The sequence below is a fragment of the Melanotaenia boesemani genome, chromosome 8, assembly GCF_017639745.1.
Source record: "Melanotaenia boesemani isolate fMelBoe1 chromosome 8, fMelBoe1.pri, whole genome shotgun sequence".
Taxonomy (NCBI): Eukaryota; Metazoa; Chordata; class Actinopteri; order Atheriniformes; family Melanotaeniidae; genus Melanotaenia; species Melanotaenia boesemani.
The window spans coordinates 3,552,140-3,666,567 of record NC_055689.1 but is presented as its reverse complement, the minus strand read 5'-3'; the positions used below and the strand labels follow the sequence as shown (position 1 = coordinate 3,666,567).

At 41.1% G+C, this 114,428-nt stretch overlaps 2 protein-coding genes and 1 non-coding gene across 13 annotated transcripts; all 3 read left to right on the top strand.

The window, feature by feature from the left end:
* The first annotated feature begins 29,916 nt into the window (after positions 1–29,916).
* trnag-ucc lies at positions 29,917–29,988 on the top strand. The gene has a single exon. It is a non-coding gene; the product is annotated as a tRNA-Gly (tRNA).
* Positions 29,989–41,505: 11,517 nt separating this feature from the next.
* On the top strand, positions 41,506–50,445 carry rab36 (RAB36, member RAS oncogene family). Of its 3 annotated transcripts, XM_041991356.1 has the most exons (11): positions 41,507–41,612; positions 42,302–42,385; positions 42,859–42,950; positions 45,111–45,185; positions 46,893–46,994; positions 47,088–47,152; positions 47,257–47,308; positions 49,587–49,668; positions 49,755–49,845; positions 49,935–50,048; positions 50,122–50,445. In XM_041991356.1, exons 2-11 carry the CDS (start codon positions 42,308–42,310, stop codon positions 50,181–50,183), a joined length of 813 nt encoding a protein of 270 aa, XP_041847290.1. In that variant the 5' UTR covers positions 41,507–41,612; positions 42,302–42,307; the 3' UTR covers positions 50,184–50,445. The 3 variants fall into 3 exon arrangements, with proteins under 3 accessions (XP_041847292.1, XP_041847290.1, XP_041847291.1); XM_041991358.1 differs by lacking the exon at positions 46,893–46,994 and having other exon boundaries at positions 41,506–41,612; XM_041991357.1 differs by lacking the exon at positions 45,111–45,185.
* Positions 50,446–55,031: 4,586 nt separating this feature from the next.
* Positions 55,032–112,209, top strand: depdc5 (DEP domain containing 5, GATOR1 subcomplex subunit). Of its 9 annotated transcripts, none has more exons than XM_041991319.1 (43): positions 55,035–55,259; positions 55,510–55,577; positions 55,685–55,772; positions 55,870–55,916; positions 56,090–56,175; positions 56,249–56,332; positions 56,408–56,457; positions 61,914–61,983; positions 63,594–63,672; positions 63,755–63,816; positions 63,902–63,971; positions 64,054–64,126; positions 64,203–64,306; positions 64,401–64,475; positions 65,161–65,295; positions 65,376–65,437; positions 65,518–65,591; positions 66,692–66,761; positions 66,844–66,880; positions 66,956–67,076; positions 67,187–67,410; positions 67,492–67,692; positions 68,438–68,573; positions 68,672–68,763; positions 70,103–70,162; positions 71,062–71,218; positions 82,344–82,504; positions 86,082–86,202; positions 88,055–88,222; positions 88,303–88,525; positions 89,989–90,125; positions 90,201–90,297; positions 90,544–90,606; positions 95,077–95,177; positions 95,367–95,447; positions 96,287–96,419; positions 100,399–100,498; positions 100,588–100,827; positions 107,207–107,370; positions 108,493–108,664; positions 108,744–108,804; positions 111,652–111,734; positions 111,818–112,209. In XM_041991319.1, exons 2-43 carry the CDS (start codon positions 55,520–55,522, stop codon positions 112,114–112,116), a joined length of 4,719 nt encoding a protein of 1,572 aa, XP_041847253.1. In that variant the 5' UTR covers positions 55,035–55,259; positions 55,510–55,519; the 3' UTR covers positions 112,117–112,209. The 9 variants fall into 9 exon arrangements, with proteins under 9 accessions (XP_041847260.1, XP_041847259.1, XP_041847257.1 ...); XM_041991318.1 differs by having other exon boundaries at positions 71,035–71,218; positions 89,992–90,125; XM_041991320.1 differs by having other exon boundaries at positions 71,035–71,218; positions 100,588–100,767.
* The last annotated feature ends 2,219 nt before the right edge of the window (positions 112,210–114,428 follow it).

Sequence of the window (114,428 nt, the reverse complement as noted above, 5' to 3'; positions counted from 1 at the left end):
TGTGGAAAATAAGCCATTGGGCCTTGAGAGTGTGGCTGGAATACTGTCTGATCACATGAACTGAACCACATGGTCTAAACTCCTAGATTTGCATGACTTTCTGTTTTTTTTTTTTTTTTTTTTTTTTAAAGCCTTAATCTTTTAAGGGTGGTTGTTAATGGCGATGACAGTTCAGTGTCTGAAACAGTGAGATGCTGTTAGGATGGAAATAAAAGCAAAAAACAAGTCAATCCAAATAACTTTTGTGTTTGAGTTTCTTTATTTTCTGTGGATAATGCTAATAAATTTTTTTTGGGCAATAGTGGAATTAATTTATTTCAAGGTACCAATAGTTTATTTCAAGGTATCAATAATGATAATAATAAAAGCTGCTATAATGACCCATAATGCCCCTTTAACGGTTTGGGAGTGGGTGGAAAGACATAGTTGGCCTCTGTACAATATATCTATCTTGAATTAAATCAGGACATTTAACCTTAAAGTCAACATTTCTGTGACAAAATAAAAGGTATATCCTAACAGGTAAAACCACTAGTAAATGCCTTATTTAGCCCTTAAAAATAAGTGTAGTAGGATAGAAAGAGTTAGCTGACCTAAAGCTGAGTTATTTTAAAGAAAAATGAACACTTTAATGACAAGTTGTCAGTTTGTGGGACGATAATAAACTACTATAATTCCTCATAATGCTCCTTTAAGGGCTCCGTAGAGGGTAGTAAGAAACTGTTGGGCTATAAAATAATTCTTGATTCTTCTGCATCTTTGATACAGCAGCTTGCAAAAGTATTCATACCCCTTGAACATTAAGATAACAAACATAAATATATTTCATTGGAATTTTCTGTGAAAGACCAACACATAGTGGCACCAAAGTGGCACACAATTGTGACGTACAAAGAAAATAATACATGATTTTAATGTTTCTTTTTTTTATTTTTTATTTTTTTTATATAAATAAGGAACTGAAAAGTGGGGTGTATAAAAGTATTCAGCCCCCCAGAGTCAATACTTTGTACAACCGTCTCTTACTGCAGTTACAGCTGCAAGTCTTTTGGAGTATGTCTCTGCCAGCTTTGCACATCCGCAGACTGAATTTTTTGTTCATTTTTATTTGCAAAACAGCTCAAGCTCTGTCAGATTAGATGGAGAATGTTTGTGAACAGCAGGTTTTACATCTTGCCACAGATTGTTGATTGGCTTTAGGTTTGGACTTTGGGCCATTCTAACACATGAACATGTCTTGTTGTAAGCCTCCATTGTAGCCCTGGCTTATTTTTAGGGTCGTTGTCCTGCTGGACAGTGAATCTCCACCCCAGTCTTAACCCCTCAATAGTCACCCCAAAACGCCTAAAAAAGGCATCACGGCACCGGCCATGCTCAAGGTTTAGGCTGTCATGGTGTGGGGGGCGGGGTCAGACGTGGTTAAATGCCAGCCAGGTGTGAGACTGGCAGAAAGTGGAAAAGGCCAGGCGAGGAGTCCTCGGTCCACTCCCTAAACCTGGTGTGGATTATTCTCTCCGTTATTGTCTTCGTCTAATAAATGAACTGATTACGGAACGGGCCAGTAGACACCGTGAGTCCTGGCCAAATGCTAATAGAGGGGATCTGATGGACTGGGTTGGAGTCCCAAGGATGACCGTCAGAAGAGTTGGACCTACGGGGCAAGGACGGGGACACCGCAGGTAGGCACTCTCCTCTTAGGCCTGGTACACACAATGATTTTTTTTAATCTTATGAGATTTTTCATCTGGTTGAGACCTCACACGTGAAGATAAAAAAAATCAGTTTTGATCGTGTTGTGGTGGCTCAAAAAATGTAATTACAGAACAACACACACATAACAATGCTGTCCTGCAACTCATCTACAATCTAGTCGTCCGAACTGGACAAACGCCAAAATGTAGAAGAAGAACCATAGCAACAACAGGCAAACAACGAAGAAGAGGAACCATAGCAACAACCGGCAAACAATGAAGAAGAAGAACCATAGCAACAACCGGCAAACAACGAAGAAGAGGAACCATAGCAACAACCGGCAAACAACGAAGAAGAAGAACCATAGCAACAACCGGCAAACAACGAAGAAGAAGAACCATAGCAACAACCGGCAAACAACGAAGAAGAGGAACCATAGCAACAACCGGCAAACAAAAAATAAAAAATACCAGACTGGAGAGACAAGCTGTTTCAAAGCAGATTATTGGGACAAATCTGCTCGTAACCTCAGACCACATGATAATTGCTCAGGGAAATCTCACGATGATCGGGTGTTTGCCGTCCGAGGTCGGGATGAGACAAAATCGGGACAAAAACAGCCCAAAAAATTGTTGTGTGTACCAGGCTTAATCAGCAGAACTGATACCGAAAGACTCCTGATCCAGTCCGACAAGACTCCGGTCCGGCTGTAGACCTGTTATCGTCATCACTGCACAATATATATGTGTGTGTGTGTGTGTGTGTGTGTGTGTATTTATACCAGGGTCTGGGTGAATGATCGATTCTGATTGGCTGGAGGGACAGAAGTTCTGGTCAAATAAACTTATTGTTGTAAATTATTGCGCTGACTAAACGGTAGTTGGTAACCGTGGCAACAGAAGCCGGCTGCAGATGCGCCAGATCAGAGCAGCAGGCTTATTGAACATGTAGGAAACTATTTGTGGACTTTTGACTGTTTGAAACAAAATGTTGCATCATCCTCTGGACACACACAAGCTGTAAGAGCTGAACCCGCCCTCTGACATGTTTCTGTCACGTCTGCGGCCGACCGAGCTGCAGGTTCTGTGCTGGTTCTGAGCTGGTTACTTTGGCAATGCGTCACAAAGAAATAGTCCACTCAACCGCTTTTTGTGTGTGTGTGCGTGTGTGTGTGTGCGTGTGTGTGTTAGCTGCAATCTGCAATAAGGTAACATAAATGGGATGGGCATTATGAAGATCCAGTTCAAAGCGATCCCCTGTCAACAATTTCTGATGTTCCAGGGCTGAAGTTTGAAGCCAAATCTCCCTTACCTTCCGCGGTGCCACCTCCTGGTGTTATTCCACAGCCACAGGGGCCAGTTTCTTCATTTCAGCCGTTGCCGACACTACTGCCCCAGCACACTAACCCCCTAACTATGACTGGAGTATCTCGTGGAAGTGACCCTCGAATACCTGAATTCAAGGAAGGAGAGGACCCTGAGAGTTTTTTTGTACGATTTGAACGAATAGCCAGAACATGGGGATGGCGACCAATTGAATGGGCTGCTCGAGTGGTCACTTTACTGACAGGAAAAGCCCTTGAGGCCTATGTCGGAATGGATGAAGATCAGTCCCACTCATACAATGCCATTAAAGCTGCAGTGCTGAAGAAGTTTAATGTGACAGAAGAGACTTACAGACAACGGTTTTGGAATACTACGGTGCCAGCAGGAGAATCTGTGCGGGAAACCTACAACCGGATTAAGGGGCTTTACGGGCGTTGGATGCGACCAGAGAATCGCAGTAAGGAACAAATAGGGGAAACTGTTGTTTTAGAGCAATACCTGCGTATGCTCCATCCCGATGTACGTACCTGGGTGAAAGAACATGATCCACAGACGGGAGATGAAGCGGCAGATCTGGCAGAGCGCTACTTGGCTGCACACCGGGAACCCTCCAGGTTAAAGGTGACTGTTGGAAAGCCTCGGTTTGAGGAGAGCAAATCATGTGGCTCAAATTGGAGTGAAAGGGTGGACATGGGGGCTGGTAAGACACCTGCATCTTCCAGGAAACCTTTTGTGTGTTATTATTGTCAGCAGCCTGGTCATAAAGCTTCATTTTGTCCTTTAAGGAAATCTAAGTCTGTTGAATTGTGTGTGGTACCACGTGCAGATGATGTTTATGATGTGAATGACAACCGAACAATTATGCATACCCATGTTGTGGATGTTAAAGTTAATGGCCATATGGTAAAGGCCCTTGCTGACACTGGCAGTTCACAAACGTTAGTGAAGTATTCTGTACTTAACAATGTGTTACCCAATTTTGACAAAAGTATAAATATCACTTGTGTTCATGGAGCCAGAAAGATTACCCAACTACTGATGTGACTATTGAGATTGAAGGACAAGCCTTTATACTAACTGTTGGTGTGGCAAGTGAGCTCGCCTATGATGTAATTTTGGGTGAAGACTTGCCAATTTTAGACAACTTGGTACATCAGAAATCTGTAGCATATGCCTGTGCTGTGATTACGCGGTCTATGACCAAGGGATTAGAACCCCTTCCAAATGCAGATGATAGTTTGTATAAAGGTGGTGATAAGATAAGAAAAACCAGATGGCAACGTCGTCAGGAGAAAAACAAGAACAAGTGTAGAGTACAACTCCCTGATCCTGTCTGTCCTGTAACCCCAATTGTGGATTATCAATGGGAAATTCCCCAAAATTTTAGAGAAAACCAAGAAAATGATCCTTCTTTAAAATCTCTCTATGAGAAAGTGTGTAAAATAGATGGGGACGAGTCAGGAAGTAATGCCAAGCTGGGAAGTATAACTGGGGAACCTTTCATAATAAAAGACAAACTTCTGTATTTGGCAGACACTGAGACCCCTAGGCTGGTTATTTCAAAAGGGCATCACTTGGTGATTATGCATTTGGGCCATACTGTGCCATGGGCTGGCCATTTAGAACTAGCTAAAACCTATAACCGTATTGCGCAGCGTTTTTTTTGACCAGGGTTATATAAAGATATGATGGAATACTGTAAAACTTGTCATGAATGTCAAGTAGTAGCTCCCCCTAAAGTCTCAAATCAAGCCCAGTTACAATCCTTACCAATAATAGATGTACACTATGAGAGGACATCATTGGCCCTTTACCAAAAAGTAGCAGTGGACACAAATATGCTTTGGTCATTTGTGATTATGCCACAAGATATCCTGATGTGTATCCTTAGATGTGCGAGCAGCTGCGTGCTACGGCAGCTCTGCCTCCTCTATTCCTTTTTTTAGTGTTTTCTATGGTTTTTAGACGTGGTTTTCTTTTTTCCTTTACAGTAGTCAGTACCAGGTGCAATTCTGCACATGGGAAGCCTACTTTTATTGATTTTCTATTTGGATTTCTGCTTCTTTTGGCACTTTTCCAAACTTCGGCGGGGGACACCTTTGGTTTCAGCCACAGCTCCATTGTTTACACCAGGGACCAGCTGTTAGCTCTGAGCGGCACTGCTCTTCTCTACGCGGAGAAGCCGGAGATTCCCGCGGAGATACGGAGAAAAAGAAGAGGCTGCAGAGCAGGAAGAAAGCTCCAGGAGAGGAAACGGAGGTACAGGCCATATTTACCCTCTGTGATTATGGGAAACATTCGTTCCCTCTCTAACAAGACCGACGAGCTCACGGCGCTGACCCGGCTACAGTGGGAGTTTAGGGAATGTAGCCTCATGTGTTTAACGGAGACGTGGCTGAATGGACTTATTCCGGACTCTGTGGTTTCCCTGGATGGATTTAAATTTTCGCGAGCGGATAGGAGTGCGGCGGAGAGTGGTAAGAGGAAAGGCGGGGGACTCGCGGTGTATGTCAACGAGAGATGGTGCAACCCGAGCACGTCTGTGTAAAGGAACAGCTCTGCACCAGGGACATGGAGTTACTGGCTGTGGGTATGCGGCCGTATTACCTCCCGAGGGAGTTTTCACACGTTGTACTGTTTAATGTGTACATCCCTCCCTCGGCTGATGCAGCAGCTGCCTGTGAGCTGCTCCACAGCGCAGTGACTCGGATGCAGACTCGCCACCCGCAGTCCCTCCTGCTCATCAGCGGGGATTTCAATCACACCTCGCTCTCTGCCACTCTCCCTACTTTCGTCCAGTACGTGAAGTGCCACACCAGGGAGAACAAGACGCTGGACTTACTGTATGCTAATGTGAAGGACGCATACACCTCCGCCCCCCTCCCCCCGCTTGGACGCTCTGATCACAACCTCGTACATCTGCTCCCTGAATACACACCCAGGGTGAGAAGACAGCTGGCACAGAAGAAGTCTGTGAAAGTGTGGACCGATGAGGCCAATGAGAGACTGAGAGACTGTTTCCAAACCACAGACTGGGAGACACTCTGCAGCTCTCATGGAGAGGACATTGATGGCCTGACCCACTGCATCACAGACTACATCAACTTCTGTGTGGAGAACACTGTGCCAACCCGGAGGGTGCGGTGTTTCTCCAACAACAAACCCTGGGTGACCCCTGAGCTTAAAGTCCTGCTGAACCAGAAGAAGAGGGCTTTCATTTCAGGGGACAGAGAGGAGCAGAGGAGAGTTCAGCATGAACTACAGTACAAGATCAGGCTGGCCAAGGACAGCTACAGGAAGAAGCTGGGGGAGCGGCTGGAGCAGAATAACACACGGGACATGTGGAGAGGGCTGAAGGAGATATCTGGATTTGGACAGAGTGGTGCCAGAGGGACAGCTGATGGAGACCAGCGCTGGGCCAATGATTTAAATCTGTTTTTTTACAGATTTGATTCTAACCCCACTCTCTCTGCCCCCCCTCCCTCCTCTTCACACATCCCCAGTCCAGCGTCAACCATCCCCTTCCCCCGACCACCTTCATCTTCACCTCCACTTTCACCTACCCCCCATCTCCACTCCACACCAATGGACTCCACCACCAGCCCCCCACTGCCCTCCACCTCCCCCCTCTCCCTTACATCGGCCCAGGTGAGGAGAGAACTGAGGCGGCTGAAGAACAGGAAAGCTGCAGGACCAGACGGCATCAGCCCCAGGCTGCTCAGGACCTGTGCAGACCAGCTCTGTGAGGTGCTCAGGTACATCTTTAACCTGAGCCTCAGCATGGAGAAGGTCCCTGTCCTGTGGAAGACCTCCTGTGTGGTTCCGGTTCCTAAGATATCACACGCGAAGGAACCGAACCATTACAGACCCGTCGCCTTGACCTCCCACCTGATGAAGACCATGGAGAGGCTCATCCTCGGTCACCTCCGCTCCGTGGTGTGCACCGCGATGGACCCGCTGCAGTTTGCCTACAGGCCAAACATCGGGGTGGATGATGCTGTCATCTACCTACTGCACAGGGCGTTGGCTCACCTGGAGACCGCTGGGAGCGTCGTGAGAGTCATGTTTTTTGACTTCTCCAGTGCGTTCAACACCATCCAGCCGGCGCTGCTGCGGGGGAAGCTGGAAGGAGCTGGAGTGGATGGAAAGTTAGCTGCGTGGACCATCGACTACCTCACCAACCGGCCACAGTACAGTATATAGTAAATATATATATATATATATATACTATATATATATCTTTTATATTTATAAGGGTACATATTTTTGCTTTACTTAGACTTTGTCTTGTAAATAATTTATATTGCACCTTCTTGTTGTGATGCATGTTCACCTTATTCTGTCTTTCTGCACTTTATTCTATAACAAGAGCTGCTGTAACAAGTGAATTTCTCCACTGTGAGATAATAAAGTCTAATCTAATCTAATCTAATCTTTGCGCTCCCTTCAGGTCAAATGTATAGTTCAGTGTTTGGTGGAACTATTTTCAAGGGTTGGTGTTCCAAAAGAGGTCTTAACAGATCAAGGTGCAAGCTTTATGTCCCACATAATGAAAACACTCTATTCCCCACTAGGTGTGAAGGGTATACAAACCACTCCATATCATCCTGAAACTGATGGTCTGGTTGAACGGTTTAATGGTACTTTGAAACAAATGTTGAGAAAATTTGTTGATGATACTGGCAAAGACTGGGATGGTTACCATTTCTTTTGTTTGCATACAGAGAAGTACCACAGGCTTCTACTGGTTTTTCTCCTTTTGAATTGCTTTATGGCAGACCAGTCAGAGAGCCTTTGGACATGCTGAAGGAGAACTGGGTGGCTGGTGAGGTAACCTCAAAAACACCAACCAACATCCTTTCCTACATTCTACAGATGAGCGACAGACTTGAAACTTTCCGTGAAGCTGCCAAAACCCATCTGCAGAAAGCCCAGCAAAAGCAAAAGTTATGGTATGAAAAACACGCCCGTGAAAGAGACCTAAAGGTTGGCCCAAAAAGTGTTGGTGCTGCTTCCAACTGGACCTAGTAAGTTACTGTTGAAGTGGCAAGGCCCCTATACTGTAACTAGGAAAGTAGGTCCAGTAACCTATGAGATCATATGTCCAGAGAAAAATAAACGTGAACAACTTCTTCATGTTAATCTACTGAAGGAATATTATGAAAGAAAGGAACCAGAAACGGAGGGAAAGCATGTCCTGATGGTCCAAGAGCTCCTGTCAGAAGACCCTGATGTGTTGGAAGCTGAAGAAGCAGAAATGAGTCCGAGCCATGTCAACCTGAGACTCCTCCAGATCACCTGACACAGGAGAAATGGCATCAGTTGGGTGAGCTTAAAGAATCTTTTCCATCACTGTTCTCAGACAGACCTGGTCAAACTGATGTCATAACACATAAAATTGTTTCGAAAGACACCAAACCTGTTCGTCTGAAGCCCTACAGAATACCAGAGCAAATGATGGAACCATTGAGGAAGGAAGTCCAAGCGATGCTGGATATGGAAGTAATTGAACCATTAAGAAGTGAGTGGTCGAACCCCATCGTACTCGTTCCTAAGAAAAACTCAACTCAGCCTCGGTTTTGCTCTGATATGAGAAAATTGAACAGCATTTCCTGTTTTGACTCTTACCCCATGCCACGTATTGATGAGCTGCTGGAGAAGCTTGGAAAGGCCAAATACATTACAACCTTGGACTTATGTAAAGGGTATTGGCAAGTGCCCCTTGACCCCACTTGTAAGGAATACACTGCCTTCCAGATTCCAGGAATGGGCCTGTTTCATTACACTGTACTACCATTTGGTCTTCATGGAGCCCCTGCCACATTCCAAAGATTAATGGACATTGTTCCTGGTGGTTGCTCTGCGTTTGCAGCTGCGTATCTAGATGATGTGGTAATTTATAGTGAATCTTGGAATGAACATCTGGAGCATCTAAAAGTTGTCCTGGGAAAAATTCAGGAGGCTGGCCTCACCCTTAATGTGAAGAAATGTGCATGGGCCCAAGAAGAGGTGAAATATCTTGGATATTTGATCGGTCATGGCCTTATAAAGCCCCAAGTTGAGATGGTAAAGGCTATCCAAGCTATTCCCAGGCCCACAACCAAAAAGCAAGTGAGGTCCTTTTTAGGTTTGGTTGGGTGGTATAGGAGGTTTATTTCCCATTTTTCTACAGTGGCAGCTCCCCTTACTGAACTAACGAAAAAGTCACCTGCAAAAGTGAGTTGGAACGATGAGCGTGAACATGCTTTCCAAAGTTTGAAATTACAGATCTGTCAAGCTCCTGTGTTGCAGAGCCCCGACTTCACAAAAAAGTTTGTGGTGCAGGTAGATGCCTCCAGTGTTGGACTTGGTGCTGTGCTGGCTCAGGGAGAGCCTGGTGAGGGAAACCCTATTCTGTTCTTGAGCAAGAAACTGTTTGACCGGGAGAAGAAGTACTCCACGGTGGAAAAAGAGGGTCTCGCTATAAAATGGGCTATTGAGTCCTTGAAGTATTACCTTCTAGGGAGAGAGTTTGTACTTCAAACGGGTCACAAGCCACTGAAGTGGATGCAGTCCAAGCAGCATCAAACGTAAGAGTGTTACGTTGGTGTCTTACCCTCCAGCCATATCAGTTCACCGTACAGTACTGTCCGGGTAAGAATAATCTTATTGCTGATTATCTTTCATGTTTACCTGAATTGTGTGAACCAGAGGGGGGAGGATGTGAGAAATGTTAGGAAGCACTAGCTCCCTCCTGCATTTTGTTATTCTTGTGTGCAAAGGTGAATCATGAGCACCTAACATTCACTGTTTTTCTCTTGTTTGTATCAATCATTTCTTGTCAAATTGTTGTTCTTCTAAGTGAAGAATTTGTCATTGTTCAATGAGGAGGCATGTCTACTATGGAGTTTCCTCACAGATTGTATGTGTGTGGGTGCGTTCTCAGTCTTAATTGAATAATTGAATGGAAGTAATGAGAAATTGAAGGGAAAGGATTGTTCTAAATATGTTTGATTTTCTAAAATTCTGTTCTGAATTGTTAATGTGTATACTGCAGAATTAAGCTCATGAGCACATAAGAATATGTTTCAGGATCATGATGTTTTGTTAATCAGCTTGTTACCTTATTTTTCAGAAGTCTGCTGTGATAGGTCTGTTGGAATTGAGAGGGTGGGGCCTTGGGCAATAAATAGGAAGTGCTGCCAAGCAGACTGTTTGGACTGCCCAGAGGGATGAAGGTTGTTTGGTGTGCAGAATGGCCTAATAAATTTGTTTTTTTTTTTCCATACCAACTGAAAATGGATTTATTCTTCCCATGCTCACACATCGTCTTGCCACACCGAGCTTCCAGTGTACTCTTAGAGATGTTGACCAGGACCTCAGAGGCCAACTGTTCTGCAGAGCTAGAACTGAATCCAGAGAAAGGGCAGTACTCCAACTGAAAAGAAAATATCCAGGTAAAGTGGTGTGGATATGTTGCTCAGTTACATCAGTTTCATGAACGTAAAAGCTATTAAAGAAAGACATTGTGTAGCACTTGTTTCCATTCATGTTTACAACTTACAACTAGAATCACTCAGAGCACAGATCCCTGTCAAGCCATTGCATTTGTTTTGTTTTTTTGTTTTTCTTTACAGTGATTGTACCTATTATTTTTGAGTTAGAAGCTCTGCTGGCTCCTAGTAAAGAATCCTTTCAAAAAGTTCCTGGATCCAGGTGGTGATGTGGACCACCTCCAAAATCTAACAACTCCATTTCTGAGATTTCCTGAAGATTTAATGAAACTGTTCAAAACTTTTTGAATTATGCTGCTATCAGACATACAAACAAACCAACACTGCCGAATACATGTAATAGTAATAGGGTGGCAGTGGCTCAGGTGGTAAAGTAGGTTGTTTAGTGAGTGGAAGGATGGCAATTCGAGTCTCACTCCCTGTGGTAGAAAAATTACCAAGAGTCTGGAATGAGTAGAAGTATATAAGGTTTATTTACAGGAGAATTATTGAATACAGAATTACTTGCAAGTAATGAGAGTGGTCGTCCCGACTCGCGTGAAGTCGAGAGAGACTCTGGGGAGGCAAGAGGAGAAACAATAGTTCTACATTTCAGTAGAAAGAATCCTCCTTCCTGAAGACCTTGGGTGGACACACATCTCCAAGAACTGGCGTCAAAACAACCTCACATAGTTGTCTCCACCAGAACCAGTCTGACTAAGGGTCTGAGGAAGGACCAGATAAATGTCATCTTACCCTCATAGTAAACTTTTAACAGAGCATGTATATAAAGAGAATAAACCTTAAAAGTGAATAGAAGCATGTTGAGAAAATGTACAATGTAAAAAGTGTAATATAGTAACAGTCAGTGTAAATACAATTTATAAATAAATATAGTAAAGAAAGTAAATATAAGTGTGATTATAATATTATATATAGAGCATAATAAGTAAAATTTCTTCCGACCCCCAGTCATCAGTCTGTTGTGTCCTTTGTTACATTACACTACATTATTTTGGCAAGACACCTTACCCTCCTTGTCTCCAACATGCAACAGGATAGCTGTGGCTACACATGTAGCTTAGCATCACCAGGTATGAATGAGTGGTTGAATAATGGGTCCCTTATAAGTGCTTTAAGTGCCTTCAGCACTAAAGCTCATAAATCTAATACATTATTATAATAAATACAAAAAATAAAATAAAAACAACTGTCTTTGCATGTCTCTGATTTTGCTTTAGATGGACAAGGCATTGCCATCAGACTATCCAAACAGGTGGCCAACTCCAACAAAAGACTAAAAAGGGCAATAAAAGAATACAACAACATACAATGGCCACCGGAGAGGAGCATCTTCCCTGCAACAATCCATTTTGATGAAGCATGTGATCCCTCCTGGCCTGTCTACTTCTGTCTTGATGATGCTGAGACTATAGTTACTTAACCATAAACCACCTAGGAACTTAATACGTTGGTCCACCAGTAATTAGAAATGGAACGCAGCCCACTGACGGCGGACAGCTCCACCCAGGATTGGAACCTGCCATGCACCTTGCAGCGTCTATAGCAACCACACAGCAACGATCTTGTGAAACCTTACATGTTTGTAAATAAAAACACTCCATAAAAGGCTAAAAGTCACAATTTTAGCTTTTCCATTTATTAATCTTATTTGGGATGTGAAGTAGCTTCAGTAAATAAAGAATATAAACTTACATATATTATAACTCTTTGTCTGTACATAATTCCACAACTAATTCATAAAACTGTGCTGTTACTTTCAAATCACTGTGAACTGTTACTGCTATTGTTACAGTTAGCCTTAGGATCAGCTCATGCCTTAAATCTTTACACTTAATTTTTTATCACTGTGCAATGTTTTTGCATTTTTTTTTCTTTTTTTTTGGGATATTGCTGTGCCTGTGAAATGTTTTGTTTTTATGGTTACTTCAGTGTTCAGTGTTGAAATGTCTTGTCCTGTCTTTACTGTGGGACAGTGTGAAACGTAATATCGATACCTTTGTATGTCTACTACATGTGAAGAAATTGACAATAAAGCTGACTTTGACATATTCATACATGTATGCGTTTATATACACACACACTGATTAGTGGGGAGTGATGGCTCAAAAGTTTACAGGCAGGGAGAAAACAAATTCACAGCTCAGTGGGTTGCCGGTTCGATCCTTGGCCAAGTCGAGTTCATGTCGAGGTGTCCTTGGGCAAGACACCGAACTCCTAATCGCTCCTGATGGGTCGTGGTTGAACACCTTGCATGGCATCTTCTGCCATCAGTGTGTGAATGTGTGTGTGAATGTGCTGTATGATGTAAAGCACTTTGGGTCATCCCAGGTACAGACCATTTACCAGCCTATCCATCTAAATAGATATGTGTGAATAAAAAGCTATGTTATTGATGTGATCATTGAAAAGAATTTCTCAAAAAATAAAATAAAATAAAATAAAATAAAAGAAGAATTAAATACTGTATCAGTGTGCATCACATAAACTCAAATAACTCCCCAATTCAAGGTGAACCAGGCAGGCTTCTTAAAATTTGAAATTTTAATTCATGTTTATTTTTTACATGTGCAGTGTAATTATATAATATCATATATACATCATATTTACATGTCAAACATTTCAAAAACACTTCCAACTAAACAACCAAGCAAACACATTTGTTTCAGATGTTTCAACTCTGGCAGTGTAGGCATATGTTGTTTTTAAAACCACATGCAGCATGTGACCACAAATGACACACTGTACATTGCAACCACGAACGCCACTTTTTGGTTTATTTTTCCTCTTGTCGTCAAAATGGACGCGGCAGACACAGCACACATTGTCTTGATCTGCAAAGAAAAAAGTAAGGAAGGGAAAAAATAGGTTGTTTTATGTGGACGTATCAGTCAATTAATTATATTAAACATTTAAAACAAGCCCTTAAAGGCAGCTATTTCTGTTACAACTGGCCAGCTCCACTAAAAGCTTCCAGGCTCAGTGGATTTGAGTTGATCTGATATGGTGGGTGACTACTACACAAGTCATCTCTTGTAAGTGACAACATGGAAAAAAAACTGAGACACACAAGTCTCATATTACACACACTCAACTGAAATATTTTCATACAAAGACCCTGATCTGGACAAGTTTTTTGCATAAGCAATTATTAAGGCACAAGTAATCAAAAATGCTGAATGCACCACAGTTTTAACATGTTACAGGATTGTAGCTAATATCAATACCTGTCAACTTGTACCGACTGGAAAATTAATGACTGTAGATTATGGATTTATTATGTATTTATTACTAATTGTGAAGGCGTTTTTCACCATATGAAGTTATTTAATCAGGTAGGTTAGCCCAAGGAGTATACACACTTATGTAGTTACCTCGAGAACAATTCTTTCCATTTTCCATTAATCTTTGTTTGTATGGATGCTGTCTGCCCTGGCTTCTGATTTGAAAAAGTTATACCATGAATGTGTATGTATAGAATAGAATAGAATAGAATAGAATAGAATAGAATAGAATAGAATAGAAATACTTTATTAATCCCTTTGGAGAGTCCTCAGGGAAATTTGGGTACCAACAGCAATACAACACCAACAGTAAAGCAGGACAAGCACAAGACACAATATATACAGGTACAACGCAAAATAGAGGCAACAAGATGCAAGAAAAGCACAAATAGAATGCAATAAATAACAATAAGATAAGTTAAATAAAACAATATAAGCAATGTGTGTAAATATGTGTGTATGATTGATTATACAGAAATGTGAAACTGTTGGCTAAATGTGATTTACACTGAGTTTAAATGACCTAAGGGACATATATTGTGAGGAGATATTTACTATAAAATTTAAGAAATATTTACTCAAAGATAATGATGCATACCTTCTGGGTCTCTGTCTTCAAGATTATCCTCTGCCATCTCAGTTGGGCCACATTGTGCTGTATCTGCTTTACATGTTCAGGCAAAAAAGGCACACTTAACGTATGAAGTACAGGCAAAACAAGCTGGAGAAACAAATCATACAGTATCATATAGTGAATATGTCACAAGAATGAAGGGTATAGATTTATTCATTTCATAGTTTGTAGAAATGTAAAGCATTGTAAACAGCAGTCACAGTCCCCAGGGTACGTTTGAGGCTAAAGGTGAAATTTAAGAGGAAACTCAAGGTGCAATTAATAATAATTTTCTCACTTATCTGCTTACTTCTCTAACGTATCAGTTTATTAGTTAGCTATGGTAGATGCTAATATTTGTGTATAACAACAATGAATTAGCAATACTAACCGTTTTGCTATGATAAAAGCTAACGTTTTTACAGTAATATCAAGCTAGCACTGTGATGCTAGCTTGAGCCCTAAATACATCAATGCAAATGAAAAAAAAAAGAAAAAAATTAATCAATATTTTGTTTCAAATCTTTTATGTTACTTTATTGCCTCTAACACACACACACACACACACACACACACACACACACACACACACACACACACACACACACACACACACACACACACACACACACACACACACACACACACACAGGCAAACAGGGTGTGAAGGCAACCCACATCCACATACGTAAACAAAGTCGTAAACTTATTTTGTTTCTTTTCATGATTTTGTATTTGTGTATAATATATGTCTATGACCACTGGCCAATAAATAAATTAAAGCAGGAGGAGGAATAAAACTCTTTCTCCAGACTGATTTAGGACTGAAAACTGCTTATTCACTGCAAGTAAACAATGGAACAACAATAAATTTCTGCCGTCTGGTTTCTGTTTTTACTTTGGTATTAAATTCTGATACAGTTTTGACCAGAATCTGTCCAGCATGAGCAGCAGCATGAGCAGCAGCAGGAGGCAGGAATGGCACAGCGACAAGCTTTTTCCAACCTGTAAGAAAGCTTGCCACTGTGCCTCTGTCCACCGGTCCCTTTGCCGTGACACTCACACGGGCCGCACAAGACCCACATGATGCGGAGTATCATGCTAGTGAACCAAGAGCCCAGCATGATGAGTGAAAGCTGCAAATTTAACGCTCACCAAACACAGGAGAGGGCGCCATAAGCCCAGGTTCTCCACTTCTTTGACAGACCAAACAGCGCCACACAGTCAGAGAATACACAACAAAGACCACTGAACCCCCTCCTGCACAAACACACATAGTGAGAAAGCACTGCACCCCCCCCAGGTTAACAGCAACATTCATACTTATTTATATCTGCATAGCTTATACTTAATAAACAATAACTGCATATTTATGAGAGTAGAATAGAATCATTTTTATTGTCGTTGAAGAACTCCAACGAAATTGCAGTGTTTTACCAACAATAGTGCAGGCTTAAAAAAAACACAAAAAAAGGTAATTAAGAAGGAAGAGAATGTATAAAAATTCTAAAAAATAATAAATACAAAAACATAGAAATGTACACAATCAAGAATAAATAACTGTTTAAGGCATCTGAGTGGCCTAAGGGGCAGCAGTAAACAGATAAGGTGCTTGAGTAAGGTTACGTAGTATGAGGTAATGCAACCCGTTTTATAGCCTAAAGAGGGTAGAATATCTGCCTTGTGGTTATTATTTATTTACAGTCTGTATTGCCCAGGGAAAGAAACTGTGAGTCTGGAAGTGTGTGGTCTGAAGCTGATCTGTGAAGGATCTGACTCTGCTGAGGCAATGGGAACTGGATGTGGTATCCAGGGAGGGCAGGGGGCAGCTAATGATATTTCGGGCCGCGTCTATGATGCTCTGTACAGTCTCCACTTAACTGTGGAGCCTGGGTACCAGACCCCTATAGAGTATGTCATGACACTCTCCACTGAAGAATGTTAGAAAGCTAGCAACAGATTCTTGTCCAATTTAGTTTATCACTGGACGTGCAGAAAGTGCAGCAGCTGCTACTAAAAGCCCATGTATGCTCGACCCAGAAGACAGACAGTTTTGCCTGTTTCTGCACTGGTTATGCATGTAATTTGGTCCATTTTCAGGGAGCTTAGCTATCTGTCACTTGACTCAGAAGACGGAGCAATACCACTGGAAATCGCAGGGGCAGTGCTGAACAGAATAGCTGACATGCGACCAGCAAAAGAAGCAAACCAGAGAAGAAGAAGAAGAAGAGGCTCAGGAACATAGATATCTACAGTAATACTAGATGCTTTATGGTGGTGCTTCGAACGTCCTCACTGACGGCCATCTTGGCACAGGCATGCTCTCTCGCTGGATCTGTGGTATCTGAGGGAAGGTGAGGGATCTACACAAACATAAATACTCTTATTTTGCTGAAATCTTGACGGATTCACAAACGGTTTGTCATGAGGACTGGCCTGCATCGCCTGCAGCTCACGCAATCAGGCTCATCTACTCCACCTGGGTCTCATCAGCACTCACTCGCCTCACCTGTTCATCACCCTATATAATCCCTCCTCAATGTCTTCTTCCCTGCCAGATGGTCATTTGCCTTGCCTGTTATTCTGTAGTAAATCTTGTCTTGTTCTAGATCCCTGTCGCTGACCTCGCTGCCACTCACGGACTCCCGATTGCCTGATCCCTGCCGGACTATCCTGAACTCTGCCTACCTGGATTAGACTTTTTCTGGACCGACCTCCGCTATCTGCCTAGCCCCTCTTCCTGGACCTGGTTGCCACACCTGCCGTCCGTTAGCTGCTTTGCTGCATCTATTAAAACTGTTAAACTCATCACCGTGTGGGCTGAATTTCCAGGTCTTCCTGAAACGATCATTACACGGTTTGGTTTTGTTGAGTTTTTGTCGTCTCAACATGTCAAGCTGTGGTGAAGAATAGAGGAGACACACATTGTGCTGGCGTTAGCTTCATACAGGAAGGTTATTCTTCCACAGAAATCAGGTATTAACAATTTGACAAATGGCCATCATTTTCAGTCCAGTTTACAACCTGACCATAATATCCTTTAGGACAATCTGACTTTCTTAACATTCTATTGACTGAACATGTTTCCAGCAAGGTAACTTGAACACAATAACAATTACAAATGAATTTTTCCATCCTATATTGACTCGCTCTTAACTATTTCTTTAAACCGAACCATACTGTCACAACCTGTCCTGCCACTCTTCCACTTGCAGTTCCCTGATCCTCCACACCTGTGTCTGATCCACTCATTTCAATTAAGACAACCAGTCACACGATCTACTCCGGCTCGGTCTCCGACACCAGCACAACGGTCCAGTCCGGTGCTTCACTGTCCGATGCCAGCTCCCAGGTTCCCGCAGCCTCTGGTGGTTCCTGTCTCCAAGGAAGTCTCTTACCCGGACGCTCCTCTCCATCCTCTGGTTCCTTCATATCTGCCGGTTCCTGTCTCTGAGGAGATCTAAGGCTATGACGCTCATCTCCAGCCAGTGGCTCCAGTCTCCGAGGAGGTCTCCGAGCGGGACGCTCCTCTCCTGCCTCTGGTTCTTTCCTGTCTGTTGGTTCCTGTCTCCAAGGAGGTCAATGGTCACGACGCTCCTCTCCAGCCAGTGGCTCCAGTCTCCGAGGGGGTCTCCAAGTGGGATGCTCCTCTTCAGCCTCTGATTCCTCCTTGTTTATTGGATTCCAGCCCCAAGGGGGTTTCTGCGAGAGATGCTCCTCTACTGTGGTCCATGGTTCACCCTGCCGAGAAGATGGCTTCTTTTCGGCCTCTGGCACCTGGGCTCGCTATAAGGTGGTCGTTACTGAGCTTCCCAGAGCTCCAGTCCGTACAGCCGCCCAGTTGCCCATCAGAGACTATTCTCCTGTCTGTGCGACCTCCCGGTCGCCCACCAGAATTAATAAATTGTGCCTGTCTTCCAGTGCTCCAGCTCCAGTCAACCCGCCTCCTGGTGCTTCACCTCCAGTCAGCACGCTTCCCAGTGCTTCAGCTTCAGCCAGCGCGCCTCCCTGCGCACCAGCTCCAGTCAGCGCGCCTTCCAGTGCTTCAACTTCAGTCAGCGCACTTCCCTGGTCTCCAGTTCTCGTCAGTTCGCCTCTCTGAGATTCAGCAGCTACACGCAGTGCGCATCTCAGAGATCCAGCTGCTTCCCTCTATGCCCCTGCCAGAGACTTTGTACCTGTCTGTGCGACTTCCTACTCATCATCCAAAGTTCCAACCCCAGTCATCGTGCCTTCAGTGGATCCAGCTACTGTCAGCACATCCTATTGAGGTTCAGCTTCAGGCTGTGCTGTTCTCTGGCCGTTTGCCAGTGTCCCAGTCTGCTCGAACTCCTGGTCACCCTCCAGGAACTGTTCTGGTCTGTGCAGCCTCTCGGTCATCCTCCAGAACCTATTCTAACGTCTGCTTGTTTTCCAGAGCTCCAGTCAGTGCTCTCATCAGTGTGCATCCCTGAGTCCCAGCTCCACTCTGCGAGCCTGCCTGAGCTCCAGTTCCAACTCGTGCAGCCCTCTGACCGTCCGTCTGAGAATCAGTCTGATCATCCGCCGGAGATCCAGCCTGCTCGTCGTCCGGGTCTGCCTCCAGAACTACGGTTCAAGCCTGCCCATCCTCCTGAGAATCTGTCTGCTTATCCGCTGGAGATCCAGCCTGTTCGTCGTCCGGGTCTGCCTCCAGAACTACGGTTCAAGCCTGCCCATCCTCCTGAGAATCTGTCTGCTTATCCGCTGGAGATCCAGCCTGTTCGTCGTCCGGGTCTGCCTCCAGCGCTCCGGTCCAAGCCCGCCCATCCGTCTGAGTCACAACCTGTCCTACCACTCTTCCACTTGCAGTTTATGTTTATGTTTATGTTCATGTTTATTGAGATCCCCATTAGCGTCAGCAGCATGCTGCATCAGCTATTCTTCCTGGGGTCAGTTTACGGTAGAAAAAGTATAAAATTCACATTTTTCACAGATTACAAATTAAATTTTAAAGTTCCCTGATCCTCCACGCCTGTGTCTGATCCAGTCATTTCAATTAAGACAACCAGTCACACCTGCCACCCATTATCTCACCAGCCTTTTTCTATCCTAGCACCACAGTCATTCCCCGCCGGACCTTGAAGTTCATCCCTGTAGCAACCCTACTCATCTCCTGAATAATCTCGGTGAATAATAATCATGATTACAATATTGATCAAAAATAATGGTGATTATTATTTTGGTCATGATTGTCCAGCCCTACTTTAGTTAATTACTCTTATTCAAACAATGAGAAATAGATTTTAAACACAAGCACTGAAAACCATTTTACTGCCTCTATTGTGTACATAAAAGTTAAAGTAGATAACAAATTTTTACATATAATTAACGAAAAAACTGACAAGAAAATTCAGTTTCCTTTTAATGGTGCCTTTCTCTGTTTCCCATGCAACCATACTCACTCAATTACCTATAATATGGCATTTCTGGTTTGGTATCAACCAAGAAGACACTGTTAACTTTGACATCAGAAAATTTCATAGTGCATTAACAACTTTCATAAGGTGCTAAGTGTATTAAGTTTAAAAGTGAGTCCACTTGTTTCTCAGTTTTTTGGGCTAGCTAACCACACACACTACTCTACATTACTTAAATCCACTAGCATTAGCATTAGCTAGCAGACTATCTTAATTGCTGTTTTCTCATAAATCTCTTATCAAACCAATTAATTGGCAAACAGGTACAAACTACTCAATAACAATTTCAACTGTTAAAGTCTGTCTCATATACTCATTTTAATGAATATTTACAGACCTGTGGTGAAGAATAGAGGAGACACACACGTTGAGCTGGCGTTAGCTTCCAAGTGTAACCTTCGGCGGTAAAATGTGAAGCCTGTGTGGAAGTGCAAAAAAATGCAGTTCCCCTTTCATCCACTTCACAGCAGAAATAAACATGTTTAAAACCTGGTACAAAAATCCATTTTAGGATTAATAGTCAAGTTTACCTTCATGACAACTGTGAGGGGTGTGAATTTTTTTCTAACTCATCCGTTAGGATGTTATTTAATCTTGAAATTCGGCATAATTAGGGGCATGTCCTTTTGATGGACAGGTATCCAATATCCGTGGAAAGATGGAAGAGTGCAGCACAACCATGGTTTTTAGCCGGCTAACAGCGTGCCTTAGCTTTAGCCCATGTGATGGACCGAGCAGTGAAGGACAATCAGGCACAGATTTAAAGTAAAAAAAAACAGGGTTTTATTTTCACCCAAAAAAAGTAATCCAAACAATTATTAAATCAATGAATAATCTAGCCCATAAAAGAGGTCAACATAACATAACTCTACTTAAATAACTTGTGGCAAAAATAACTCAAACAAACCGACCAAACTGAGACACAAGGGTAAACTTAAAGTGGCTGATCAGCCCAAACAAAAGACACAAAGGAGTAACACACAAAAACTAAGCTAACAAATCCCCCCCTCCCCTCTTGATGCTGTGAGTGATCTGGTCCAATTAGTTGTCTCCACCCCGTGGCCACCTGCTGGTCCCATGCCAAAGGACTCACTGAAACAACTCAAAAGAATATAAATTGTAACACCACAATATAACCCAAAATGCGCCAGTTCTAGAATATATGTGATGTAACTTATTAAATTACACTAATGTCCAACAAAATCATATAATGCTATGTAAATTAGATCCAATATGAAATATATAAGTGTGTGTGTGTAGTACTGTCCACTGCAGGTTACCACTCATGTGTGGCTGTTAATGCAGCCATCACAGCCCGCCTACTTCCGTTAGCTGGTTAGCTACCGTTAGCTCCGGGTTAGCTTGGTTAGCTCTTAGCTACAGGCTGCTCAGAGTTTGATGGGTATCAATTATCCACCCCACCTTCACAGTCCCCCTCTCAGTTTGACCTCTTTTCCCATGTTTGGGTTTTCCAGGAATGACGACACACGTGACGCTGCCAAGAGGGCGATGGTGAGAACTTCCTAATGAGCTTCAATTCAGCTCTTCAGAAACCTATGGGTGACGTCACGGAGGCTCCGTGCATTTTATCCAGTCTATGTTAGCTTAATACAGGAAGGTAAGAAGAGGGCCAAGCACTGAGCCCCCCAGTTGTTGCCATGATACTCTGAAAGATCTTCCAGTGAGGTATGACATAAACCACGAGCGGACAGATCCTAAGATGCCAAGATCTGAGAGTGTGGAGAACAGTATATGATGGTTGAGCGTGTTAAAGGCAGCAGACAGGTCCAGCACTATAAGGATTGACCAGCAGATCTGGCAACCCGTAGGGAATCAGTAACTGACAGGAGAGCAGTTTTAGTAGAGCGATCTTGCCTATAGCCAGACTGATATGGATCTAACAGGTTGTTGTCTTGGAGGAACTGTAAGATCTGACTGAAGTCGACGTGCTCTAGTAGTTTATACATGAATGGAAGCAGTGAGACCGGCCGGTAGTTTCCAACCTGGGCTGGGTTGAGTGTGGGTTTCTTCAGCAGCGGGGTAACCCGAGCTTGCTTGAAGGCAGAGGGAAAGACACCGGATTTAAGAGAGGAGGTGATAATATGGGTTACTGCAGTTTTGACTGTAGGTAAAATGCTCTGCAGGATGTCAGAGGGAACAGGATCAAGAGGACAGGTTGTGGGTTTGAGTTGACTAGAAGTTTTGAGACTTCGTCCTCATTTAGAGAGCGGAAAGAGCAGAGTGAGAAACCAGTAGCTGGTTTGGTAAGGCTGAGTTGGTCAGGCTCAGTGAATTGGTTACTGATGGTAGCGACCTTGTCAGTGAAGTAGTCAGCACAGTGCGAGGCTGAGCAGGTGGTGGAGATAGAAGAGAGTTAATGAATAGCTGTCATGTGTTGGGAGCATTGTGGATCTTGTTCTGATAAAAGGCTATCTTGGGTGCCTTTAGGCTGCATGTGAAAAATGCAAGTTTTTGCCGGTACTCAGACAAGTCAGTGTGCTCTTTTGATTTGCACCACTTTCTGTCTGCAGCCCTGAGTCCTGCTCTGTGCTCCCTTAGAACAGGGGTATTCAACTAAAATTTAAAGAAGTCCAGTCAGAGACAAACTTTTGGAGCTAAGGTCTTGGAGATCATAATGACTATTTGGTGGGAGATATACATACATAAAGTTACAGTATTTATCTACAGTATAAAAATTGAACAACTTCAACTTCCATCCATCCATTTTCTGCTGCTTATCCGGAGTTGGGTCACGGGGGCAGCTGCCTAAGCAGGGACGCCCAGACTTCCCTCTCCCCGGCCACATTCACCAGCTCATTCGGGGGATCCCGAGGAGTTCTCAGGCCAGCCGAGAGATGTAGTCGGTCCAGCGTGTCCTGTGTCTTCCCCGGGACTTAACTTGAACTTTTAAACTTTAATTAAAATAAAACATACATGACTCATCTCAAAAAGACCTAAAATAAATAAAAATTGTCTCCTCATGTTGTTATAAGACTGTTACGGCCACCACCTGAGGCCTACTCTACATGCAAATGTCAGCTGGCAGTTGCCTGTTCAGAGTGGCTACCCAAGACACACTTTCGGCTCCTTCCCTCTGATTGGTCACCGCCTCGCCAGTCCCTGAACCGACCGCCACCCCGGAAATAAAGACTGCTGTGGGACACAGACGGTTCACGCTCGGCTTGTAGGACTTTGTGGTGGCTTTGTGACTTAGTGTTTTGCTGTGTCTCGGTGGTGGTAACTTTGGCCTTGGTAATCCTTAGGGATTTTTTGGTACTGTTAAAACTACTCGTTTTGTGTTTGGTTTTGGTTATTAGTTTATTTATTTATCAGTTTATTTTGGAGATACAATAGCTCTTTTGGCTGCTCTTTGTGTTCTGTTGCGTTCTTCATTTTGGATAAGCTTTAAGTAAATTTTTACTATTTTCAGATTAGAACGTGTTGGGCTAGTTTAGTTTGAGCACCTTTTGTTTTACATCGTTCTTATATTATTGGGACTGCTTCTCATTTGTTTTCTTTGTCTAGTACGGCAGTCTTTTGGTTTTTCCTTTTGAACGTTCTGGAGTTTGTTTTAACTGGCTGGACTTTAAGTTAAGCATTTGAGCTTATGCGGTTGAAATTCTGGATTTCCTTTAAGCAGTCCCACTAACCCCTGCACTGGATATTTACCACCCTTGTAGGTGCCCTAAGTTTCTGGTCTTAACAGTAAAAACCGCTTGTTCATATACTTCAGTCTGCTCTCCTCACATTTCTTTTGTTACACCCATCATACACCTATGCTGGGTTGTAACAGAGACAGTGAAACTGATGTCCATCAGCCTCATGGATAAGAAGGTTTTTATGAGGGGCTGCATGATGACCCCTCCAATAGATTCTCTTTCATACTGTTTATCATATATATTTTACATATTTTCAATTTATTCACATGCATTGTCACTGTTGCTCTGTCAAGTTAATTTGTGCATGCATGTGGATTGGGGCGTGCCGGTTCGGCCTGCTGTAGTAACTAAGTTAACAGGGCTGTTGATGCTACTTCATGAACAAATAAAGGACTGTTGAGTTCACTTTTACCATTCCGCATCCATGAATCCATGAATCGGGGGCTTCATAACCGAGCAGGGCTAACCCAAATAAGCAAATACATTCAAGAAAACAAGCCCAAAAACCTGCTTCATGCGATTGACAATATTTGCGAGTTGCTTCACATAAAAACAAGCCAAAATCAGGTGGACTTGGCAACACTGCTGCCTTTCTCTGGCACAGTCATCTGTATCTCTCCCTTTGTTTTATTTAGCCAGCTTTCTTTCTCCTTCTACTGTCTTGTTTACCTGCCTCTTAAACTCTTGTCTGTCTGTGCTGTAATGCCACCGAGTTTACAAAGAGACAGACCTAATTGGTTGAGTGTATCATGTGGGATGGCTTAACTCACATGCATCTGGTCTCCTTGTTTCCTGACCACGAACGTGAAGACTGCAAAAGTTGCACCAGTTAAAATAAAAGCATCCTGTCAGATATTATATTTTAGATCCAGGTCCATATGGGACAGATCATAAGTCTGGATCTTTAGTGACCTCTGCCATAGAACTCTGGTGAGCCATGGACTGGGAGGATTTTGTCTAGCTGGTTTAGACACCAGAGAATAGAGTTTGTCCAGAGAGGAGGCGAGAGAGGAGCAGAGTGTTTCTGTAGCCTCATTAACAGACAGTAAAGAGAAGTCTGAGTGGGAAGGGAGGGTAGAGTAAACCTCATCAGACAGCTGTGTAGGTCTGAGGGATCTCAAGTTTCCTCCAGAGGACTGGCAGTAACTGGTTACCTCAGGACACCTCTTCACTTGCTGTTTTTAAATAATTCCCTAAAACACATTTTTTTTCTTTGGCTTTTAACACCAGTTGAGATGTTAACTTTTTTGATTTTCTTTTTATACTTATTTGAACTATTTTAGCTATTTTATTGGTGGACCATATGTTTTTATGGTAAATGGTCTGTATTTATAAAGCACTTTTCTGTACCTGTAATGATACCTAAAGCGCTTTACATCACACATCACATTCACAAATTCACACACTGATGGCGGAAGCTGCCATGCAAGATGCTAACCACAGATGACAGCTTGTGGTGGGTCTTCCAGATTGGAAAATGGAACTCTTCTGTAAAGGTAGGTTGACAAGACAAGAGCATTAGGATTCAGACTGTACACACAAACTCAAAAGAATCTCTGAATGGCTGGTGTTGTAACACTAAGGTAAGGCAACAATCTGGCGACAAGTGGACTGCAGACTTATGTAGGCTGGCTGAGCCAAACAGCAGCAGGTGAGTAGAATCTCCCATTAGCACCACCACCACCATGCCCAGTAGGATCTCTGAATCACAAGTAGCAGAAAACAGAACATGACAAAATAGCAGTAATAAATACAATCCTGACACAATCTCCACAGATTGTAGCCAGCATTTCACCTTCATAAAATGCTGCGCAGTGTCCGGGGGCCGGTAAATATTTAGAAACATGACTCTGGGAGAGGCTTTCAGCTGAAGAGCCACATATTCAAAGAAGTAAAACATCCAAAAGATGACTGCTTCCACTGAAATGATTCATTAAATAAAACTGCAACCCTCCTCTCCTGTTCAGTCTGACCTCACTTATAAAACTAAAGTTGGGAGGGGTTGATTCAATAAGAGCAGCTGCACTGTTATTTATTTATTTATTTATTTCATATGATCATAGAGATTGTTAACAGTGTTATATGTAAGAACCAATACTTTATATTCCTGGTTCCCACCGGATGTCAAAGAAGGGAAGCCAGGACTGGGGAAATGTGATATCTCCTGTTTATCCTCATCAGAACTCTTCTTGCAGCATTTTGGACTAGTTGGAGGGTATTTACAGTGAAATTATTTGAAAGTGATTTTTTCAAATATATATTCATGTTTATCCTTTTAAAAAAGGTTCGTGTTTTAGTCCTAAAACTTTTATACTTGTACTTTGTTTCATCTTCATTTATTCATAGTCTGTAACAAATACTGTTAACTGCACATCTTAACAAATCTCTCTTTTCCAAATTTATTTAAATAAACCCTGGGGTTATTGAGAAACACTCGTTTCATTATAGGTACTCAGTATTTAGGCAGAAGGCATGGACTTAATGAATTAACTGAATTAACTGTACTACCAGCAAAATATTACAATCTTTTTAGTTACATCTTGTGTCTTAATTATCTTTAGTCATTTGAACCAGAGTCTCCTGCATTACTTGTAAAACAGGGTTAAAACTCATTTGGGCTCAGGACCTTGGACTGTTCTTCACATTGGACAGCAACAGGAATGCTGCCATTTTACTGGATGGCATTCTGTTACACCTGTTCACAACTTTACCCGTGTGACAGACGGGGATACTCACCACTACGCCACTATGAGGTAGCATGTTAGTGATAGTATGTGATGTTATTGATAGTACTTAACAAAATTCAGAATCTAATCTGTAAACTGTTGGCCAAAACTGACCAGTCAATCGCTCCGTCTACAGATAATAAGAGGAAACAAAAACAATCTATAACACATAAAATTTCATTTTCTAAATCCACACGACGAACTACAAAGTCGTTGAGCTGTCACCAGAATAATGGTAATAATAATGGTTTATTTAAAAACGTGAACGAGGAAACTGTGCATACAGTAGATCGTGGAAACGTCTAATTAACGTTAAAAAGTCCCAATTTTTATTTATATGGGTGACAGCTCCACGTCTCCTTAGAAACAAAAGAAGAAAAAACTTATTTTTGTACTTAGCTCATACCATCTGGTTTTCATAAGAAAACTTGCATCCCTGGTTGGGCTTGAACCACCAACCTTTCAGTTAACAGCCGAACACACTCACTCTGTTCTCCTCCTCCAATCTGAAGTCTCCCTGTCCAATATGATAATGGACATCATCCAATCAATGCGTAGCATGAATGCTGATAATGGACGGAACTGATTGCAGAGCTTCTGTCGTTTGAGCCACCTTTGGGATTTTCCATCATCGGCCATTGCTTGGTAAAAGATTGGCATCTGTTGGGAAAATAGTGGCAATCAGGGTGAGTACCTGTACTTTTTATATTTATTTTAATGACCTGGTTAATTTATCTCTGTGTCCTCTGTCAGAAACAGGTGTTCTGTCCTTTATTTTAGGTTGTCTAAATATGTGAACGTCCGTTAGCTTAGTGAGCCGAGAACACCATCATGCTCGATACTTTAGCCCTCTGTTTCCTTTCTGCAAGAAAATGATTTTGGTTAACAAATCGTGTTAATTTAATGAGAGCGCGGGAGCTTTGCAAGATACAGTATATGGACTGTCGTTATGTAAAAACCCTGCAGCTGATGAATCGAACAGGAGCAACTAGTACCTAAAAGATGTAAAGAACAGCAGCTCAGTGAGATAAACCTGCTCACAACTAAAGAACAGCCCTAAAAAAATTAAAACATACTTTAAGAATGAAGTTTATTTAGACTTGGACTTTTTGCGTTATTTTTAGTTATTTTGTGTTAAAGAATTGATTCCAAATTTACAGTAACTGTATCATCTAATTAGTTTCACTGTTGTACTTTGATGAACACACAGTGTTTAAAGTCAAGGCTAACTTTAGATGACAACCAAGAGAAAAAGGCACAAGGCCATGGGAGATGGGGAATGGATGTCCAGGCTGAGGGCCTTTGACAGCACTGGAGCTTGGCCCCCAGGAGCCAGCAACAGGCCAGCACCATGGCAACGCAAGTGGCATGACCTCTTCCAAAAGGTACAGTGAATGGCTTTTACTGTTTTTGTGCATTAGTATGTAGGTTAGTTGAAGAAAACGTGCACTGTGATGATACACATGATGTCCATTTCACAAAGAACTGCAGTCACTGCACAGCAGGCTTAATAACGTTGCTTTTGTTTTTAGATAGAGAAATGTCCCATTTTTAGATAGAGAAATGTCCCATGCAGGCCAGAGGGCAATCTGGCCTATTTGGTCAGGCCAGGACTTGCAGTTGTGGGTTCAATGCCAAGGTGATCAGTTTTAACAATATTATGTTCTTTAAAATCTTACGTCGCATGTCTGTTTTGATACCCCATGTCCCACTATTGCAGCCTGCCAACCAGTCATCTCCTCCCTCCACATCGTCTGCAGCTTCAGCCTCTGCTCCCGAGGCCCTGCCACAGATATTTTTGGGTCCCCCTCTAAGTTTGTCCATGGTGAATATTGCTGTAGCTCTTCATGTTTTAGATAAATCCCACACTGCTTGCTTTAACATCAGCTTTAATTAGTGTTGTCTTACAGTTCACAAAATCCTGCTTTGGAGGCACTTTGTCATCTGCAGTGCAGCCACCCCCAGCCCTTCGCCTTCTTTTTTTTTTTTTTTTTTTTAACTTGTCCTGTCCAGCATCATAGCAGCAAAATGATAATCTGGTTGTTGTATTGTGCTGAACAAATTTGCTCTGCCAAGGGGAGGCCTATGGGTAAGGCTCCTCTTGATAATGTGATTAATTAATTTATTTATTTACTTTGAATCACGGAATCTATGTAATCTTGCTGGACCTGACCGGAGGGGACAGAAAAAGATGGAAAATAGCAAAAAGAGCAAAAGGGAAAGAAGAAAGGAGACAAAAAGATCACAGACAGAAGGCAACGACCCTTCAATCCACACCATCACCAGACAAAAAACTGTTACACCTGTACATGAACACACCAGAAAATTTCCTACAACTTTTACAGAAGCAAAAACACACACACACCTTCTTCTGTGAGGACACCTAGTCCTTCACCTTGTGAGGCTTCCCAACCCTTCTATGCCACCATATTATTTAAGGACCCCCAGCCCAGTACTCAAGAGGACTTCATCTATGGCCTGTGTGAGGACCCCCAGCATGCACCATCCCAGAGGAAGTTCCCAGTTTGGGACCAAAACTGCACCAATGCAGACGCATCTGTAAGCTCAGGAATCACAGCTCAGTTGTCCAACTCTGTTTGTCTGACATCTATTACAGGGTATTTCTGCATATAATAAGACTTTTGTTGGTTGTCATCTTGCACTCAGGTGAACCAGGAGGACGTCAGTCAAGGTTATAAAAAGACTATAAATGAATGAGAGTATGACTGAAGGTCTGAATCTCTGACCACAACAGTTTTAAAATAAAATATTGGCTGTGGTCACATCTCCTTGTTTTTTTTTTTTTTTTTTTCATTTGGGCGGGGCGGGGGGTATTTTGTTTGTTTGTTTTGTTTTTTTGGTTGTTGTTATTTTTTAATAATGTCCACACATTTTTGGAAACAGTGTAATGATGTGAGAATTTTATTTAACAACAATAATAATAAATAGCAAAAATATACAAGTTTTTATCTATCTATCTATCTATCTATCTATCTATCTATCTATCTATCTATCTATCTATCTATCTAGATACAAAAGTGAACAACTATTATATTATTTTATTTATTATTGAATAGTATTTAATAATTATCAGTGTGGGTTACATTAATGATTGATCAAATGTACTGAAATATGTATGTCAGCAGCATCCAAGCTTCATTTTGTCAGAAAGATAAGTCTTCCATTAGGACATACAGTACTTTGCAGGAAATTTATATCAAGCTTGTAAGGTATTTAGTGGGTTTAGTTCAATTTAAATAATTAAATACATGCAATGATATGCAAAAAGATGACAGATGCAGTAAAATATGCATACAATCACACAGGTGTACATGAAGATTTAGAAAAGAATGGCAATGGAAACGTGAAATCTGTCCCATTTTCAATTATTTTGCTCCATTTTTCCTCTAAAAGTTCCTAACGTTTGCAACGATTGTCTAAAAACGAAAGGAAACGGAATTAAAAGCAATGGAACATTTTGGCCATTGGCATTGAACCGCGATCGCGAGACTGTCGCTTTTTTTTCTTTCTTTCTTTCTGTTGTTGTTCTACCGCTTTTATGTTCCCCCTCCTTTCCAACCCCGCCCCCTCCCGCACAGAGCCCGTGTACCGCAAACTCCCAACATCCAGCATCGAATGAGAAATATTATGCTGCTAGAATTACAAAATGTTCCATGGTATGATAGGCGTTGGTGGTATAGTGGTTAGCATAGCTGCCTTCCAAGCAGTTGACCCGGGTTCGATTCCCGGCCAACGCACATTTTTTCTTCATTTGTTCACTGAGTGAACAGCAATGACTTAACTCTCAAATCAGCTCAATATTTATGACTATTGATTATGGAGTCAAAGGGCAGGAATTAAATCATTAGTGAGTCATCTATGCAGCTGGTACACTTTAAGTTCATCTGCCTTTTTGGCTATATTTTGCCTATGTATAGTCTCCGAATCTCCGAAGGGATTAATAAAGTATTTCTATTCTATTCTATAATTGTATATTTTGGCTCTCTGACATCTATGTTTAAACAGCTTTATATTGGGATTGAAATATAATAAGACAACAGAAATACCTCCTTTAACATAATGTAAAATACAATGATTACATTTCTTCTTTCAATAAGCAATTCTATTGATATTTTGGCTGATGTCACCTATTTTCTCATGTCATTGTTTACTGTTTACATCCTGGGAGAAAAGGTGGAGGTGGTGGAGGAATACCAGTACCTGAGAATTCAGCTGGACAACAAACTGGATAACTCTGGTTCTGTGGTGAGGATAACTCTGGTTCTGTGCAGGGGATAACTCTGGTTCTGTGCAGGGGATAACTCTGGTTCTGTGGTGAGGATAACTCTGGTTCTGTGGTGAGGATAACTCTGGTTCTGTGGTGAGGATAACTCTGGTTCTGTGCAGGGGATAACTCTGGTTCTGTGGTGAGGATAACTCTGGTTCTGTGGTGAGGATAACGCTGGTTCTGTGCAGGGGATAACTCTGGTTCTGTGGTGAGGATAACTCTGGTTCTGTGGTGAGGATAACTCTGGTTTTGTGCAGGGGATAACTCTGGTTCTGTGGTGAGGATAACGCTGGTTCTGTGCAGGGGATAACTCTGGTTCTGTGGTGAGGATAACTCTGGTTCTGTGCAGGGGATAACTCTGGTTCTGTGGTGAGGATAACTCTGGTTCTGTGGTGAGGATAACGCTGGTTCTGTGCAGGGGATAACTCTGGTTCTGTGGTGAGGATAACTCTGGTTCTGTGGTGAGGATAACTCTGGTTCTGTGGTGAGGATAACGCTGGTTCTGTGCAGGGGATAACTCTGGTTCTGTGGTGAGGATAACGCTGGTTCTGTGCAGGGGATAACTCTGGTTCTGTGGTGAGGATAACTCTGGTTCTGTGGTGAGGATAACGCTGGTTCTGTGCAGGGGATAACTCTGGTTCTGTGGTGAGGATAACTCTGGTTCTGTGGTGAGGATAACTCTGGTTCTGTGGTGAGGATAACGCTGGTTCTGTGCAGGGGATAACTCTGGTTCTGTGGTGAGGATAACTCTGGTTCTGTGCAGGGGATAACTCTGGTTCTGTGGTGAGGATAACTCTGGTTCTGTGGTGAGGATAACGCTGGTTCTGTGCAGGGGATAACTCTGGTTCTGTGGTGAGGATAACTCTGGTTCTGTGGTGAGGATAACGCTGGTTCTGTGCAGGGGATAACTCTGGTTCTGTGGTGAGGATAACTCTGGTTCTGTGCAGGGGATAACTCTGGTTCTGTGGTGAGGATAACTCTGGTTCTGTGGTGAGGATAACTCTGGTTCTGTGGTGAGGATAACTCTGGTTCTGTGAAAATAATGGAGGGTTCTCATCATCCTCTACACAACACAGTAAAGAAAACAGCAGTGAGTACAGTGTGAGGCTTCTTCATGTCTGATTCCAGACAGAAAGGTACCAGAAATCATACCTACCAGCAGCCATCACCCTCTAAACCAGGCAATATCTTTGTCTAATTAGGCCAGAGCACTGTAGGCGGTTTGAAGGCCTGTTGTAATTCAAATGGGTTTTTTTCTGTATTATTATTCTTTTTCTCCTCAAAAGTAAATTGCCTTTTAGGGGACTCTCCAAATTTTGCCTAAGCCCCAAAGGAATGCTTAAATTTACGTAAAATTAAACGAGAGCACCACCTATTTACGATGCCCCTCCACTGCATGTCATCAATCTTTATGAAAATCGCTACACATATTCTAAATGCTCTGGTGAACAATAAATTTGCTTGGATCAATGGCCGAAAACCAACAGGAAGTCGGCCATTTTTTGGTCAAAGTTGCCATTTTGGCATTTTACTGATGTCGTTTAAACTCTATCTCCTCCTAGAAATTCCATCATACTGCCACCAAAATTGCTCAGGATGTTCAGAAGGCATGTGTCTTTAAAAGTTCAGTTCAGTTTATTTGCCATTTGCAGAAAAGAAGCCACATTGGAAAACAGTTGCAACTCAAAGTGCACTGTCAACATTTAACAGACAAAACATAAGAAACACATGCCTAAAAAAACACATGGACAAATCCTTAAACGCATAATACTAAGAAACTAACCCTTATCTAAATGTAAACTACACAAGATGTATAACAGCCATTCTTTTCCTCATGGGGAGGAGCTTTGCCTGCTTGGACTGGGGGTTGTTGCCGTGGTGATCACCCTTGTCCCAGTGGCTGGGGGTTCTGCACTGCAGTCCTACAGCTGTGATGTGGACTCTGGCCGGTCCTGGTCTGGGTGGTTGCTGTGCTGGCCTCTGTGGAAATGGGTGGGCTGGCTCTTGGTGTGATCGGATCTCCAAGATATTGTTTCCTCACAGCGGCTTCAAGCCAGATGTTTATTACTTTTATTATTTTTGTTCTAAGTAACAGAAACTGTGGAGTTCATGTTTGTGTATAATGTAGGGAGGGGGGACGGCTCTGTTTGTGCATGTATGTGGACGTCTGTGTGACTGTGAGAGAGACAATGATGGGTGTGTTTTTAAATTGCTGTCATATAATGTGTGAAGGCTTGTTTTACTTTAATATGCATACATTTATTTCATCATGTAAAGCACTTTGTGTTGCATTTGGCAAGAAAAACGCTTTATAAATGAAGTTTGATGTGAACTGATTAACAGCTGCACTTTAATTAACCACTGAACAGCCACTAACAGAACAAGACAAATCCATTTTCAATAAATAAATAATAATAATAATAATAATGGATTAGATTTATATAGCGCTTTTTTCAAGGCACCCAAAGCGCTTTACATTGTGTGAATCCATTATTCATCCACTCCTCACTCATACCTGGTGATGGTAAGCTACGTGTGTAGCCACAGCTGCCCTGGGGCAAGCTGACGGAAACGTGGCTGCCAGTCTGCGCCTACGGCCTCTCCGACCATCACCGAACATTCATCCACACATTCATACACCAGCGATGCCAACACTGGAGGCAAGGAGGGTTAAGTGTCTTGCCCAAGGACACAACGACAGATAACTGCGGGAGCGGGAATCGAACCGCCGACCTTCCGATCATTGGACGACCTGCTCTACCGCCTGAGCCACTGCTCTATATGAAAACATATAGAGGCAAGTATTTCACTCTTGGAATAGCTTGAATAATGAGACGACACTTAACACACATAAGTTGTTTATTTGATGGTGTACAAGGTGTCCTTATTAATGGACATTTAAGATGACTATGAATTGTCATTTTTACTTAACTATAATAATAATAACATGCAAATATAGCTTTAACTTTGTACATTTAAATAGTTTCTACCAGCTTTAAATGTCCAACATTTACCTAACTTTCCGTTTCTCCTTTCTAACCATAGATGCCTGTTTTTAAATTCCCCTACCTGACTCTCACTCCACAAGGCCAGCCTGGTCAAAGTCTCGTCTACGAACACACACACACACACACACACACACACACACACACACACACACACACACACACACACACACACACACACACACACACAGAGAGAGAGAGAGAGAGAGAGAGAGAGCAGAGCAGTATGAAACCACCACTTTAGTTAGCTAGTTTTATATAATTTAATGTGCCAATCACCTGCTGTTTAACACACAAATTCCACTCACCGAGGCCCCGTTTCATGAAGCAGCTTAAACAGAGTTTAAAGCTCTGGGTTGACCAACTCAGAGTTTTCACTAAACCCGCTTTCTGAAACGGGGCCCAGGTTGGACGACAGTGTCAGGCTCAGTCTCCTCCCCGCCCGTCAGAAGCTGCAGCAGCCTCTTTGCAGTCATCAGGCTCCTTTCTGAACTGTCAGCGGTAACTGTAGTGTCCCCCGAATCGACAGTGGAAACAGCACCAGTAGCAACACACTCACTGACACACTGAACAGTGTGATTTGACTTTGTTTTCTTTTAATGTTTTTTCTCTGCATTCTCCATTAACTACACATACCACCCAAAAAATCTTCTTCCTCTTCTTTTTCTGCTGCATCTTCTTCTTCCTCTCATCCGCTGCTCTTTAATTCGCAGTTGTCTAGCAACCAGCCACCAGCTGATAGGAACGCAGGTCAGGATCAGAACAGACGGCCAAGCTGCTTTCTATCTGCGGCGGCTCAACGTCACTTTTGACTGAATTCCTCATGGTCTAAATGGGCCGGCTTCGTGGCTAATTTATGACCGGGAAAGTAAAAGTTATGTCACAAAACATGTTGATACGCATCTTTGAGCATTTTTTAGTGGTTATACGGATATTTGTGACCTTTTCTAGTGGGTATACAGCGTATACCTGCGTATCACGTGGACTACACCAATGACATTTTCTACCTCTGCTCTGTAATGTGATTCATCCTTTGAACTGATCAGACCGATAACAGTGGTGTCGTCTGCATACTTGACAATCAGATTGTTAGGATGGTAGCATCACAGTCATGTGTGTACAGAGTGAGAAGCAAATGACTTAAAATACAACCTTGTGGGGAGCCAGTGCTTACACAGAGTTCATCAGATACACAGCCATTAATTTTGACCTTCTGTGGTCTGCAAGTTAAAAAGTTTAAAGTCAATTTGCAGATGGCATCACCAAGTCCAAAAGTTTTCAATTTGTGAATGAGCTTCACAGGAACCAGAGAGTTAAAAGCATGAGATTTTCCTCTATCCAAATGTTCATATACAGAGTTCAGAGCAAAAGAAATGGCGTCTTCAACGCTTCACAGGAACCTTTAATATAGTCCAACACCAGTTGCTCAAAAGTTTTCATTAACCCCTTACGATGCAGACGTACCGGTCCCGGTACATGACTACTAATCAACAACATTGCAGCCATGTGTGCAAGCCCCTCTGTCATGAATGCCCACAATATATACATTAAATGAAAGCTCAAAGTCTTGTCTTTCCGATGATATAAACCATTTTGACATGCAACAACCACAGCACTAACACTAAAGCCTTTTTTACAGAAAAGCAGAAAGTTTAAATGTTGACTTTCCTTACCTTTGAGGGCTCTCTATCGGTCAAACATCAATATTCCCATCAAGATTGGTCTCATTCTGTCTGTACAGGTTAGGCGAGGACAAAAAAAATATTTTTTTCTGTGTGTTCTAAAGTGTATAACTTTTTATCAGTAATACTTACAGTGATTCTGATTGCTGTGGGTGAAACTAGAGAGTGTTACCTTTACAAAGAGCCCAAGCCTGTACTTACAATCCAGAGGGTTCAATAACAGCAGTAATTATAATTTGGAGAGGTCATATTACAGGCGTTTTTGCCAAAATGACCCCGCTTGATAAGGGGTTAAAACAGAAGTTAAGGCCACTGGCTGATAGTCATTAAGGCACTTCACAGGTGTCTTCTTAAGCACTGGTATTATGACAGACTTTTTAAAACTAAGTGGAACAGTGCAGTTTCTAAGTGACATGTTATACAGGTGAGTTAAGCTGATCTGAACACAGTCTAAGAACAAGAGGAGGAATGCTGTCTGGACCGGGGGCTTTCCTCACCTTGGTCCTGGACAGGACTCTCATTACGTCCTGCTGATTGACAATGAAACCACTTTCCTCACAACAAAGAGAGGAGAGGACAGCAGACTCATTCCCAGTTTCAAATCTGCAATAAAACTGACTGAGGTCATTTGGCAGTGAGTGGTCGAAAGCAATGATGTTCTCTCCTCTCTGTTTCCAGGAAGTGATAGAGTTCAGTCCCGTCCACATGCGCTTTAAAATATCCTTCTATCTTGTCTCCGTAGGCATTGATAGATGCTCCAAAGAATATCTGACCTGCTTATAGGCAGCAGCATCACCAGATTTAAAAGAGGTAATCCAAGGTTTTTGACTGGGATGCTTTTTAATGATCTTCCGTGGGAACACAAACGTTTATGTATCCAGTCACCACATCACAGTATTCATCAAGGTCTTCTGACTGGAAGACAGATCAATCCGTGGCATCAAAACAACCTTGTAATTGAATTTTACTGTCTTTAGTCCAGCACTGGACAGTACGTATTATTGGCTTTATTTGTCTACTCCTCTGAATGTATGTAGGAAGAAGAAGAATGGAGGAGGGATCAGATTTGCCAAAAGCAGGTCTGGGAATGGAGCCATAAGCTGACTTTACATTACTGTAACAATGATCAAAGATCTGTGATCCGCTGGTAGGATGTTTCACATGCTGATAGTAGTTGGGGAGGACAGTTTTAAGATTACAGTTATTAAAATCCCCTGCTACTATCACCACAGCATTTAGATGAGAGCTCTCGTGTGTACAAAAGGTCACTTAGCTCCTTGAGAGCAGCTGAAGTGTCCGCCCGTGGGTGAATGTACACGGCACATAAGAACAACACAGAGAACTCCTGAGGGAGGTAAAAGGGGCGGTGTTCTGTCAGTTTAGCATACGCATCAGAGTAGCATACATTACGTTAATGCTCATGCGGGTTAAGGTTAGGGTTAGGGTTAAGGTTAGGGTTAGGGTTAAGGTTAGGGTTAGATGCAGTTATTTTGCACTATGCGTATGCTGATCTGACAATGTATGCTAAACTGACAGAACAGCGGCACTTTAGCATGAGACATTCGAGATTAGCAGTGGAGGTTTGGTTCATTATAACACTGTCCGTACACCAATGTTCATTAATAAAAAACACACCTCCTCCCTTTGTTTTCTCGGTGCGCTCTATCACTGTTGGAACGGTGGACAGAGAAGCTCGGTGGTTGAAAGGATGAGTCCCGCACAGCCACGTCTCCGTCAAACAGAACACGGAGCAGTCTCTGGCCTCGCGCTGGGTCTGAATACGGCTCAGCAGATCGTCCGTCTTGTTTGGCAAGCACTGGACATTCGCCAAGTAAAGGGACGGCAGCGGGATCTTAGATAGACAGCCACACAGCAGTCCTCCTCGTTTTCCTCTGTGCTGGCGTTTCCGACGCTGGTGACCTGCAGCGACCCCGCTTCAAGTATCAGGTCGGCGGCCTACGTGGCAGTGTCTCCGCCCAGTCCCCTCGCTGTACTCACGTCCTCCTCGGCTCGCCTCCTGGCCTCCACTGCCTCGAGTGGGGAAATCATTAAAATCATTACACCTTAGCTCAGGTGCTACGTTAGAGAGTCCACAAACTTTGTCCCGAATGTATGAAGTGACTCACGATCATAACTTACTATGGCAAGTGCTTCATACACAAAGACAAAGAATAAGAAGAAAAAAAAAAAAACACTGCACAAGACAGCTCTTACGGCGGCGCCTTGCCTTGGCGCCATCTTCATCCGTTGCCATTCAAAGTTATCAAAAGTTTTCTAATAGGAGAAAGGGCATAGAGGGGGCGGGGCCTCAAAGTTTGATGTCTCGCCATGAAAAGCAAAAGTGATATAACTTCCACATAAAAAAAACATATTTAAACCAAAATGATCCCATCCTGACCACATCTACATGTCAATATTTGGATCATGAAATGGCCACGCCCCCTGAAGACAAGAAGTCATGTTTTTTTCTCGAAGACCCATTTCTCTGACATTTTGGACACAATCTGGTCCACACTGAGTCAGACAGCAGAAAACCAGTTGGTGATGATATCCAGTGAAAACTGTTGCTCTACGCTGCAGGGCGAGACCGTGGCGCCATGGCAAGCTTCAATAAGACGCCATGACATCATGAATCAGTATAAATCCCTCAATTCTCATCCAATCTCCATCAGACTTACAGGGATTAATCACTGTCTGGCCCTGAACAGATCCATATAACCAATTCCGGTGTGGCCCTAAGCCCCGCCCACTTCCACCAGGAAGTGCTTTTTTTCAGACGCCGGGGTCCATCTCCTCAGGAATGAACCTCCCACACTTAAAAGTGCTTCAGATCACGTCAAACCCTTTCATGATACTACAGAAATAAAACCTCAAGTTTCTTCGCCAAATGTAGCCATGGCGAATAGTGGTCCGATGCCATGAAACAGGAAGTACTTGTAACTGACCCAATGTACTCCTGATCTCCACCAAACCCGGCAGGGAGGACAGTGGTCAGGCCTGGAACTGATTCCAATAGACATATGCTGGTTATATGGCTCTATAGCGCCCCTTATAAATATTTAATCTGTAAGCTCCAACCACTGCTTTGACTGTCATTGATGAAATGTGGCATATTTATATAACATGCCAGGACAAACAGAAAAGCCTCTTCATGTCCTGATGTTGTCAACGCCATAGCCCCGCCCCCCTGGAACAGGACGTCCCTCTATTTTAACCCTTTAATAGATGTAAAACAGATTCAAACTCATTAATATCATCCTTCATGAACCCATGGTTGAAACTATGACTGACTTCTTCCAGCATCATGATCAAAATGGCTTCCTGTGATGTTTAAATCCTTTGCCATGAAACAGGAAGTGGCTCTAACCTTGCCGTCAGTTGACCAATGGAAGTGATGTTTTTTTGTTCTCATTAGAGTTCCAACCTAAACATGGTTCTACATGAAAAACGACTATGTCGCCACCCAGTGGCCACATGGAATTTCTTGATAAAATCATGCTCCCGTTTGAAGAATATGACCCCACTTGTCAGAAACGAGGTCATGCATGGTTCAGACGTCATAACTGGTCAGACTGAGGTGCCAGTTGATCTTCACATGGGGAAAATCACCACTTAATGCAGAAAACCTCTGGAAGAATGGGCATACGGCGGTTTGCGAGAGCAGGAGTGTTAAGGGAGGGAGGTAGTCGGGTGAGGCAGCTGTGCAATAGGCCAGAGCGGCACCAGAGACGCGAGGGCCTTCATCGCTGCTTGCAGCTTTAGTTCATTGTTATTGTTTAAATAGAACTACTACAACATCGCAATTTCCCTCTTACTAACAAATTTTTCTTTTTTTTATATCATGTCCCTCGTAGCCTTCAATGTGTAAATGGAATATGACAAATAAAACTTGTTGGACCAGAGATCTTTGACGCAGAAAAGAAACACTAATGTGTTTCATTCTGGTTATCCTGACTACAGAACCAGAACCAGGACATAAAAGAAACACTAATGTTTTTCTTTCAGTTAGAAAGATTAACTGTGATAATTATCCATCGTAATGATAAACACTGCTAAGCAGAAGTTAAACCTTGAAGGATTAGTTTAAAAATCAATTTACATTTAGATTAACTCTAATTCTTACTTGGAACTGGTTTATTTTAAACCACAATAAGTAAAAAAAGAAAAAGTATCTGCAAGTGACTTTGATTTAAAACAGCTAAGACAGCTGCATGTTAGTCTGGGCCTGGATAAGTTTCAGGTTTTAATAAGTGGCTGAAAAATCACACTGAAATTAGGTGATGATAATTTCCCCCCCAGGCGCAGACCTTGTCAGATTAGAGGCGTTACAAAATGATCTATGCTGCTGTATGTGAATTTTGTGTGGTTGCCCAGTGTCCCACAGTTTTATACTATTGCAAGCCATTTTAACATTTATTCAAAGCGCACTCCTCTCATTGTTCCCTTTGGCAGATGTTTAATTTAGATTCTTCCTAGTCAAAATTACATTCTTACCAGTCAGAATTCTAATTAAAGATATCTTCAATCACATTTTTGCTTGCAGAAACTGAATTTTAAGATACCTACAATTACAAATGTACTGGTAAGAACCAGATTTCAGATATCCACAAATCTTTACAAATTTTAGTTGGCCATTTTTAACATCTATTAGCTTGACTGGATATGTATTTCAGATATCTTTAATTCAATTCTTCCTAGTCAAAATGAACATTTCAGATTTCTAAAATGACATTCTTACTAGGACAAATGACGTCACTTTTCCCATTCGTGTGTATGTGGTGTATCATTACAAATAGTCATAATTGAGTTGCCGATATCCACATCTGAATAGTGGATATCCCTGATTCCAGTTAAAGACATTTCATGATGGCAACTTCGATCTTCGATGTAACATTATGACGTGTGAATGGTTGAGACGTGAACACAGGACGGTTTTTCCCGCTTTACCAGCAGTTCCTGTGCTTTCTCCCTGGACTGGTGAAATGGACTCAGACAGGGACAGAACATCAGCTTTCCATCGACTGTTTGGTGCAGATTCTCGTGCAAGGCACAAACTAACACATCCAGAGGAGTTACTCTCTTTTCTTCCTTTTCTTGTGATCCTGTCAATGACCGCTAACACCATTAGAACTCACTGAGAGAAAACAGAGTTAACGAAGCTGAATGTGTTAAATACAGAATGTGAGCCGCTAAGCATTATGGGTCACGCGCGGGTGATTACATTAGTTTGTTTTAGTATAACTAGAACTATAACTGTATAACTAGAAACAATTGGATTCTGGATATCAGAAACTCTCATTTTTCCTAGTAAGAATTCTATTTCAGATATCCAGAATGTTTATTTTAGATAGGAGGAAAGTAATTTAGGATAGCTGGAAGTATAAACGCAATACATGTGAATGGGGAATGTGACGTCATTTGTCCTAGTAAGAATGTCATTTTAGATATCTGAAATATTTATTTTGACTATAGGAAGAATTTAAGTAAAGATATCTGAAATACAAATCAGTCAAGCTAATGTTAAAAATGGCCACTTGAAATTTGTGAGGATTTGTAGATGTGTAGAGAAACTTTGTTCTTCAATTCTTTTCATTAGGAACATTAATTCTGAACAGGAAACAAGCAGTTCAGACGAGCAAGAAAATTATTCTGACTGGGAAGAATGCTTTAATGCTACCTAAAATAGAAATGTGGAGAGTCAGTTAGTCAATTTTATGTCAAAAGGGTGCCCCACCATACTGTCTCAAGATAACCAAAATATGTTTGTAGGTATCTGTAACTGCATTATTCCTAGACATAACTAGAATTTTAGATATCTGAAATGTAATTTTAACAAGCCATATTAGTAGTAGTTGACATCTGTAATGACATTTTTACTGTTTAAAAATATTGTAGATGTTAGAAATGATTTTGTAGCAATCTGAAATTTGTTTGTCATTTCTGATATCTGAAATGAAAATTATAACTAGAAACAATTGGATTCTGGATATCAGAAACTCTATTTTTTTCCTAGTAAGAATTCTGTTTCAGATATCCAGAATATTTATTTTAGATAGGAGGAAAGACATTTAGGATAACTGGAAGTTAAAACACAATACGCGTGAATGGGGAATGTGACGTCATTTGCCCTAGTAAGAATGTCATTTTAGATATCTGAAATGTTGATTTTGACTAGGAAGAACTGAAATACAGATATCTGAAAGACATATCCCGTTAAGCTAATAAATGTCAAAACGGTTCTCCATATTAATCCACGTGTGTGAAGAGTCCATTCACCACGTGACAAAGGCACTCCAGCGCGGTTGCCATAGATACGAGCTCCTCATCCAGCAGCGTACGGGCGCATAGCCGAAACAAGCCGCCAAGCGCGAGAATATCGGAGAAATATTCAACGTTATTTTTTGGTGGTGAGTTAACATTACTCACGGCGTTCGCTATTAAACTACAGTGTAATATACTACGACTCTAAAGAGGAATGCGGTGTTTATGGAGTCTGTGCGCTTTATTTACATGTTAACGTCAATTACACACAATGTAACAAAAACTTCCGATTTGTACCTTCAAATTTAAACATCTTTCGTACCAGATAGGGTTCAAGCCTAGCATCAAGCAAGTATTACAATTTAAAAACAGTTAAGATTAACTATGAATGACAACAAACTAACTACTCTAACAATGCCATCATTTTATGTCACTGTTTTTATTAGTCGTTGTCATATTCCACTTTTATTTAAAAGACGAATTAGTGTATTTCCGTCTCTGTGTTCGGTGCATTCACAACGCCTGGGACAAGCTAACATTTTATAGAAAAGCTTATTAAATAGCAGTTTTTGTTTTTAACTACCCGGCTACTTTTCCAAAGTCATGCTGTAATGTGTCATATTATGGGATGTTGAGCGTTAGATATGCCAGGCTAGTTAGTTATCTTTGTTTGTCACAACAGACTGTATGGACCTGTTTTGGGTTAAACCAAAAGGCTCATACGCTAAATATTGGTCAAGAAAAATGTTATTGGTAGAAATGAATGCAGAGAAAGAGTGTCTGGTATTAGCTTGGTATCATATGAAGCTAACAATTATCCGACAATCCTCCACAGGTCATCATGAACGCTGACAGAAATATGATGATGAAGTCCCCACCAACAGTCAGCAAGGAGCGGATCATCTGGGATTTCCCAAAGGTACATCCTTCAGTTTTTACATTAAATCTTTTTTCTCCCACTTACATCCAAAATCTAGGAAAATGGTTGACTTTTACCATGGTCCAAACCATAGAAGTGCCAGTCTAGATGATGCTACATAGGAAACTTGTGGCTTTCTAGATAGTCTAGAAATAGGCTGCTGCAGCTTCTCATTCAAAGCCTCCGTCAACATACAGTCATGTGAATGAGTGTCTCACAGAGGACGGCTGTTGTGTTTATATCAACACCACGTGCCTCTGAATGACCGAGTGGAAAGCAGCAAATAGATCATAATACTGCTGTGTTTGCATGTCGATCGCCCACTGATGTTCTTAGTGGAAAAGAAGTCAACGGGGAATTTTGTGGACTTGTTACATGCCGCTTCTTAGAGCATCTTTTGATCATTGCTTGACTACAGTGCATGTGTTATGAGATAACTTGCCATGAGCTGAATTGTCATGTTCTGTTTTCAGTGCTACACACCCGAGGCCTCCCTGCAGCTGAAGAGAGACTGGGACGTTAAAACTAAAACCGCTTGTAAAGACAGAGCTGCCAGACATCAGCCGTGAGTCTCCTGGTTTTGGTTATTGCCCTCTTTGAAGTTAGGATAAGGACATAAGTTTAATCATTTTTATCTCCATGTTTAAAACTATAATAAATAGGTACAAATGAGAGCCCGACCGATTGATCGACCGGCTGATTAAATCAGCCGATTATAGCCATTTTCAAAATCAACTGGCCAGAGTTTTGCAAAATTTAATGCTGATATATTCTTAATTTCTCATAAAACCGTAAATGTTGTCCAGTGTCGGATTCGTGCAGAATGATGTTTGTCCACTAGGTGGAGCTCTAACTCCATTCAGTCCTCACCACTGTCAGTAACTACAGCAGCAGCTACAGCCGGGCAGCACGACAGGGGTGGGCAGAGGAGTGTGACGACAGCTACGTCTATAACATGAAATTGGGCATGACTCAGCATGTCTTCAGTTTCTTTTAAACTCCATTTGCCATGTGTCACGATAGCGACTCGCGCTTTGTTGCTAAAGAAGTGCTAACCAAGCTTAACTTAACTTAAGTGTCCAGACGCATTTCAGGAGGATGGATGTGAAGCAGAGAGGAGGAAACGTTAAAATGATGAACATTACTCTGTCTGCAGCTACGTCATGATGTCCCTCCTAGTTTTACTTGGTCAGAAAATGGTGACTCAGGCTGTGGCAGCAGCTCACTGCGGTGTTGTGGAGGAACTTGAGTTCCGGATTATCTGGGACCATTTTATGTTTAAAATGCAGCTCTGTTAAACATGGCATGTGTTAACATCTGAGTCTGGTTTTTATTTTGCTTCATATGAGTCATGACTTCATGGCCCAGAAAATAATGGAGAAAAGAAAATGTGATGTAACATTAAAGGTGTCAGAAGGCTGCATAAATTGTATTATAACCAGTAACTTCACACTCATTATATTGCTTATATACAGCATAGCATATGGTCTAATATGGTTTAAATTTAAAGATAAATTCCCCAGTACAACTGGTAGCTATATTAATGCAAAACAAATTAACAGAAGTTATTTTATTTTTACATATTTCTTTAAATAAATCGACCAGTTAATTGGTTATCAGAATTGTTTTCTGTATCGGAGTTGGCATCAACTTCAAAAAGTCCATTTCAGTTGGGCTCTTAGTGTAACACTGGTCCCAACATTAAGCTTTAGGAATTATGTCTAAAAGGTGTCAAGCACAGTAAAACTTAACCTACACAATTTTAAACAGCTTATTACACTTGTAATAATGGTAGCAAGTTGGTTTTTCTTTTTAATAAAACTGGGTTGGGGTTTGTGATTCTAACTGAACAAAAAATTTCTAAATGCAGAAAAATATTGAATAGTTAATACATGTTTTAACTCTATCCATTTTAAGCTATTTTCTTTGTACAGAGCAGTTTAATTTGTCCTAAGACTGTCTAAGTTCACAACAGCTCCCTCACCTGCTCTGCCAAGTACTCCCTTTGAACCATCCTCTCCAGATGTGTAAAAAAAAAAGTATGCTAAGATTACCTAACCTACACTAATGTAAACTTAGCTAAAGGCTAACTAAAAACAAACTATGCTAACCTGCTGAAGAACGCAACTAACTACGCTAAACGACTGACTGACTGTCATAAAAACTACTAAAACCAAATGTTAACCATCTAAAACACAGTAGAAACTACAGACTATGCGCCGGCTCTCCTGCGACTTCTTGGCGCCACGTGTGTTTATAACACAGCTGTGCATTGCGTAACGTGATGACATCATTGGCTCATAATGATGTCACGTTTTAAAAGACAAGAGGCTTAAAAAAACTGCTCAAACTGTTCTAGTTTTTATTTTAGGGCGGTTTAAATGGGATTATGCTAACAGGGAACTTCTGGCAGCCGTTCCGTTTTTAAAGGGTTAAATAACTGTCGCACAAGAACGACGACAGAGCGTGCGGATCAGTGAAACCGTAGATGCTACAGGTGTGAAACCAAGACCAGGTGCAGTTACATGAAAACGATTGCTAACTGCATCTTCTTAATTTACTATTTTGATTTAAAAATGATTAATCGTTCAGCCCTACAAGTAAATTTGACATGTTTGATAGTACTTTTACACATATGTCCTTATCCTGGCTCCATTCAGAACCGCCACACTAAAACACACCGTATAGTCACAGTGATGTCAAACCCTTGCTTTCTCCGTTGAAGGTGGGATCAGCAGAAGATGTCTAAAGTAGTCGTTGTTGGAGACCTTAATGTGGGGAAGACCTGCCTCATTAACAGGTAGAGCTGCTTCAGTTAACCTGTTATTTCTACTGGATTACTGCGATTGTTAGTTGAGTTATGAATCATTAGCGGGCCTATAGTACAGGCAGCTGCAGTAAAGTTAAAATGTAAAGATAATAAAAGCATTAATCACAATTATTTGAATGAATAAATAATCGTGTACTAAAACTTGATAATCTTGGCAGCCCTGTTGATCAGTAGGTTGTCAGCTAAGCCATCAAACGACTGATTTTAATCAGCTATATCAATATTTACTGCTTATAATCTTCTAAATGTACTCATCAGCACTGTGTATTTACGTTTCTATGGAGAGGAATTAGACTCAGTCATGTTAAAAAAGTGTACAGGTCCATCCTTCACAGTTCCACTAATACATGATGCGTTTAGGGTGCTGCTGGAAAGCTGGGTCATCTGGATTTTAATCAGATTCGAGTCTTATTTTGTTCTATAGAATGTCAAAGTGGGAAGAATGATTATTTATACCCCTTGATAATAACAGGTGAATTTTGACCTAACTGATATTCATATTTGTGAGTTTTGTTGGAAAATATTTAATTTATGATTTTATTCACCTGAGTTGACAGTGTGAGTGTTATCAAACCCGTGTATGCGTGGGTTCTCCGGCTGCTCCGGCTTGAGTGGTTCTTCATCAGGGAAGAGTTTCTCTGAGAAGCTGAAGGAATGACTTTTTCTTTGTCTGTTTTTGGTACAACTTTCAGATTTTGTAAAGATGTGTTTGAAATGATGTCAGCTTAACTGGACGCTCTTAATCCTCCCGAGGAGTGTGTGTGAGTGGTTGTTTGTCTCTGTGTTGGCCCTGCGATGGACTGGTGGCCTGCTAGTTGTTGGGATAGGCTCCAGCTTCCATGCAACCCGTAATGGACGAAGCGGTGCAGATGATGGATGGACTCCATCCTGTTGGATATGTTTGGGGATTTTCTGAAAGCAGAGTAAGTAAAACTCAGGGTGACAGCTACTTCCTGCCATCCCGCTCTCTGCTACGTCTTAGCTTGGTAGTTGGCAGTCTTCAGCTGGAGGCATCGATGGCTGCTGGAAAGAAAAAGCTGCATAGAATTCCTATGCTATGCCTTGATGTTTGTTTCATTAAACTGTCCACACATTACGCTTGTTTGTTATACGGAGTCCTGCTACAGTAATGTTCACGTACAAGAAATATCCATCAACATGCCTGATGCACATGTGTGGAGCTAGGATAGAGACATGCCTTTTACAACTTGTACCTCCATGTTTACTAGTGTCACAATAAGCATTTCTGGCCTTAGCAGAAGTAATTTGTCCGTGTAGATTTGATTTGTACCCGTACTTGTTATAGTTTGAGATACAGAGATACAAAACTTCTGTCCCAATCCCATCTCCATGCACATGTAAGCTGATCTGTACACCATCTGTGAGGTTAAGGTAAAAATATTTTGTGTTAAAATAGTTTGATACTTGTGTCTGAATTTGAACAAACATTCGCAAAATCCAGTTACTATAAAATGATTTACACTTTTTTAACCATTTTGAGTCAAATTTTTCTCCATATTCTGCAGTTTATTCATTGCAAGGCCTAAAATCTTATGTTTGTTTTTATTCTGATTATGGCATAATTTAAAATGATAAAGACGCTTCATCAGGGAAGAGTTTTCACTAAGAAGTTGTAGGAATGACTTTTTGTTTCTCTGTTTTTGGTACAACTTTCAGATTTTGTAAAGATGTGTTTGAAAGAGATTACAAAGCCACCATAGGAGTAGACTTTGAGATTGAAAGGTTTGAGATATGTGGAGTGCCTTTCTCTCTTCAGATGTGAGTAGGAAAATGTTGTAAGAAAGAAGTAATCCTGCTCACATGTTTTGTATTTTTCCATCCACTGTAATCTAAATGAACTTTTTCTTCTAGCTGGGATACAGCTGGACAGGAAAAATTCAAGTGCATAGCATCAGCCTACTACAGAGGAGCTCAGGGTAAGAAGCTGCTGTAATACTTAACTTTAACAGGATTTACTGGAAGGGAAAACATTTCTGATGGAGTAAATCAATGATTTTTACATACTTTGCTCACTTTTCAGTTATTGTCACAGTATTCGACATGGCAGACATTAAGTCCCTTGATCACACACGGTAGGTCTCGTTTTTTATTCTACTGGTGAATGTTGTGATTGAAGCAGATAGTTTAAAGAAAACATAGACAGGAAATCTGAGGAAAGAAAACAGCAGATTAACAGACAGTAAAAGCCAGAATTGTCCAGGAATTTAACCCTGAGACTTAAACGCTGATGGCATCTGAGCTCATGGTGTGTGCAATTTAAAAAAGTTGAGACTCTGCATAAAATGTAAATAACACCAGAATCCCACCAAGACACATTTGACTCCCAGTAGAAGATAAACAACATGTCAGATGATGAAACAGAGACATTTCACCATGTGATGAAAATATGAGCTGATAGTGAATCTGATGCAGCAATACGTCTGGAAAAAGTAGTTCCAGGGTGATGTTCGGCACGGTGTAAAAAGTAGTTTCAGGATGATGTTCAGCACGGTGTAAAAAGTAGTTTCAGGGTGATGTTCGGCACGGTGTAAAAAGTAGTTTCAGGGTGATGTTCGGCACGGTGTAAAAAGTAGTTTCAGGATGATGTTCGGCACGGTGTAAAAAGTAGTTTCAGGATGATGTTCAGCACGGTGTAAAAAGTAGTTTCAGGGTGATGTTCGGCACGGTGTAAAAAGTAGTTTCAGGGTGATGTTCGGCACGGTGTAAAAAGTAGTTTCAGGATGATGTTCGGCACGGTGTAAAAAGTAGTTTCAGGGTGATGTTCGGCACGGTGTAAAAAGTAGTTTCAGGATGATGTTCGGCACGGTGTAAAAAGTAGTTTCAGGATGATGTTCGGCACGGTGTAAAAAGTAGTTTCAGGGTGATGTTCGGCACGGTGTAAAAAGTAGTTCCAGGGTGATGTTCGGCACGGTGTAAAAAGTAGTTTCAGGATGATGTTCGGCACGGTGTAAAAAGTAGTTTCAGGATTATGTTCGGCACGGTGTAAAAAGCAGTTTCAGGGTGATGTTCGGCACGGTGTAAAAAGTAGTTCCAGGGTGATGTTCGGCACGGTGTAAAAAGTAGTTCCATGGTGATGTTCGGCACGGTGTAAAAAGTAGTTTCAGGGTGATGTTCGGCACGGTGTAAAAAGTAGTTTCAGGGTGATGTTCGGCACGGTGTAAAAAGTAGTTCCAGGGTGATGTTCGGCACGGTGTAAAAAGTAGTTCCATGGTGATGTTCGGCACGGTGTAAAAAGTAGTTTCAGGGTGATGTTCGGCACGGTGTAAAAAGTAGTTTCAGGGTGATTTTCGGCACGGTGTAAAGAGTAGTTCCAGGGTGATGTTCGGCACGGTGTAAAAAGTAGTTCCAGGGTGATGTTCGGCACGGTGTAAAAAGTAGTTCCAGGGTGATGTTCGGCACTGTGGGAAAAAGTAGTTCCAGGGTGGTGTTCGGCACGGTGTAAAAAGTAGTTCCAGGGTGATGTTCAGCATGGTGTAAAAAGTAGTTCCAGGGTGATGTTCAGCATGGTGTAAAAAGTAGTTCCAGGGTGATGTTCGGCACTGTGGGAAAAAGTAGTTCCAGGGTGATGTTCAGCATGGTGTAAAAAGTAGTTCCAGGGTGATGTTCAGCATGGTGTAAAAAGTAGTTCCAGGATGATGTTCAGCACGGTGTAAAAAGTAGTTCCAGGGTGATGTTCAGCATGGTGTAGCATCTCTTCTTCTAACATGTCTGGAAACGTCTGGGAAGTGAGGAGACCAGTTGCTGGCGTTTTAGGAGAGGAATGTTGTCCCATTCTGGTCTGATGCAGGATTCTAGCAACTCTACAGTCCTGGACCTTGGTTGCTGGATTCCTGTTTCCATGATGCTCCAGATGTTGTGTATTGGTGAAAGGTCTGGACTGCAGGCAGGCCAGTTCAGCAGCCGGACTCTTCTCCTGTGAAGCAATGCTGCTGTGATGGATGCAGGATGTGGTTCAGCATCGTCTTGCTGAAACCTGCAAGGTCAGGTGTGGTAGAGAGAGGATCCAAACAGGTCCATACACCTCCTGCAGCTGAAAGCAGTTAATCTGAACAGACTCAGTTCCAAAACAATTACCAGTCCAACCAACCACCCCATGTCAAATGCTCCTCCAGGTTTTTCTGGTTTGTACCAGGTACCTTTCCAGCCTTTTGTTGCTCCTGTTCCAACTTTTTCCAGACTTGTTGTTGCATTTACTGTTGCGTTTACTCAGAGTCTCAACTTTTTTAATTGGTTTGTAATTTTTTTCTTAATCTCTATGTTGTGACTAAACAGGTTAGATATGTAGGTGTTCATAGGTTTGGAATGAGTGAGAAGTTTCAATGTGCTTTAAAACTCAACTTTCTCTTGTAGCCAGTGGTTGGAGGAGGCCATGAAAGACAATGAACCTGATTCCTGTTTCATCTTCTTAGTTGGGACTAAAACTGATCTTCTGGTGAGTATCCTCTGTTTCTGATGCATATTTTACAAACCCCAGGTACACATTTCCCCTTTGTTTTCCAACTATCTGTTCATTAAAAGCCTTTAGAAGAAGTACAGAGGACTGAAAAAGACGCCATGAAGATTGCAGCAGAAATGAAAGCAGAGTTTTGGGCGGTTTCGTCTAAAACAGGTGAAACCTACAATGTTGACTTGCCAGTGTTGCACGACGTGTTAGGACAGCTGTAGCTGTGAAAAATGGCTCATTTTTGTTGTTTTCAGGGGAGAACGTGCAGGGCTTCTTCTTTAGGGTGGCGGCTTTGGCCTTTGAGATGTGCATACTGAAGGACACAGAGAAGGGAGTCCCTGCAAGCATCGGGCATGGTGTTGGTATTAGTAAGTAGATTTATCTACCTCTCACAAACACTGATAACAAGAGTGTCGAATATGAACTTGAGTTTGTGTTCAGAATCAGATCGTGGCGTTTTGGAGGAGGGAACATCCCAGGACATGAAGAGAAGCTGCTGTTGATGCAGATCGGTCCAGACAGATGTCTCCAGCTGCAGCAGCAGAGTCCGACCACGTTTCTGAACTGAAATGTGCCTAAAAGTCAAGGTCTCCAAGTTATTACAACTGTGTTTGGATGTTTGTAAATGCTGCCAGTTATGGATTATCTTAGTTCATCGGTCAGTTCAGATCAGGTCCTGGTCAAGCGGGACAAATAAAGGCCGGGTACATGTAGACTGGGACAGATTCAGTCTTGTTCTCAGGACACTTCTGGATTTTCTTCTCTAGTGTGATTGTTTTTTTTTTCTTCAAGCCGTATAAACAGCCTGGAATGTGCACAGATAAAATATGCATGTACATATAAACGGGGCTCCAGATTAACTGTTTTGATCACCAGCTAGTAGACACGTAAAATTAACCAGGATTTACACCAGCCGCATTTTTATCTGAAGCAAAAGATTCAGATTATCACTGCAGCTTAATGCATTTCATTATACGTCTTTCTTTAAACTGTTTTTATTCATTTATATTTTTATGAAAATGCTGAACAGCAACTTTTTCACAGCAAGGAACAAAATTACTTATTAACCAGTTACTAACCAGTTACTAACCAGTTACTAACCAGTTACTAACCACTTACAAACCAGTTGCTAACCAGTTACTAACCACTTACAAACCAGCTGCTAGCTAGTTACTAACCAGTGCCGTTGTTTCCACCGTCCCACCACCACATTCTTGTCTTTACGTTTATTTAAATTCAGCTGATCTTGTCGGTGGATGAGGCGTGTTTTCAGGAAAATGTGGCGAATCGCGTCGCTCATGGTAGCAGAGCTGATTCTTAGATTCAGCTCCATTAGAAGAGCCGGTCCCAGATGATTCTTTGTTTGCTCTGATTTAGACTCATTTAGAAATCTTGAATTGTTTATGAGATGGTCAGCATTTTTTATCCAGGATTTAAAAAAAAAGAAAGTTATTTTTATGCTTTCTTTTAAAAATGATCACTATTGGTTTATTACGGATATTCTCGATTGTTCTATTTTTAACTGTTACCGCCAGATAACAAGGAACATTTTCTCTTGATAACGAGACAACGGGATGGTTAAGATGGCGGTTACAAAGTTAGTTGTGTCTGTGTTACAGCTGATTTCAGGGATCAAAATAGACCATGTGACAGCTGGGGGGAGGGGCTACAGTCATGAAGTAGATGTGTGATTTTCTGAATGATGATGGTAAAACCTAACTATCAAACATGTTACAATTTCTGCTGTTGTCAGACTTGATAGAAATAAAATCAGATGTATTGATCAGGGATCTGACTTGACTGTGGTTCCTGGGGCATCCCAGAACAAAACAGCTCGTACTGGGACGCCCCTTGAACCCACATGTTAAGGTGGTGGGAGAGACGAGGATGAAGGCTAAGCTCTCATCCATGTTGAAGGACCTGCATTAGGCAGGTTGGGGGGTGTCCATTTAGAGCTCTTGACATAAATAAAAGACAAATGTTAAAAGTATGAATTGTTCTACATGTTTGTGATAAATATATTATTACCAAATAACTCCAAATATGTTGTAATAATTAATAAATGCAAAATGTTTTTCTGATGTAAGAAGTGCAGTGACATATGAGGGTTTGCTTTAAACAGAATGACTTTTCTATTGGTTTATTTGGAAATAAATCAAGTTTGTATTTGTTTTTTAACAGTAAAGTAGAAATCACCCATGAAACTTGAAGGTCCCATGTAAGCCAGCTAGTCAACAGGGTTAGGGTTAACTTCCCAGGCATCACCACCAAGATGAAAAAGGTTTTTTTTTTAAAAAAGAAAGTTTCTTCAGCTTTTGGCTTTATAGATACTGGATCTAAAATTCCTGAACATTTTCTTCCCCCAAGCTGTCGAAGCCATCAGCCCAAAACACCCCTTCTAGCAGGATCCATTATTCATTATTAAGCTGTGGAGAAAATGAAACCTCACTGGGAAAAGTTTTGTATTCCTCTCAGGTACAAAGCCCACCAAAGACAGTCAGGAAGGAGAGTCACTCACACTTTCTCCGTTTTGCTGTCTCGTAGTGCCGAACGACCAAGAGTATGTGACGTCATTACCAGGTACCCCCCCCCCCCCCCCTCCTGTTGCTGGTGTCATAGATTTGTGGATCTTTGAAGGGAGCCGGATCTTGAGGAGCCGTTCCTTTCAAAGAGCCACAATATCTTACAAAATTTCACAATATATAAGAATAACAAACAATCAAAATATGTAACTATATGAAATCTACTATACAAGATTAAAAAATTATAGGAAAAACATAGATAAAAAAGGATAAACCTGAGCAGTCAGTGTAAATTCTAGTAAATGTTTTAGATAGAACTCACAGTATTTGTTTCCAAACAATACTCTCTGTCCATAGATGCTTCACATGACTGGAGCGTGTTGGACATCAGACTTCTATGATGTCAGAAATATTATTTATTTTATTTTCATTTTACTCAGCTGTACTACTTCTTATTTACTTATTTATTCTTTTCTTTTTTTATTAATTCAGTCATTTTTAGCTGGAAGGGACATGTCCCCCGTGTACCCGCATCTCTGTCCTCTGTCCCCCGCACTTTTTACAGCCATTACAACCGCTTAATTAAATTTTGTAGAAACACATTTTAAAGCTAAGGCGGCAAACAAACACCGTGTGTGAACAGAGACGGGCTGTCTTTGGTGTGATTCACTTCTTCAGACAAGTTCAGCAAACCAGTCAAGAGGCATAAAACTTTAGAAAGTTCCTTCCAAACAAACGGTGAAAGATGAGTAATGCTGTTGGATGAAGATACTGTTTAGCTAAAACAGAGACGTTCTATATTGTATATTATATATTATATTATGAGGACTTTAAAAGATGACGGATATGTCATGGCCCACGTCTCCCCACCTCTCCTTCTTCCGGATGCCCTTATTTGGGAACACTATGTGACAACGCTATTAGGACAGCACAGCTGACGGACATCAAGCTCATCATTCATCCCACATATAAACCCCTGACGAACCTCCAGTCATCGCTGGATTATACTACAATCTGTGAACCTGAACCGGACTTCACCTGTGTCTCTGAGGATTCCTGTCTGCCCGCTCCAGCCCGTCATTCCAGCGTTCCTGTTTCTTCCCACCAACCAATCACAATAAACCTTTGTTACCTCTTCCTAAGAGTTCCCGTTTCCTTGGATCCGCACACCACCCCATGACAGGATAGATGTCAGTTTAGTTAGCTAAGCTAGCTAGTTAAGGTAGAGGTGGTAGTATCTACTCCCTGACATTTACTTTAATAACTTTTTGGATAAATTGTACTCTTGAGAGTTGTTTTGTTGTAAAACAATCTTTACTTTTACTTAAGTAATATTATTCTAAAGTAACAACAGGCTGCTCTTACTCAAGTAACGTTACTGTTTTGGCTACTCTAAGATTACTCACTTCTAGGTAGAAAATAAGAATATAAATGTATTTGTGTTCCTTTTACTGTTATATTTATAAAGATTTAATTTATTTAGTGGTAACTAAAGTTTAAAGTACATGAATTTGCTGATTACTGATTATTATTTTAAAAGAATGATTACATTAGTGTTATTTGATGAATAAATCAGACGTTAGGCTACACAATACTTCAGTTTTTTCACTAAATTTACTACATTTTCACTACATTTTTACTCTTACTCAAGTAATTAATTGGATGAGTTCTCTTTACTTCTATGCAAATAATATTGCTCTAAAGAAACAATACCCTTACTTGAATTTTTGGCTAATCTACCACTTAGGAATAAACCCAACCCTCAATCTGCACAGAACTTGTGCTCGCTCTTGTTTTGAACATATTTTTAAATAATAAATAAATAACTGTTATTCATTTATTTGCAGACATTATTTGACTATTGTTTTAGTCAGCAGGCACTGGTCATACCATTTTTTTAACTGATTAATTTTGCACATCTGTACTGTCATCGTTGATGATAAAATAAATGATAAAATAGCATCATCTTAATGCTGATATATTTATTGTTGTGTCACTTTCACTTGTTGCTTCATGCCATTAAATTATGTGGCTTATTACCCTGTTACCTTGTCACTTTCATTTCATTTTGGTGCTGATTTTTTTAAACAGGAAAAGTGTTTTACAGAACTTTTTGTTTTCAGTGTTTTCATTTGGCACTTAATAACCTGGCTACTCACCCTGTAGATGCCCCAGGGTCATTCTATGTAAACTCAACCAGAGTTTGGCAGCTTTAGATTTTAAATTTTGACTTTAAAGTGATATACTATCAAAATCTAAAGAACTAAAGTTGGTTCCCTGGTGCTGTGCTGTTTGTGGTTATGTGGTTCTTTAGCTGCTAAGGATAGATGCAACTGAATGTGAGAGGATGATAAATCACTCAATAGACCTCTAAACAATTTGTCTCCTCACTTCTAAAATGATGGCTACGCCCCTGATGATAATAATAATAATAATAATAAGCATTTTATTTGAAAATATCGGTAGTATTACTTTACTTTGCATGTCACCACCGTTTCTTGTGTAAATCCTTTGTCACCACACGTTACCATGTTTTTACGAAGCCTGCGCGTGTTAACAGGCAAAAAAAAAACAAAAAAAAACGAACGAACAAACAAACAAAATCCACTGAAAATTGTCAGATCTTGTTTGTACAGCACTATATCTGAACAATAACAAATTAAACATACATTTGACTTATCTGGCAGAATTAGAAAATAATTACTTCCAAAGTGATGTAAAGCTTGTTTGAGAAGCGAAGATGTAGATCAGCGGAGTGATTCCTCTTGCGTTGATAAACACTCTTGAGAAGCAGACGACCAATCACATTGCACGTTTCCATGTTTTGGCGGAAGTGGAAGTGTGCTAATCACTTAGCACATCTCCTAACATGGCTACAACGTAACAGTGGTTCCAACTAGTTTTAATTACATTGACGTGTATATGTTGCGGTTACCTCTATATAAAACAGTTACTTAGTTACCTCTAAGTTTTCTGGGATAAGCCACGTGCCAGGATAGCAAATGCCAACGTCTTAGGGAAGGTTGATCTTCTAGGAGTTTGCTGCGGAGCGTTTAGGTACGTCTGAATGTAGCGGGATGTGGCGTTTTACTTATTCAAACCTGAACGATTTATTGAGTGACAAATAATTTGGTGAATTTTACAATCTTATTATTATATAAACAGATGACTGCTAGAACATATGTAACAGTTTAGAAGTGTCATGATAATATAAGTAGGAGAACAAAATACTCAACATGGCTCGTATTCTAATTTACTTACACTTTTAGGAGCCAAATATTATCTAATTAAATTATTTCTTCCTCAGTTGGCTCAACATGAAGACAAATAAGTCATACAAGCTTGTGCTGCACAAGAAAGGATTTGGTGGAAGTGGTAAGAAAAAGAAATGCAGTAGCACGAATAGTTTATTTGTGTTTTGTTGTCGTGAAAGGTTGAATTTCTGTGGAGTTGGGTTTTAAATGAACCACTTCTTTGAACAGATGACGAGCTGGTTGTCAACTCAAAGATTTTTCCTCAAGTCAGTTTGGGGGATATAATTGAGATTGCACACCCTACAGACGAATACAGGTGAGTCTACGCGAAGGGAACGGTGTTAACTTGTATGCTTTCATTTATATAGTAATCAACTACTGAGCATATAAAATGTTTCTTTTGAAATTCCCAGCCCTCTTCTGCTGCAGGTTAAGAGCCTAAAAGAGGATCTTCAGAAAGGTAAATGATTTTCAGTTGGATCCATCAGATTAAATGTGGATGTTGTAGTCATTCCCACATGGAGATGCTGGTTGTTGTGGCAACAAAAGGAAGAAATAGGAGCGTACACAACTCAAACAGTTGATTTGTGAGGATTTTTTCACAATCCTGATGGACATTTTGTTCTTATACAGAGACAATCAGTGTGGACCAGACTGTAGCGCAGGCCTTCAAGCTGCGTGCATACCAGGATGTCATTGTTAACATCGTTGACCCAAAGGTACGTCCACTCCTGCAGTGCTGCCGTTTGCTACTACAAGATAACAGTTCAAAGTTTTATTTTTCCTTCCAAGGATGTGACACTGGACCTGGTGGAGCTGACATTTAAGGACCAGTACATTGGTAGAGGAGACATGTGGAGGCTGAAGAAGAGTCTGGTGGGCCATGTGAAGGTTTCCTGATTCTAGAACTGAGTGTAACATAGTATTAGATTTTTGTCTTTTGTATTTCAGGTGAGCACATGTGCATATGTGACCCAGAAGGTGGAGTTTGCAGGAATCAGGTACATTTTTGCTCAAAGGCACTTCAGTTGTTTGCTGCAAACAGTGAATTCGGTGAAAGTCTGGAAATCCTTGCTCAGATACAAACAACAAAATAATTTTTTCATTTAGAATAAAAATTTGAAAATACTTTCCCAACAATAATCAAGCATAGACTTCCGCTTGCTGTTTCCTTACTGTGGCTTTTAACAGGAAAATGTCTAGGTGAAGTCTAGAAAGAAAGTTTTATAGATCACAGATGGATTGGAAGGTAAACCAGAACACACATTTCATACAAAAGACCAGGGGGGTATTCCATGAAAGCCGATCAAGAAAGAAAGACTCACCTGAAAAAGTCAGTTTTAAACTAGCTGCATCTCCTAATTCAGCCTCAAGTTGTTCCACGTACGCAGCTCAGCCTCATTTCATCCAGACAGACTCGAGTCAGACATTCCAGATGCTGCACTAAATGAATGGATGAAGGAAAAGTTAATGGAAAGGCCGGGTTGGCAACAAACGGACCAGGGCTGCAATTAAAATGTTTTAAATACGAAGAAACAATTTAACGTTTAGGATTTAAAAAAGTATATAGTATTTTTTTTGTTTTTTTTCTTTGATCCTCCATAAAGGTCTTAATGGAGGATCATGTAAAATGTTCTACATAAATTACCAGATTTAAAAGTGACCATGTGACTATATTTTACATCTAGAATGTCAGAATTAGTCTTACTACATACAACAGCACATTTTAGGTTGTTAATTAGCATTACTGAGTTGGATTTAAGTGAACCCCACTGACTGATATACATCCTTTCAGGAAATGGAATTAAATTAAAGATACTAATACTTTTTATTCCAGAATAGTATCTTTACTGTCATATGTGAACAGAAGTCATCTGAGTGGACAATGACAAATGTGTATCTAAGTGAAAGTAAATATAAATATCTTTCACATTGGTGAGTAGCTTGTAAAGTCAGTTTGATCAACATAATGGTTTTTGTGATTTTTAAGAAGGCCCTACCGATATGTATTCTTTAAGGCCGATTCCGATATTTGGTAGAAAAAATTTCTGATTATCAATTAATCGGCCGATTTTAAAAATATATATAATGAGTAAATTAACTTAATTTTTGATTAATTAATGCTAACATCACCACTTTAAAACAGAAGAATTTCCAAAAACATACAATAAAGCATTAAATAACTGGAAAATTAAAATATATAACCTTAAATAAAAGTCAATCTATAAATGAACTGTATAAATGAATGATGAATTAATTAAATAAGTCTTATTTTGTTCTTCTTGCTGATGTAAATTAGAAGTAGGTTAAAGTACAGGTAGAAAAATATATATAAGGTGTTTGCCTTATATAACCAACATGAGTGAAGTTAAACATTATTAATGCAGCCTTCTGATGCCCTTTAATGTTAAATTACATTTTCTTACTCCAATATTTTCATGAAATATGATATATACCATAATATACACAAACCAAAATAAAAACCAGATATGCTTTTATTAAATGTCAGAAAGATGTCACCTTTGATAGCGTTGTATTTTACATATAATGGTCACCGTTGTCTGGCACAACTGTAACACAGAGTCGCTGTTACAGCCGCTCTCGTTAGTATTTTCTGACAAAGTAAAACAAAGGGAGACATGACATCATGACGGTGGTGAAGACAGACTGTAATATTAATAAAGTTTTTGGTGCTGAATGTGAATAAAGCTCCTCCCCTCTGCATTCACATCTCTCCTAAAATACGCCTCAACCTGCAGCTGACGGAGTGATGAATGATCGTTCTGTACTCTCAGATATTTTGTACACTTACGTTATTTCTGCAGTTACTGGCTACTTAGCTAATGCTATGCTAGGTTGGGATAACAGTGATGTTAGTGCTAACATAGACGGGTGTTATGACTAGCTGTTTTTTAAAAATAACAACCACACGATATGTGTTAACTGCCGACATCAGCTGGTACTTTGCATGCTCCTGATGTGCTAAAAGTCACCGTTGCAATGCTCTAACATTTTACATGCACATACAGTTCCGGTGTTTCACACTTCAAAGAGTTCTGCTTACAGCAGTTAGCCAAAACATTACAACGGGGAGCGCCTTAAGCTAATTTAGCACAACTTTAGCAATGCAGCGTAAATAAAAAGCTGACCGACGAATGAGCGATGAATGTGGGATTGGATGGAGTCAGAGCTCCATCTAGTGGACAAACGCCGCAAGGACATCATTCTGCAGGCCGACACTTAACAGCGTTTACTGTTTATTAGAAAGTAAGAATAAATTGGCATATAATCGGCAAAACTACGTCCGATATTGGCCATTTGGAAAAAGGCTAATATCGGCCGATTTAATCAGCCTGCCGAGTAATCGGTAGGGCCCTAATTTTAAATGTAGCTACAAACAAAAAGAGTTAGGCCAGCGCTACTAGGGGAGCTTCCTTGCAGGGCCGGTTCTGGGACAAAAATTCAGGCCGGGAGTCCTACACTTACCGAGGCTACCCTAATTCATGCACTGCACTCATATGCTCACATGCAAGTGCACACTGCACACAGACTACATCTCCAAAGTTTAATATTCTATACATTCTCACACAACTGTCAGCCACCAGTCCAGAGCTCAATCCATTAGTCTCAGCAGGACTCCGTTATTTATCTCATGATCTCATGTTAACCTGAAACAACACGATTCAGTCATTTTGTCAGAAAATAATTTAGATGCAAGTTTACCACAAATATAATATGTTAACATCAATATTCACTGCAACAGTAAAAACAAGAAGTGCTTCACGTCATGTGATTCCACTAACATTAGAAAATGAAAAAGTCGACTCAACTTAGGCAGATAAGACACTGTCCAACTTTCAGAGGGGTTCCCAAACCTTTTCATGCAGCGGCCCACCTGTGGAGGTATGTTTGGTCCAGCAGGTCCCTCCACATATTTCATGCAGTAAAATAAGCCAACAAGCATAAAATGCTGCAACCACATCATTAACAAGCAGATAAACACACCGACAGTGATGAAGGCACAACGTTTCCTCATCAGTTTTAACCTGGACTAAAGAAATGTTCCTCATTGGCCCATTTTACAGCTGGTTCTGAACTGGACCTGGACAAATGTGGACATAGTCTATGTGTACAGACTAGTTTACCTGAGCAGCCTCAGTAATAAAATATTCATCTGTTACTTTAACGCAACACATGAAATTTACTCACACTTTATCTCTCATAGGAAATCCCACATAATATCTATGTCCAAGGCTGGAATAACCAGTAGCTTCTATGTTTGGGCTGATAGGACATCGTCGTACTGCAGTAGTACCAGGGTCAGTATTACAGCTGTAGTACCAGGGTCAGTATTACAGCAGTAGTACCAGGGTCATTAATACAGCTGTAGTACCAGGGTCAGTATTACAGCTGTAGTACCAGGGTCAGTATTACAGCTGTAACACCAGGGTCATTATTACAGCTGTAGTACCAGGGTCATTATTACAGCAGTAACACCAGGGTCATTATTACAGCAGTAGTACCAGGGTCATTATTACAGCAGTAGTACCAGGGTAATTATTACAGCTGTAGTACCAGGGTCATTATTACAGCTGTAGTACCAGGGTCATTATTACAGCAGTAACACCAGGGTCATTATTACAGCAGTAGTACCAGGGTCATTATTACAGCAGTAACACCAGGGTCATTATTACAGCAGTAGTACCAGGGTCATTATTACAGCAGTAGTACCAGGGTAATTATTACAGCTGTAGTACCAGGGTCATTATTACAGCTGTAGTACCAGGGTCATTATTACAGCAGTAACACCAGGGTCATTATTACAGCAGTAGTACCAGGCTCTTTATTACAGCAGTAGTACCAGGGTAATTATTACACCTTTAGTACCAGGGTCATTATTACAGCTGTAGTACCAGGGTCATTATTACAGCAGTAGTACCAGGCTCTTTATTACAGCAGTAGTACCAGGGTAATTATTACAGCTGTAGTACCAGGGTCATTATTACAGCTGTAGTACCAGGGTCATTATTACAGCTGTAGTACCAGGGTCAGTATTACAGCAGTAGAACCAGGGTCAGTATTACAGCAGTAGTACCAGGGTCATTATTACAGCAGTAGTACCAGGGTCATTATTACAGCTATAGTACCAGGGTCATTATTACAGCTGTAGTACCAGGGTCAGTATTACAGCAGTAACACCAGGGTCATTATTACAGCTGTAGTACCAGGGTCATTATTACAGCTGTAGTACCAGGGTCATTATTACAGCTGTAGTACCAGGGTCATTATTACAGCAGTAGAACCAGGGTCAGTATTACAGCAGTAGTACCAGGGTCATTATTACAGCTGTAGTACCAGGGTCATTATTACAGCTGTAGTACCAGGGTCATTATTACAGCAGTAGAACCAGGGTCAGTATTACAGCAGTAGTACCAGGGTCATTATTACAGCTGTAGTACCAGGGTCATTATTACAGCAGTAGTACCAGGGTCAGTATTACAGCAGTAACACCAGGGTCATTATTACAGCTGTAGTACCAGGGTCATTATTACAGCTGTAGTACCAGGGTCATTATTACAGCTGTAGTACCAGGGTCATTATTACAGCAGTAGAACCAGGGTCATTATTACAGCTGTAGTACCAGGGTCATTATTACAGCAGTAGTACCAGGGTCAGTATTACAGCAGTAACACCAGGGTCATTATTACAGCTGTAGTACCAGGGTCATTATTACAGCAGTAGTACCAGGGTCAGTATTACAGCAGTAGTACCAGGGTCATTGTTACAGCAGTAGTACCAGGGTCATTATTACAGCAGTAGTACCAGGATCATTATCACAGCAGTTCCAAGTACTAATGCTGTAGTAATGTGCTGTTGTAATGACTGTAAAAGTAACACCGGACTCTATTCTTTACCTGCTGATCCTCATCTGGCTACAGACAGCAGCTCAAATCATAGCAGCAGCAACTTCCAGCTGCTACAACCTGCTGCGAGTCTCCACAGCTTTTCAGAGCTGCTGGAGCTGCTGACAGGCAGCTAACAGCGCTAACGGCTTCAGGACCACCTGGTTCAAGTGTAGCTGAGGAGATTAAGGAGGGGAAAGTCTTCTATTTCAGAGATGCTCTGTGGCGTAGCTGCTTTGTGAATCTCGCTGTCCATCTTGCCAGTGAGCTGAGCTGCCGTCTGTCAATCATTTCTGCCTGTGTATCCCGCCCCACCCACTCTCTACCCCCTGATCACCCCAAAACCTTGCAGTTTCAGGTATTTTTCAAATTTGGCAGTGGGTGGAGTTACACAGAAAGTAGGTTGTGGAGTTACACTTTAACGATGGAGCCAAAGACACAAACTGTGTCGCTAAACTTTATGTAGATGGATCTCTTTTTCAGGGTGAAGTGCTGATAATAAGCGAGCTGACTTGAATGTTTCTCCCATGTTTATTATGTTTTTGTTACTTCAGAGCTCAGGCTAGTGAACTGTGGGTGAAGGGAGAGAAAGTGACCTGTGGCTACATCAGTGAAAATACCAGGGTAAGTGTTTACTAAAAAATGGTTTATTAATAACGTTGTTTTACTATCCAGTCATCCTTCAGCATCTGTTGTGGTGGCTTCAGTTAGACAAAAATCACGTTTCTACTTTTAATGCAGTTTCATTGTCACGAAGTAGAAATTTTAACTCAATGCTGAAGTTGTGTTTTGAGTTTAGAAACTTTTAAAGCTAGAAAACCTTCCAAGCCATGTCATGTGTTTGATAACGATCAGGGGCCTCATTTATAAAGCTGGCATAGGTACATAAATCGGCATATGCCAAATATAGTCAACTTTTGGGATTTATAAAAACCAAACTTGAGAATGTTCCAACCTCCACGCAAACTCTGACCATGGCGTACGTACAGAAACTGGGAAAACGGGAAACTGCAACACCAAAGGTCCAGAATAAAATCAAGGAGATGATGAGGTGGAGAGTCAGCTGCCAACATTTACCAGTCAGTAAACGAGGATGTGAAAAGTAAGCTTTGGTCATTTATTCTGAGATCCAGCAGAGTGGGACAGACTGCAGGTCTAGAAGTGATGCAATGCTTATGAAACTCACAAGAGGTGGATTTCCTTTATATTTTCTTTATTCTTACTCAATCCTTTTGTAAGTGTTACAATTTCCATCAAGACGGTCTCCATTTTCCACAACTCCTTCTCCACCTGGTTAATAGTGGTGATGGTTCCCTCTGCACCTGCAGGACTTCCTCTGAGGACACTTGCTGGGTGGAGTCTCTGGCCTCACCCTCTCCAACCACAGCTGCAGCCCCACCCACCCAGCTGGAACACCAGGAACTAGAAAGAAATATTACACTAAAATACTAAATACACTAAATAAACTGCTTCCTATCTCAGATGTATCTGTACATATTTATTTTATACATTAAAACAAAAGACTACATTACCAACATCATTACTGTCATTTAGCAGCTTTTCTCCAAAACCATTTACTGTGGGCTGCAACGTCTTGCCCATAGACTGTATATAAAAGATGGACAAAGCCTCCATGACCAACTGGATGGTGTTACTGTTTACCCCTGGGGGATTCGAACTTCGGTCTCCCGCATGACAGACGGATGTTCTACCGACTAAGATATCCAGCCGTGCGGCCTGATGCCTCTGGCGTGTTTTCCCTTCTGACACTGTGATGACAGCATCTCCACCTGCTGCCACTATTCTGTCTTCCTGACACCAGTAATGCCCACACCATGCCCACCAATTAAACATTTTTAATGTTTTCCAACATGGTACATCAGGATCTTCTTCTCACACCCCGAATAATTCCACTTCTTCCCTCTTTTTCCCTCCCGAGCCGTCATGGAAATGATGTAATGAGTATTTATTATAGGCGTTCACCTTTTATAGCCACCATGTGGGCGCGGGAAGGCGTTCCGTCACGTGCATCTGAGTTGATTCTGATTTATAAACGGAAACGGGCGTGGGATGTGCGTGCGCACACTTTTATGAATCTGAAAGTAGAAGTGCGCCGCATTTCCTTTTTGTGCTGCAGACGCCACCTGTAGTTTGCTTTGCTTCGCACAGGTTGATAAATGAGGCCCCGGGTCACTGTAGCATGTGTTTGAGCTGAAGTCAGTCTTGTTCCATAGGTGGTGTTCAGATCCACATCTGCGATGGTCTACATCTTCATCCAGATGAGCTGTGAGATGTGGGACTTTGATATTTATGGTTAGTTGTGAATAAGCTTGTTTCTGACACAGTTTGTCACTCTGTGCCTTTCAGTACATTTTCTCATACATTTTGTTCTCAGGTGATCTCTACTTTGAGAAGGCTGTGAACGGCTTCCTGTCTGATCTTTTTGCCAAGTGGAAGGTTTGTACTTTGTCTTTTATTGCAGCTGCTCTAACTTTGACCCCTTTTTTTCTGAAATAAATGAGCAATTTTAATGTTACAACAGGAGAAGAACTGCAGTCACGAGGTCACGGTTGTACTTTTCTCTCGTACGTTGTACAACGCTAAAACCATCGGTGAGTTTATAAAGGGACTTATGACAAATATTAATACTCCTGTAGTGTTAATAGAAAATACCTAAGTTTCAAATTTCTTCAGATGAATTTCCAGAGATCATGAGAGGGTCCATCAGACAAGATCACGAGGGCCGTTTCTATGAAGACTTCTACAGGTAAAAGCTTATTTACATAAAGACAGACTGGTAGATGGAGGCGTTTGAAAGCAAGCACCGACTCTTATGTGATCAGGGTCGTGGCTCAGAATGAAAGACGGGACGAGTGGACATCATTACTGGTTACCATCAAGAAGCTCTTCATTCAGTACCCTGTCCTGGTACGACTCAGGGAAGCAGGTAATGAAGAAATCCAGAGCTTCTCTCACTGAGGAACCTTGGGGATCAGTTTATGTTTGTAATCAAAAGCTTGTGTTCATTTCCATGGTGACAGATGGTTTTCCTGTGGCTTATAACTCTACTGCTGCACAAGGAAACTACCTGGAGGCCATTAACCTTTCCTTCAATGGTAAGCAATGTAAAACTATTTAAACTGTTCTCAGCTGACAAAAAAAAAAAGATTAACATACCATCTTAAGGAAGGGCAGATTTATTTATACATCACATTTTATATGCAAAACAATTTAAAGTGCTTTACATAAAATATTATATCAGCATAAATAAAATATCAGAAATATGAAAATTTAAATAAATCAAGGCAAAATAAAGCTAGAATTAAAAGAAATGCAAGATATCAAAGTTCCAGTCTGAGAAATTAACAGTTGTTCTGATAAAAAGCAGCAAATATTTAAGTTTTAAACATTAATTTAAAGCAGCTGAATTTCAGCAGATCTGTAGGTTCTGTTCCATAAACCGAATGTGGCCCTGATGACCTGAGGGATCTGGTTCATAGCGAACCAGAAGATCCTGAATGGACTTTTCTTTGTAAACAGCAGGATTTAGAAGACCACTGTAAAGATCTGTGGACTTTAGTTCTGTGATCCACTTTCCTGGTCTTAGTGAGTACTGGAGCAGCAGCTTGGAGTTCCTCAAGGTTCTGGATGCTGTGGGGCTGTCTTGGTTGACACACCTCTGAAACATGGTGTGGAAATTGAAGACAATGCCTAAAGGGGGGCCGGAGGGTCTGCTCTAACTACAGGGGAAGTTTTATAGTGTAAAAGATAAAAAGCTAATTACCACCACGTCTGCCTCAGTGTTTGACAAACATTACATCAACCGAAACTTTGACCGCACCGGCCAGATGTCAGTGGTCATCACACCTGGAGTTGCAGTGTTTGAAGTCGACCGTCTGCTCATGATCCTCACTAAACAGCGAATGATTGACAATGGTGAGTGTGTAGATACAGACATTATCTTGTTATCAGACATGATGATGATGATGATGATGACACATATTTGTTCCATTTAGGTATTGGCGTAGACTTGGTTTGTATGGGAGAGCAGCCACTGCACGCCGTACCTTTATTCAAGGTAACACAGAATGTCAGGTTAGGTTGGTGCATCTGGTCATACACTCATATTAATTATGGTCTCTGTTATGTAATCTTTAGCTGCATAACAAGACAACACCTGGAGACTCGCGTGTGGGAGATGACTACAACCTTCCTCACTGGATCAACCACAGGCAGGAGAACATGAAATTTAACTAAGTCTCTTCCAGTAAATGACAATGGCTCATTTTCTGCAGGATGGTGCATCATGAAAAACGTCACCAGTCCACTGAGATTCCTGTCCTCTCCATCAGGACTGCCTTCTAGTACCGAGTCGTCCTCTCCATCAGGACCGCCTTCTAGTACCGGGTCGTCCTCTCCATCATGACCGCCTTCTAGTACCGGGTCGTCCTCTCCATCAGGTCCGCCTTCTAGTACCGAGTCGTCCTCTCCATCAGGACCGCCTTCTAGTACCGAGTCGTCCTCTCCATCAGGACCGCCTTCTAGTACCGGGTCGTCCTCTCCATCATGACCGCCTTCTAGTACCGGGTCGTCCTCTCCATCATGACCGCCTTCTAGTACCGGGTCGTCCTCTCCATCAGGTCCGCCTTCTAGTACCGGGTCGTCCTCTCCATCAGGTCCGCCTTCTAGTACCGAGTCGTCCTCTCCATCAGGACCGCCTTCTAGTACCGGGTCGTCCTCTCCATCATGACCGCCTTCTAGTACCGGGTCGTCCTCTCCATCATGACCGCCTTCTAGTACCGGGTCATCTTCTCCATCGGGACCGCCTTCTAGTACCGGGTCATCTTCTCCATCAGGACCGCCTTTTAGTACCGGGTCGTCCTCTCCATCGGGACCGCCTTCTAGTACCGGGTCGTCCTCTTCATCATGTCTACGTGACTACATGCTGCCATCTGATTGGCTGGTTAGATATTAGTGTAAATGGGAAGTGAAACAGGTGGAGCTGAGTGTACTTCTAATTCTTCAATGTCAGCTTTGGAACGTTGTAACTTGTTTAACTGCTCTCACTCCACTTATATAATTTTTTTAATTTTCTTATATTTTTAAAAATAATTCCATCAAAAACATTAACTGTAGACTGAGATTCCTTCTCAGGTTAACGAAGGAAAGGTAGCAACAGAACGTCCTACAACAGCAGGAAAAGACTCCTCCACGTCCAAGCCAACAACAATCTGAATCATTAGAAAACCTATTTTAACCCTGATTTGAATCATTCTGATTTTTACTTATGTGAACATGGAAGTGATTCATTTATCTTTTTGCATACCTGCAGCTTCTACACCTCCAAAAGTCAGAACTCTTGTAGCTCCTTCACCCCACGAATCAAGCTGGCTGGTCATAAGGTACATTTGCTCTTGTTTTCACAGTTGTTGATCAACACAACGTGAAGTTTTTTGTGTTTTCATCTTGTGTTTTTGTCTTTAGCTTCATGCTGAAAAATTCAAGAACAGCCGAGACCACAGTATGTGTAGACCAATAAGTGCTTACATCTCTTTATATTAGCCTGAATCTGATGAGACTTTATGACCTCCTTTAGCTCTCTGTGTACCGAAGGACTCCGACAACAGTCTGCCCATACAGGTGGACTACGATGCTCATGATGCTCAGGTGTTTAGACTTCCAGGTCCTTCACGAGTTCAGAGGAGCACAACCCTCAGGTGTTTGCCCGCTCAAGCAGCTCTGTACTAAATTTGTATAAAAAAGGAAATATTCTCCTCCAAAGCTAGCGGACCTGTTGAATCAACAGCTGCGGTTTGTTGTTTGTCAGGATGGGTCGAGACAAAGAGACGAGTGGAAGGAAGAGCTGGGGCTCGGTGGACATCAGTACAGGCATGGGTGTGTCCCCGCCCGTTCGTTCAGGAGCTCCAGAAGAACAGCGGAGTCTGGCCTCTGATGATAGTCTCGGTCCCGTGTCCAACATGTTGCTGATACCACGTGTGGCTCCTGCTCAGTATGAAGTCAGCAGCTCTTTGGGATATACAAGCACCAGAGGTAACTGCTTCAGCTGCTGGGATGTGACATTCGTTGTCTTCATCCTCTTCCTAATTATTGTTTTCTTGTTCTGGTGATTAGAGTTGTTAGAGAAGATGATGGACTCTCAGAGGGACTTCAGTGCACCCGGCAGGTTCACAGTGGGAAGTGCCGAGTCCACACTGCACATTCGTCCAGGAGGTTACACTCCTCAGCGGGCCCTTATAAATCCCTTCACACCATCCAGGATGCCCATGAAGCTGACTTCCAACCGCCGGCGCTGGATGCACACGTTCCCTGTCGGTGAGGTGGCTCACAGTCGGATGAAAACCCACTTCATTACAAATCAGTCTGGAATTTATTAGCCCTTAAAACTCTGAGCTACATTTTTCTGTTTTTGTTTTGGCTTTTATGTAAAAATAGAAGTAGCTGAGCCTCCTAACCCCAGTCAGCATCAGACATGATGTTTCTCAGCTGTCAGATTGGGAGGTAAAATGATGTAAAATGATTGTATGAATAGATGTAGCAGCATAAAGACCGACCAGAAGAAGAAAGCAGAATTTATTACTAACAGAACTTTGTAGAAATAACACACAGACCAACAGTGACCAAACCTTTTCTCATCTCATCGTTCTCTCAAGTCTTGGCTTTCAGGAGAAAAAATATTGTTATTGAAACAAACACACAACAGAAACTATTTCCATGTTTCCACTTTTTCCTCATTTCCAGTTATTCCTGCTACTATTTACCTGCTATCCTCACTAAACCAACTCCAGCTCAGCTGCTTTGTGGCGCCACCGTGCATCAGAAACGTCTTCTTGGTTTCATTCCAGCCATAGAGGAGCATTATTTTTCTTCTTTTCACACACACATAGAACTTTCTGTCAAGGTGATGGCTTTAGATTTACCAATGAAAACAACAGTATTTCCTGCAGTCCAGTGCTTCAATAAAGTTATTTACAACCTTAGTAGCAACATTTTGTGTAGTTTTTTTAGTTCAGGCTGATGGTGAACCTGCTGAGGTAAAAGTGTGGGCCATTGTGTTCAGGTCCCTCTGGGGAGGCGATCCAGATTCACCACCAGACCAGACAGAACATGGCAGAGCTGCAGGGCAGCCAGCAGAGAGATCCTGCCCACACTTCAGCTGAGCTGCTGGAACTGGCTTATCACGAGGCCACGGGAAGGTTGGAGACACCCGCCGCATTTCCCCAGTAAAGCATGTCTGCTTGATGCACATTGAGGTTGTTAGACGGATGCTGTTTGTTCTCTCTCGGTATTTAAGGCGTACAACCTCGAGACTAGCAGGCGAGAACAGCCTTTATGTGTGTGGAGGGATGGAAGACTTCACTGGAACTCCAGGGAGCAACAACAGTGGTGATATGCACACTCAAACACAGAACGACAAACTTATCCCAGCTTGGTTTGCCTCTCTGTGAGTGATAAAACTGGCTGATTAGCTCCAGTGTTTAGTTAACAATTAGAAACCGAGGTCAATGGATGGATCATACTTGTTCTTATAATCAACAAATCCCCACCAACAGTTCAAGGGCCGACTACAAATAATGTCTATTTGCTGTGCTATGGAGCCCAGTTCTTGTCCCACATCCTTTAGAAACGTTCGAGTTTCTGCTGCTGCTGAAAATCTTCTTCTACTGAAATTTTTTACTGAGATGTGGTTTAAAGAAAACGCAAGTTAAATTTGTAAAACGTGGGTCCCCCAATTGTGACTTTAAGAACAGATGATGTAACAACATCTTCTGAGCTGTTTGTACTAAGACCTCTAATTTAGTTCTGCTTCACTTCATCAGAGTTTCTCTTCACAGAGACGATGTTCAAAAACTGCTCTATGATCTGATAGAAAAGCTACAGCTGCAACATTACCAGGAGACATTCAGAGTCTTTCTGAGGGTAGTTAGTTGTTTTGGTTTTTCTGGCAAGCCTGGAACTTTGTTTCATTTGTGCTGTGTGCCGTCTTTACCACTAACACATATCAGGGCTCTAGAGTGGTAAACACACACACACACACACACACACATATATATATATATATGTGTGTGTGTGTGTGTGTATATATATATATATATATGTATATATATGTATGTATATATATGTGTGTGTGTATATATATATATATATATATATATATATGTATGTGTATATATATGTATGTATGTATATATATATATATATATATATGTATATGTGTGTGTATATATATATATATATGTATATATATGTGTGTGTGTATATATATATATATATATATATATATGTATATGTGTGTGTATATATATATATATATATAGAGAGAGAGAGAGAGAGAGAGCGAGCATCAGTTGGGGTTATTAAATAACGTGTTGCAGCTGAAAGATCATCACCCTGCAGGAATTATCCAGTAGGAGGCTCCAACCTGTTAGCTTGGTTAAATCCAGGTGGACCTTTTTTTGGACCAAGCAGTGTGTATTGTGTATATACTATACCTAGTCAATAAAATAGTTTGGTTTTAAACAAAATGCATGAAATGTGTTCAGTCTCAGTTCCTTAAATGTGATTGGCTGTTTTACATATTTTTACACAGTAGCTTCATGTGCTCCAAACATTTTGAAATGTTATTGTGGTTTCTGGATAACTGGAAAAATGGAAAAAATGTCCACAGATGTAAAGCTGCTAACTGTGTGCTTTGTCTCTGTTGTATCTATGAAATCATGTGCAGGACCTCTCTCCAACCGCACCTCCTCATTTCAAGACCTTTCCACCAACGGTGCCGATCCAAGTGAGTCCTTGTCCTGAAAGAAGCAAAAATTATATAATCTTTTTTAAGGCGATGAAATTTTCATGTAGCCTGATGTCAAGGATCAGGAGAATAATCACCAAACTGATAAGGACAATAAACCTTCAAAGGCATCTTAACCTGTGGGGGCTTATTGAGCTTTGGCAAGCCGGTTTCTCCACTGGCCGTCTGTCTCCAGGGGGTTGAGGCTATAAACGACGCATACAGGTCATGTGTTTTGGGTTACCCTCATCTTCTCTTTCCTCTGTACCTTCACTTTCCTTGTCTAAGCCTTCTTCCTCCTCTTTCTGTTTCTCCAATTTTTTTGATGGAAACCAAATAATTTGACCTCCTGTAATACTTGAACACTGCGGCCTGTTTGTGTTTTTATATCCAGTTTCTGCATGGCTACCAGTCACCTCCATCATATCTACTGTCAGACAAAGCTCTCTCTTCTCTCAGAGGTTCTGATCCAGAATTTGCTCACCGTGTTTGTTTGCATGAAGTGATTCTTTGCTTCCGTCCACTGGGCCCCGTGCTTCCGACATGTTTCCTCTCTTTTTTGCGGGGTGATGCTAATCGCAGACTCGGCCACAATCTGCATGTCTGATCACCAGCTGTGGAAGATGCTGCCAGGAAAAGTAACACTTCTCTTGTTTTTTCCTCCCCTCTCTTCCACTTTCTTTGTTTCATGTTTGCATCTTCATCTTCACTCTTTCTTTCCTGTCTTCTTCCCTTCTCTTTCTCACCACCTTTTATGTCTTTTCACCCCCTCTGTACTTCCCACCCCCCCACACATGTACCTCTGTACTCTGGGTACATGCATTGTCTTTGTTGTGGGGATTTTTCGTTCGTTTGCGTGTTTGTGTGTGAAGCCCTGCTGCTGTCTGCACCCCCGACAGTGCCCAGCTTTTGCTGCACGGTGGGGGTAGACTGGAAGTCCCTGACCACACCTGCCTGCCTCCCCCTCACCACCGACTACTTTCCTGACCGCCAGACTCTGCAGAACGACTACACCGAAGGCTGCTACGACCTGCTGCCACACAGCGACCTGGAGAGGTAGATCTTGTCTGTTTTTTACTAGTTTATTACTGTCTGTCATGTTCGGTCCAGGGAGGGTTCGGAGATGATAATTTGTGTTATTATTACAGGGTTTGGTCCTGCCACCATCATTGTTCCAGTCATTAGAACTGGGCATCACATATCAAGCTCCATTAAAGATCCCAGTGTACTTCACTCTCAGACTGCAGGTTTACTTGCGGTTCTTAAAATGAAAGCAGGAGTCAGAAACTTAAGTCATTAGGTCCCTCTCCAGAGGCTTTTAGAACATTTTAATCTCAGCAGTAATTTAGTGGGCTGGATTTTAGCTCTTTTAAAGAATAGAACACACAGGATGAGAGTTAATGGGATTTTATCAAGGTGCTCCTCTACAGGCTCACCACAAGGGGGCATGATCTCACCTCTTCAAGTTATTTTAAAGGTACTTTTATCCTGAAGTAAAGAGCAAATCCTCTGTTACAGCCATAATTTGAATCATTCCTTCATTTTCCTCTACTTATCTGGGTCGGGTCACGGGGTCAGCAACCCCAACTTCCCTCTCCATGACCACTTCTTCCAGCTCCCCTGGGGGAATCCCAAGGCATTCCCACACCAGCCAAGTGACATGCAACCCTGGTTCCAAAAAAAGTTGGGACGCTGTGTAAATTATAAATGAAAACAGAATTCAGGGATTTTCAAATCTTAAGCTATGTTTTGTTCTCAGTACAACATGAACATCAGATGTTGAAACTGAGACACTTTACTACAACTTTACTACAACTTTACTACAACTTTTACACCCAGTTTGTCTCAAACCTTTGTCCATCTTTACATCTGAGAGACTCTGCCTCTCTGAAATGTTCTGAAACCTCTGTGTACTATTCAGCTAGGGATGCACCAATACCACATTTTTACAAACATAATACAAGTACTTAAATTTAAGTACTTGCCGATATTGAGTACGATACAAGTACTAATAAATCCCGTTACAGTTTACTGGTAAGGAGTGTGAACCAGATGCAACGACTGAGTTGTTATTGTGATATATGAGTGAATAATCATGCAGCATCTTCTAAATGTGAGGCTGGAAAACTGTTTGAAACTTCATAAATAAGAAGGATAAAGTGGTTTTTGGTGGATTCTGTTTACTGCTGTGACAAAGCATCTACATGCCTAAAATAAGGTTCTTTCTCCATGATAGGGCCTAATTCATATTTTTAATGATGCATGAGTAATAAATTATTATTATTATTTATTAAATATTATTACGTTAGGTAGAGAAGAAAAATTTAAAATAAAAAAATTTAAATAAAAAAGGAAAATACTAACAATGATTTTGGTTACCACTTAAATTGAATCCTTATCCTTTCCAGGGGACCATTAGTAGTCACCACAAGTTCCACTCTTTATTTTGTGAAGTCCATCATTGTCCATTTGTCCCATCTTGCCTCGTACAGATGTTTATTCAACTAAACGGGGAAAGTCAATCTTTCCATTTTGTGATTTTCTTTCATGGTATCCAACCAGGTCTTTACTGCGGGCCGTTCAGTCTGTAACCATTCATGGGTGATTGCTTTTTATCTGCCACTGTCCTTATTTTTAAAAGGTATTTATCATTACCTGTTACCTCATCTGGAAAGTTCTCGAGATAGAGAGTGGTGCATGTCAGTGGGATATGCCGCCTGAGAGTATTTTGCATAGCTCTCCAAGTATTTTCCCAAAATGAAAATAATTTTGGGCAGCTCCAGGAAATGTGGTGATGGTTTGCCATACCATCTCCACAATTTCTCCAGCATTTATGCTCCTTTGGGTTTACATATGTTCTTATTATGGGGGTAATAAACGAATAAGGTTTTTCCAACTAAACGGATATACACATATTCTCCCATTGTCTTATCGGTTAGTTTTAGGTTTAGTTCTCTCTCCCATCTTTCATTAACGTATGTTGTAGAGGTTCCCCTACTTTTCATAATACCTTGGTAACATTTTGAAATGATAGATTTAATCCTACCCTTATATGCTTTTGATATTATTTGTGTTATTTTGCTGGGTTCCAAGGTTTCCGACTTTTCCGTATTTCTGGCGATATTGTCGTATTTGTAGATTCCTGAAGAAATCAGTCTTGTCTATATTGTGTTTCTTTCTTAGTACCTGAAAGTTTTCTAAGGTGTTCTTTTCTATTATATTACAAATGAGTAAAGTTCAAATTCAATGTCATATGCAACCTACCTCAGTTTTCTTATGTGATTCCATAAGTTTAACTGTCTGGTAACATCAAACCAGGAGCTCAATGTATGTGAAACTAGTGGGTTAAGATGTTTCTGATATGTTATAATTAACTTATAATTGCCTTTTATGGTTAACATTGGGATGCCTTCTTTCTCCATGACTTTCCACTTTGCTTCATATTTTTCGTTGCACCAAAGGACCATGTATTTAATAAAGGGCAGCATGATATTAATCTTTATGGTTAGGGAGTGAAATGCCACCTCTCTCCTTACTGAGTAGTAGGGTATTGTCTCTAATTCTTGGTTACTTTCCTTTCCATATAAATTGTGAAATCAGCTTGTTCCATTCACAAAACTGCGTAGTTGGGATTTTGATCTTTAGTGACATAAACAGGTACAGAAGTCTAGGTATGATAGACATTTAAAAAATCTCAAATCTTTCACTAAAATTAAATAGAGTTATAGACCAGTTACTAAGATCTTCCTTGATTGCCTTATTTATAGTTTCATAATTTTTCAAATACAGATCATTTGGGCCGTGCGTTAACCATTCTCCCAAATATTTACTTGTTTTTTTAAACCAGTCAGTGGGTATTCTTTGTTTATGCGCTGGTGATTATAGTTAAATGTTAATATCTGCGTTTTTCAGATCAATCAAGAAGCTTAAAGAGGATTTGAAGACTGATATCTGGGTTATTTTAAGTATAGTAAAGCATTATCAGCATACATTGCTATTTTGTGTACATCATTCTTAATTACAATTCCCTGTATACTGCAGTTTTCTCTTATTTCTTGAGCTTGTGGTTCTAAGTAAAGTGAGAAGACTGTTGGCGAGAGCAGCATCCCTGGTGGGTAGATCTTTCCAGTTTTATGCAATTGGTAAGGCGTCCATTTATCTTGATTTTTACTGTAGGAGCTGAATATTAAGTTCTAAAATTGTTAATTACTTTTTCATTGAAACCAAGTCGTTCCAAGACCAAAAATAAATATTCCCAGCAAACACAATCAAAAGCTTTCTCGGCATCTAGACTGGCTATTATGGCAGATGGTTTCATTCTTGAAGTTCTGACGGTCTTGTCTGAGTTCTGTTTTCAGCATTTGAATGTCCTCTGCATGATGGAGCTTTAACCTGCATTTGTGGGTTTCATAGTGAACTGTGTTCACAGACAGTGGTTTCTGGAAGTCTTCCTGAGTCCATGCAGTGGTTTCAGTAGAGAATCATGTCTGCTTTTAATGCAGAAGATCACCAGCCTTGTCCCATGCACACAGAGATTCCTCCTTATTCTCTGAATCTTCTGATGATATTCTACACTGTAGATGGGGGATCTTCAAAGTCTGAGAAACATTTTTCTGAAATTGTTCCACAGTTTTAGATCCAGTTTGTCTCAGATTGGTGAAGCTCTGTCCATCTTTCCATCTGAGAGACTCTGCCTCTCTGAAATGCTCTGAAATATCAGATATAATATAATACATGCAACATGAGAGAAGGAGATGGAAGTAGCTGATGACCAGAGATCCTCCAGAGCAGACACGTTAGTGCAAAACGCAGAATAAGTTTAAAAAAGAATGGGAGAAGTGCGCGGATGTGGAGCCCTCTCACCTGGAAGAGTTTGTGTTAATAGACCCACACTCTCCACAGAGGCGACATCCATGAGTCGCTCCATTAATGCTGTGCCATTAATGCCATCCATAGATCCAGCCGGCTGGTCTTTTCCATCGCGCCTCTCCACGTCCCGCCGTCATAACAGAGAACGCACGGATTTATGGGGCTTATCATACCGCACATGCGTTATTTACGTTAAAACTTTTAACGCAGTTAATTACATAAATTAATTATCGCTGTTTTTGACAGCCCTACTTTTCATTGGTTGTAGCTTTGTCTCCTCTTTCTCTTTTCTACTTTCCTTTTTACTTCTGTTCATTATTCTCCTTTTTTTCTGACCCTTCTGGTCAGGTCCAGCAAGATATATAAATTCCATAATTATAAATAAATGAATAAGGTTTTCAAAACAAACAAACAAAAAATCTAATTATCAAGAGGAGCTCGAAGATAAAAAGCCTTTATTAACTCATGGCTAATCTATTAAAAAAAACATCCACGCCAACGCGTTTCAGCCTAAGGGGCCTTCATCAGGGCGAGTGGCAAAATGTTTGTCTGGTAGCTTAATTCTTGAATATATAGACAATCACCAGCAGCTGCTCTGTGTGGGCAGGTAGACGCTCACATGGTACCCGTGGCCTGCCAATGACAATCACAGTCAGATTCTTTAAACAACAGGTTAACACAGCATAATATAACAAGATTCAACAGATATGTATAGAAACATCATATATCAACTAAAAAATAAATAAATATTGTTCATTTCTTCTTCAAGGAACCACAGATTAATCAATTACATTACAGGACCATTACAAAAAAGGAGAAAAATCCAGTTCCCCATTCAAACCTGGTACTGTGTCTCTTTTAGTGTGTACATCCAAAATGCCTCTCTTTGTAAGAGTTTTTTAAGTCTGTCTCCACCTCTGATTGGGTTTTCTATATGCTCTATTCCAGAAACCTTCAATGAATTACAATTACCATGGTTAGCATCAAGATAGTGAACAGCCATAGGATATTGTAGGTTACCAGTTCTAATTGCATGTTTATGTTCAGCCAACCTTGCTTTTAATTTGCGCTTTGTTCTTCGATGTGGAAGCAACCACATGGACATTCTAGTCTGTATACTACATATGAAGTATTGCAATTAATAAATGATTTAATGTCAAACTTACGACTGGATGATACGTCTGTAAAGTAGTTAGCATTAATCATGTTGCTACAATGGTTGCAATGTCCACACTTGTGGTTACCTTTAATGGTGGGCATCCAAGTTTTTTGTTTTAAAGGGGCAAGGTGACTTTTAACCAGCTTATCATTTAAGGTCGGGGCTTTTCTGAAACTTATCGTTGGAGAGTCTGGAAGAGCTTCTCTTAGGACACTGTCACTTTTCAATATATCCCAATTTCTTTTAACAATTTGTTTAATTTGATTAGCTTCATTGCTGTATTGGGTTAATACTTGATTAGAGTTCAATTGATCTTTTTGTTTAGGGACCAGCAGCTGTTCTCTAGGGAGACTTTTAGCTTTATTGAAAGCTTTGAGTATAGTTTGTTGTTTATAACCTCTATTTTTAAATCTTTGGCTCATGTCTTGTGCATTGCTTTCAAACTCTTCTTCTGTATCGCATTTACGTTTCAGCCTCAATTAGCCAAGGAGGATGGAAGCTGTCTGCTCTAAGAATGGTATTGCGATCTGTCGGTTTCCTAAAAATAGAAGTGTGTAAATCTCCGTTGATATCTTTAGAGATTTTAAGATCTAGGAAGTTAATTACAGATGAGGAGAAATCTAAGCTGAGCTTTAGATTCTTATTAGTATTGTTCAGATATGAATGGAATTGAAGTAATTCGGCTTCCGAACCAGACCAAAGTAGGATGATATCATCAATATATCTACCCCACCATATAATATTGTTTAGATAGGTATTGAGATCAGAGTAAATAAATTTTTCTTCCCATGCTCCCATAATCAGGTTAGAATAATTAGGTGCAAAACAAGCACCCATTGCTGTACCTTTTTTTTGTCTGAAGAATTGATTCTGGAACAAAAACACATTATTATGTAAGGTCCATTCAGCCAGTTGAAGGATGAAAGCTGAAGGGGGCATCTGCTCCGGATGTCTCTTTTCCAAGTAGTGTGATAATGCCTCTAGTCCTTCTTTGTGGTCAATATTGGTATAAAGTGCTTTAACATCCATAGTGGCTAGAAGAGAGGGTCCAATGTTCTTTATGTCCTTGATTTTATTTAATACATGAGTACTGTCCTGAATAAAAGATGGCAGTTCTAAGACAAAGGGCTTAATGAAAAAGTCAACAAATTGAGATGCTGGTTCTGTAATCGATTCGTTACCACTGATGATCGGTCTTCCGGGTGGGTTCTCCAAGATTTTGTGTACTTTGGGAAACATGTAGAATGAAGGAAGTCTGGGGCAGTTACAGCCCAAGAAGTCATGTTCTTTTTGTGAAATCCATTCTTCATTTTTCGCATGTCCAAGTATTTCCATAAGTTCAGTTTTCATTTGTTCTATTGGGTTGGACGATAAAGATTCATAATACTCACCATTCTTTAACTGTCTCATGGCCTCTGTGATGTATTGGTCTCTGCCCCAAACCACTACAGCTCCACCTTCATCAGCTCTTTTAATAATGATGTTCTCATTGGCTGACAGCCATTTCAACGCATCTGTTTCTTCTTTTGTCAGGTTATATTCCACCTTTCTCTTGGATGCAAAGAGTTGGTCAACTTCATGTCACCTTTTTATAGAAAGTATTTAGGGTGTGATTACAAACATTTGGTGTAAAGGTGGACTTAGGCCTGAATGATGTTCTTATTGTGTCTTGCTGTACATAAGAGCTAAATGTGGCTTGGCTGGGAGTAGTGTGGTACCAAACTTTCAGCTGAAGGTTGCGATGGAACTTGTACAGATCAACTTTTGTTTGGAATTCACTGGCTGAGGTCTTAGGGGCAAAAGTGAGGCCTTTAGAGAGAACAGATATATGGCTAGTTGAAAGAGGAGTATCAGAGATATTGATTACTTGTTCCTCTTCTTGGTCTTGCTTCTGCCCCTGGTATGTAGGTTGTAGTGTAGATCTCTTGGATGTCCTGCCTCTGCCTCTTCTGGTCTTGCGCTTTGTTATCCTTGTAACTTGTTTCTTTTGGACCTGGTGCCTAAAAAAATGGAGGAGGAAGTTTCTTCTTTCTCAGAATGGTCTTCATCACTGCTAGGCAGTTGAAAAGAGACTATTCTTCTCCTTTGTGGGTGAGTTGTCAGATTATGTTTATGTTTCCATATATAGACTTTATTTTCTTTGTAATCTGATAGATCTCTCTTGAATTTCCTTAGTTTATCTTGTTTGAGCTCTCTGTGTAGCTTATCTAGATCAGTTTTCAGCTCTGTTTCAAAGAGAGGTTGTTCTTTAACAGTCGTTGTAATTTCTTCCTTTAAGTTGACTATTTTATCCTGAATTTGAGTTTTCTGCTTCTTAGCCTCTTCTATCAGAAGAAGCATAAGATCTAGGGAGCATTAATTGATGTTGAAGCACTTTATACCAATATTGACCACAAAGAAGGACTAGAGGCATTATCACACTACTTGGAAAAGAGACATCCGGAGCAGATGCCCCCTTCAGCTTTCATCCTTCAACTGGCTGAATGGACCTTACATAATAATGTGTTTTTGTTCCAGAATCAATTCTTCAGACAAAAAAAAGGTACAGCAATGGGTGCTTGTTTCGCACCTAATTATTCTAACCTGATTATGGGAGCATGGGAAGAAAAATTTATTTACTCTGACCTCAATACCTATCTAAACAATATTATATGGTGGGGTAGATATATTGATGATATCATCCTACTTTGGTCTGGTTCGGAAGCCGAATTACTTCAATTCCATTCATATCTGAACAATACTAATAAGAATCTAAAGCTCAGCTTAGATTTCTCCTCATCTGTAATTAACTTCCTAGATCTTAAAATCTCTAAAGATATCAACGGAGATTTACACACTTCTATTTTTAGGAAACCGACAGATCGCAATACCATTCTTAGAGCAGACAGCTTCCATCCTCCTTGGCTAATTGAGGCTGAAACGTATATGCGATACAGAAGAAGAGTTTGAAAGCAATGCACAAGACATGAGCCAAAGATTTAAAAATAGAGGTTATAAACAACAAACTATACTCAAAGCTTTCAATAAAGCTAAAAGTCTCCCTAGAGAACAGCTGCTGGTCCCTAAACAAAAAGATCAATTGAACTCTAATCAAGTATTAACCCAATACAGCAATGAAGCTAATCAAATTAAACAAATTGTTAAAAGAAATTGGGATATATTGAAAAGTGACAGTGTCCTAAGAGAAGCTCTTCCAGACTCTCCAACGATAAGTTTCAGAAAAGCCCCGACCTTAAATGATAAGCTGGTTAAAAGTCACCTTGCCCCTTTAAAACAAAAAACTTGGATGCCCACCATTAAAGGTAACCACAAGTGTGGACATTGCAACCACTGTAGCAACATGATTAATGCTAACTACTTTACAGACGTATCATCCAGTCGTAAGTTTGACATTAAATCATTTATTAATTGCAATACTTCATATGTAGTATACAGACTAGAATGTCCATGTGGTTGCTTCCACATCGAAGAACAAAGCGCAAATTAAAAGCAAGGTTGGCTGAACATAAACATGCAATTAGAACTGGTAACCTACAATATCCTATGGCTGTTCACTATCTTGATGCTAACCATGGTAATTGTAATTCATTGAAGGTTTCTGGAATAGAGCATATAGAAAACCCAATCAGAGGTGGAGACAGACTTAAAAAACTCTTACAAAGAGAGGCATTTTGGATGTACACACTAAAAGAGACACAGTACCAGGTTTGAATGGGGAACTGGATTTTTCTCCTTTTTTGTAATGGTCCTGTAATGTAATTGATTAATCTGTGGTTCCTTGAAGAAGAAATAAACAATATTTATTTATTTTTTAGTTGATATATGATGTTTCTATACATATCTGTTGAATCTTGTTATATTATGCTGTGTTAACCTGTTGTTTAAAGAATCTGACTGTGATTGTCATTGGCAGGCCACGGGTACCATGTGACCATTTACCTGTCCACACAGAGCAGCTGCTGGTGATTGTCTATATATTCAAGAATTAAGCTACCAGACAAACATTTTGCCACTCGCCCTGATGAAGGCCCCTTAGGCTGAAAAGCGTTGGCGTGGATGTTTTTTTAATAGGTTAGCCATGAGTTAATAAAGGCTTTTTATCTCCTATCTTCTTGAGTGCCTCAGTAATCTTTTCATTAATTCTACTGGATCCCATAACTGAAGAGCACCAGAGGAATACCACCATTTTTTTACACCCAAGCAGCACTCCAGGCACTTTTCTTTTTTCCATATCAAGAGGAGCCTTGTACCCATAAAGCTCTCCTTGGCAAAGTAAATTTGTTCGGCACACCACAGCAGCCAGACTATCATTCTGCTGCCGCTATGCTGGACAGGACAAGGTAAAAAATAAAAAAGTTCATTCATGCCGACTGACATGAACCAAGAAGTAAACATTACCGTCTACAGCCGTGAGAGGGCTCTCTAGGCTTGTGAAAACTACGGTATTTGCTGCTCTTGTAGCACTGAAATAATTAACTAACTGAGAGACTGAACAGAAACAAAATGAAGAAAATCCTGTTCTGCAGATTACAAACTGCAGGTAATAAAACACGCAGCTGAAACTGTAATCGAGCAGCAGTTGGTGGAGTTGTTCAGAAACGACACCGAGGATGAAGAACTGAATGGATTCAGTGACGTGGAGAGAGACTGGGAGCTGGGTGAACTGGCTTAACGGTATGCTTGCTGGCGTCACTGGTTTGTTACGCTAACTTAGCCTGTTCAGCTTCCCAGGTATGTTCTTTATGCTGTCATGAAGCTTCAGAGTTTCTGCTACATAAATGATCACCGTCACACAAAATAAAAGCTGCCATGCTTCAGAAAGTACCGAAATAAACTGGAAGATTAGAGAGACAAGTGCATAAAATCAGATCAGTACAGACAAATGTATACAAATCAGAAATCCCCTCTGTCAAATTATTTGTGGTAAAAGGCTCCAGTATTTATTTTGTTGGCTCGGTGATTGTCTCTATTATGTCTCGGTAGATAATTAGTGTAAGATTACAGAATCTTTAGGTTTTTAGACATTATAAGAACGGCTTTTTGAGTTTGAAACAAATCTTGACAGTTACTGAAGCCTACTTAAGCAGGTTTAAGGTTCTCCTTTAAAAGAAAAAAAAAGGCCTTCCAATTATTAACCAAGAGTCCTGAACTGTTTGTGAAGCCATTTTGGACTTTTTTTTTTTTTATTTACAAAAAATCTTAAACAGTAAACAAGCAGCAGGCTGCTGATCCTCTACTGATGGGATGCTGCCATCTGCTGGTTATTTTCGGAATAACAGTCCGCTGCTCCGCTAGGAAAGTTTTCTCACCAGCTGGAGCTGGTAGCTGCGCTGCTTGTGATGGTGCTGCAGACTTTCATAGAAAACAAATTGCAAATATGAGCCCTGCAATGGTCCTTGAAGAACAAAACTTGCTCTTCTATCTAGCATGTCCAAGTAAAAGCAAAAAAAAAAAAGATCAATTACTCGTTTGGTTATTTAACGTGAAACTTGGTCGGCAGGGCGGGGTTGTGCACGTGAAGGTGTCTTTAAATGCCAAATGTAAACATTTTCGTACTTTCTCAGCAGCTCAATCAGCTGTTCATTAAGTGTAATAAGTTCAAAAGATCCTGGAGGAAACCCTGGTGGTTCGTTAACATACCGGACACATATTCAGCCAGTTGTTCCATCTGTTGTTGTGTAGTTGAATAACTTGCCTTTCCAGATCAAAAGTTTGTTCTTGGTCTTGGATTTTGTGAAATAATTTTCTAAATAAATGTGACTTATAGTCCAGTGCGACTTATATAAGTTTTTTCCCTCTCCATGACACATTCAATGACTGTTGCGACTTATAGTCAGACGAATATGGTAATTATGTGCAGGATTTCAGCGTATCACTAATCATTTCTCGATATGTGTTTTTGCTCATAAACTGATTCAAACTTGGCTGTAATTGAGGATCAGAGAAACTGCAGTGCCAAGTTTGAGGTCAGGTGGACGAGGAGTTCCCACATTTTGCCTCCATGTTGTGATCTTTTGTCTGCATAAGAGGTGTTTTAGGGAACATCAGTAAATTTTAGTGTCAACCATTAAAACAAGCCTCATCCTGGCAGAGCAAACACCTTAAGTCTTACTAGTTTTGTCTTTTTATTTCTCATGTTCGTATCTTCCTCAGGCGAGAAGATGAAGCTCCAGCAATGACTGCGTCTCAGGTGTTTGAAGAATTCATCTGCCAGAGGTTGATGCAGGGATATCAGATCATCGTCCAGCCCAATAACAGGAAACCCCAGCCTGCTTCGGCCACACCTCTCGGCAGTAGTCCTCTTTATACCAGAGGTACACGTCTTATCTAACATGACCAAACGTGAAGAGATTCAACATCACTGATCAGATGAGCAGACTTAAAGGAATATTAACCCTTCAAAACCCATTCTGGGAGTTTTGAGCAAATTTATTCAGTGAGATTAAAAGCTGACAGGCAGTGATTAGATGGAGTGGTTATATAAAAAGTATTCACACCCTGTCATCATGAAGCATCCTGACTTAGTTATATTTCCCATTTTCCTCTTAAACTGGCCCCAAGTCTGTCAGATTGTGAGGCCATCTCGTGTTGTCAACCCTCTTCAGGTCACCTACAGGTGTTCTTCAGGATTTCCGTTCTGGATTCTGCTTCTGGACCGCTCCGGAACTAATTCTTTTATTGATCTGGATGTCTGTTGTAGGGATGTTCCAAAACCATTTTTAACTGTTTGAGATCAGTCAGATTCAGGTATCTGCTGATACGAGTACCGATACGGTACCTGTGTTATTTTATTAAGAGGTCTATTAAATTTATCATTTAAATAAATTTTGTTTAAATTAGACTTTGGTGTATGATGTTGTTACTATCATTCAGTGGCCTAGCATAGGTTAAACTATAAAACGTAAACACACTGATTGCTACAGAACTCGAAACCACTGAGTTAAAATAAAGTGCAACAGCAGCTTCACTAAATCTACAAACTGCTTCTATACTTTTAACAGTTATAAATATGTAAGTAAAGACGCCCATATGTCTGACTTGTTAATGCAACAAGTGTACCGTGGCTCCAAAGATCAACAAGGCGGTAAAATACCATGTTTCTCTACGACGTACAGGAGCAGCTCATTCAGGACAAAAAATTCTACAACTTTGTCTGTTATTATGGCTTTCTGACTTTCTTTTGCCATTTTTTTGTTTGCGTCTGTTGAAGCATTTGCCAGTTTTTGTTGTTGATGTAGTTCATTGTGCTTTTTCTTTAATGCAACAAACTCCTCATGCTTTGAACGTGATGACAACCCAGAAGTTTTATACGGTTGCTGATTGTTAGTCTGGCAGCATTCGTGTCGCCTCTGGAAACTTCAGCCTTGCATATGAGGCATGTCGCTGTTTTACTAGTGGGATTTTAAAACAAGTAATGATGCCAAATTGCTGACATAATGCTAATGCTTAATGTTAGCAGTAATGGAGTTACTTTTTTCAGTAGCAGGTAATCAAATTACTCCTTCCATCGTTACAACGCCGTTCCCATTACTGAGGATAAAACGTAACTGACAGCACATTACTGTAAGATTAGATTAATTTTGTTTTGGGTGAACATAAGTTCCACGTTTGTTGGGACTATATTGTGCAGCTGCTACAGTGGAGAGGCGGCGGAATGATACGAATGAAACTGGAGAATATAGTAGAAGAGTTGCCATGTTGTGCTGTGACCGGGTGCAAGAGAAGTGGATCCACACCTTTTATCGCTGAGTTTTCGCTCCATTTAAACCGAGTGATAAGCCGGCTGATGGTAAAGGAGCGGACCCACTTCTTCACGGCTCACCGCCCGCTGTTGGTAAAGGAGCGGACCCAGTCAGTGTGTGCAGCCACACACACACAACCAGTAGACGCAGCAACGGCGAGTCCAGAGAAAACAGAGGAAGAGTTTTGATCATTTTTCATTCAGAGATAAGAGACGAGAATGTTGTGAGAAATGTTCATCGTGACCAGAAACAAGGTTTTCTTCATGGTGGCTGGAAGCAGGTAGAATCAGGTGAAGCTCCTCCTGAGGAGGAGGCGGAGACGCGACCTGCAGCAGCCTGAGATCAGTGTCCATGATTTTTCTGTTAGTCATTTATTCCACCAGGTTTCCATTTCAGTCATCAGTCAGATCTAATATTCGGTTTTATTGTGAATAAAGGAACATGCAGATGGATTTGAAATCCTGTTGAAAGGAAATACTTGAACATTTTTAAAAAAGTAATGGAGAAGTTATTTGTAATTATTACTTTTATAATGCTGTACCTCTGTTACTACCAGTTATTTTTTAAACTAGTGGCTATAATTAATTACTTTTTTAAGGTAACGTTAGCACTGGTTAGCTGCTCGTCCACCAACTACTCAAAACAATCATCATGCAAGAATGCGCAACTTCCGGTGTCTGTGTCCTAACATCGTTTCTGCGACCATGGACGTGTTTTTCCACGTAGTTGTTTAAGAAATGAGAAGCTGCTCATTGCTGAAAGATGATCACCCATCCAGTAACTGTCCAATAGGAGGCTCCAACCTGTTAGCTTAGCTGAATCCAGGTGGACACTTGTGTTTGGATGTTTTGTGTGGTTTTGTGTGTTTTTAATTGTGCAGCACTCTGGCCTACAGTTTCTTGTTTTTAATCTGCTTCATAAATGAAGTCCTCTTGCCTTGACAATGAAAGGATTTTATCCCTTTAAATGACGGTATGATTAGTTGATGTTACTAAATTTTAGGATAAAATGTCCCATTAAACCACATTAAACCCTCTCTTTAGGGTAAAATAATAATAATAAAAGTGCTGTAGCAGGAAACTGAGAAGATGTCAGGAAAACCCTACAAGAACAGCTGAATTTTATTTGGAGTTAACCAGAGTTTCTAACTGATGGCAGGTGTAAAAACTAGAAGACACGTATCAGAGTGTCCACACTTATCCAGCCAGCTTATTGTACTTTTTAAAAACGTTTTCCCCTAAAAAACTATTTACATCTTAATATGGTGTTAAGTGTTCCTCTGAACCAGTACCGGCCCAGTTAATATAGCCACAATAACACGAAGATCAGTTTCCCCTCAGAACAAAATGTTTCTTTCAGAAGTTGAGGAACTTCATGAAGCTTTCAGGGTGATATGTATGATAGAGAAAAGCATCCAGTTTGTGTGATTTGTATTTTCTGTGTTCTCCAACAAGATATTTAGACCGGAAGCACCATTACCGCCTTTCTTATTAATCCACACGGTGCAGTTTATCTACTACCCTCTTGATCATGAAGGAGAAAATGTTTTCTAAAAAACTGCTATAAAAATTCTACAGATTAGTATGTAGTATTAGTATATTAGTGTATGACAGTATAAGCAGCTAAGATCAATAACAAAATCTAATGAAATAACAAGCGTTTTATGCAAAGGCCTATAATGTGGAAATGGCTGGTTTTTATAGTGGAGAACAGTAAAAATGATGAATTTGACTAAAATGAAACCCTAACATCACAAGATCCTAGATTATATTATGCAATCGATATGAGTTTAGAAATGTGATTTAATGGGAGTCAATGGGACATTTTTAAATTTGAAAATTTGATTCTACTTAAAACTAAAAAGTCAATATTTAGGCTAATTGTTGATCCATCCGAAAATTGTCAAAAATATCAGGGATATCAAGTCATCAAGCTGGCATTTAAAGGGTAAAAATGCTGGAAATCTCTCAGTGTTTGGTAGTTTTGGTCAGGGCTGCAGTTTGAAGTTGAATTGTGTGTGAGGAAAGAGACCTTCCTGCCACATAAAAACACAGCCGACGTGGCGGCCAAATGAAGACGAGGAATTTGCCCAAAATGTCTTAGATGACTCATGAGGGCTAACTCACCTTGTTCCCTGATGTCGGGTCAGGTCTGGTGTCCCTGCGGCGAGCGGAGGAAGAGGAGACCGTGTTCTGGCTCAGCATGGGCCGGACCTTCCACAAAGTCTGCCTCAAAGACAAGATCATCACCGTTACTCGATACCTGCCAAAGTAAGCTCTCCTGATATCCGACTCTCACTCAACACTAAAACTCAGTTTCTAAATGTGATCGCGTGAACACAGAATGTGATCTGTGCACACAGATATCTAGGATTTCTGTTGGGAACGTTGATCTTTTTGTAGAGACGTTGCATCTGTTCACTGTACACGGTGCTACCAAAATAGAAAACCAAAGATAAAGTTAACTAAAAACAACCACTGACATCGATCAAAATAAGACACTGCACATAAAGAAAACACACAACATTCGGCAACAGAAGACAACAGCTGTGTCCCATTCCAGCGTCTACGCACTCGGAAGTGCAGCTTTGTCAGCTGCATCCGGCTCAGCTCCCACGTGGAAGGAACCTTCTGGCCTGCAGCGAGTGGATGAAGCGGTTTGGTGTCGCGTTGTCAGATAAGCAGGTTTCATTGTGTCTTTTAAAAAAATAATAAAAATATGGGGAAAAAATGACGCGTCTTTGTGTCCTGCTGTGAGGTAACAAAGATGAAATAGTTTCACAGACATGATGAAAAGATGTTATTTTCCCAGCAGTTGGTATGTTTCAGCATGGTGTGACAGTAACTGAATAAAAATGTGAATGAATGATATTAAAATAGCTTAAAAATCACTTAAATTAACATTAGATTAAAAAAAAATTAAAGTTTTTATATAATATACACTAAAATGCAAATTAAATTCAGTTATGCTAAAATCAATTTAATTCACTTTAAATGTAATTCAGATTAATTTAAATAAATAAAAATATTAAATTAAATTAAATTAAATTAAATTAGGAAACTGAATAGGGGAAGAAAAAGAAAACTATGTAAAAGAAATCCTCCCCAGATTCTGGACCTCAACATTAGTCAAGTAAATATAAATTTATTCATATAGCACATTTAAAAACATTTACTATTGACGAGGGTGTTATATTTATAAAAAGACAAAAAATACAAAATACAAAAATAATAAATGAATAAATATAGTATAATAGCAACACTGATAAAAATAGTCATAATGGATTAAAAACCAATTATAAAGAAATAAGTGATGTCTCAGTACTTTGCACAGTACTGCGCATACCTGGTCCTGGATCTGCTCTTACCTGGACCTGGATCTGCACATACCTGGTCCTGGATCTGCTCTTACCTGGACCTGGATCTGCACATACCTGGTCCTGGATCTGCTCTTACCTGGACCTGGATCTGCACATACCTGGTCCTGGATCTGCGCATACCTGGTCCTGGATCTGCTCTTACCTGGACCTGGATCTGCGCATACCTGGTCCTGGATCTGCGCATACCTGGTCCTGGATCTGCGCATACCTGGTCCTGGATCTGTGCATACCTGGTTCTGGATCTGCACATACCTGGACCTGGATCTGTGCATACCTGGTCCTGGATCTGCACATACCTGGACCTGGATCTGCGCATACCTGGTCCGGGATCTGCGCATACCTGGACCTGGATCTGCGCATACCTGGTCAGGGATCTGCTCATACCGGGTCCTGGATCTGCGCATACCGGGTCCTGGATCTGCGCATACCTTGTCCTAGATCTGCACATACCTGGACCTGGATCTGTGCATACCTGGTCCTGGATCTGCACATACCTGGACCTGGATCTGCACATACCTGGTCCGGGATCTGCGCATACCTGGACCTGGATCTGCGCATACCTGGTCAGGGATCTGCTCATACCGGGTCCTGGATCTGTGCATACCGGGTCCTGGATCTGCGCATACCTGGTCCTAGATCTGCACATACCTGGACCTGGATCTGTGCATACCTGGTCCTGGATCTGCACATACCTGGACCTGGATCTGTGCATACCTGAGTGTCTTGTCATGTTTGTGTTCCAGGTATCCGTACGAGTCTGCTCAGATCCAGTACAGCTACAGCCTCTGTCCTCCTCACTCTGATGCTCAGTTTGTGTCCTGCTGGGTGGAGTTTGGACATGAGAGACTGGAGGAATATAAGTGGAACTACCTGGACCAGTACATCTGCTCTGCTGGATCTGAGGACTTCAGGTACAAAGCAGCCACGTCTATAGAGAATACACCTGTACTCATGTAAACTTATCTGGTTTCTACTGTTCTCTACCACCCAGCCTCATAGACTCACTGAAGTTCTGGAGGACTCGCTTCCTCCTTCTGCCAGCTGGAGGGGCTCGCCGGGTGGCGGACGGGGAGGGACACTGGGATGTATATGGTGAGGGAGGGGGTGCTGGCATTGGTGGCAGTGGGGATTGGGTTTTACTGGACGGCTTCATTCGCTTCCTGGAGGGTCTGAACCGTATCCGTCGACGCCACCGCTCTGACAGGATCATCAGGGTGAGAAATCCTCCTTGCAATCTATAATACCTGGAAAAAACTAAAAGATGACATCAGGCATCATACAATACCCGTCCACTTTATCAGCTCCACCTTCTAGAACCAGGTGGTTCTTCAGAACCCCTTTGATACAGTTTCTGAAACATTTTTCCTTTTTTATAGTAAAACATTTGATTAAAACCCTGTTGTAGACAATCAGATGCTTGTCTTTTGTCCCCTGGTGGATACAATAATATTGTCCACCAGGGCTTTAAAAGGTTAATCCTGTTGTGATAGATGAAGCAGGTGGTGGAAACCTTCCTCAGAGGTTTTCTCCATATTGACATGACAGCATCACACAGTTGCTGCAGGTTTGTCGGCTGCATCCATGATGAGAATCTCCCGTTCCACCACATCCCAAAGCTGCTCTACTGGACTGAGATCTGGTGGCTGTGGAGGCCGTTGGAGTCCAGTGAACTCATCGTCATGTTCTAGAAAGCAGGTGGAGATGATCTGAGCTTTGTGACATGGTGCATTATCCTGCTGGAAGTAGCATCAGAAGATGCTCCACTGTGGTCATAAAGGGATGGACATGGTCAGCAACAATACTCAGGTAGGCTGTGCTGGTTAAACCAGGCCACGTTGGTACTAAGGGGCCCAAAGTGGGCCAAGAAAATCTCCCCCCACCATTACACCAGCAGCAGCCTGAAGCGTTGATCCAAGGCAGGATGGATCCATGTTTTCATGATGTTTCCAGCAGATTCTGATCCCAGCATCTGAATGTGGAGCTGAAATGGAGACTCATCAGACCAGCAACGTTTCTCCATCTTCTATTGTCCAGTGTTGGTGAGTGTGTGTGAATTGTAGCCTCAGTTTCCTGTTCTTAGCTGGCAGGAGGCACCCGGTGTGTCTTCTGCTGCATCCTGGTCCAGACAACTGCTGCTCTGGATATTTTCTCTTCTTCAGACCATCTCTGGAAACCCTGGAGATGGTTGTGGGTGGAAATCCCAGTAAATACTCAGACCAACAACCATGCCACGTTCAAAGTCTCTGAAATCCTCTTTCCTCCTCATTCTGCTGCTCAGGTTGAACTTCAGCAGGTCGTCTTCACCACGTCTACATGACTACATGCTGCCGTGTGATTGGCTGGTTGGATATTAGTGTAAACAGGAAGTAGAACAGGTGGAGCTGATGAAGTGGACGATGTGTTTCTGTGATGATGTTCACTGGTGTTGCTGCTGTAAACTGTAAACACTGGATTATTTCTGCTTTTGCTTCAGTATCTTGGTATATTTGTACCACTGGTAGAGAAATATTTTCTCTGATCTGTTACATGGCGTTTGTAGCGCCAAATGATGAATCCTCAAATTAAGTCTCAATAAATAATCTGCTTGTTCTCCACCCTGAGATCTGAGGCCATAGATTTATTCATGGATGTGGGAAGCATCGTCTCATGGTAAACACCTCGTTTGTTTGGCATGTAGCAGAAAGGAACGCCAATGAAAGGACTGCAGGTCACCAGTCCTCTGCCTTCATACCCCACGGAGCCTGTGCTGCCACCTCAAGGAAAGAGAGGCACATCAGCTTTATCAGCTCTGCTGGAGATGGAGCAGAACCAGAAGTGAGTTTCCCTCTGGGGCATAAGCATCATCCATCTTTTCTCAGCCGTCTCTGAGTTCTCTGTGCCTTCCATCAGGTCTCTAGAGGAGCAGCAGCAGGTAAAGCCATCTGCAGCTGTGGGCGACCTCTCAAGCGTTGTCACAGCGACCACATATGTAGACAGCCCGCGCAAGGTGAGTGGTTTTTCTGAATGTTGATTGGAGTTTATTGTTTCAGGCTTTTAGCTTGTGCAGACTCATCTGGATTTGTTTTATCAGCATCATATACTTTGAAGTCGCTGTTCTTCCCTGGTGTTCTGATGTTGGGGCTTCAGCTCTTCTCTCTTCCATCAACCTTTTTTCCTCCATGCATCTGTTCTGCTCCTGTTGCTGGGCTTTGGTTGTTTGATCCTGGGTTGTGTTCCTCCTGTATGCTGACAGGATGCTGCCTTTATTTTGGATTTTATACGTAGCCCTCGATCCTCCTACATCTATCACTCTCAGGTCAGTAACAGCATCGCTGAAGCTCTTTCTTTTGGTGTGCATTGTCATGTGCCGTGTCTCCTCCTGCTAACTCTGCATTACTGTATGTGCATGGGCAGCAGAACAAACAACGTCTTCAGGTTCATCTTGTATTCTGAGTTAAAGTGTTTACTGGTAAGTAGAGACACTGGTACCAGGATCACCCCTATCTGGTAGTAATACTCAGAAATCCACAGTAAAAACACAGGTCTCATTCAGTGCAAGCAAGTTTAATTAAGGTAAAGTTTTAGTTACAAAGAACATAATAAGAGACCAAGAGCTTCAAAATTGGGCAATTTTACAGCCAACTACAAGGGAATAAAAATATGAAAGCAATAAAAACAAGCATCCATAAATACAAATAAACAAGAGGAAAACATAAAAATTTAGAAGTGATACTCAATTCAGCTCAACTTTACTAATATGTCACTTTATCAAAAACAGAAGAGCGAAACAGCATTAAACAGTTAAAAAAATAAAGATTTATAGTTAACAATAATAAAAACAAGTTGCAAATTAATCTAAATATCAATAAAATCAAGAATTCAGAATGAAATTAAATAAAGTATTGTATCATCAGAGAGCACAAAGGACAACATATTAACAGAAAGTTAAGTAAATTTGATTTATATAGCACATTTCATACGACAGGCATGAACTCAACAGGCTTTAACAACATAGCACAGCAGTACAAGTAAGATTAAAAACACAAGATAAAAACTACACAAAGCGGCAGTGCTGCAGGTTAAAACAATTAAAAACTGAAAGTTTACAGTTAAAAACAAAAAGCTTGTGAGAATAGAAATGTTTTGAGTCTGCATTTAAAAGAAGATCCTGCTGTAGCGGACCTGAGTTCATGTGGTAGGGAATTCCACAGAGTCGGGCTGTAAGTGAAAGCACCACGAGCTGCTTCTAACTGTGTTTGGGAAGCGTAGGCCTTCACTCAGTCATCTCAGGGATCTGCTTGGTGTGTGTTCAGTCAGCATGTCGGAGATGTAAGGAGGAGCTGTGCCATTCAAAGCTTTAATAGCAAGTACAATTTTAAAATCAATTCTTTGCTAAGAGATGCTAAAATTGAGGTCATGTGTTCACATGGTTCTTGTTCTAGTTAAAACTCTGGCTGCAGCGTCTTGAATAAGTTGGAGTTTATGAAATGCTTGTTTTGTTAACCTTGGGTAAAGTGTGTCACAAAAATCTAACCAACTTTGAATATATTTCTAAGATGGTAGAAAGCAGTGTTGTAGATGTAAGAAATATGTTTCTGAAAGTTGAGATCAGCATCCATAATCACACCTAGGCTTTTTACATGCTCACTGGGTTTATAGAGAAAGACATTCGTAAAGAAAGGAAAGGACCTGGTGCCTCAGTCACTAAAAGAGTTTATCATCATTCAGTGGTAAAAGGCTTTCAGTCATCCAGTGTCGAACATCATTGATACACTGAATGAGATCATTTACGGGACTCAGGTGATCAGTAGAAACAGATAAGTATAACTGTGTGTCGTCAGCAAAGGAATACGAAATGCTTACGGATTATGCAACAAAGTGGGTCTTTTGTTCCAGCTGTTCTAGTCTGATGTAGGGCTGAAGTTTTCTTCTGTTTACTTTTAGCACCTTCTTTTCATAGAAGATGTAGGCCTGTTAAACTTCAGTGTGTTAGCAGAGATTTGCATCAAGCTTTGGTTATTTATGGTGTGAAATCAGAACGGTCTCACCATCAGTGTCACATGGTCACATGACTGCCTCCATCTCCGAGTCAGCTCTGCCGGGGATCAGTCAGATGGCAAACCGCCTTTTGATATTATCCCCAATGACCCTTCTCACCACATGGATGTTCTGTCTCTGGTCAGTGGACCTGGATGGTTTTCCAGCCTCAGGCCCCCACCACCCACCTCTCTGTTCGGCCTTCTTTCCTTCCAAAGTCTGAAGCCTAAACTTCAGAAAGCGTGTCCTTGTGCATGTATTGAGCATTGTGCAGCGGAGCAAAACATTTCCTCAGACGGATCACATTGTTTTACAACTTGTATATTTTCTTATGAAGGATGGGAAACGTAAAAAAACACACCTCTTGTGTAGAGCAGACTTATCTACAACACCATACAATTAATGAAATGACTGAACCCGGATAATTTACTCAAAACAAAACCATCAAACTATCTAGTGGCTCTGGCTGTTTTCTGCAGTCATGTTCTGTCTGCTGCAGACTCAGAGCTTCTCTGTGTCTTTCCAGTCTAGTCCAGTAAGACACGTTTATGGTCTTTTTAGATCTCAGTTCAGCTTCTTTTCTTTTCTTTTCTTTTTTTAATTTTATTTTAATTAAACCGTATTTTAAATATAATATAAATGTAATATAATAAATGTAAATAATGAAAATAATTCTCCCTCAGGAGGGAGTTGATACTTGGAGTCTCTGGTACCCATCTTGCCAATATATAGTCCCTGCTTCTAGACTTTAAACATCTTCACAGAATCCAAATAATAAGTTTATCTGACCCAGAGCCAACCTCTGTACTCTGTAGAGGAATTACCTACCATATCTGACAAACACTCCTCCTCGAGCGGATCAACTCAACAAGCTCTCAACTCTCTCCCTCACAATCTAAAAACAATGACAGTATGGTGACTGGTTATTTCCCTATGTGAGGTCACAAAGGGAAAGATCTCAGACTCACCTGTTAAAGCACACATTCACTAAAAAGTGGAGCAAGCAAGTAAGAGAGATTACATAATTTTCTCATTTTTACAGCCTCAAACACAGGCTAAGAGGACACAAATGACTGTTATAAAACCTTTAGAAAGTGAATTGTCCATCATATGGGCCCTTTAAAAGGAATTTTCATTTGGCTTCTTTAACAACATTTTGCTAGTCAGAAAGACACATGCAGCTTATCTTTCTTCCACCTCCGTTCAGCCTGTCTGCAGCGCCTCTTCAGGGCACATGTGGTGTCATTCAGACAGGGACCTCAGCTTAAAGGGTGCAACGGAGTCCACAATCTCTGAAGGGGTGGAATAAAAAGAGAAGATAAATCCCCTGGGCACAGAAAAGGTGCATGTTCACCCCGAGTATAAAAACCAGTGCTCATGAAGGCAGCAGCAAACTCACCAGTCAAAGATGGTCTGTGACGATGTGTGCTCTCTAGAAAGAGTTTTTCTGCTCTACTGTTGCCTCTGTTCATACAGCACCAATTCACAACAAAAAAACAAGTAAAAATTGACACTTTTACTGACAGTTCAAGATACTGCCGTCCAATTATAGTCCAATGAAAACAGATCCATTATATGATCCATATTAGTCCAATTTATAACTGTGTTTATATAAACCATAAAAATAATGACCAAGCTAAGGTTACTCTAAATTCTCTTTAGTAGTGAGTATAAGTTTTTGTCTCTCTGTGTTGGTCCTGCGATGGACTGGTGACCTGTCCAGGTGCTAATTGCTGGGATAGACTCCAGCGTCCCCAAAACCCTGACTTGGATTAAGTGGTATAGAAAATGAATGACTGCCATTATATGATCCACATTAGTGACAATTCTTCTATGATTTAATCCTCCATCCTGAGCTGCACGAGGGGACAGTGAAGAGGAAAACCTCCATCAGACCCAGAACCTGTAAGGACGGTCATCTTTCTTGACCGGTTGGGGGTGGAGAGGACAGGAAAGAGGGTCAACCAGCAGCAGACCTCTAATCCAGAGATTCCTGCTGAGAAAGAAAAAAAGAAACACAAATCAACGACAACGTCAGATGTTTCTACATGAAGAGTAAAGAGAGTAGAGAGGAGCCCAGTGCATCATGGGACCTCCTCCATCAGAGAGGAGCCCAGTGCATCATGGGACCTCCTCCATCAGAGAGGAGCCCAGTGCATCATGGGACCTCCTCCATCAGAGAGGAGCCCAGTGCATCATGGGACGTCCCCCAGCAGCCTCTGCCTAAAGCAGCAGGACTAAAGGATGGATCAGGGTCACCAAGCCAGACCTGCTATATGATTTATCTGGAAGGAGATTGTAAGGATGGTCTGAAGGTAGAGAGGGGGTCTGATACATGAAGCCAATATGGGAACTGGTTCCACAGAGAGGTCTGATAACTGGAGGTTCTGCTTCCTGGAACCAAAATTCAAGGATACTTTTAAGGATTGAAGTGCATTTAGTGATTTCTGCATTTCAGAAAGGTTTACAATCTAACCACAAAATGTAGTATTTGTTCATTTTACATAATTTTAGCCTCATAATCTGACAAGTAAAAACACAATGTCTGCATGGTGACTGGAAAAAGGGTTCAGCTTCTACATGCAGGTATATATTAAAACCAGGTGGGCAAAAAGTAGCACAAACAGTTTGGAATTTTCAGGGTTAAAACTGTGTGCATGGCTAAATAAAACCAGATGGTAATGAATTTTTTTTTTTCATCCTTTGGAAAAACCTGAAGTGAGTTAACTGAAGTATTTTTTCTGTGTAGCTGCCTGCAGAAAACACAGAGGCTGCAGATAAAGTTCAGCTGGGAGCGCCGTCAGCCGCTCCGCCTGCAGGAGAGGCTGCAGTCAGCAGCACAGACAGCAGGTAACATTTCACCGCTTAAATACGCAGACAGCAAATAAGTAGATTGTCTTTAGGTTATTTTAATTCAGTTTTTTAATACATGCAATGTACAGAGTCTGAGGTCTTGTTGTCAGTGTTTTAGTTGCTTCTCTGTAGATTTCTGTGTTTTTGAGCCTGATGCTTTAGCTCTTACCGGTGATCTATTCGCAGTGGGCAGTCTGCAGCTGCAGCCCTCTCTCTGTCTTCTTCCTCAACGCTCTTGGAGATACTTGAAGCCATCAAACATCCTACGTAAGATTTTTTGGTGTGCATATCATGTTGTGTCAGTTTAAACACAATAATTTTCACTTAAAATAAGGAAAGGAGGACATTCAGTCATATACATGTAAGATGTAGTTTTGGTTTCACTAATGAGGCAAGGACACTTTCTACATCTAAACACAGATATGATCAGGTGTGAAAGATGCCACACCCTCTCCACCCCCTTAATAAAAAAATGAGTAATAATCATAAAAAATGGTCCTTAGCAGATCTTAAAATTAGGTAATGACAACCCAACATCAACATCAAAATGTGACGCATTACAATAAAACAATAAAGCTCCTAGGAATGAGTAAAGTAATCCTAGGAGTAAAGTAATCTCGGGAATGTGTAAAGTAGTGCTTGGAAAAAGTAAAGTAGTCCTGGGAGTGATTAAGTAATCCTGGGAACGAATAAAGTAGTTCTAGGAATGAGGTAATTTTGTATTCAATAATTCTCCTGTAATAAACATCATATACTTTTACTCTTTCCAGACTCTTGGTCATTTTTCTACAACAGGAAGAAATTAAGAAGAAATTAAATAAATCATTTTAAAAGTGTCTGATGTTGTCTTTACATGATTTTAACACCTAATAAGAACCAGATTATTAAAAGAGAACTTTCCTAAAATAATTTAGCTTTAAATTTATTTTTAGCCTTTTATTTTTTGGGTAAAACCACTGAAAACAGGAACGACTGAGAGCTAGTTCGACATGCTAATGGTGCTAACCTGACTAAGTATATCATTTTCCTGCAGGTCAGATGATGACACAAAGAAAACATATATATTACTAATAATATTCTGTTTTATTTCCCCCATGATATTATAGGACAGGTGTACAGCTGCTCCCAGACCAGAAAGGCCTTCCGCTCAACTGCTTCATCAGTGCAGAGGTTGTTCATTGGCTGGTAAACAATGTGGAGGGCGTGGCCACACAGGGGATAGCTGTGGATATCATGCAGGTAATAGTTGTTCTGCACAACTCTATGAGATCCATAACACTAATGTAAGATCCATCAGCTGACATGGCAGTTGCTGGATTCAGCTGTTCCTGTGAGAAAACGATGGTCTGAGCGTGCTCGGTTCAGAGAATCACAGGGAATTCTAACAGCATGCTAAGCTAAGAGCTACATCACACATAGCGTTGGCGCAGTTCAGGCAAACAGTATAATGAATTTATTTTATTCCAAATAACTTTGGCATCGGTTGTTTACGTTGTCACAGTTTTCTAAACAAAGAGCAGCCATGTTGTTATGTGTCATTTCAAGCTGCTGAATTTACTATATATATATATGTATATGTGTGTGTGTGAGTGTATATATATATTTATGTGTATTTATACATGTACAGTATATATATATATATGAGTCCCCACACAGCCTCCAGCAGTGCCCATTGTCAGACTTTTTAGGTTGTAGTTGTTTTATTTAGGGTTTTATGAAGTATCATAGAATGTTTTTCCAAATAAATTCTGTCCACTGACCTGAGCTGGAGGTGGTGTGACAACATGTCCTACTTATATTTAACCAGTCATGCTCTGTAAGTGTTCTATTGGCTTCCTTTTTAATGTATAATGTTGAAAGTCCCTTTTCTAACTGTAAGAATGAGTAGATCTTAGAGGTCAGTCATCTGGTACTTGGTATGCTTCACTGAATAGTTGAAGTGGTGTCTCATTTAGAGGTATCTAAAAAAGTCTGGTTTCTCCAAGTTGAATCAAATCAAATCAAACTTTATTTATATAGCACCTTTCATACATAAAATAGCAACTCAAGGTGCTTTACAGAGAGTAAAATCCCCCAGAATCCCAACCCAAGAGCAGCAGCCCACCCCCCACCCCTTCCCATTAAACACACACAACACAGAGGGTAAAAGCAAGTTAAAAGGACCAAGGAAATGCTGGCATAAATTCTGGGGTCTAGTGGTTTGGGGAAACACTGAGATAAAACACTGTAAAACCAAATCTAAAACAATCTAAAAACCAACCCTGGGTATAAAAGTAATATTGCTAAGACCCATAAAATAAGAGAACCCGTGAAATAAGAGAATACAAAATGATAAAACAAATACATAAATGATAAATAAATAGAAGCTGAATACAGCCTGTGTGTTAAGAATAAAGAAATGAATAAATACAATAGTAATAATAAAAGAAATGATTAAAATGCTAAACTAAAAAGGTGGGTCTTAAGTCTGTTTTTAAAGATATCCACACTAGGTGCTCCCCTCACGTCCTCAGGAAGGCTGTTCCACATACGAGGGCCGTAGAAATAAAAGGAGGACTCGCCGTGGGTTTTTGTTTTTACTCTGGGAACAGTTAAAAGGCCAGTACCAGAGGACCTGAGGGGTCTTGTGGGCTCATAAGATAAAAGCAAATCAGATAAATAAGGTGGGCTAAGACCATTAAGAGACTTAAAAACCAATAAAAGAATCTTAAAATCAGTTCTGAAGCTGACGGGGAGCCAGTGCAGAGACTTTAAAATTGGTGTAATGTGGGCCGTCTTTCTGGTCTTTGTCAACAGACTTGCAGCTGCGTTCTGTACAAGCTGCAGCTGGTTCAGGTACTTCTTTGGAAGACCAGAAAGAAGAGCATTGCAGTAATCTAATCTTGATGTGATAAAAGCATGAATCAGTGTCTCTGCACTGGCTCGAGAGAGAAACGGCCTGATGCGGGAGATGTTCTTTAGATGATAAAAAGCAGTCTTAGTTATGTTTTTAATATGCGGCTCAAAACTGAGATCTGCCTCTAAAATCACTCCCAGGTTTTTTACTTGATTAAAATGGTGCTACTGTTTTCAGTTTGGCCTCCAGTTTCTCTCTCTCAGCTTCAGGTCCAATCATTAAAACTTCTGTTTTGTCCTGGTTGAGCTGCAAGACGTTTTCTGCCATCCACCCTCTGATATCTAAAATGCAATCTAACAAGGCATCAATGGGCCTGTGCTCATCAGGAGTCACGGCAACATATAACTGTGTGTCATCAGCATAGCTATGGAAATTTATGCAGTGTCTCCTGATGACATCACCAAGAGGAAGCATGTAAAGATTAAAAAGGGTGGGGCCTAAAACTGAGCCTTGGGGTACACCACAGGTCAGTCTATAGCTCTTGGACGAGGATTCCTTCATGCTAACAAAGAACTCTCTAGCTGTTAGATAGGATTTAAACCAGTTAAAAACAGTACAAGTGAGGCCAACCATGTTGTAGAGTCTGTTTAAAAGAATAGTGTGGTCAACTGTGTCAAAGGCTGCGCTGAGGTCAAGCAACACTAAGACAGAGTTTTTTCATGTCAGTATTGAGCCTAAGGTCACTCACAACCTTTACCAGTGCCGTCTCAGTGCTGTGATTGGTCCTAAAACCTGACTGAAACTTCTCAAATTTATTGTGTGAGATTAAAAAATAATTTAACTGATAAAAAACAGATTTCTCTAAAATTTTGCTTAAAAACGACAGGTTGGATACTGGTCTGTAGTTGTTTAGGACTGAGGCATCTAAATTGCTCTTCTTCAGAACAGGGGTCACCACGGCTGTCTAGCCTGAAATTTGCTGGAATGTCTCTAACCCATCATCTGAAGACACCACACATGCTGTCTGAATCAGCTGGTGTGAACGCTGAGTCAGACACCACCCAACGTAGTATTCATACATTGCTTTCTAATTCAGAGTCCTTTAGTTTGTTACACCAGACCATCAAGGGAGCTGCAGTCCAAGGGGATGCTTTGAATATTTTTAAGGAGCGATTTTTCACTCATTATAGATGGAAGTGGTGGTTTATTTGGTTTTGTTCTAGTTCCTTCCATTTTGCATGGTAACCGGGGTCAGAGACAGATCAGGGAGTGCATCTGGGCTGCCCTGCAGTAACCCTCCACACAGGGCAAAGACACCCCACCCTTATCTCTAGAAAGCTGCAATGTCTGAAGCCTGACCCTGGGCCTTTTTTTTAACCAGATAAAGGAGGTGATCATTCTGTTCCATACACTGAATTGTTTAGAGAGTATTACAACAGGCAGCGATTGAAACAAGAAGAGCAGCATCATCTTAATAATTCCAGTTCGGTCACACACACATAGGCAGGAAAGACCAACGATCCAGGTCAGTTCTGATATCATCTGTTATGGGAATGTAATTGTAACTGTAAATCTTTGGGTATTTGTACCTCTAAATACATAATACTGTTTGCCTTCCACTAAAACTTACTACTTCTACTACTACTACTTCTGGAAATGTCTTCATCTGGTTTATAATTAAAGGTAAGAGTTTGAGTTCTCTATAAATTTAATTTGTAGCTGGAGTAAAACCCAAATTTTCTAAGCAAAGAAACTTCGAGAGGCTTTATTTTGGCTTGGTAAGAGTCACAAGGACATTGTCCACATACAGGCAAATCTTATATTCTGTATTATTAATCCAAGCTTCGGTGATATCTTTGTCTGGTTGCCTGAGCCATTGGTTCTACAAAGAGGACAGAGTGGGAGAGAGCAGCTTTTTGTTCATGTGAGAAATCTTTTGTCTCTAATCTGCAGCAGATGTTGTTCAGCTCATTTGCCTTCACTTCCTCATTAGTTACATGAATACAGGGAGGGAGGAGCAGACGCTCCTCACCAGCCTCCCTCTGAGGTGTGAGGCCTCACCTGATCTTCAGGCTGAGCCCGGCCACCTTCTGAAGGAAGCTCATTTCAACCGCTTGTCTCCACCATCTCATTCTTTCGGTCTCTTCCCCAAATTCAGAGGTGAGGGTTGGGACGAAGATAGACCAGCGAAAGGTTGATGAAGCCCCCATCGTTCATCCATCCTACCGTCAGCACAACCAAATTCCTGATACTTAAACTCCTCTGTCTGAGACCGGGACTCGTTCCAACCTGGAGAAACACATACTGAGGAAATGTGAGGTGATGTTAACCTGGACTTAGGAAGAACCCTGTTAAATGCATTTCATGTGTTTTTTTTCATAGAAAATGCTTGATGAAGGTTTGGTGGCTCATGCTTCAGGAGACGCTATGCGTACTTTTGTCTATGGCTTCTACTTCTATGGGATCGTAGGAGAAAAGGATGGTAAGTTTGCTTTTTGTAGTTTATCTGTACAGTGACTTATCTGTACAGAAACCAAACCTTTGTTGTCCCGTCTGGTCTTTCTGCTGCAGGTCTGACCTCCCAGCTTACGACCACGGCGGCTGGAGGCTGGTCAGCTGCAGCTCTTGAAGACTTTGCCCTTTTCCAGAGGAAATGGTTTGAGGTGGCCTTTGTGTTGGAGGAGCGGCGCCCCTGCGACCTTCCAGCCTTTCTCCTACCCTGGCTACCCAGCCGGCCAGCCTCCTACGCAAGTAGGCACAGCTCCTTCAGCCGCAGCTTTGGAGGACGCAGCCAGGCCGCCGCACTGCTAGGTATACCCAGCCCGATGCTCCCAGCCCACACTGCAGAGGAGCCCCTCATCCAGTCTGATGCAAATCCCATCTGGGTCTACTTTAAGGGATGGTCTGGGCCTGGTTTTTAAGTGTCACACAGGGCAGAGAGGGTGTGTCTTGTCAGGTCCTTCAAGCTTCCATAAAAGTACAGCTGGCTCATTGTTTTTAGTTTAGACTCATCTTCACCTACAGCTACCAGGACAACAGTGAGTCCTGTAAGAGGACTTTCATGTAAACCCATGTATGTCATCAGGGACGTTTTCCTCGTTTCTGGCCTCTAGCCTGGTTGTGTTTCCTCATATGGGATGAGTTTTGTTAGAAAAACTTTAAAATTACAAGTTAGTTGTTTTTTTAGTTATTAGACATTCTGTAATTGGTTATTAGAGCACTAAAACGTCTTCTCCCAAAAGATGCTATAAAAATATTACAGATTAATATTCTTTACCACTTTTGTGCTCAAATCACTAAATTTATTTCACTCCTAAACAAAACTACCAAATGTGTAATTATTTAGATTATTTTAACCTTTAAAGCACAAGATTACATGATGTCACTGGTTTTATGTAAAAAATACACATAAAAAGTTATTTTCCATGCAAGACATGTAACGGATGTTTACACACACACACACACACCGAAGATTCACCGAACCAGAGGCAGAAGAAGACCCGATTTATGCTGCACATTTGTAAAAGTCAGAAAACATGTCTTACCTTTGCTGTCTGGCATAAATTAAAACTGCATTTATTAAAAAATAATAATACATAAATAAAAAGTTTCTCATGGTCTTTTGGGAGCAGTTTCCCGTCCAAAAATCAGGATGTTCTGTCATCTGGATCATGGATTTAGACAAAGAGAAACGTCGGTTCTTCTTCTGTCTTAAGTTCCAGACAGAAAACGTCTCTTCACTTTAATAAACCTGCTCTCTCCTGATTACCTGATTACAGCAGGGAAGGGAGACATGGACGCCATGTTTCTGTGGTCAAAATCAGTGAGCAAAAAAAAAAAAAAAATAGCATGCGATTAAAAAAATGAATGGCGTAAATTAATCGTTGCGTTAATGCGTGATTAACGTGTTTACGTGCCCAGCACTAATATATATTAGTCTATCTTACATATATGTGTGTGTGTGTGTGTGTCCATATTTGTTTCTATGTCTTTATACATAAATATGTGAAAAATAGCTTATTTTGTGTTGTTTCAGAAAACGGTGACACTACATGACCAGACTGGCGTGTAAATGGTGAAGTTAATTTAAATAATAACAATTTTATTTTTTTTTGCAAGGATATTTTTTAAAGTTTTGTCCCAAATAAATGTGAGTTATACAACGCTGACACGAGGTTTGTAAATATACAGTCAACTCAAGTCGAGAACAATAAACCTGTCTGTGTACAGTAGAAGGACAAAAAGAAAGAAGACAAAAAAAAGAACCTATCCCACTCACCCACTCGCCTATCGAGCCAGACATGTACATGAAAGGATCAACAGAACAAATAGTCAAATGTACTTCATTCCTGGAGCAAAATAAGCAACAGCTGGAAGTCCGGTTTGAATCTGGGAAGGTAGAAACGAAAGACGAAACAATACGCACACATATAAATTAGCTTGTCAAATAAATTATGAACCCACACACCGGCCAAAAGGCACCAGAGAAAGGGCCAATTTATACTCTTGGTATTGCTGATATAAAGACAGTAAAATGTGGATAAGGGATCCAGTCCCTAGCTAGTTCGAAGGTTATGGAAGTATTTCAGAAATGGTCCCCATACTTTTTTAAACTTTTCTTTGGAATTGCACATTGAGTAATGTATTTTTTCTAGGTCTTAAACAAGACGTAACATCTGTCAGCCACTGAGTGAGGGTGGGCGGAGCAGGGCCCCCCCCACCTCATCAATACTGCAGGTCTGGCCAAGAGAAAAGCAAAAGACATAGTTGGGGGTTTAGCTGAGGTCAGGCGCATATCAAGATCACCTGTGGTGCAGAAAAGAGCAATCAGAGAAGCTAGGACATGTCCAGAACATGTCAATAAGTGTAGCCGCCTCTCTCTTACATTTGTCACAAAGGGGATCAACGTCTAGGTGACTATAAGTCAATTTTGATTTGGATATGTGGGCCGAAATGGCACAAAGAGAAGTTGAGTTGACCAACTTAAAAATTGTGTTCCGTATGTCCTCAGACAGTGTGAGATTCAGATCCTGCTCCCATGCACTTTGAATGTTAAGTGGGGCCTGTCTTATACCTAGCAGTTTATTGTAGACAATGGAGATTAGACCCTTGCATGGTGGTTGTAGATTGAGAAGTGCATCAGCAAAGCTCTTATCAGGCCTCTGAGGGAAGTTTGGTATCTGACAGCAGAGGAAATGCCTTACCAGTAGATACCTGAAAAAGTGAGACTTTGGGAGACTAAACTTTTCAGACAGCTGTTCAAATGATGCAAGACTAGTATCAGTAAAAAGATCACCGAAACGCTCAATACCCCGTCTCTCCATTCCTGAAATGTTGAGCCCAGTAAGGAGGGTTCAAAGAGATGGTTGACAGAAATGGGGCTCGAGTGTCTCCTGAACTGAACCCACTCTCAACATGTACCAGACAACTGGATTGTCTTTGAATTTATTTGGTGGGAGAGGGAGTGGAGATCCAAGAAGTGCTGGAATGGAAAATTTTTTTGCAGAAAGGGTTCCCCGGTGGAGGTTAAAAGGTCGTGACAGCTGAGAGTTGGTGAGGACTGAAGCAGTGGGGCTAGAATTTCATCCAGGTGCTAAAATTCGGACCAAAACCAAATTTTTTTAGGGTCACAAATAAATATGTCCACTCTATCCGATCAAACCCGTTCTCCACGTCTAGAAAAAGGACACACTCAGGAGTCGCAGAGGGGAGATATAAAATATCAAATAGTCAACATATATTGAAATAATGTCAATTTTTGACAAAACCCATTTGGTCTTCAGATATAACGGATGGTAAAACCTTTTCCAATCTTCGGGCCAAAACTTTGGCCAAAATTTTAGCATCAACATTTAATGAAGAGATCGGCCTGTATGAAGAACACTCCAACGTATCCTTATCTTTTTTGCAATGAGAGTGATACATGCTTGATAAAATGATGTTGGGCGCTTGCGCTGCTCGAATGAGTCAGATAGCACTGTGCTTAGCTGAGGCGACAGTAGTGAGGAAAATGCCTTAAAGAATTCCATGGGGAACCCGTCGGGTCTCGGTGACTTCCAGACTGAGGTTATGTTACTTTCGTTATGGCTTCGTCTAATCTCATTTTACTGTCGGGGGAGAGAGTGGAAATCTGTAGCTGGTTAAAAAAATGATCGATTAGTATAGTGTTATTCGGGGATTCAGAGGTGTGAAGTTGAGAGTAGTAATCCCTGAATGTGTCATTAATCTTTGTGCTATCTGAAGTAATCCTCCATTTTTATATTGGCAATATGCCCGTTTGCTCTAAGTCAGGGCTACTCAATTTGGTCCTACAAGGGCCGCAATCCAGCAGGTTTTCATGTATCCCAGCACCAACACACCTGAGTCAAATTAATGAGTCATTGTGTTGAACCTGATTGGCTGTTAGAGCCACCTAATTTGACTCAGGTGTGTTGGTGCAGGGATACATGGAAAACCTGTTGGATTGCGGCCCTCGTAGGACTGAATTGAGTAGCCCTGCTCTAAGTCCTCTTGGCTGGTTAGCTAATAAAAAATAAACTGAGAGGACCAGGGAAGTCCCTGGTTTTTCACCATGGACATAGAACAAACTCTTGTTTCTCAAGAGCTGGTGCTTGATAGGATGAGTTGAGGCCAAATCAAATTTGGTTTGAAGCTGCACTCGAGTTTTGTACAAGTCAGGGTTTTTAACTTCAGCATATTGTTTATCTAGTTCCTTAATTTGGTTGGCCAATTCTAATCGTTCTCTGTGGGCCTTTTTTTCATATTTACAGTGTAGGGAATTGTTTGCCCTCTAAGGCACGCCTTAAGGGTATCCCAGCCTAATAGACTGGTTGTATTCGGAGACATGTTAATCTGAAAGAAAAAGGATGTGTTCTTTCATAAATGTCACAAAATCACCATCTGACAGGAGAGTTGGATTAAAGCACCAGTGTTTTTTAATTTGAGGAAGGTCAGGTAGCGTCAGAGATAATACAACAGGGACATGGCCTGATATTACTATGCCCTGATAAACACAGAATCGCCCCAGTGCTAACAATTCATTAGCAATGAGAATGTAATCAATCCTAGTGAAGGTACAGAGGTTCCCCTCATTTTTCCAGGCAAATTATTTAAAAGAAGCACTGATTTACCCCTAATTAAAGACACATCATGAAGAGCCCAACACATCAATTTACCTTTTTCCATCCCAACCTTAGTTTTAATAAATTCATCATTTCTCACATGTCCCCAACAACATCATCATCATCATCATCATCATCTCTGCAGGTGATCTGGAACTCTGGTCCCTGAGGGTCTCTACCTGCAGGTTTTTTTAATGCTTCCCTATTCTGACACACCTGATTCAGTGAAATGGATCCATCAGCTTGTCAGGTCCTACACAGGAACCTGAGCCAGGTGTGTTGAAGTAGGGAAACACTAAAACCTTCAGGACAGAGGCCTTCAGGACCAGAGTTTGAGATCCCTGGTGAAGTGTGACACAGATACAGGACTCAGCCCTCCTCTCAGTAGCCTGTAGATCTGCATCGATGGTGGTGTGTCGTGTTCTGCATGCAGCGTCCGTAGATGGAGATGAATTCTGCCACATCGCTGATTGATGTGATCAAAATTCTCCACGACCCGATCCATGCATGTGATCTGGTGAGCGAGTGGCTGATCCAGTGATGGTAAAGTGGTGTTTCGGTGCATGCTGTGGTGTTAGCGGCTGTGGTGTGCATCGTCCTCCCCTGTTGCTCTGCTTACGTTTTCAGCTGAAAGTACTCTCCCAGCTCTGCAGGCTGCACCGGGGCCTGTTTCCTGTTTCCGCTTTCAAGCTTTAAATGTCTGGAAGTGCTTCCATTCTTAAAACGTCGGCTTTGCAATGTTCATCTTAACCAGTTTTAGTTATTCTGTCTCTACCTTGTTTTTATTTGTGTTACTTATACCAGGACAGCTTTTACCTCAAACAACTAACACTGACTGCAGCCAGAAATGCTTCTTTAGCTCTTCTTTGCAAGTTAGTAATGAATTAAATGAGAAACTTTCATTTCTGTTTGTCAGCTTTGTTTATCCATCACTGATTCACAAGTAAGTCATCTCAAGGCACCTTTACAGACACAGTCCAGTTAAATCCAGCTCATTGTAGTCCAGTTAAATCCAGCTCATTGTAGTCCAGTTAAATCCAGCTCATTGTAGTCCAGTTAAATCCAGCTCATTGTAGTCCAGTTAAAACAAATATATGATCCACTATAGTCCAGTTTATAATAACTGTGTTAAACTAGTTCATAAAAATGACAGAGCTAAGAAAACCACAATCAGAACCAGGTCCTGGAAGGAAAACCTCCATCAGAACCAGGTCCAGGAAGGAAAACCTCCATCAGAGCCAGAACCAGGAACGACAACCATCTTTTTTGGACCGGTTGGGGGTGGAGAGGACAGGAAAGAGGGTCAACCAGCAGCAGACCTCTAATCCAGGGTTTCCTGCTGAGAAAGAAGAAGAGAAACACGAATGAACAACAACAACGTCAGATATTTCTACATGAAGAATAAAGAAAACAGAGAGGAGCCCAGTGCATCATGGGACGTCCCCCAGCAGCCTCGGTCTCTAGCAGCAGGACTAAAGGATGGATCGGGGTCACAAAGCCAGACCTGCTATATGATTTATCTGGAAGGAAAGTTAGAAGGTGGTCTGGAGGTAGAGAGGGGGTCTGATACCTGAAACCAGACTGGGAGCCGGTTCCACAGAGAGGTCTGATAACTGGAGGTTCTGCTTCCTGGAACCAAAATCTGATAATTTAAGAATTTAAAATTCTGTCCTGGATTTAGCAGCAATCTGATGAAGAGGAGATAAAACTGTTATTGGATTCAATTTTATAACACATCAATTAAATTTATCAGCTATTCTCATATCATGCAGGCTTCTGATGGTAGACTGGACTAGATTAGACTAGACTAGGTTAGACTAGACTAGATTAGACTAGGTTAGATTATTCATCCCTCTTGGGGAATTGTGGTGTAGCAGACAGCTGTATGTTTTATACACAGAACCAAAATAGAAAAACACACTCTTTTATATCAACACACATACAAACCAAAGATAATAGAGCCAGGGAGAAAACCAGACATTACAAATACTGTAGAAAAGTGTGAAGGTAAGATCCACCAGGCCCCATCACGCCTCTTCTTCTGTCTCCCCCGTCTGTCTGTCCTCCAGCTGCTACAGTCCCGGAGCAGAAGACGGTCACCCTGGACGTCAACAACCGCAGTGACCGCACCGAATGGTGCAGCTGTTATTACCATGGCAACTTCTCTCTGAACGCTGCCTTCGAGATCAAGCTGCACTGGATGGCCGTGACTGCTGCAGTGCTCTTTGAGATGGTTTGTTAAAAAACAAACAAGGTTTGCTAGTTTTACATGTCTAAAGCCTTTCATCAGCCTCTACATGCCCGTCTTGATATTTTTTTTATTTATTTATTTTTTTATTTAAGGCTCCATCACAAGTCTTCAGTTGCTGCTTTGTTCCTCTGACGTGGCTGTAAATATTTCTAACCCGCTGTATGGAAAGTCCCATATTGTCCATTTGAACTTAGTCAAACAGATATTTGGACATTATTTCTGTTCATCTGCTGGTTGAGTGGGAATGAAAACAGCTTTTAGTTAATAATAATTGTTGCTCAGACGTGGCAGCAGTGGAAGTCCAGGGTGGAATATTCGGTTCAAGCTGTATTAACTAATTACACATTATAATCATGTTTTTCTCACATGCTGTTTTTATTTGTCATTGTTTATTAATTTATCTGTTTATTTATTTAGGACCAATTATTTCTTATTAAAAGCCTACTGCAATGTTAGTGTAGCTCAGGATAGAAATAGTGTTTTATTTGGTTTTAATGCTATTTCATTATATAGTTTTATTGTTTTTTTTTCTTTTGTTAATTCAGTTTGATCCTTTATTATTCTTTTTATTTAGTTTCTAATTTATTTTATTTCTATTTTAATTAAATTTAGTCTGTTTTATTGATTTATTTAATTCTGTTTTATGAAAAAATTATTTTCATTTTATTTTTTTATTTTAATCAATTTTATTTATTATTAATTTAATTTAATTCAATTACTCTTATTTCATTTTGTTGTGTTTTACATATTTGTATTGGTTTAATATTTTTTATTCTTTTGTTATATTTTTGTGTTTTTTATTTAATTTGGTTTAAATATTGTTTTATTTCTTTGTTTATTGATGTTATTTTTATTGTTTTTGGCTGTGTTAATTAATGATTATTAAGAGAGAAATTTACAGTAGTGTTTTTGAGACAAATATTTCCACAGCTCTTGGATCGGCTGCTGTAAACGACGACGTGATTTTAAGTCTCAGCTTCATAGAAAACAACCATGTAGCAGCTGATGTGGACGTTGATCCGATGTTTAGTTTGTGTTACATTCGACCAGCTTCACAAACTGAGACCAACAACAGATTCCCACACTGATGGTGATGTGTCTCAGGTCCAAGGATGGCACCGGAAAGCGGCGTCCTGCGGCTTCCTGCTGGTTCCGGTGCTGGAGGTTCCCTTCGCGTTGACGTCCTATCTGTACGGAGACCCGCTCAGAGCTCAGCTCTTCATCCCTCTCAACATCCAGTGTTTGCTGAAGAACAGCAACGACAACCTGTTTGAAGGTTGAGTCTTTCTCTACAGCGGATGCTGTCTGTGTGTGTCGGACTCTGTCCTGACTTCTGTTTCCATGTCGTCCAGCAGGATTTGAACCAGAAACCTACTGGGACAGGATGCAGCTTTTCCAGGAGGCCATACTTTACAGGTTCTTGCTGTTTGATTTTCTGAATGCATCCTCAGTTTACTGCTAAACTAACTGCTTTAGAAGCTTTAGACAACTTTTCAAAGCTTTTTTTATTGTAACAAAAGACTAGAAAATCTGCAGTTTTACAGTTTAATGTAAAATTATATTAAAGATTGTAGGCTTATCAGGGCCTTAAATTTATTACCACTCCCTTCTCCAACATTTCTCCATCTCCCACAGGATGTATTAAAATACTAAAGAACTTCTTTATACATTGACTTCATCACAAAATCCTCATTTTTATCCAACTTCAGTCTAAAAGGTCCCATATTATCCATTTATTCAACAATTTCATATGGGTGTCAGACGTCCACCAACATTATTTTAAAGTGTATGACCCCGAATTCAGCCTTGGTCCTTCATGTCAACCATTTCCAAAGTGGCTCTAGTGAGCTCTGCTGAGGACGGGCTGTTTCTGTGTCTTAACCTTTAAATGTTTGTGAGTGGTGTCTGGCCAGAGGATCTGGCTTACGCTGGTGCCGGGGGGACCTCACCCGTTTAAGCACACATTCACTAAAAAGTGGAGCAAGCAAGTGAGAGAGATTACATAATTGTCTCCTTTTTGGTCTCATACACAGGCTATAAGGACTTTAAGAAAACCTTTAGAAAGTGACTTTTGCGTAATATGGGACCTTTAAAAGTATCAGCCAGCATCATTTTGGTATCATTTCATTTGTAAAGGAAAATGTGATTGAATACCAGCCAGCTGAAGTCACATGACCACTTTCAGGGATATTTAGTGTGGAAATAACGTTCTGAATCTGTCAGCAGAGGTTGCTTCTAGAGAAAGTCCTGCTTCATATAAAAAGGACCCGACGTGCAGCAAACTGCACCAGACAGGAGTGTCTACCAGAACTTTCAGGTTCAGCTGTGATGAAGAGGTTCAGGACGTCCAGGATGGCGTCCTCCTGACGAGGCTGCTGTGGAATGAGCAGAGCTGCAGGAGTGGCAGCAGGAAGGAGGTTTTCTGCAGTTAGACCAAGACTTGTGGACAAAGCTCTGGTGTCCAGAAAGGCAACAAAGACACACCTCTCCAAGAAGAAGATGAGAACAGACTGGACTTTCTTCTTCTCTGGACGTAGAAGAAGTGGACAGCAGAAGACTGACGGAACGTTGGGACATCTGGGAAATGGATTGCATCTGGAGACTGTACGTGTGTGGGGCTGATTCTCATCAGTTCTGACCTTAAACACTCCCAGGAACCTGGCTCCTGGAAGTGTTTAGTGTCCAGTTAAATCCAGAACCTCCTCCAGAGATCCAGGAGAAATCCAGAGACAGTCTGTGTGTCTCCACCATGATGCTGCACCATGTCGAGGTGGATTAAAGATCATCACAGCGACACTTTAGATCTGCAGCCTGGAAACTCCACAGATCTAAATCCAGTAAGCACAATTCCCAGAAGACCCACAGAAACACACAAACTGGGACCAACTGGAGGCAGAACGGACCTCCATCAGTCAGGACCTCAGTTACAAGTTGATATGTAGTTTACAGATTACAGAAAGTCTGAAAAAGAGTCAACGCTGGAAGAAGAAAAAGGACTTTTTAGACAAATTATTATTTATTTATTTGATCTTTGAAAAAGATAATTACATAGATAAATAATTAAATAGATAATCACCCACCGTCCACTTTATCAGCTCCACCTGTTCAATATCCAACCAGCCAATCACACGGCAGCATGTAGTCATGTAGACGTGGTGAAGACGACCTGCTGAAGTTCATCCTGAGCAGCAGGGTGGAGAACAAGCAGATTATTTTTTGAGACTTAATTTGAGGATTCATCATTTGACGCTACAAACGCCATGTAACAGATCAGAGAAAATATTTCTCTACCAGTGGTACAAATATACCAAGATACTGAAGCAAAAGCAGAAATAATCCAGTGTTTACAGTTTACAGCAGCAACACCAGTGAACATCATCACAGAAACACATCGTCCACTTCATCAGCTCCACCTGTTCTACTTCCTGTTTACACTAATATCCAACCAGCCAATCACACGGCAGCATGTAGTCATGTAGACGTGGTGAAGACGACCTGCTGAAGTTCAACCTGAGCAGCAGAATGAGGAAGAAAGAGGATTTAAGAGACTTTGAATGTGGCATGGTTGTTAGTCTGAGTATTTACTGGGGTTTCCACCCACAACCAATCTCCAGGGTTTCCAGAGATGGTCTGAAGAAGAGAAAATATCCAGAGCAGCAGTTGTCTGGACCAGGATGCAGCAGAAGACACACCGGGTGCCTCCTTCCAGCTAAGAACAGGAAACTGAGGCTACAATTCACACACACTCACCAACACTGGACAATAGAAGATGGAGAAACGTTGCTGGTCTGATGAGTCTCCATTTCAGCTCCACATTCAGATGCTGGGATCAGAATCTGCTGGAAACATCATGAAAACATGGATCCATCCTGCCTTGGATCAACACTTCAGGCTGCTGCTGGTGTAATGGTGGGGGGAGATTTTCTTGGCCCACTTTGGGCCCCTTAGTACCAACGTGTCCTGGTTTAACCAGCACAGCCTACCTGAGTATTGTTGCTGACCATGTCCATCCCTTTATGACCACAGTGGAGCATCTTCTGATGCTACTTCCAGCAGGATAATGCACCATGTCACAAAGCTCAGATCATCTCCACCTGCTTTCTAGAACATGATGATGAGTTCACTGGACTCCAACGTCCTCCACAGCCACCAGATCTCAGTCCAGTAGAGCAGCTTTGGGATGTGGTGGGTGAAGGTGGTCCTGATGAAGATTTTAAATTCTGTTTTCAGTCCAGTTCTTTGGTTTCTTTCTTGTTTCTCCAGGTTTGGTTTCATCCACGATAAGTTTTCTGCGTCCACCTTTAATTTCCCCACAGAGAGCAAACCTCAGTACATCCATGTTACAGGTTCGTCTCACCAGTGTGTTTAAAGTAAACCTCCAGTAGTTTACTGGGAACTGACCAGTTTCCCTGCCTCTCCTGCCTGCCAGGCACCGTGTTCCTGCAGCTGCCGTACTCCAAGAGGAAGTATTCCAGCGGGCAGCAGCGCCGCCGCAGAAACTCCACCACCTCCAACAGCCAGGGCCCCTTCGGTGGCGAGGAGAGGGTGGGCTACTACTGGGCCTACAACACCATGCTGACCAAAGCCTGGAGGACGGGCGTGCTGGGGGACGAGAGGGTGGCCGACCGTCTGCTCAGAGACTTCACCGACTTCTGCTCCAACAAGGACAACAGACTGCTGAACTTCTGGGACGGCTGCCATGACAAAATGAACGCCAGCGCGCCCTGAAAACGACTTCCTGTTTTTATTTATCCTGTTGTTTTCCCCTGCAGACTGAACTTAGACTGAGACCACAGGAAATCAAATAAACCCCATACTTCAGCATTTTGTTTGTTTTTTCAAAACAAAACATTCAACAATATTTAGTCATATTTTCCAAAAAAATGAGGAAAAAATTCTCTTTATTTTTATTTAACTTCTATTTAACCAGTAAATAAAACAGCACTTGAGATCTGAGTGTCCTGGAGCAGACGGGAAGCTCAGAAGCAGCAACATAAACACAGGGACAATAAAAACACGCAATATCCCAAAAACAGCGCTTTTTTCTAAATATATATATATATATATATATATATATATATATATATATATATATATATATATATATATATATACATAATCATGGCGGCTGTCGGTGAGCAGCTGATCGGCTTTTCTCTCGTTACATGTGTTAATGTTTCAGCTGACAAGGAGGAAACTAGTGGTTCATGGTTCACGGACAGAAATTATCACCATGGAGACGGTCGGTGAGATGATGTATATGAATTCTGAATTATGATCTTGAACATGGTAGAGATGATTTGGAGCAACATTACTGACCCTTGGACATCTGACGTTTACCCAAGGCAGGTCAGTTTACAGTAAATATTTGTAGCATCGGCTCGTTCTGGTGATACGATGAAGTAAAAACGGGCAGATTTCAGGCATTTTTCAGACCCCTGCACTAAACACATAAACAGGTTTAGCAGCAGTTTTCTCTTTAAACAGCAACAGTTAAAATATTTCTTCATAGATATTTATAAAATCAAATATTTATGAGAAAGAAGGATGAAATGTTCAGGATTTACTAACTAAAAGGTAAAAAGTCAGCAGGATGAATTTAAAGCTGTGAAGCTGCTTCCTTCTAAACACAGAAGGAACAATATGTGATGAACATCAGCATCAGGTGAACAGACAGAAAGCAGGATTAGAATCTCACAGCAGATGTATAGCAGATTAATGTACAAGACAATTCAAGGTGCTTTACATCAAACATTACAGCAGGGTGCAGGAAGGGATACAGGTGCATTAAAAAACCAAAAGAAATGCAATTAATGAAATAAAAACAGAAGAAAGATGCTAAAATAAAATGGAGAAAATGCAAGAAATAAAGTTCCAGTGTGGGGAAAGGCTATATTAAAACATGATTCCAGTTTAACAGAACCAGATCCAGATCTGGACTCTAAATAAAAACTAGTTCCATGCAGCAGAGAACAGGTGGGTCTTTAACCTGGATTTAAATAAACTGAGTGTTTCAGCTGATCTGAGGCTTTCTGGGAGTTTGTTCCAGACATGTGGAGCATAGAAGCTGAATGCAGATTCTCCATGTCTGGTTCTGACTCTGGAACTGATAAGAAACTGGATCCAGATGACCTGAGGGTTCTGGTAGTTTCATACTGGGTCAAGAGGTCTCTGATGTATTTTGGTCCTAAACCATTCAGAGCTTTATAGACCAGCAGCAGAACTTTAAAGTCTATCGGATCGGCAGCCAGTGTAAAGACCTCAGAGCTGGACTGATGTGGTCCACTTTCTTGGTCTTAGTGAGGACTGGTGCAGCAGAGTTCTGGATCAGCTGCAGGTGCCTACTGATCTTTTAGGTAGAACCTGTAAAAACACTGTTACAATAATCAAACCGACTAAAGATGGAAGCTGGACTAGTTTTTCCAGGTCCTGCTGAGACATCAGATCTTTTACCCTTCATATGTTCTTAAGCTGATAGTAGGCTGACTTTGTAATTCCCTTAATGTGTTTCTAAGGTTAAGGTCTGAGTCCATCAGTACACCCAGATTCCTGGCCTGGTTGGTGGTTTTTAGGTCTGAGTCCATCAGTACACACAGATTTCTGGCCTGGTTGGTGGGTTTTTAGGTCTGAGTCCATCAGTACACCCAGATTTCTGGCCTGGTTGGTGGTTTTTAGGTGTATAGACTGAAGCTCTGTGGTGACCTTTAATCATTTCTCTTTGGCTCCAAAAACCATCACCTCAGTTTTGTTATTGTTTAACTGAAGAAAGTTCAGACATATCCAGTCATTACTCTCTTCAATGCATTTACCAAGAGCCTGCATGGGGCCTCGGTCTTCTGGTGACACTGTAATATATATCTGTGTGTCATCTGCGTAGCTATGGTAACTAGTTTTGTTTTTCTGTATAACCTGTGCCAGTGGGAGCATGTAGATGTTAAACAGAAGAGGCCCCAGGATGGAACCTTGGGGAACTCCACATGTAATTCTTGTCTGTTCAGATGTAAAAATACCCATCGAAACAAAGTACTTCCTGTTCTCTA

Bases quoted from the DNA above. Each gene is read 5' to 3' on its own strand.
- rab36 (XM_041991356.1), top strand. From the start codon at position 42,308: ATGAACGCTGACAGAAATATGATGATGAAGTCCCCACCAACAGTCAGC. The intron at 46,995-47,087 runs GTGAGTAGGAAA...TTTTTCTTCTAG, and splicing joins GTGCCTTTCTCTCTTCAGAT to CTGGGATACAGCTGGACAGG. The intron at 49,846-49,934 runs GTGAAACCTACA...TGTTGTTTTCAG, and splicing joins GGCGGTTTCGTCTAAAACAG to GGGAGAACGTGCAGGGCTTC.
- depdc5 (XM_041991317.1), top strand. From the start codon at position 55,520: ATGAAGACAAATAAGTCATACAAGCTTGTGCTGCACAAGAAAGGATTT. The intron at 65,438-65,517 runs GTAACACAGAAT...TGTAATCTTTAG, and splicing joins ACGCCGTACCTTTATTCAAG to CTGCATAACAAGACAACACC. The intron at 107,371-108,492 runs GTTTGTTAAAAA...GATGTGTCTCAG, and splicing joins CTGCAGTGCTCTTTGAGATG to GTCCAAGGATGGCACCGGAA.